The 142,177-nt window shown below is 44.9% G+C and overlaps 5 protein-coding genes and 1 long non-coding RNA gene across 9 annotated transcripts in view; 4 read left to right on the top strand and 2 right to left on the bottom strand.

The window, feature by feature from the left end:
• PSMF1 (proteasome inhibitor subunit 1) overlaps positions 1-4,601 on the top strand; it is a 10,858-nt gene extending 6,257 nt beyond the window's left edge. The window contains exons 6-7 of the mRNA XM_020778517.3: positions 2,371-2,529; positions 4,366-4,601. Of these exons, the coding sequence (XP_020634176.3) occupies positions 2,371-2,529; positions 4,366-4,417 (211 nt within the window). The 3' untranslated portion in view covers positions 4,418-4,601. The remainder of the gene's footprint in view (positions 1-2,370; positions 2,530-4,365) is intronic.
• A 10,837-nt stretch (positions 4,602-15,438) lies between these two features.
• TMEM74B (transmembrane protein 74B) lies at positions 15,439-21,147 on the bottom strand. The gene is made up of 2 exons (XM_020778515.3): positions 21,016-21,147; positions 15,439-17,168 (listed from the first exon to the last, which is right to left on the bottom strand). The coding sequence occupies exon 2, from the start codon at positions 17,126-17,128 to the stop codon at positions 16,430-16,432; it is 699 nt and encodes a 232-aa protein (XP_020634174.3). The 5' UTR covers positions 17,129-17,168; positions 21,016-21,147; the 3' UTR covers positions 15,439-16,429.
• Positions 21,148-28,075: 6,928 nt separating this feature from the next.
• On the top strand, positions 28,076-33,607 carry LOC110070434 (uncharacterized). The gene is made up of 2 exons (XR_002299036.3): positions 28,076-28,633; positions 31,648-33,607. It is a non-coding gene; the product is annotated as an uncharacterized LOC110070434 (long non-coding RNA).
• An 8,112-nt stretch (positions 33,608-41,719) lies between these two features.
• Positions 41,720-70,645, top strand: RAD21L1 (RAD21 cohesin complex component like 1). Of its 2 annotated transcripts, XM_078392274.1 has the most exons (14): positions 41,720-41,808; positions 43,807-43,982; positions 45,694-45,823; positions 46,202-46,301; positions 48,177-48,277; positions 51,160-51,351; positions 53,262-53,360; positions 55,826-55,930; positions 57,080-57,309; positions 60,926-61,013; positions 62,198-62,310; positions 66,590-66,685; positions 68,448-68,525; positions 69,452-70,645. In XM_078392274.1, the coding sequence occupies exons 2-14, from the start codon at positions 43,839-43,841 to the stop codon at positions 69,638-69,640; spliced, it is 1,665 nt and encodes a 554-aa protein (XP_078248400.1). In that variant the 5' UTR covers positions 41,720-41,808; positions 43,807-43,838; the 3' UTR covers positions 69,641-70,645. The 2 variants fall into 2 exon arrangements, with proteins under 2 accessions (XP_078248400.1, XP_072852747.2); XM_072996646.2 differs by lacking the exon at positions 41,720-41,808 and having other exon boundaries at positions 43,195-43,982.
• Positions 70,646-77,397: 6,752 nt separating this feature from the next.
• On the top strand, positions 77,398-118,773 carry SNPH (syntaphilin). Of its 3 annotated transcripts, XM_072996643.2 has the most exons (6): positions 77,398-78,189; positions 78,385-78,510; positions 102,469-102,559; positions 107,234-107,341; positions 114,147-114,296; positions 116,832-118,773. In XM_072996643.2, exons 3-6 carry the CDS (start codon positions 102,516-102,518, stop codon positions 118,108-118,110), a joined length of 1,581 nt encoding a protein of 526 aa, XP_072852744.2. In that variant the 5' UTR covers positions 77,398-78,189; positions 78,385-78,510; positions 102,469-102,515; the 3' UTR covers positions 118,111-118,773. The 3 variants fall into 3 exon arrangements, with proteins under 3 accessions (XP_072852744.2, XP_072852745.2, XP_072852743.2); XM_072996644.2 differs by lacking the exon at positions 107,234-107,341 and having other exon boundaries at positions 78,053-78,189; XM_072996642.2 differs by lacking the exon at positions 77,398-78,189 and having other exon boundaries at positions 107,135-107,341.
• Positions 118,774-126,674: 7,901 nt separating this feature from the next.
• On the bottom strand, positions 126,675-139,395 carry SDCBP2 (syndecan binding protein 2). The gene is made up of 9 exons (XM_072996645.2): positions 139,266-139,395; positions 136,551-136,628; positions 134,257-134,371; positions 131,809-131,918; positions 130,769-130,930; positions 130,282-130,457; positions 129,954-130,125; positions 128,365-128,456; positions 126,675-127,296 (listed from the first exon to the last, which is right to left on the bottom strand). The coding sequence occupies exons 2-9, from the start codon at positions 136,602-136,604 to the stop codon at positions 127,242-127,244; spliced, it is 936 nt and encodes a 311-aa protein (XP_072852746.2). The 5' UTR covers positions 136,605-136,628; positions 139,266-139,395; the 3' UTR covers positions 126,675-127,241.
• Between the last annotated feature and the right edge of the window lie 2,782 nt (positions 139,396-142,177).

Here is a 142,177-nt window from a genome sequence, read left to right as displayed (position 1 = left end):
AAAGGCTTGGTCAGCACCAATCGGGCCTCCCAAGGGGAAGGCATTCCACAGCTGGAATGCTGCAAGATTTCCCGCATGGCCCGTGTGCACTCTGGTCCTGATAGAGCATCATCCGGATGTCTTAAGTGAGCCTGCTCGGCATTCCTGTCTGAACAAGAGCCTAGTCCTCAAGGGGAGGAGACCTCTTTCAGCCTGATGACCAAAGGGAATCTCAACCTAAATCAATATTCAGATTCAGAGCTGTCCCATGCAACATCTCCCTAAAATAAGACCTAAAATAAATGTGTCGTGGTGTAAGACTTGCAGACGTTGTTGTCTGGTTCTCTGGATACGGCAGTTTCTGCTCAGTGTTTGTAGTTCCACTGCAGTGGCCGGAGCAGCTAAGAAAGCCCACGTCTATTTTCAGAACCGTGCAAGAGCCTTTTTCACCAGGTCAGTAGAGAAGGACTCTCCCAAGTCCTTGGTTCCTCTTGGGAAGTAATTTGCCCTTTGTGGGCTTTGCAGACAAACTCTGTCACACTGGCCTTGACTTAGACTGTTGAGACGGGAGCCGTTCAAATTGATGCAACGTTGGCAGCCGCTTGGCCTGTTAGCTGGAATTCTTTTCAGCGTGTGCATCTCAAGGAGGCGGGCAGGGTGCTTGGAATAGCAAGGGCTCCCACGTGCTTTCTCCATTCTGGCCCCTCCAGGCTAATCAAATCTGGCAAGGTGAGGCGGACCCCATGGCTGAGACAAGTGATAAACGCTTCTTTGCTGGGCTGCATTTCAAAAGCAGGTGACCGTGCGTGTCCACTGAATGTGACTGAAGGCAGAGGGGCTATAGCCTTTTATCCCATTTTGATCGCCGTTTCTTTTACAACCCCCACTCTCCTGCAATACTTGGGAATTTCTGTTAACGTGAGAGCCCCCACCCCACCCCTCTCTTTCTCTTAACAAATTGCAGTGTGTTATGTTGAACAGGGACGGGGTGGCGCTGCGGGCTAAACCGCAGAAGCCTCTGTGCTGCAGGGTCAGAAGACCAAGCAGTCGTAAGATCGAATCCACGCGACGGAGTGAGCGCCCGTCGCTTGTCCCAGCTCCCGCCAACCTAGCGGTTCGAAAGCATGCAAATGCAAGTAGATAAATAGGGACCACCTCGGTGGGAAGGTAACAGCGTTCCGTGTCTAAGTCGCACTGGCCATGTGACCACGGAAGATTGTCTTCGGACAAAACGCTGGCTCTATGGCTTGGAAACGGGGATGAGCACCGCCCCCTAGAATCGAACACGACTGGACAAAAAAAATTGTCAAGGGGAACCTTTACCTTTACCTTTATGTTGAACAGGTGATAGAGGCACATGGAGGTGTCTTTCTAAATTAGTCACCTATCAGGAGTAGAGATGGGGGATGTTTGTATACTAATATGAATGTCACAGCACAGATGGCATTAACAAGGGCCGTGGAGCCAAACAGTCCACTCACTGATCCGACACGGACAGCGTGATTCTACCAGTGGCTCCACAGCGCGCGATCCGCTTGCCACTCTTGGCAGGAGGCGGGAGGAAAAGCCTCACTGCAAGGTCGAAGAGTGGCGAGCGGATCGCGCGCTGCAGAGCCATTAGTAGCATTGCGCCATCCGTGTTGGATCGGTGAGTGGACCTTCCGGCCCCATGGGGCTGGACTCTCGTTAATGCCACCTGTGCGTATACGAATACCCCCACCTCTCATCAGGAGCACAGGCGGCTCTTGGCTCAGCGTTGGGAGGAACTGCGCACAGAATCGGAAGCAACACCACCAAGGAACAGATGGGCATCGGGCTTAGCACCAAGAATTCCCACTCAAAGAAGTAGAAAGGAGCACGTGAAACACTGATGCTCAATGCTCACGGGAGTCAGAATCCGGTCAGTGAGTTATGCCAGCATCAATGCAGTGACATCTCTTGCAGGGGCCACCAGTGAACAAGTTGCTGCTCGTATCCCCCGGTCACACACCGGCTGTGTGAACTGGTGCACCACAAAGGATACGATGGTAACTCAGTAGCCGTCCACCAGTGTGGATTTTGCCATGGCCTTTTGGTAGCTCAGCTTCTTTGACTCGGGATTTGTGGTGCATAAATTAGGTACAGTATGTTCTAGTTCGGTGGTTGGCTGGCTGGCTTGCTTGCTTTCCATACCCTCTCTTCCTTTCTTTCGAGGACTGTTGTTAAATGTAGACCACATCGTCTGGAACCCTTTTATGCCGAAATGTGATTTGATTTATTGGTTTGTTTCTTTTGGGGAAATGGCACATTATATTGGGAAGCAGAACGTCTGTAGTCCATTTCACCAGGAGCCACCTGGGAGTTTAACCCTAACCCTGTCCAATATTCATGTTTGTTTGTTTCCTCACCCAGGGGCCGAAGAGGGGGCATGATCCTGGATCCTCTTCGATCAGGTTCTCGGAATCCCTCGATGGATCCCTCGTCGGGCCTTCCCGGTCGGCTTCCTCCAGGAGCTGTTCCTCCTGGGGCACGATTTGATCCTTTTGGACCCCCTCGGGCCAATCGCAGCGGGTGAGTGCTTAAGGACACAGAGTTCGGAAAATCAGAGGGTTTTTTTATTTTGAACCCCTGAGAAGGAAATAAAATTTGGTCATGATTAGAGATTGGCACGAACCGAATGGGAAAGTGAAGAAACCAGCCAACCGGGCTGGTCCGTGGTTTGGTTTGCACAAGCCATTTTGCCAAAGCAAAATTAAGGACTGGGCTTTCCCCCCCCCTCCCCACTCTACGCTTCGTGGTGCTAGGGCAGGATGGATGCCTCCCCCTTTCCTCGGCCCCCTTTGCCCCCCTGCCTCATCCTGCCACCACAAGGGTGAGCAGGCTGCATTCTGGTGGTTTCCGGAGACTGCAGCCCGCGCGCCTAAGAGCATCCTAGGTGTAAAAGGAAAAACGGGGGTCATGATTTGAAGGGACCCATGGGAGCTGCCTTTCCCATGGACCCTTTTGGGGGGGCAGGAGAGGCCACGGTAACATCTCTCTCTGCTGCAACCAGTTTGTGCAATTTGGACGGGGCGAAAATACAGCCGCTGGGTCATCGCTGCTGTGCCCGGCTCCCAATGGGCAGGACCCAAAGGGTCCATCTTCGGCTTGAAGGGCCCAAACCTGCCTCATGTTGAGCTATGGGCCCAGGGCGGATGAATAATGACACAGGGACACCCCTTGGCCTTCCTTTTCCTCCTCCTCCTCCTCCTCCTGCTGCTGCTCTTATGTCCTGTCAAGTCGCCTCTGACTTAGGGGTGACCCTGTGAATGAGCCGCCTCCAGAATGCCCTGTCCTCAGCAGTCCTGCTCAGTTCCTGCAGACTCAAGCCTGTGGCTTCTTTTAGGGAGTCAATCTATCTCCCATCAGGTCTTCCTCTTTCCCACCTTTCCCAGCACAATGGTATTTTCCAGAGAATCCTGCCTTCTCGGGAGGTTTCCCAAAGTAGGAAAGGAGTTTTGTCATTTTTGTAGTAGTTTCCCAAAAGAAGTTTTGTCATTTTTTTGCCTCCAGAGAGTGTTCAGTCTTGATTTGCTCCAGGAACCCACTTGTTTCTCATCGTGGCAGTCCGAAAAGCTCTCCTCCATTGCCACATGCCAAGCAAATCCATTTTTTTCCTTGTTAGCTTTCTTTCCCGTCCAGCTTTCACACCCATACGTGGTGATCAGAAACACAAGAGTGTGGATGATCTTGGTCTCTGGTAACACCCACCTCTTTACACTGTTGGATCTTTTCTAATTCCTTCATTGCCACCCTTCCTTTTCCTGCTACAGCTGCTTAATTCCCCTGGTGCCACCTGGAATAGTCCAGGGAATGTGACTTTTTGTGAGTTTTCTTTCATCGTTAGTTAACGACTCTGGAAGCTGACCCTGTGTGGTGCTTTTACTCCGTGATTCATATACAGTCGTGCCCCACTTTACGATTGTCCCACATTATGACGAAACTGCATTACGACGACGTTTTTGCGATCGCAAAACGATGGTCTGAATAGGCTTTTTTCGCTTTGCAATGATAGGTTCCCTGCTTTGGGAACCGATTCTTCACAAAACGATGATTTTCCTACATCTGACCGGCGGTTTCAAAATGGCTGCCGGGTAAATAAAATGGCTCCCCACTGTTTTCTGGGATGGATTCCTTGCAAGACAGCCACCGAAAATGGCCGCCCTATGGAGGATCTTCACTGGACAGTGAGTTTCCAGCCCATTGGAACTCATTGAAGGGGTTTCAATGCGTTTCAATGGGCTTTTTATTTTCGCATTACAACATTTTTGTTCTACAGCGATTTCGCTGGAATGAATTAATGTCGTAATGCGAGGCACCACTGTATAGGAAAAGGGCACTTTTTATTTTCTCTATTCTCTTTTTCAGACCCGACCCTGACCACCTTCCGCCTCCAAACTACGACGATATGTTTATGTGAGAAGCGCTGGAGTTCTCCCCGGCATCCTTCTTTCCGGAGATCTGCACGTCTCCTCCTTCCCCAGGCATTGGGGGGGGGGGGTTTCCTGGTTTTGGTGGGCTCCTGCCTTCCCGGCAGCAGGTTTTCTATACTGTGGCGCTCCCACCCATCTGTGATTTCTCCGCACCATAAACCTGAAGAGGAAGCCGTGGGCTGATAACGTTTCTATACATTCTCTTTCTCTCCCTTAGCTTGCCCTCCTCTTCCTCAACAGATGGGTAGGCACTTAAAAAAATCCTTGTGCTAAATCAGACATTCAGCGGGATGTGTTTTGAGAGTGTCCGTTCCTTTCAGAGGATGGGACCATGTGAAAAAAAAATCCAAGTTGTTCCTTTCTTTAAGTGGCTGTTTGGAAGAGTGGCTGCAAATGCTGGAGGGCCTTCGGCCGAATCCTGTGCATATGGGGAGGTGACGGGGCAGATCCATCATCAGCCTCTCCACCCGGCAAAAGCTCTCTCCCTCGCCTATTGGCCACCTAAATGCCAAGCCCCCATTAACTCCAAGGGTCCCTCCCTGTGTAGTCTTACCCGCTGCTGGTCTGTCTGCCTGACAGCCTGATACCCACTCCCTGTTTTCTTCTCGCCAAACACTCCGAGCTTGCAAAAGTTACCTTTTTTTTTACTAGAAGATGTACACTGTGGCCTGTGAGATTTCAGGAGGTGGAGTCCAGAAACATCACTTTTCTGAACTCTGTTGAAATGCCAGCCTTGGGAAGAGCGTAGAGCTGGCTCTCGGAAGCCTAGCTCTGAAGGACGGAGGCCAGCTGAGTTAGGAGGAGGAAGGGCCTGTGCTCGGTCAAGCCCCGCTGGTGACCAGTTAGGGACAGCATTTGGCCCAGGAACGCCAGCAGCTCATGAGTACCTGGTCTTGCAACGCAACGTTACCTTTTCTAAAGGGTTGGTGTGCCGTTTTGGCTCGGTAGGACTCAATGAGAAATGACAACGCTCCTGGTGTTCCTGCTTTTCTGAGCATCCTTTTACTAGCCAGAACAGATCCGTTTTAGTTGCCATTGAGGTGGACACCTTCTTTTCTGGGTGCTGCGCCTCCGCCTTTGGAATTGCAGCTTGGCATGCAGAAATCCAGCTGGTGGTGTTTTCTCCTCCCTGTGTGTACTAAATACCTGCAGGGCAGACCTCCACGTGAAAAGATACTGAGGAAGAGAAAAGGCCTGCTGGTCTGTCACCAGGGCGGTGAAATGAAGAGGGTCAGTGTGCCCTCCGTCTGCTCTCCTCTCCTGAAGCTCACTGTCTGTCATTCCCCATCACGGTCCCCTTTCTTTTAATTAAAAAAAAAGACATTTATTTCTCCTTCCTGGCAACCATTTCCACCTCTCCGGGGAAAACTTCAGTCCTGGTTGTTGCTACGCAACCAGAAAAGGGTTGCTAACCGCATCCTGGTTAACCGAAACATTAATTGGCCTCCCGGAGGATGCTTAGTCGGCTCTGAAGGGTTTCATTCTCTGCCAGGTACAGCCGGGGGGGGGGACAGGTGGGCTTGAGCCGGGGGGGGCTCCTTTGGCCCTTAATAGCAGAGACCACAGCACAGGGAGCACGGCTGCTTGCACAGCAGGACTGGGGGGGGGGCAGGAAATGGTCTGGCTAGCCTGGGGTCAGCAAAACAGGGTCCATGTAGCCCCCCCCCCACAACAACAAGGCTACTTCTGTGGCTACCTCCATGATACCTGGTGCCATATTCCAAAATCTGATCCTTCCCGCCCCGGAGACCTGGGCACAGAGGGTTTTTATTTTTTGTTTTGATTCTGGTTGATTTTATTATTATTATTATTACTATTATTATTACTTAAAGTAATCAAGAGAATCCTTATCACTACCACCCCAAAAGTCCCCCCAAATCCAGGGGCATTTTCTGCCCTTCCCAGGCATGGCACAGGCAGGAACGGAGATGGAACCAGTCTCCCAGGCCTCCTGATGTCATCCAGTCTATTCAGCTGGAAAAAGCAGGTTGCTTGAGAGGCAGTTCCCACATTACTTTTTAACACCCTGGTCACATCTGTCTCCCTCTTTCTTTCCTTTCTTTCTTTCTTTCTTTCTTTCTTTCTTTCTTTCTTTCTTTCTTTCTTTCTTTCTTTCTTTCTTCCCTTTCTTTCTTTCTTTCTTTCTTTCTTTCTTTCTTTCTTTCTTCCCTTTCTTTCTTTCCTCTCTCCTTCCTTCCTATCTTTTCCTTCCTTCCTTCCTTGTTTTCTCCCTGTTCTTCCTTCCTTGTTTTCTCCCTGTCCTTCCTTCCTTCCTATATCTTTCCTTCCTTCCTTCCTATCTTTTCTTTCCTCCTTTCCTCCTCTTTCCTCTCCTCTCTCCTTTCTTCCTTTCCTTCCTTCTGTCCTATCTTTTCTTTCTTTCCTCCCTTCCTTTCCTCTCATCTCTCCTTCCTTCCTTCCTATCTTTTCCTTCCTATCTTTTCTTTCCTCCTTTCCTCTCCTCTCCTCTCTCCTTTCATTTCTTCCATCCTGTCTTTTCTTTCCTCCCTTCCTTCTTTCCTCTCCTCTCTCCTTTTTGCCTTCCTTCCTTCCTTTTTCTTTCCTTCCTTCCTATCTTCTTTCTTTCCTCCTTTCCTCCTCTTTCCTCTCTCCTTTCTTTCTTTCCTCCCTTCTTTCCTTCCTCTCTCCTTCCTTCCTTCCTTTCCTTCCTTCCTTCCTTCCTTCCTTCCTTCCTTCCTATCTTTTCTTTCTTCCTTTCCTCCTCTTTCCTCTCCTCTCTCCTTTCTTCCTTTCCTTCCTTCCTTCCTTCCTTCCTATCTTTTCCTTCCTTCCTATCTTTTCCTTCCTTCCTCCATTCCTTCCTAGAGGAGTTGTCTGGGGAGGGGATCCTTGCACTGCCACTCTGGGAAGTTGTGATTTTGGGAGGCCTCTGGCTGCCCCCTACCAGGACCCCTGCATGGCGAGGGTGGGATAAGCAAGGCGGCAGAGTCAGGCGAAGGGCCGGAGGCACCCTTCCTTTGTCCCTGGGAGAGTTTCCCCACCTCCACCAGCCCGACCTGGGATTTCTCCCTCGGGTCCAGTGCAGAGGGAAGGGCAGCCAGGAGACCTGCTAAATGCACTGCAGGCGAGCGAGGCAGAATGGCCGGATGTTCTCTAGACATCGTGTTGATTTCAGTTTTATCTGCAGGTACGCCTGTCGTGTGTGGGTTGGAGAATTGCTTTTATTCATACAAAGGCCGCAGGGCTCTCACGGCCTCCCTCCCTGGGCAACTCTAGAAACGCGTTGGCAGCCAAAGAGGGCGAGAGAGTTTCCCGGAGGGGTCAAAAGATCAGCCTCCGAGGGGTAGCGAAGGAGAGGGTGGCGGGCATCAGGTGTATGGATTTCTTTCCTGCAGCCGATCAACACAAGAGGGGAATTCCTTTGGGATGAGTGAGGTTCATTTCCGCAGCAGATGCTTCACTGACTCTGAGGAACACCTTCCGCCTTGAGGTCCCAGCCCCCCCCCCCCAAGAAGTGGTTGTGTCTGTGTGTGTGTGGAATAAAGAACATTAGCTGTACCAATAGCGGGGGGGGGGGGGGTTCTTTCCATCTCTCCTGTTCTGATCTGATGACCCAAGACTTGTAATAGGGACCTGTTTCGAATTCCTCCCTTCTAGGTAGGAGCTTGGTTTTTTGTAATTAACTGATAAGATTCAAGTGGTGGCTTTTGATTGTTTTCTTGAGTGAACGGGGAAAAGGGGGGAGTTAATTAAAAAATCTTTCTCTGATTCTTCTTGCCTCTTTTTTTTCCCCCTTGAATTTCTTGGCCCTAAAGTTGTTTTCTTAACAATAAAGCCTATTGAAACAAGGTATGATCCGTTAGACAACCTGACCACCGATTTCTGCAAGAGATGGGCAGCCGGCCAAGGGCATCGGGATGCTGCTTGTGCTAGAGGCAAGCTATTTTGTGGGGAGTAAGACATTTGTAATAGGTTTTCTCCGTTTGCTCCCATACCCTGTCCTGCGCAGAATTAAGTAGTTTAGTGAAATTTCTTCACACAGGGATTCTGGGAGTTGAAGTCCAAAACCTCTGGGAGGCCAAAGCCTGCGGTAGCCCATCAGGTGAAGTGAGACAGGGCGATCTGACTCGAAACTTCTCATTCAGTCACAGCTATGATTCTTTAGGATGTTCTCCTGGACAACAGTGGTGTAGTGGAATCACGATTTTGACAGCAGCTGGGAGAGAAATGCATTGCCTGTGGGAGTGGCTTCGTCTTGAATTGGCAATCAAGAGCCATTAGCTGTACAAAAGACCAGGTCCTCATTGGTTTGAGAGCCAGTGACCTACAATTTTGGACTCTTCTTTGGTAAAGAATGGACTCTCACAATGAATATTTGCATTTCCAAATCAACAACAGCATCACTGCTGCGCAAGAGGTGTTTAAATGAGGGGTGTGGGTGCTGCTATCTCCGTTTCAGACTTTGGAACTCCCTCCCACTGGAGGCCACCCTAGCCCCATCTTTGCTCTCCTTCCGCAAGCAGGCCAAGACCTTTTTCTTCAGGCAAGCCTTCCCTCAGTAACCAGCTTACCTGTGTGTGATTTTGAGATGGACTGTTTTCTACACATGGCTGCTTTGACTGTGTATAGTGTTGCATATGCTTAATATGGTGGTCATTTCAGCCTTTTAGGTAATTGTATACTCACTGTTCTTATCTTTAAATACTGTCTTTTAATGATGTAAGCCACCTTAGACCCTTTTTTTAAGGAGAAAGGCGGGGTAAGATATAGTTTTAATAAATTATATACAATTTAAAATGTTGTAAATAAAGTTATTTAAAATAAATAAATATATTTTATTTATTTAAAGTATCTTTTATCTGACCTTTCTCCTTAAAAAGGACCTGCATATGTCTTGTGTGCATGCGTCTCAGGCAGAGCCACTACTCTGAGCAGCAAACAAATCATAATAACAATCCTAATAACACCCACATAATCAGTAAGCGTGAACTATAATAACCAAAAACAAAATAACTAGTAAAATAAAAATATTAAATACAGTAATATTAGGCAGCAAAATCAGGGCAGGCGCATAAACAGAGGGAGCAGGGGAAAGCCCCATCGATCAGCAGGATTAGAAAGAGATCCTAGAACAGATCATAAAAGCGGTCATGCAGTAATAACTAAAAGCCAACATGGATTTCTCAAGAACAAATCCTGCCAAACTAATTTGATTTCATTTTTTGATCAGGTCACCTCCCTGATAGACAGAGGGAACGCGGTAGATGTAGTATATCTTGACTTCAGCAAAGGTTTTTTTGACAAAGTGCCCCATGAGATCCTGATGAGCAAGCTAACGAGGTGTGGACTGGATAGATGAAGTGTCGGGTGGATACACAATTGGCTACAGAATCATACTCAGAGGGTGATGATTAATGGGTGCTTCTCTAACTGGGAGGAGGTAACTAGTGAGGTACCCCAAGTCCTGGGCCCGGTGCTCTTCAATATTTTTAATAATGACTTGGATGAGGGAGTGCAGGGAATGCTTGTCAAATTTGCAGACCTTACAAAATTGGGCGGAATAGATAATACCCTTTAACAGTGGTCCCCAACCTTTTCCAAATTCCGGACTGGTTTGGGGTGTGCTCGTGGGTGTGTGGGCTGGGCATGTGGGGGGGAGTGTGTATGTACGGGGGGGGGGGCTTCAGGAGATCTGTCTCCGCGGCCCGGTTATGCCAAGGCTGTGGGCCGGGGTTTGGGGACCCCCCCCCCAGAAGACAGAAACAAAATTCAAAATGACCTTGATAGGATGGCGCACTGGGCTGAAAGCAACAGAACGAAATTCAACAGGGTTAAGTGTAAAGTATTGCACCTCGGAAAAAGAAACCAATTGCACAGTTACAAGATGGGGGATACCTGGCTCAGCAAAATGACGAGTGAGAAGGATCTTGGAATTGTCGTAGATCACAAGGTGAATATGAGCCAACAGTGTGATGTGGCTACAAAAAAGGCAAGTGCTATTTTAGGCTGCATTAATACATAGAAATATAGTTTCCAAATCCTGCGAGGTGCTAGTCCCCCTCTATACAGCACTGGTTAGGCCTCATTTTGAGTCTTGTGTCCAGTTCTGGACACCACACTTCAAGAAGGATGCTGACAAATGGGAACAAGTTCAGAGGAGAGAGTCAAGGAGGATCAGGGGGCTGGAAACCAAGCCTTAATGAGGAAAGGCTGTACGAATTGGGCATGTTTAGCCTTGAGGAAAAAAGGCTGAGGGGTGATACGATAGCACTTTTCAAAGACTTGCAAGGCTGTCCTACAGAGGAGGGGCAAGATCTTTTCTCGATCATCCCAGAATGCAGGACACGCAACAATGGGCTCAAGTTAAAGGAAGCCAGATTTCGGTTGAATATCAGGAAAAACTTACCAACTGTTAGAGCAGTACGACAGTGGAACCCATGACTTCGGGAGGTTGGTGAGCGCTCCAACGCTGGGGGCCTTCCAGAAAAACTTAGACAACCACCTGGCAGATCTCCTTTGATATGTATTCCTGCCTTGAGCAGGGGGTTGGACTTGATGGCCTTGTAGGCCCCTTCCAACTTCACTTTTCTATGATTCGGTCCATCCATCATCAGCTCCCTCCCTCCCTTCTTCCCTCCCTCCCTCCTTCCCTTTTTTCTTTCTTTTCTCTCTCAACCAGCATTGTTTTGTGAATAGCCCAAGATGACCAATTTCAGGGGCCAATGAAGGAGTCAGGACACACAATTATAGCCCCTGATGGGAGAACTTCCCTGTTGGTGGGTGGGTGGATGGATGGATGATCTGTCTGTCTGTGTTTGTCTATCTGTCAAGAATATTTTTACCCCACCTTTCTCCTTGAAAGGAGCCAAGGTGGCTTGCATCATTAAAATGACAATATTTAAAAGCTAAAAACAATAAGTATACAAGTATTTTTTAAAAAAGAATTAAACAAGCATTATATTAAGAAGGGTCAATGAAATCAATACTCAAAACACATTTAAAACTTGCATTCTGCTCCAAGGTCCATTTAAACGTATCCCTTCATTTGCACTGGAGCGAAATGTGTCTGTGGCAGTCACACTACAGACACTTCACTCCCTGCAGATGCTCGCACGCACACACACATACACACACTCTTGAGTTGGCCAACTTCCTCGAGGGATCCTGATCTAAAGCATCCCCAACTTAATACCAAGCTGATTCCATTAAAATCTCTCCCAGAAAGAGCCTTCACATTATAATACAAAAGCTGAGCCAGGGCTCCCTTGCCAATAAAGGAGGCAGTCTGCAGATCTAATCTCTTTAACAGCTTTCAACTCTTTTTCAAGGACATTTAATCTTCTTGAGAGTGAAAAGCCTTGATGTTCACTCAGCAGATTTGCTTTTTGGCTGGGGACCTGATGGATGGCTACCTGACTCATGCCAAGGGTCATAGAGGGAGGGGAAGGGTTCTGACCTTTCATTTCATTACTAGAGATGGGGACAAAATTCAAAACTGGCAACTTGTTTTGATCTGCTATTCGTCAAGGTTAACGGATCAACGAATACGAATCTACGAATATTCTTCGACAAATCAATCTGTTGATTCATCTGCACTTTAAATGGATATAACACCGGCCCCCAACTACCTAGAGACACCACATTTGCAGGGAAGTTTCCCCAGACGCTTTCCTACAACTCCTGAAGGCTTGATGAACATTGGATCATGGATTCCCAAGTTATATGGTCATAAAGAGGTCCCCCCAAGGAAAGTTCCCCCCAAGTACTTAGAGACTCCAGAATCACAGCAGAGCTTCTTATGTCTTCCCCCAACATGCCTGCCAACTTTGGTGAAGATTGGATATCGGACATCTGAGTTATTCACCCACAAATTGGGTCCCCCCAGGAGAGTTTACCACACGGCACAAAAGTCCATTCTGCCTACCAGCCGCCAATCAGCTGATCAGAAGCCCATAGGCAGCCACACACACATACACACAGCCTACCCCATGCCCCTTTCCCTACCTTAGCCACCACCCCACTCCCAGCAACACCCCCTTACCTTAATAGCTGCTGCCAAAGTCTCCATCAGGCCTTCGTAGCCACAGCATGTAAAAGGAGAGATTGGCTGCCCTTTGCAAAGATGGCGGCCGTGGCTTCATTTAGGGTAGGGAAGCTGCAGGTGCCATCTTTGCAAAGGGCAGCCTGGATTCCCTTAAGGCAGGCTATAGAAGAGAATCATAAGGTAAGTGTGGGAGGGATAGTCCCTCTTGAATTGGCCTTTTCAGTTACACTAGACGCTGTTCCAAGACTCCATTCAGAGCACGTGACCATCGTCTCTCAAGACTGAAGGGTGCCTACTTACTTATAAGATAATTGAGTTGGAAGGGCCCTCTAAGGCCATTGAGTCCAAACCCCAGATCAATGCAGGAATCCAAATCAAAGCAGATCTGACCGAGGGTGGTCTAAATTTCTCTTGAATGTCTCCAGTGTTGGAGCGCTCACCAACCCCCCTTGAGGTCATGAGTTCCATTGTCATACTGCTCTAACGGTTAGGAAGTTTACCTGATATTCAGCCAAAATCTGGCTCCCTTTGACTTGAGCCCATAGGGCTACCTTTCAGGTATTTGAAAAGTACTGTCCTATCTTCCCCCCAGTCTTCTTTTCTCAAGGCTAAACATGCTCGGTTCTTTTACTCTTTCCTCACAGGGTTTGGTTTCCAGCCTCCTGATCATCCTCGTTGCCCTCCTCCAATTTAGTTCCAATTTGTCAGCCTTCTTCTTGAATTGCAGTTTCTGGAACTGGAGTAAGTCATGAACAAGATGCTGGATGCATTCCTTAATATCAAAAAGCAGGCTAGCTTCTCAGTCTTGCAGAACAGCCTCCATTTTGGAACTTTGCCTCAATGTCTGGCCAGGATGAACTTGGGTCTTTTCTGCTTCTTCCTCCATTAAAGTTCAGCCATGCCAACCCGCTGAAGAAGTCCCTACAGGACTTAATACCTAGCCTGTTTTAGAGAGCTTGGTGGGACTACACTGACTTTCCTTTGCACCTACAAGGACCATAAACCAGAGTCAGGAATGGCCTACACGTTCCATAATCCTTTGCCCAATATGGCCACTGGCCATACAGGTTCTGGTCTTCTTGGGGGTCGTCATCCAAAAAGTAATTTTCCTGTGTGTTGCTTTTAAAATCAGAAAGCTGTCTGTACCCTTGTAATGCTGAGCCGGCTAGCTTCCAGCCATCACCATCAGCTGGTAACTAATCCCCACACCTAAAATTCACTTACAACAGGAATCAGAATGATTGTTTCCAGACCGGCCGTTGCATGTTTATCCTGAGGTGCTAAGCCGTATTTAATGGCTTCACTCCTGGGTAAATGGGTTCAGGGCTACAAGGCCATTTGTGCACTAAGAAATACATGCAGGGGGGAATCTGAATCACACATATGGACTTTGTCCATTCATTTCCCACAAATCCCATTTCCAGGAGAGGTGACATACTGGGCCTTAAACCTACAGGAGTTCCCTGCCTTGCAGCCCATACTCCACAGAATGGAAGGATAGAATTGACCGTTTGTTCCCAATGAACAAGTTACAGCATGCCGGGATTTGTTGATCATGACATCCCATTTATTTATTCCAAACTGGGAACAGCAGCTTGGCATTTCCCAGCAAAGACAGGTGAGTTTATTCAATGTGCGGGACCCCAAAGCATTGCACACACTCTGATGTGGGTGTCTTGTGTACCCCTGTCTGTTTATGCCACTGGAGGCGGGTGAAGGCAGCGCCAGCGTGAGTCACAGATCTGAACCAAAGGATTCTCTGTTTCGACCCCTAAGGAAGGCAATGCCCTTCTTTTGCCCTGGGGCTGCCTTCCCACTTCTGAATGAAGAGAACAAGAAAGTGACACGCCGAAATTCTCACATTGGTGAAAATGTTGCTATTTGCTTTTCTGAATCCCTCCAACTCCGCCACTGACGTGAACAATATGAAGCTAAAAGTGGAGCTGAAAGATGATCCAGTTCAACGATCAGGTGGTCTCAATAGGTGTGTGTGTGAGAGAGATTTGCAATGTTCTGTTGAGAACATGCACCTTTCGGTTTCTAGACAAAATGTTTCTAAAGACTTTTAAGCCATGAACCAAGACTGTTGCGAAATAAGCCAGATGACGAGAAGGCTCTCCGGAGCATATCTTGGGAGGACATGAGGAGAGTCAACCAAGAACCGTGTCAGCCCTCGATTCTGGAAGCAGTTCAACCTGGGAGATTTTTCTGGAGATTGGTTTTCTCCCAAAAGACTCCAACCGCACCACCCAGGTGTCTCTAGGGCCCAAGAAAGTGGCCTGTATCACTATAGGCTGCAGGTGAAGGAGCACGCCTTTCGATTATTTATTTATTTATTTATTTATTTTATTTTATTTTATTTGTTTATTTATTTATTAAATTGGGAGCCCTCCTTTCTGCCCCAAAATGGTACCCAAGGTTCACACAGACATATGGCGCTCACAAAAAGAGAGACACGTAAGCAAAATAAATAAGCTAGGCAATCAGATCAGAGGAAGGTACGGAAAGGAGAACGCCGGGCTGGAATCTTGCAAACCTAGGCAAGCGCCCCATCAGTCAGCCTGGGAGGGTACCATCCAGACTCGACCACCTTGTTTTGCAGCAACTGCTGATCTAATCCTGGGATAAATTAACTGTTGATTAAAGGGTCGTTTTTAGCCCCTTCTGCTCTCAACCACCTCCCCTATGATACTCCTTTCTCCCATTCCTAATTAGAAGCAATTTTTAAATTATAGGAATTCCTGGGAAGGGAAAAGGGGGGTAAGACTGAATGGGAAACCGACGTGGCACAAGCGACTCTCCCATGTTCTGAAAGGATATTTTCCCTATAAGATCTTTAACTCCTGGTGGTAGCGAATCTCTAGTATGTGGCTGCACATGTTTATGCATGGCCCACTGCAATGGTTTTAAATGTTTAATGTTCTCCTTTTCTCTCTCTCTCTTTTTTTAACCAGCAGCCATGCCTTTTAGAGGTCACCTTTTGCTCGCCTGCGCCAGAGTGACTTCCATTTTTAAACACCCTGCTGACATGCTTCCCTTTACGCCGGCCACGTGCTGGCCTTCATTAATGATGCATGCTCAGCTTTCGAGATGTCATTTCATCCCGTCGCTGCAGCCAGCCCTTTTCCTCTTCAAAGGCAGGTGATGTGGCAGGTTCATGGACAAGGAAGAGGAAACGGAGTCACGGGGAGGCTCCTGGAAATGGCGGCTGGCCTCTTTCTCCTCTTAATACGTGGGGAAGAGTTTTGAGCACGGCATTCTTTATCTGCGAAGCCAGGGGGAATCTGGTTTGCTGGTGAGGATCACGTGGGAATTCCACCGAGGTTTTGCTTCTACAGAGAAAAAGATTCACCCGTGAGCTGATCTTTTGCTGGGAACCCCAAAGAAGGTTGTGATTTCAGCTCGGTACACCTTCCGGATGGAACTATTGCTAAGACAAGAGGGTGGCCTAGCTCAAACGTACAGACCGTTAACCGCACTTGGTCAGATAGAAAGAAGGTCAAAAAGGACCTCTGATATGTGGCTTTGGCTCAGTTTCATCCATGTAGGCTATTTGGTTGTAGAACAATCAGAAAACTACTGGGAATGGACCGGAGGGGTCGCAACTCTGCACTAAACAAACAGCAGAGAGGCAGGCAGGCCCCCATGTTTTCTGGTCTCTGTGTTTAAGAAAGGAGTTCCCGGCCCCTGTCAAATACAAAGTAATATTTGGTTTCCCTTCATTTCACCCCTGGGGACATACTTTTGTGAGTGTGAGCAATTACAGGCATTGTCTGCATCTGTCTGAGTTTGGATTCAAACACCTTCGCCCAAAGTCTGTCTCTTAGGATATGAAATATCAATAATTGGTTTCCTCCATTTCGATGCACATCGTTGTCCTTAAAATGTGGGTGCTAAACTTTCTTTCCATGCCAGAAAAGAAGCCTTATCTCACTGATCTTTCCAGCAGGAGTCCTTGAACCCTAAGGACTTGACCCGATTCCCCACTTGCATATCAGCAGTCCTGGCTGATGTTTGCCGTTTCTGTCATCGGAACGATTTCATTCTCAACCAAGGTTTGCCCCCCTTCTCCATTCAGCTGCCTCATCCTCAAGTTTATGGATCCGTAAGTCTTCCGGGATGCTCGGGAAGCTAGGAGGTTCCGCCTCCTGTAGTATTCCCCTTGATAGATGGACACCATCAGGAGAATGGAGAGGAGCATGCCCCCGAGCGTCAACAGACCTAAGCCAGCAATGATGCACTTGTCTAGGTGGGACCCCAGGCGGGCATAGTACATCTCCAGTCTTTCCATCTCTCTGGCAGACACGGTGTCCGGATCAACGCGGGCCTCCCGTGGGATGCTGTAAGCCACAATCACCAGCAGAATCCCACTTACCAAGAACACTAACGCCAAAACGAAGACGTTGTCCACAGAGTTCTCACTTCTGCCCAGCAAAGGGATATCCTCTGAACGAGGGGAGAGGTCTCCCCTCGGGGGTACTGTCTGCTCCCTGGAGCTGATTCTTGTGCCCTGGCCAGTCGTCCGGAAGGAAGTTTCGGCCTCTTCCTCTTCCTCCTCCCCCGGGTAAGAGGCATTCTCCAGTCCTGCATGGGGAGCTCTCCATGGTGCTGGAGGTTCCCCCTCAGGGGTTCTGTGGCTGGGCCCTGGGCCATTCCCCAAGACGGTCAGTTCCAAGGGACGTGAGGACGCCATTCAGACACAGTCCACTGGAACATCCCTCTCAGTGCTTCATCTGCTAACACAGAACAACAGAGAGGAACAGAATCAGTGAGAACTGCGCGCGCTCTGGCATCAATCCAACAAACCCCACATCTCCTGAGGCTGCCTAATTTCTGGAGGGCAGGGGGAATAACCCTCGACACGAACCCTATCTATCCTTTAGGATGTTTTTTCTTTGTTGTTTCCCATGTCCATCTTGTAGCACAGTGGCTCCCAACGTTCTTGGACTGCAACTCCCAGAAGCCTTCACCTCACCAGTTGTGTTGGCAAGGGCTTCTGGGAATTCCAGTCCAAGAATATCTGGGGTCCAAGGTCGGGAGCTGCAGTTGGTCCCGATGACAACAAAATGTTGGACTTGATAATCTTTGGGTCTGATCCAACCTAGCATTTCTTCTTATATCCTTCCGCCAAAAGATTGCCCGTTCACCAACTATTCCCATTTGCCTTAAACCTACAGCAGAATGGGGTGACATCTTTTCATTTCCTTCCCCTCCTAAACTCTAAATGGTCTCTTCTAAATTATGCAAAGCATGGAAAAAATTAACATATGGGACTACAGCACTCAGAACTTCCCAGCCAGCATGCATGACTCCTCCCTGGGACAGGGGTGTTTGCTAGGAATTGTAATTTAATGCAAAATATTTTCATCCCTGCTCTTATAAAGTCTGTCTGGTCACCAGAAAACACTATTTCAGTTATTTGCCCATAGAAAGTCTGGGATGGCTCATTGTGCCCATTGGAGCATGCTGATGGCACACAGTTCTCGTGCTGATGGAAGGCCTCCCAGTTGCCCAGCCAAAACCCTTCTTGAACAAGGAAAATCAGTCCTAAAACCTCTGCTGATGACTGTTAAACAATTTGCCCTTTCCTCTGGCCCAGTGGTTCCCAACCGTGGGTGCTCAGATGTTCTTGAACTACGAATCTCACAAATCCTGGCTAGCACAGCTAGTGGTGAAGGCTTCTGGGAGTTTTAGTCCAAGAACATCTGGGTCACCCAAAGCTGGGAACCACAGCTCTAGATTATTTCTATTAAATCTAGACCACCCCTGGGGAATCACACAGAACAAGGTATGTTCTATGTGGCACGTCTACAGGAATTTCCAGGTGGCTCTCATGTCCCACCTCCCTACCCCAAGACTTCTGCTCTTCAATCTAGACATTTCTATGTCTTCCAATGTTCACTGTCTTCTTCATTTTCCATTCTGCAGTGGTATCGTCCTTCTCTGAAAACTCCCCTCCCAACCCACCCCTTCTGTCTCTACATCTTTCTTGAGGCCTGGATCCCCATAACTAGGCACAGAACTCCAGATGGAGTTGAACGAAAGGAGAAGTAAAGAATTAACAAAACAAAACAGTACAATTTGCCACAATTCAGAAAACGGCAGCTGTGTCCATGCAAGCCATAGCCATTCATCCAACTCCACCCAGCTCTACAGAGGACGAGTTCACCTCTTTTGAGAAGCTGGTGACCAGCCCCCTAAGTTCTCCCTCCCTCCAGCAAAGGCAGAGTCTACAGTTCAGTGCAGCTGTCCCAGTTTTTACTGCCTCGTGCTGATTTCTACTCTCTCTTTTCCCTTCCCTCTCCTTAGTGCTGAAATACAGAGTATAACCTCCGTAAGGCCATGATTCTGAGGCTTTCTTTGTCTAATAGTCGGTGGACGGTACTCAATCCACTCCCTCTTTAGTCAGGCCATTGAAGGAACTATCCAAGATGCTGAACCTATTTGGGCAGAAAGGTGTAGCTCCTTGATGATCTCCTGTAAAGGTCTGATAAAACCCAGAGTGGATTTACTGCCTTTGGGACCTTGGAATCATAACTGGCCAAACTGCTTATGTCCCTCTGAAGAGAACCTGCTTCTCATGTGAAAGGTATGGGCTGGTGGGCAGTCAAAACATATCCCCCACCACCACCAACTTCATTGTTGATGAGATAAACAGTGCAGAAGCAGGCAGCACATAATCTAGGATCCACTCTCCACTTCTGACATCATCAGCAGCATCATCATCGTTACCATCTTCTACAACATCCTCTTTCTAAGGAGCTCAGAAACACATCCATGGTCACTAGCTTTGGTAGATTACGCCAAGACAGGTGTGGGAAACTGCTTTCTGCTGAATTCTATTTTGGAGACATGGGTTGGCGAGGGGGGGCATGATTCAATAGAGGGTAGAGCCAGGGTGAAAGGAGGTGGGACCAAAAAGGACCCAGGCTATTTCAGGGTAATGTTCTCACTGCCAGCCACTCAACTTTGCAGACAGCGTTTCAGCCTATTAAATTGGAGTGGGGGCGGGACATGTACAAAATCTTGGGAGTCAGAAAATCACGATGTCATCAGGAAGGAGGTGTGGCCCCAGCGGGAACCCAGGCAGCCAAATTAGAACCTATGGAAGGGCAGATTCAGCACCACAGCTCGAGGGTGCCCACCCTGGTCCAAAAGAACCCAGTTGGCCCAATGCTACCCATGAGCCTCTTGACTCATGGGTCACCAATAAGAGCCCCAAAATCTAATCCCTATGACTTTCCTGTGCTATAAACTGGATTTTAGGGTCATCTCTGCAGTTGTGTGAAGAAAGTGTAAGCTTCCATGGTCCTGGTTGACAAGATCTTGGGTCTTGTTCACATAGATGTTGCTACTGTGCCGTTGCTCAAGTCTGCAGGTGAAAAAAAATATGTGCGCCTGGCACACCACCTTTCTGTAGGAGGGGAGCATAGGAAGAGGTTAAGCAAAAACATCATGAAGAAGGCAGCTGAGTCAACACCTCTTGCCTGTGGAGCTAGAAGAGACAGGTCACCAGAAATGGATGAGCATGGAGGGGTCCTTTTCTGGGCACATAATAAAAATAACCGTCTCTGCAGATCAGTGTGGTTTTTAGTGTACTTCAGCGAGTGTTAGGATGCTGGACTAAGATGTCAGAGGTCTGGGTTCAGATTCCTGCCCCCCCCCACCGCCCCAGCCATGAAACCCCCTGGGTGACCTTGGACCAGCCACATGGTCTCACCCTAATCTACTTCATGGGGATCTTGTGGCATAAAATGGGAAGGAGGAGAACCAGAGATGCTGCCTTGAAGTCCTTAGAGGAAAGCTGGGATATTAATATAACCAGTAACAACAGCAAGAACAACAAAAAATTCTTCCACCTAACCCGCCCCTTTCCTTAAAGGCACCCCCACAGGCACAGGACTGTAGTAGCTGCAGCTCCGCCCGGGATTCGGGCTTGCGAAGGACCCAGGCGTGACACCCCTTCCTCGCTCCGCCTGGCTGCGCATCACCGCAGCCCACGGACCCACGCGAGTGGGAAGGGTCTGCGCGGCGCTCAGCAGAAGGTGTGGCCTCCACAGCACCAGGCTTGTAGGGGGGGGGACACTGAACCTTGCAGAAACTGTGGGCTGTTTGAACCTTCGACTCCCAGGCAGAGGCGTTCAAGGGCTGGAGCCCTCCTCTACAACCCGCCCGCCGGCTTGCCACCTCTCCAGAGCTCCGGGGCTGGGCAGGGTCTTTCCGAGGGATCGGACTCCCATCGGCCCCAACCCCACTGCCGCCGGGGGAGGGGGGAGATGATGGGTTATGTAGTCCGACACCCACCCACCCCCAGGGAGAGAGAGAGGCTGCTCTGCGGCCACCTGTCTCCCACCGGCCGGTCGGTGGAGGGAGCGTGCCTGGCTCGTCCATTCCCGCACGCGTCCTACGTGCCGGGCAGGATTAATCCACCGCTGCTCTCCCTCCCGGCTCCCTCCTCACCCCTCCCGCCCTGCCCCAGGCTTGCTTATCCTTCAGGAATCTTTTCTCTCCCACCCCACCCCAAACCATGGGGGCCCGACGAGGGGGGGATCGCTGTCTTCTCCCTTCCCCCGACCCTACCTCTCCTTGCCCGGCCCGGCTGCTGGGCTACCTCGGGCCGCATGCTGCCTGGCGAGGAGCATCCAGCGGCGGCTCCTCCGAGCTGGGGGGCCTCCTCGCGGCAAGCGACCATGGATGCTGTGGCTGATGCTGATGCTGCTGATGCTTCGCCCGTGGGCTCCTCCTCCTCCCTTCCTCCCTCCCCCCCCCACGATGGACCAGCCTGAAGCTTGGAGAGGGGAGGGAGGAGGGAGGGGCGAGCTGCTTGCTTAATGGGCGATCAGGGACTGCGCGGCCGTCTTGCCGCCGCCGCCGCGCCCCCTGGCGACCGCGCCGGGCATTGCGGCAGCGGCGGGCATCGCAAGGCGCGGTCGCTGTCCGTTCAGCACCCGCGGCCCTCCGCGCCCGCCCCCACTCCACCCCCCCACCCCCTCAAATGCGGGGGCTCCGTCCTTGCAAGGAGCCCGGAGGGAACGGCCTCTTGGTTTTTTTTGGGGGGTGGGGTACACGGAAGGGTCCTGTTACGTTTTCTTGCCCTCCGTCCCCGCAGGACGCACAAAGAGATCGTCCCTGCTGCCCGGCTGGCTCCCTCTTTTGCAAAACAGGCTGCCTTAAAACACACACACACACACAAAGAGGCGTAGCTCCGTGGTTTGGGCAGATCTGGCTGCGGAGCCCGGAGGCTGGGAGTCCGATTCCCAGCCGGGCCCCCTTGAAACACGGGCTGGACCCGATGAGCCCCAGGGTCGCCTCCAGCCTCTGCAGTTCTAAGATGACCGCATCCCTTCCAGGCTCCCGGACCCGCATCCCATAGATTGTGCAAAGAGCCACGTCCCCTCTTCCTAATCCGGCCCCCAGGGCCCACCGGCCGACGGAGGGGGGGACGAGAGGCAGGCAGGGAGGGAGGGAGGGATCGCAGAAAAAAAAATCTCCTGCGGGCTCCCCAGTCTTCAAGGTAAGAAAGAGGCTGGGTAACGCGGCTGCAGAGGGCCAGGAGCGCGGCTCAACTCCGACAGGGCGGTGCCATCCCCCCCCCCCCCGCCCAAAGGCTTCAGGCAAAAAGAGAGAGGCGAGATTGGCTCCACCACAGCGCCCCCCAGCATGGAAGGAAATAAGACTCTGAAGGCGCTCCCCCTCCCTCTTTCTCTCCCTCCGTCCTCTCCCCCACCCCAAACATATTGCCGGAGTTGGTGGCCCCGTGGGACGGGTGGGGGGGGGGGCAGGTGATCGGCCTAACGGGAGGCTTGCCAGCCCGGAGGCACGGAAGACCAAGAAGCCGCTGCCGGGAAACAGAGCATCCGAGGCTAAAGATGAGGGCGGGTGGGGCGGGGGGGGGGAGAGAGCGCAATGGGATAAAGTCTTGGGTCCAGAAGCGGCCCGCGGTCCTGCGGGTGGCCCATCCAGGGCGTTGCTGAGCCCCCCGGAGGGAAAAATGCCTGACTGGCTGGGTGGTGGAGGAGAAGGGGTGGCCTTGCTTGGGGACTGGAATTCGTGATTCAGCCTTTCCAATGAAGACCAAGTCTCCCATTTAGCAGCTGCTACTGGTGTTTGTTTGTTTCCTGATAATAGCATCTATGGCATAGCAATCGAACATTTAGGGGAGGAAAAACAGCATCTCTCGGACGGTAAGGGTGCCCAGTCATAGCTTAGCAATTGAAAGAGAACCCATAACAACTCTAGGATTTTTTAAAAAAAAATTAATTAAATGTTATTTAAATTAAAAAAGAAAAACATATAGAAAATCTACCATTTTACAAAATACTGGCTTATCTCCACTTATCACATGACCCCTTTTCTTCATTCTGTGCAACCCATCCTCCACTTGGGACTAATTCCATGTTCATAAAGAAAAACTTTTTAATGGAAGTCTTCTCCTGACACAGTAAGTCTTCTCCCTCGCCTTGGGTGACTCTGGGACTCCTCAGACAAATATCTTGACCTCTGATCAATTTCATGAGGAAGTTGGGAGGGGGCTCCCTTTGAAGAGAACTGCACATACAAAAAAGGCCAGAGCTGGACAGCAAGGAAATTGGCAGTGACATAGGAAAGGGTCCCAAAACGTTCCCAGAATATCTCAGCTGCCATCGTTTGGAAGAACAACACAAGATTAGAAGGGGAAATGTTAAGCAGTTGCTAGACTAAAAGGCAGTTAAGCAAATGCTTGTAGTGTGAATGCAGAAAATTAATAAGGAGGTCCAGTACAGAATGCAGCCGTATGCTGTAAAATACCTTAAATACCGTAAAGTGTTTCTTGTATAATGTTGTAAACCACCCAGAGAGTGCTCTAACATTATGGAGCAGTAGTTGAAACAACAACAAGAACAATAATATCAGTCCAGATTGTGACGAGCTTTGTCTTTTCTGTTCTCAGTATCAGGAATGTAACATAACTATGCAGAGAAAATAGAGAGACCATGAATGCACTATCTCTATTCATTGGTTTAATACTCAGCATACTAATGCAGTTAAATAAGAAGGGACTCCTCAGTACCTTAGTAAAATCTCCTAAAATCTCATAAGCATGGGCCAGCTTTAGAGTCTTGTAAGACTCTGCTGAACAGTTTTGGAGGAGGTTTCCATGTTAGTAGAAAGCCATAAAGAAGGCTGACCATCGAAGAATTGATGCTTTTGAATTGTGGTGCTGGAGAAGGCTCTTGATAGTCCCCTGGACTGCAAGGAGAACAAATTCCTGATGCCCTCTTCTCTCCCTCTCCTATTGTTTCCTCCCATCTTGTCTAATGTTTCTTCTATGTAAAAATTGTTTTTATGTTTACCTTTTGTGCTATTTTATGCTGCTAGCTGCCTAGAGTAGTCTTAACCGACCAGATAGGCGGGATATAAACAAACAAACAAATAAATAAATAAATACAATAAACCTATCCATTCTGAAGGAAATCAACACTGAGTGCTCACTGGAACCACAGATCCTGAGAGAAGACTCCTTGAAAAAGACCCTAATGCTGGCAAAGTGTGAAGGCAAGAGGAGAAGGGGATGACAGAGGATGAGATGGATGGACAGGGTCATCGAAGCGACCAACATGAATTTGACCCAACTCTGGGAGGCAGTGGAAGACAGGAGGGCCTGGCATGCTCTGGCCCGGACACGACTTAATGACTAAACAACACAAAGACTCTCCATCAGACTGGGCATTACAGAGTGGAGATGGTGGTAGGAGTGCAGAAGCAGTGAAAAAGTCCCCAAAATCTCAGCCAGATGTAGGAGCCGGGCTGTCTTATTTAAAGCCAATTCCCGATGGATTTGGCTTCCTTCCTGGCTTTTACTTCACTAGCTGAAAGTCATCTGGAGTTCGATTCCCCGCTGTGCCTCTTTGACGGGGGCTGGATTCAGTGTTTGCTGGGGTTCCTTCCAGCTCTGCAATTCTAACATTATTAAAGGGAGAAAAAACAATTCCCTTTCTTTTTTTCCTCTCTCTCTCCATCTTGTGCATTTTACAGTCTGTTGTCTCTATCCTTGCTTGCTTTTCCTGAGCTAAAGGGTCCCTGGAGTCGTAACCTTTCCTCATAATGGAAGCACCTTTGCCATTTTTCTTGCCCTCTAAAGTTCTAAACCTTTTTCAGCAGCTGTTGGTATTCGCAAGAAGATTTCTCCTGAAGACCTTCATGTCCAGGTTCAGAAAAAGATGGCTGATCCTTTGAGACAGCCAAAGCCCTAGCTGTTTAAAGTCTGTTTGATTCTACAAATAATTCTCTTATTTGTTCTTTGCCGAGGAAGACTGTGGAGGCGGGGAGGCGGGGATTTCCCCAGGCATAAATAGGCCAATGGCTTTCACACAGTCAAAGGAAAGTGCTAAGCTGGAACCTCTTCTACACACCGTGGGTCACAGAAGAATCAAACACCAAATATTTTAACTTGCTGCTTCCACTTCCTACAAGATGCTCTGGGCATCTTTGGGCAGCTGATGCTTTTGGGGAGGTGAGAAAGTCTTGGAAGCTGAGATCAACCGTTTGTACTCACATACAATACATTCCTATACACACAAATGGATCTGCTTCAAATGTTGCAATGGGTGGCTTTACTCCAAAAGTGCTCCAGTGCACATTTTCACCCAGCCAACCATGCCCTCCTCCACTAGGGAACATTGTTCCTAACTTTTTCCCCTCCTCCCTTTTTCTTCACCTACAGAGATTCAGCATCCCATAAATTGCTCAACCTGTTTGCTCCTCATTGGGCTCAAGCAACAGGAAGCCAGATTTTGACTTAATATCAGGGGGAAAAAACTTCTTAAGTGTTAGAGCAGTACAACAATGGAACCAATGACCTCAGGAGGAGGTGAATGCTCTGACAGTGGAGGCATTTGAGAGAAAATTGGACCCCCCTCTGTCTGATTGGCTTTGATATGGATTCCTGCCTTGAGCAGGGGGTTGGACTGATGGCCTTATAGTCCCCTTCCAACTCTGTGATCCTATGCATTTCTGGGAACCTGCTCCCTTAGTGTTTGGTGGATGGGGCAAGGGGGGGGGAATTAAATGTTTAACTTCATTTCTGTTGGCACTCATCGCCTGAGTTTGCCATTAAAAGGGGGTGATGCCATCCTTCCAAGCATCACTGGAATATGCGGTGGGGATAAGAATCTCAAGAAACGAAGGCCATCCCTTTTGGTACCAAAACAGGACTTATGGTTTTGCAATGTGTGAAGATTTCATAGGGATTTACCCCACCCCCCACCCCCCCAATCTCTCACTCTTCTCTTGAGGACAGTGTCAAAGGTCAGGAGCAGACAGGTGGGAAATATTTGCTTTTTAAGATGTTACTTCTTCACACACCCCCACGGTGACTGTTTGTAGGATTCTGGGAGTTGTAGTTTAAAAACCAAGCACATCTCACGGCTGAAGTCCCACAATGTATCTTGCCAAGGAGCTGTCTTTCTTTCCTCAAATTCTTCCTTCAAAGGCACTCAGTGCTTGCTGCTTCTGGTCAGAAAACCACGGCAGGGATTTTGAAGAGGCAAAGGGAAAGGCCACCAAGTGAAAAGGCAGTGCCTCGTGACAACTGTCATGGGTACGGTTACCTTAGCAACACACCTCCACAGCTTGCAACAGGTCACTCGAGCCAATCAAGGCATAATAGTCAGGATGTTTTCTCCCCAGTGCTGTGATGGCACAGCTACGAAGGACGTTGAGCTGTTTCTCCATCAAGCCCAGCAGTGGGAAAGGACCGTAGGTCACTTACAGGGCATCTCCAGCAGGGAAACACAAGAGATATAAAATCACAACAAGAATAGAGAAAGTGGGAAACTTTTCTCTGTTTCAAAATACCATGACTTAATGGGGTAATCCGGTGAAGCCGAATGATGGGGAAATCAGGTCAGATAAAACAAAGAACTTCTTCATACTGAGCAGCACAGCATTGGTGAAAGATTTCACAAAGGCTGCCAATCTGGAGAGTGTTAGAGAGGAATTAGAGAAACAGGCCCATAATGAGAAGACAAGGTGCACTGGAAAAGACAATAATGCTAGGAAAAGTTGAAGGCAGCAGGAAAGGAGGAGGACCAAATATAAGAAGGAGTGACTTCAACAAGAAAGCCACAGGCTTGAGTTTACAAGAGCTGAGCAGGGCTTTTGAAGACAGGAGATTTTAGAAATCATCATTCATAGGGTTGGAAGTTGGAAGCAACTTGACAGCATATAACAACCACAAGAGACATTCAAGGATCTTAGGGTTCTTAGTGGTTAGAATGCCTGTGATCAGCTCTAGTAGCTTCTGCATACCAGTTGCTGGAGAATAGGGCTACTCCTGGCTTGCTGGCAGGACTCCCTGGGCAGCTCTCCAGCCATTGTCCAAACTGGCCTGGATGGAATGGTGGACAAGAGAAGACTTTTGTCCCTGTGGATTCTCAGGTTATTATCTCCTGTTAAGGACTGAGGAATCGTCTTTTCTAGAGTTATCCAGACAGGAGAGACAAGCCAGCCTTCTCTAGCCTTTTGCTGCCTGGATCTGCTGCACTACAGCTTCCATCACCCTACCTCTGTCCTCAAAGGGTTCCAATTGTGACAGTGAACAGTAAATCAAGGAGGGTAAGTATCTGAACAGCTATCAGTCCTGATAGTTAAACAAAGCCTCCATGTTCAGACACAGTATACCTTTGAATATGAGTTGCTCTAGCAAGGCAACAGTGAGCACTTGTGAACTTCTTGGTGACAAATTCCTAAAGACATGGTACTGGAGTAGAAGGGTTTCTATTGTGAGGGCCCCACATACAAATGCTTTTAACAACCTTTCATGAGCATTACATACACTTCTGTGTTGAGAACATGCTTTGCCAGCTGTTTCCTGCCAGCCAAAGCCAGAGAGAGATGTTGGGGTAGCCCATGATTGAAAGAGGGAATTCCCAGCAGGAGCTTCTCTCACCTCCTGGATTATGCAGATTAGCTTGCTTTTACTGAGAATTGGTCTTCTGGATTTAAGCACAGGATTCCTTTGAAGTCAGTTCATGAACTCAGAAAGAGAGCTTCAAACACTGCTTTGCAAGATTCAAGTGCTTCCAAGTTGAATTTCTCTCTCTCTCTCTCTCTCTCTCTCTCTCTCTCTCTCTTGATGTTCCGTCTCTGGCCAACACACTCTTAAAGGTAGGGCAGCCATCAAGGAAGGAAGGAAGGAAGGAAGGAAGGAAGGAAGGAAGGAGGAAGGAAGGAAGGAAGGAAGGTAGGTAGGTAGGTAGGTAGGTAGGTAGGTAGGTAGGTAGGTAGGTAGGTAGGTAGGTAGGTAGGTAGGTAGGTAGGTAGGTAGGTAGGTAGGTAGGTAGGTAGGCCAAATTAGTTTGAACCCAGCAACCTCTCCTGTCTCCTTAGGTCTCCTAGCTGTTAGTTCAGATCTCTGTCTGGCGGGTGCAATGGTTCTCATAACAGCCAGTGTCATCCAGGGTTTGGAAAAGTGACTTTTTGGGACAACTGCTATCTCTGGCCATGTTGGTTGAAGACTTTGGATGGCTGCAATTTAAGAAAAAGCCACTTCTCGAAGCTGCGGTCTCACCTAGTGCTTTCAGTGTAGTTGAGCTTTATACGGCGTTTCTGCCAAATCCAGTGTGACGATGTTGCTAGCAGGGCCAGCTCTTTTTGGCACGACTTGCTGAGTTTCCCAGGAGAAACGACAAGAACAAGAACAAAAAGAGACTCTTTCTGTTGCTTCTTTGCCTTCTTTTACATCTTGACCATTTCAGCCAAAACATGGCCTCTTTCTCCCCACTCCCCCTTCCTGTGGGTTCCCTGGGTCACGTGTAGCTTGGAAAGGACAAACCCCATAGTCTCTTCTGCCCGGTTAACAGTGTCCTGAAGGCTGGGAGAGAAGAGGGAAGAATGGCCGTTCCTACACAGGCTTTCATGTTCAAAAGCGAGTCACCAGTTGCTTCTGTTCTGCCAGCCGCACAGTGCTACTGCGTGGCAGAGAGACTGCGTAGCTGCCTGATCACGCTTTGAATTACCAGGAGGAGGAGGCAGCAAAGGAGGTAAGCAGTGGTGAGAAAGAGGAGGTGGCCTGTGTCACTCAAAGGCCCATGTTCTCCCTGCTGCTGGCCAACCGGACTGCGTGGTATCGCTAAAGCTCCAAGTTTGCAGCATGCAACTGGAAGGAGAGCAAAGTGTGCATATTGAACAAGCTCTGGAATGGCTAAGGAAAGAGCTGGTAAGTCAAAACTGGGTGGGTTTTTTTGTCTCAGCTTGATAAGAATTTTGCCCGAAATGCACAGTTTCCTTATATTCAGGGTGAAGAAATGTCAAAAAATAGAAAAATGGGGAATGCTCTGTACCCATGACCAGGCTTTTGAGTGTTCAAAAATGGCTTTGGAGTGCTAGGATGTGTTTCTCTCTTTTACTTGAAGGCTTCGCTTTCACGCCTGTATGGCAGGGAGTCTTCTCTCTCTCTCTATGCAGGAAGATCTGTACCTGTTCAATTTGGCAAGTGGAAATGGGGTCAGGGAGGTCACTTCAGTCCATTTGAGAATAACTTATATAAATTCATACTTTGCTTTGTAGTCAGGATGGAAAGAACTTGTGGTTTTTTAAAGAAAACTGGAGTGTGGAAGAAGGAAAACTCACCCATTATCCCATACCTAGCCAAAGTCTGTCTCCCTTTGGGTAGGTCTGACATAAGCAGCTCACAAATCGAGAGGTCTTACTATGTTTTTTCTCCCTTATGTGCCAGAGCTGTTGTGCCAGTTGGGGTTGCACAACAGGCATGCATTCAACAGGTGAAGCTTTCCAATCACTGCTATAATGGACAGTGCATTACATGACAAACTTCCCCCAGTCGCAACCAGTTACAAGTGCAGGAGGAGAAAAAACTGCCATGCATCAGGGTGGCAAGCCTCACAGCCATGTCAATGAACATCTCCAGCTGGCCTACTGGATCTTCTGTCTGTCCAACTTGCATTCCACTCTTCCTGTGAGATCCTTAAAATGACATCATGATCCTGTTTGCTTTGTAGAACAACTGAGGGACTTAAGTTAGACCAAGAGAGGGTCAGTTGCTCAAGGCCTCCCAGTGATCCGAGTGGTGATTTAAATCCCAAGTCTTTCCAATCAAAGGTCAGCAACCTTTGCTACATCACACTGTTGGCCTTGAAACATCCTGGAAAGGGAGACCATGAAAAATATCTCAAGCTATCCCATCTTAACGCTTTATTGAGTAAGAGAAGTCTTCCTACACCATGGTTCGTATCAGAAATATGTCATGGCTTTTAATGACTGGATTCTTTCTTTGATTTCAAAACATTTTGGATCTGGAATAGCTATTCACATCTCTGGGCCACCCCTACATGCATCCTCTGTCATAAGCAGAATTGGGTTTTTTGAGCATGCTTTTCCCCATGGCAACCACATGCTCAATTGTTGCTGAACAATCATGACATCAATCATGTTCACATTCAGTACCTGGTAAAGCCAAAGCCTGCTTTTCTCCTTCTGCTGCTAGGAAGGGATTTAAAGAGCCCTTTTCCATTAATCTTGGCTAAGGAAGAAAGGACTAACATACTTGCAGCCGGGGGCTACAAGTATATCTACATTATCTGCTACAGAGTCCTAATGATGCAGTTTAGGGGACAGCATGCAGTAGGCTGTTCTGACAGAGAAGAGATGACTGAACTACAAATCCCAAGTTCCACAGGACAGGTCCATGACAATGATATGGAACTAGATTGCTATGAACAGATACCCCCAAATCTGGAGGCTAAAGTTGAAGCATGCGATCTCTAGATTTTGTCCCTGGGCTTCCAGCTGACCAACAGTTCAGTTGTCTTCCCCCAGCCGTAAATTTCAACAGAAAAAGTACCTTTAAAACTATCAGGTGTTATGTGGCATACACTGGTGGATATCTTAGTGAGTTGGGTACCAGGCTGCATGGCCAGAGGTTGGGAGTTTGACTACCTACTAGGCCTCTAGGAAGAAGAGCCAGCCTGTACGGTTTTGGGCAAGCTGCACTATTCCAGGGCACACTCTCAGAAGAAGGGAATGGAAAACCATTTCTGAGTATTCATTACCTAGGAAACCCTAGAGAGGGTCACCATAATCAGAAGTGGCTTGATGGCACACTATTATTATTGTTGTTGTTGTTGCTATTGTTACTGTTGTTAGGTTAAGGTTGTTAGGACTGTAACTTCTTCAGATGTGTAGAACGCAACCTGTGTAAACAGACCTTTATAGAGGCTTGCAGCAGCAACAGTAGCCTCTTGGACTTTGTGAAGTGCAGTAGTTAAGAGTGCCAACTTGGAACTTGGTTGATCCAGATTCAAGTCTCCAGCAAGCCATGGGACTCATGTACTGGCCAACATGGGGTGGCTACCTTATTGCACCCTGGCCAGTAAGACAGGTGAGGAGGAGATCCATATATCCCACCTTGAGTTCACTGGAGGAAAAGCAGGATATGAATGAACCTTTTTAAAAAAGGCCTTTTTTTACAAATGCCATTTTCCTTGTTCTGCCAACCCTACTTGCAAATGAAACTGGCAGCCACAAGGAAGAGAAATGGGTGGGAGCTCACTGGCATAGGGCAGCTTGATTCCTGAAATTAGTTGTGCCCGTCTCCAACTGGGCACCACCTTTCTGAAAATGATAAACAGTTGGATAAATAGAGAGTGGTCTTTGTCATGTCATGGCAGTTTTCACCCTTACATTGTGGAGAATGGGTATCTATGCAAAGGTATCTATGCAAAGCTTTACAACAAGCCTATAATGTAGGCCACTGTTACAATCCCCACATTTTAGATGGGGGATGACTATGCCTGAGGATGTGCATCACATTCCATCACATGTTCCCTCTGAAATAAGCCCCCACCATTCACTGGGACTTAAACACACAAAGGATTTTAACTTTCTTACCTTTGGTGAGATTTGAACCCGTGAGGTCCTTTCCTGGTTTACAACTTGCACTCTTCACTAATTCATTCCATCACTCACTGCAATTGTTAGGAGGCAGCAGATCAAGGGACAATACCCCAGTGTTGGAAAGATAACATTTTTGACTATAATTATTACTGGAATTATTGTCCAGAAAAAGTAACTTTGACTACAGTATTTCTAGTTGACCTGGCCCCCTTCAGAATTTCAGTAAGGATGTACATGAAACATTCAATGCAACCACACTGCTTATCTTTAATTACACACAGAGATGTTTCTTCTTTTCTTGTTTGCTTTCTAATCCAGCTGGAAATGCAACTCCAGGACCAGCAGCTACTGGAGAAGCTGTTGCAGCTACACACGGCTCTGCGGGAGCTGAAAGTGGAGAGTGCCGACTGGGAGAGCTCTGATCCCAGCAGAAACGGGTTTGGATCCAGAGCCCGCTCCAGATCAGAAGACATGGGCACCCTCCTTCCTCCAAGGAGATCCCTCAGACTTGAGGCACGCCGGAGAAATTCTCTCCCTTGAACAGAGCCATGGACTCCCTGAGAGAATCATCTACTATTTTAAACACCATGATCCGTTTGCCAGCAAAATCCAAGAGGACTCTGTATTGTTGTGGCCAGCTTAAAAAAAAGAATGAAATTTTGTGACTGGGAAGCAGATCACATTGTGCAAATGCATCATTAGCAGAATAGATGCACACATGCACAGTTTATTCTGCACATGCGATTCAAGTTTTCAACTGTTTGGGACCTCACCTTTTCGCACAAGGGAAGATGGTAGAATTTGGAAGCAGTGGCCATGCAGAGGTATAGTAGTATCATCACCACAGCAAAATCACTAGCCACGAGCTACAGCTTACAACAGTGTTGTCTGAGCCTGAAGAGATGAGAGTGAACATTCAGTTACAGACGGTCATCATTATCTTCTCGTTTAGTTTAGCTAAAAGAGAATTCCAGTGACGGGGGAATCTCACCTTGAACTGATTCATGCCAGCCATTTCTAAGGACTCTAGTGGGCAAAGACCACCATACCATACACTCTGCATCTGTTGAAAGGCTCCAAATCATAACTGATCACATCACACGTTAGGCTTCTCCAAGTCACTGCCCTCCATGTATGCTGGACGGCAAGTCCCACTTTTCCCAGAGATTTTCCTTGGGGGGAGTTTTTACTGGGGAAAAAGTCTAAGTCTGTTTAGACGTGAATGATGCTTTTGGTATGTCAATCGCTTTATTGTAGACTGTGAACTGGAAAGCAGTCCATTTTTTCTCAGAGATGTGTTTTCCAGACATTTATTTTTCAAGCAGCATGTTCAACAGTGAATTCTTAAATGTGTGGCAAAACTGCAAATCTGGAGATGAAGCCCAGTGACCTGGGCTTCTTTAAATGGATAACATCTACAGTACCAGTGTGCGCCCCCCCCCGCCGCCCTTTACATCTCTCTCTGAAGTAAAATATTAAGTGACATATTCTTACTGTCACTATGTACCCCAAAGTGCCAAAAATGCACAAGTGCCGTGGTTTGTTTGGCACCAAAGTCCACTATTATGAAGTACTGTAGTATCATTTTAGTTACCCAGTTACTCGTTGGACTTTGAAAAGGAAAAAATATGCAGTAAATCAACTTTTCCCCTTACCTGCACTCTTGACAGATATAGGACATCAGCCCAGGCACCCTAGTTATATGTAGCCTGACACATCTGCAGGGCACCATGTGGGAAAGGGCTGCCACAGACCTAGGTGTGTTGGCTGAATGTCAAAAAGGTTTCTGCATATCAAAATGGAAACTGAGTGGGCCAAGGTGCCTAGGGAATTATTCTCTAACCTGGTGCCCTTCTGATGTGTTGGACTTCCACTCCCAGATGAAATCTAGCACATGTGGAGGGTGCTAGCTTGGGCAAAATTAGATTAGGATACCCTCCAGATAGGACACCAAATGCAAGTTCCTGCACTTTTTTGTCCTGTTCATAAAATATCTCGGCTTGCTGCCGCAGGCTGCTTCTCATCTATTCTCTGGCTTTCCGTCTGACATGTCACTGTTTTCTAAGACTGTATCACCTCACTTGAGCATCGTGTCTGTTTCTAACATGACTTCAGGGACGCTTCTTAATTAGCTCTTTTCTCTCCTTTCTTACTCTTTTGTGGTGCCCTGCCTCTTCTTGTCTTTGAATGTAGCTGCTATTCATAGTTCTGGGTTCTTTTGTTTCTCCTACTGCTGAAATATTTGTGATTTTAAAAATAATTAAACATTAAAAACTTATCAGGAATTTATTTCCAAATACTTTGAGCTTGCCAGTTCTTCTGGCAATGAGAACATGGTACATTTTTGTGATCCAGTTTATATCAGCCAGTACTCAAGCTCCCCAAGGAATGTCTTTACATTAGCTATTTTCAGGCATTTATAAATTAGCATACTGTCAACATGTATAAAAGGAGTAGGATCAGGACTTACAAGTTCAAAAACATTTGCATATGTGTTGCATTCACGAAGGGATTGTAGGTATTTGGAAGACAGCAAGACAGAAGGCATTTTGAAACTACTTCCAAAGCCATACAGGCTCAGGGTTTCTCAGTCTCTGGTTATCAGATTTGTCATTATCATCTTAGTACTGCAGAGCTGGAAGGGACCCTGTGGATCATCGGTCCAGCTTGTCAAGGAGGCAAAGTGGGGAATCGAACTCCCAACCTCTGGCTCCTCAGCCAGAGATCTAAGCCACTGAGCTATCCCCATTTGGAAGAGTACCTGTCCCATCATTCCTGACCATTGTCTGCGGATGATGGGAGTCACGATTAAACAATACTCAGGCACCCACCACTTGAAACCTCAGCTAAGGTTCTAGTCATAAAAGAAATGTCAGGGGGCAATGGATATGACCCTGGTCTCTACAGCTGTATGCTGGTTGGTGCATGTCTGAAAAGGGTGGTCACGTTTTCAAAAATCTCCACTGAAATACAAACAAAGCAAATACATGCCTGCAAGCATACAATGAAAAGATCTTACCATCCTCAAAGTTTGAACAAATTTCTCTGCATTATTACTGCAATTCTTGCTACCATGTGGAATTTAGAATTTTTCTGACAGCCAACTTTGCTGCTTCTGTATGTTGTGTATTCATTAGGGAACTGAGATTGGCTGGAGATCCGGGCTGAGAATACAGAAAGTGTTTTCAGTATGCAAAAGACACAGTGAATGCTAAATACTTTTACAATCGTTCTAGGGATGGGTGTTTCCCATCCTTTGTGCTTTGCTTCTGCTTCCGGCAGTCTCGAAATAAACCAGGAACAGTTGCTTCCAACTCTCATCTACAGTAACCCGGATTCCAGAGGTCAGTTCTTTTCACACAACCATCCTTTTCTGGAAGAGAAGCAGAAACCTGAAGCTATATATATAGCATACAAGCAAGAGACAGGCATAAAGGGGGGAAGCTTTGCCAAGCAAATGATTGTGGATTTTGGGGCCTGCCAGGAAGACATCAGCTGTGTCTCACTGCCAAGTGGATAAGGGTGGGCCTGACGCACCAGCTGTCAGAGGTGGAGGAAACCACCAACACCTGCCACTGGTTAAGTGGGCTTTGTCTCCAAGGAAATAAAACCCCGTTCCACCTGCCTGCCTCCGTTTCATCTTCTCCAGTGTTGTTCCTTTGAAGCGCTGTCTTTTCAGTGGCATCCGGGCCCTCTGACCTCAATCTTGTCAGCAAACAATCATCCACTTCCGAAATGTGAGTCCCAGCAGGGAGCTATCCATTAGCTGATATGAACACACAACCATAGAAATATTTGGGGCATAGACAAGCTTACCGTTGTTTGACTTCAGATTAACTGCCAAAACTCACACCATGCTGGCTCTTCAGAGTAAATGAATATAGTGCTGGAAACATCAGCGGGAAGAGAGGTTATAAAACACTGAAAAACATGATTCACCAAAGACTGCATAAAGAATACGGGAAGAACCTTCCTGGATCTGACCAGGGATTGGAAGGAAGCAAGGTCTGAGTAGGTGCAGTCATAATGTGTTTTCATGAAAATAAGACAAGGTCTTATATTAATTTTTGCTCCAAAAAGTGCATTAGTACTTATTTTCAGGGGATGTTTTATTTTACAGTCATGTCATTTTCTTCTGGTTGCTGTACAATGGTGATGGGCAGAGTTTCACTTCACTGGGGCTTATTTTGGGAGTAGGGCTTATATTATGAGCATCCTGAAAAAAAATCCTGCTAGGGCTTATTTTCAGGTTAAGTCTTATTTTGGGGAAAACAGGGTAAATCTCATGCCAGAGATACAACAGGCTTGTTTCTGTGTGAGTTTGGTACGGGGGGTGGGGGGTGGCAGAGGAAATTGCATTTTACATGTATTTTCTAGAGCACATTAGCAGTTGTTTCATGTGCTTCCCACAGCTTGGAAACTGTGCTTTTTTGAATTACACCTTCAGGAAGAAGTAACCTGGAAAAATAAAATTTCCAGGCTCTGATGCTGCCGCTCTTCCCTTCCTGACAACACAGCTTGGGAATGACTGAGACAACACACACCCTCCAGTGAAAGGAAGTCTGTTGAGCTAGTTTTCCAACAGCTACACACTGTTGTAGCTGAAAGATGATGCTGTTAAGGTGCTACATTCAATATGCCAGCAAGTTTGGAAAACTCAACAGTGGCCAGAGGATTGGAAAAGATCAGTCTACATCCCAATCCCAAAGAAAGGCAGTGCCAAAGAATGCTCCAACTACCGTACAATTGCACTCATTTCACACGCTAGCAAGGTTATGCTCAAAATCCTACAAGGTAGGCTTCAGCAGTATGTGGACCGAGAACTCCCAGAAGTACAAGCTGGATTCCGAAGAGGCAGAGGAACTCGAGACCAAATTGCTAACTTGCGCTGGATTATGGAGAAAGCCAGAGAGTTCCAGAAAAATATCTACTTCTGCTTCATTGACTATGCGAAAGCCTTTGACTGTGTGGACCACAGCAAACTATGGCAAGTTCTTAAAGAAATGGGAGTGCCTGACCACTTTATCTGTCTCCTGAGAAACCTATATGTGGGACAGGAAGCAACAGTTAGAACTGGTCATGGAACAACTGAGTGGTTCAAAATTGGGAAAGGAGTACGGCAAGGCTGTATATTGTCCCCCAGCTTATTTAACTTATATGCAGAATACATCATGCGGAAGGCTGGACTGGAAGAAACCCAAGCCGGAATTAAGATTGCCGGAAGAAATATCAACAACCTCCGATATGCAGATGACACCACTCTGATGGCAGAAAGTGAGGAGGAATTAAAGAACCTTGTAATGAGAGTGAAAGAGGAGAGTGCAAAAAACGGTCTGAAACTCAATATCAAAAAAACTAAGATCATGGCCACTGGTCCCATCACCTCCTGGGAAATAGAAGGGGAAGATATGGAGGCAGTGTCAAATTTTATCTTCCTGGGCTCCATGATCACTGCAGATGGAGACAGCAGCCCTGAAATTAAAAGGCGCCTTCTTCTTGGGAGGAAAGCGATGACAAATCTTGACAGCATCTTGAAAAGCAGAGACATCACCTTGCCAACAAAAGTCCGAATAGTCAAAGCTATGGTTTTTCCTGTCATGATGTATGGAAGTGAGAGCTGGACCATAAAGAAAGCAGACCGCCGAAGAATTGATGCCTTTGAATTGTGGTGCTGGAGGAGGCTCTTGAGAATCCCCTGGACTGCAAGGAGAACAAACCTATCAGTTCTAAAGGAAATCAACCCTGAATGCTCACTTGAAGGACAGATCCTGAAGCTGAGGCTCCAATACTTTGGCCATCTCATGAGAAGAAAAGAGTCCTTGGAAAAAACCTTGATGTTAGGAAGGTGTGATGGCAAGAGGAGAAGGGGACGACCGAGGATGAGATGGCTGGACAGTGTCTGCGAAGCAACCAACATGAACCTGACACAACTCCGGGAGGCAGTAGAAGACAGGAGGGCCTGGCGTGCTCTGGTCCATGGGGTCACGAAGAGTCGGACACGACTAAACGACTAAACACACACAAACACACACACACTGTTATTTCTCTTCCTGCATCAAGACTGTGCCATCTGCTGCCCAAGATGCAATGAGCTCCTTTTTGCAACCATTTTCATATTTCCACGTCTTCAGGTGTGAAAAAGAGGGGGAAAGTCCACTAAACCTGACACCAAATAAGAAGACTCTAAAGTGCCAGCACACTCTATTGTATTTGCACCAACTCACATACCCCACCTTGGACATTTCCAGAGGAGAAGCACAGAAGCCCCTTTTTTGCAAGCAACACTTAGAGGCAAAGACTAGTATCTTCCTGATAAAATGAAGAATCTTGTGTGACTTTAAAAGCTGCCAAGTTTTACTGGGCATAAACATGCAAAGGCATCTGAAGTGGAGCGCAGCCCCTGAAATCTGGTGTCAAATACAGTAAAATGTGTCAGCTTTGAAGGTGTCCTCAGACTTTTCATTGCTTTTATTGCAACAAATTAACACAGCTTTCACCCACGCTGCTCTCCTGGGAACCCTTAATTACATTTGAGGGATGGCACAAAGGCTTTTGTGGTCCAGGATCTACCTCATTGGACTCCTGATTTCAGGGCATAGGAAGAAAGGTTCTGAGAGAAACAAAATGCAAATAAAATAATTTAAAATGAGATTACTGTAATTTGTTTTTGGCTCTGGTAGGGCAATCAGGACCTCCAAAACAGTAGTACTGTAGCAATTACAGTATTATTAAACTGCATTGATGACATACAGTGTTATGAGGAATATCCTTCCTCACAGAAGGAACGATATATAGGGCTGGCTCCAGATTTAGACATAAAGCAGACCCCTTGACCTCAAATGAACATTATCCTTTTGTTGTTGTTAGGCTAAAGTTTTTGGACTGTAACTCCCAACATCCCCTGTTACTATCTCAGCCAAGGCTGATGGGAGTTGTAATCCAACAACATTGGAACAGCCCGTTTCTGTCACCTCCCTGCAAGCCTTTCTAATGAGTGGGACTCTTAATTCGTTTCAGTTTAAAGTACAGTAATAACTATTGTCCATTAATTATTAGTGATTAAAATGTACTGCAGTTTATTGGAACTAATGAATTAATTACGCCCTCCACCTCACAGCGAGGGCAAATTTGCACGTAACGCCCCACTCTGAGGTAATTTTTTTAAAAAACCTCCTACCCCTCCCACTTGCTTTCTTCGCCCCGCCCCATCCCGTCTCTTTGGCTGAGAAAAGAGGGGGAGGAGCTACGCCGATTGATTGATAGGTGGAGCGCACCTGACGAAGAGCCGCCTCCTCTTGATTGACGGAGGTGAGGAGCGGGGAGGCGAGGATCGAGAAATAGCTCGGGCGCGCGGGAACCTGCGCGCCCGGCTGGAGCCGTATTGCGCATGCGCGGGTAGCGAAGACGCAGTTTCTGCCCGAGCGGGAAGGTGCAGCACTTTTGAGGGCGGGAGAGGATTGCTCATGCGCATCACACAGAAGGCGCTTTAGGGTTTCTCCCTGTCACCAGAAAAAGCGTCTTTTTTTCCCTGCTTTTATGTTCATGTTCGTTGGTTAAGTTACTTTTTCCACAGGGGCCTTGGAGCCCCGAATGAGCCCTTCAGGAGGCTACAGAGACCAAGGGTTTTCCCCTCACGTGCAAGCTGCTTCCCTTTTAGGAACACTTTGCCCCCAAAATTACATTCCCTGAGAGCGCCTCTCTGTGAAAAGCACATTAATCCTTTTTTTTTGAAAAAGGAGGTCCCTGTCCTCTCAGCCTCCCTGCAAACTGCCGCACGCGTTGCATGTGCAAGTCCTAAGATTTCCGCTGGATCAGCCCCTCCATTTTCCTTTATTTTTAACTTCTTTTTTTTAGCCCTGTTCTTTCATAAAATGCTTACTTAGAAAGAACAACAGCAAAAACTGGGGTGAGGACAACTTGAATCCAGAATAATGTTATTGACAGTGTCCCCTAATAATTCCCTCACATCTCCAGGGAAAATCTATTTAGGAACCGTTCTCAGCAGGGATTTTAGAGCAATCAGTCAACAAATACATAATATAGCTTAATTAAGTTGCAGCTCATGCAGTTGGCCAGTCACTACTGCAAAAGAAGCACTTAAGAGCAAAAGCTGTATCAACTGATTGTAAATAAATACAGAAATTTTTTTTGTTTAAGGGAGGGAAAGGTTACCGGTATATCCCTGGAGATGAATCAATCTACTGTATTTCTGGAGAGAAATAGGGCAGTTACAAAACATGAAGTAAAATAAATATGTAAATTAGTCCCGAGGGTGGTTGCAGAACGCAGAGCTGAAAATATATGTCGTGAAATTGTGTTTCTTTTTAATTTCTTTTTTATTATTCTTAATTAATAACACAAACAGACATACAAAACAAACACAAAACACATAATTGGGGAGAATATTTTCCATATATCCATCTAACATACAATACTGACTGCATGTACCATATTCCCCTACTTAACATCTTTAGGCCAAATCCATTTGATATATAATTCTGACTACATAAACCCCAATGATTAACATACATAAATTGTCAATATATAAACTTAAACGTGTATTGATCTTATATTGAAGCCACTCTTAGTTGCATAGACCAACTATAGTTCATGAATTACTTAGTAGTAATTGGTCTAGAGGGGCGGGGTATGTATGTATGTATGTATGTATGTATGTATGTATGTATGTATGTATGTATGTATGTATGTATAAATAAATAAATAAATAAATAAATAAATAAATAAATAAATAAATAAATAAATAAATAAATAAATAGTATCTTCATGTTTCTGGCTTGTCATCAGTACCTTCTAAACAATTGTGATAAGAATATGTGATCTAGTTTAGGCATTACCTGTACTTATCAACTATTTAAGACATTCAGCAAGTATCTTTCCCATTTTTGTTATATTTCTTTGCTCCACGTATGAACCAGGGATATAAAATATAGATTCTTTCATCTGCGTACCCTTCTATCCAATACTTATCATCAACAATTCTAATTTCATCATAAAGTAGCTTAACCACACACACCTCCCCACACAGGAGCTCTAGGCCCGCTTATTACACTTCTTTTTCAGTTAACATGTTAGTGGCATTTTGTTTACATTTTGTAGCTATATTTAAAAATAAAATTTGAAAAAAAGTAAATACAGTATCCTTTATGTTGCAAACCTGCTATGGGCTTTGCCAAGGAGTTCGGTGGGAAATAAAAGAAGAGCCAAAGTAAAACCTAAATGGGGATGGAGGTATCCTGGCCAGAAATGGTTTAAAAAACAGGAGCTGGACATTTCTGCTTTTTCACATTAACCCATATTGGGGATTTTGCTATCTTGGAAATCCTGTCAGGCAAAAAATATTTGTTTGTTTGTTTGTTTGTTTATAGGCGAACCTAGAAAACGAGGGCTGTGACAAGGTGGCCTTAATTTCCTTTCTAGATTATGTGACATCTGCGAACACCCTCATAAAGTGTCATCTGCCATTTGGGACTGAGGGATTGTTTATCTCATCTATTTATCTTCCATTATTTATCTCATTTCTTCATATCCTGCCCTGCAGGTTCCAAATCCTTCCTAGGTCTCTTGTCAGTAACATCAATAATTACGAATGCAGTCAAAAGAATCAGTACAGTACTTTAAAAATACCCCAAATAAACTACAGGACCTAATAGCCCCCCAAAATACTGATGGACTCAATGAGAACTTGGTAAGGCTCCCTTAAATGTAAGTCCCACTCATTCAGAGGGTCTATTCTAGTTTGGGCTAAGGTTTTGATTTTTCGGCAGAAGAGGGTAGATGGTCATTTTGTAGGGGGAATCATCCATCTGATCTGGCTGGAACAGGATTGATATTTCCTTGCTAGGATTCCTTTTTTCTTGGGCAACTTTTCGATGAGATGAATAGTGGTAGATATTTGGAAGAGTGAGACAGTCCAGCACAAGCAGATTTTGAGATGGTGCCTTAGGAGATATCCCAAGGTCAACAACCCAAGCACATCTATCCAGCATTTTCAGCTGACAGAACTTTTTTTTTCAAACACTGGAATGCAAAACAACAATTTCGCCCTTAAGAGTTGGGCTGGAGTTTGGTGATAGATTAGCTGCTTTGCATGTTGAAAACACAAAATTCAGCCTTTCTCAATTCCAGAAGGAGTTGGGAAAAACTCTGTTCTTAGAGCCCGGGAAGAACCATTGCCAGCAATCAGTGCAGACAAAGCTGAACTAGACGAACAATTTGACTGATTTAACATTTGGAGTGCATCAAAAGAGATCAAAAATAAGACAGAGCGTTTTTTCTCCAAAACCATTTTTGTCATTATGTTCTCTTTCATTCTTATTCAGCATGACCTTCTTTCCAAGCCCTTTTAACCTACTCAACCTTTTTTTTCCAGATTTTGACAGACAGAGGAGACCTGTCATAGTGAGACAAACAAAAGTGCTGACATTTCTGTTGCTGGCTGTGACCAACAAAATAAAATAGGTATAAAATATGTTTATTTAGTTTTGCCACTCATTCTAGATGAAATGCTGGCGTGTTTATTATAATTAACATAACCATTTATAATTATATGTAACTGCCTTATATTGAACTGAGTATTGAATACAGACAAAACCACAGAGGATATTGATATTTTATGATATACTGTATTTAGTTTTGGTGGTCTGTATTATCTAACCATACTTTAGTGTAGATTTTATTTACTTAACTGTCTGTTCTAATTGGAAGTAGATCTCTGGAGTCTCCCACAGAAGTCTTTTTTTCCAAACATATTTTTGATTCTTTTAATTGAAAATGTTGTGAATGAGCCAGGAATTCATGCATTTTTCTAGGGAGAGGCTGGACAGAGTAACTGGAATATTAAAAAGTTTTTTCCACATATTAAATGTTTACATTTTGATTTTCAGTGGAATAGCCCACACAAAACAAGAATCACTGAACTGAAAACCTTCTATTTATGTTTCAGTTGGAATTTTGTGTATGGACCACAGAATTTAAGTTCACATCTCTCTGCAGATACAGTATAAACATTATTGCCAATCTGCCTTAACTCTTTTGTCTATTGGGACTTCCTTAATTAGAAAAATACTACCAAGAGAGAACTTGATGGGGGTTTAGAAAAATATGTACACTGTACATAAAATGATTGGGTTTCAGCTTCTCTCTTATTATGTATTTGTTTAAATTACATATATGCCACTTTTTTCTTCAAGAGAATCCAAGACAGTTTAGAAAATTAAACCAAACAATATTTTAAAAATTTGAAAATTGCAATATTAGTATCTAATATATAGTATGACCTAATGAAATTCATTGGCAGAGGATTCAGTAAGGTCAAAATGGAGTATTTATTCACATAGTGACTAGTTAATGTATAGAATTCACTGCACAAGATGGGATGATGGCCACTAACACATATGGCTTTCAAAGGGTATGAGATACCTTCTTGCCAAATGAGTGTATTAGTAGTTTTTGAATGTGGCAACTCTGTAGAAACACTGGATAGCTCAGTGATTTAGGCAGAGATTGGGAGTTCAGTTCTGCACTGGGCCTCCTTGACAAGGGCTGGACTCAATGATCCATAGGCTCTCTTCCAGCTCTGCATCATCATCATCATCATCATCATCATCATCATCATCATCATCATCATCATCATCATCATCATCATTATTATTATCATTATTATCATTATTATCATTATTATCATTATCATTATCATTATTATTATTATCATCATCATCATCATCATCATCATCGTTATTATCATTATTATCATTATTAATTTTATCTTTGTCATCATTCCCTTTGTGAAATTCTGGAATGTATCTGACTAGCAGAATGTTGGACATATGACTTTTTGGCCTAATCCAGCAGCAGGACTGATTTTATTTGGTATCCCACCCACTTTCTTTTATATCTCCCAAAACTTTAGCATTTCCCTCCTTATTTTGGTTCTCTTCCATTTTTATATTAATTTTTCTTTCTGCAGTACCACAGTGAGAGCTCCTAATAAGCTAATATATTTCATAATATGTGGGCATTTTTGCTCTCAGTTTTTTCCCCTATTATGTTTCTTGCTGCTTTTTAAAAATCCTTTTTTTTGTTTGTGTAAAGCAAAGGTACATAATACTAAGTCTAACCATGTTTACTTGTAAGTTGGTCCTAGTAATATTAATGAAACTTATTTCCATGCGAGTATGTTTAGAATTGCAACCTTGGGAAATAGCAGTTTCTTCATTTACATTCTACAGACTAGTGTTTTGATGTTCTTACAAGAGAGGTCTATATAAGTATCATTATTTCAGAGCATTCACTGACTTATTGTGTATTTACAAAAGATGTAATTACAGTATTTTGAATGGGGTAAGACTCCTTTCTTTATTTGTTACAATAAAGGTTGATATTTTTGTTGTTGCTTAATACCTCTTAAAATTATGCAAAAATAACACATTGAACATTTAAAATGTTTTTCCCTTCTAGTTCATCAAATTACAGAATACAGTATTGACAAAATGTTCTACATGCAGCTGCTTATGAATAAGCGTGGGCCTCTGGCCAAGATATGGCTGGCTGCTCACTGGGATAAGAAAGTCACAAAAGCTCATATATTTGAATGCAATTTAGAAACAACGATTGAAAAGATGCTTTCTCCAAAGGTATACCTCTAAATGCTAAAATGTACCAGTATAAATGTATCCAAGGTTTTATCCATGACCATGCAGATGTTGTGACTATCCTTTGTTCCACTGAATTTGGAGTAGCCTTGCAGAAAGAGTAGTACACAAACTATATGTTTCGCATACCACTCTTTAAGAGATGCTGGTTGAATTGTCTTCTTCGAAAATGATGCTTGACACATTCTGAAAGCAGTTACATATAAGTGTTCTTTTGTTTAGTCATTAAGTTGTGTCTGACTCTTTGTGAGCCCATGGCACACCAGGCCCTCCTGTCTTCCACTGCCTCCCGGAGTTTGGTCAAATTCATGTTGGTCGCTCCGATGACACTGTCCATCCATCTCTGTCATCCCCTTCTCCTCTTGCCTTCACAGTTTCCTAACATCAGGGTCTTGTCCAGGGAGTCTTCTCTTCCCATGAGATGACCAAAGTGTTGGAGCCTCAGCTTCAGGATCTGCCCTTCCGGGGAGCACTCAGTGTTGATTTCCTTCAGAATGGATAGGTTTGTTCTCCTTGCAATCCAGGGGACTCTCGAGCCTCACTGATGCCTAGGATGTCAGTGTTTATTCTTGCCATCTCCTGTTTGGCCACATCCTGCTTCCCAAGGTTCATAGATCTTACATTCCAGGTTCCTATGCAGTCTTTTTCTTTGCAGCATCAGACTTTCCTTTCATATATGAGTGTATGTGTTCATTATTCATTTGTTGCATTTATACCCCATCATTCTGCCTATGAAGGCCAACCGGAGGGTTACTGTTATAGGATTTTTGAGGTATGTAAAGTATTGAAGGACTTGTATACCTCTGTTATAACCCAGTGAATGTCCATGGTGGATTTGGGATTTGAATCAATTACATCACATTGGCTGTCTGTAGGAGGGTAGCTCTTTTAAATGTAAAATAATAATATAATCCATTGGAGATGTGCTATTTTGGGGACCTGTTCAGGAATAGGGGGAATTGGTGCAATTTACTGAAGGGGTTTTGAAAGCAGGAAGTCTCCACTGTTCTTTTGCATAAATTGGTCTTTGGAAAAAAATGCCTAATTTTTTAACTCTAGAAATACATTGTGTTATATGATCATATAAGAGCAACAAATGGTGGTAAGTATTTTGTCTGCTCCTCTGGTCATCCCCTGTTCATTCTGAACAGTTATCCCCTGGTCAAATGTTGATCTTGTAAGATGGCATGCAATGGACAACTACAAACTGTGAAAAACACTTCCATGATTGCCCTCGCATATACATTTTTGGTTTTTTTTGTTTGTTTGTTTTTTATTTTTTGCAATATGACATTGGCCCAGTTGTCTAAGAAGAGTTGTAATGTCCTAAAAAAACTCTGTTCCTATATTGCTACATTTGACATTCTGTTTCTCTTTTTAATATTAAAGTGGCATTTTTGCCTTTCTCATGTGTTCAAATGTGCCATTTTGTTGAGGGGTCCTGGTCTCATGGACAGCTTCTATGTATAAAATCCCCATTAATATGTTGCCCCAGGATGGGAAAGGAAGATGTGGAAGGAGCTGTAGCCTTCCTGTAATGTAATATATTGCTAGATTTCTATGAAAAGCTATTTCCAAAGTCTTTGGGTGGATCACTCTTAGTCTGATGGTCAGATTCTTCACAGCTCTTGTGCTTTTATAAATATTTATGTAATAAACACTTTTACTAAACAATTTAATCATTTCTTTCAAGTTTACAATTGCCCTACGAACCTCGGGACATTTGTTGCTCGGAGTGGTGCGAATCTATCACCGAAAAGCCAAGTATCTTTTGGAAGACTGCAATGAAGCTCTGCTTAAAATGCAGACAACTTTTCGTCCAGGTATGCTTGCACCCACTGGGAGGAGGGATTGGGGAAAATAGATTCCCCCTTCCTGTAGTTAGATTGGTTGAGAACATAAGCAAAACCAGAGCTATTTACAATTTGGGATGTGGTGAAGATGTGCCTTATTTTCCAGGCCAGTTATAAATGATTCCAGGAAATTTGTCCATTTTAAATATTAATTTTTGCTGTTATGACATTTGTAGAAGTTATCTGGAATAGCATTAATATCACTTATGACTGTGACACTGCAACATTTTCATTTTTTTATCATGCTTGGTGCCATTACATTGTTGTTACATTTATATCCTAGAGAAGATACAGTATATATTGTTACAGCATGCCACAATTAATCCAATGTTATATATTCTCTTTAAGGTCTTGTTGATCTCCCAAAAGGGAATGCTGAGGCAAATTATGATGCCATCACGTTGCCTGAAGAATTTCATGATTTTGGCACACAACTCCCTGATGTGAAGTAAGAGTGTTTTAGCTTGGCTTTGTTTTTGGAGTTTACTTCAGTAGGTTGCCAAGATATTCAAGATTAGCAGTCTTTCACATGAATCACTGATACTCACATTAGGAGGAGATGAATTCACTGCTGCTGTCCAGGATGTGCGCTTTTGCTTTCTGGGGGCAGGAGTTACACAAAATCGTATATTATTGCATGCAGGTCTTTGTGTGATTCACTTTACAAATTAATTATTTCTTCTTGCTATTTTATTTATTTATTTATTTATTTATTTATTTATTTATTTATTTATTTATTTATTTATTTATTTATTTATTTATTCAATTTATATCCCGCCCATCTGGTCTGGTCGACCACTCTGAGCGGCTTACAACGAGGAGTATACAATAAACCATAAAATTTAACAAGCCAAGTGTGATACATGCAATAATAGAACAAAATCAATGAGAAAAGAAAAGAAAATTATTGACAGGAGGGAAGGCCTGGACGTACAGTTGTCTCTTAAAAGTGCCCAGTGTAAGGGCCGCACGAATCGCCGAAGGAAGGTTATTCCAGAGGCGAGGAGCCACCGCCGAGAAGGCCCGATTTTGTGTCCTTTCCTTCCGGGCCTCCCTCGGCGTTAGGCTCTTCAGCCTCACCTCCTGACTAGACTCTTACAATCCTTCATTTTTTTAAAAAATGGTAAATTTGCACTATTACATTTGCACTCTCCTTGCCAACCAGACCCTCAGCCCTATTTCAGTATCTGCCCAGCTTTTCTGGGCTTCCTTTTGTTAGTCTTCTATGATTCTCTTAGTTCTTCTTGACTGATTCTCCTGCCATAAGGTAAAAGGAGAATGCGCTGATCCTGTATTTTCATGTGTTTTTAGAAGATGGAAAGACCTGGGGTACTGGAATCAGGTTAAAATAGGATTATGAGGGAGCAGGTTGAATCTCAATGAGAATAGCAGTTGTGTAGAGATAGCATGTTCCCTTTTTGAGATCTGTTTACACTGGCAGTGTGCAATTCACATGGTGCTGGAAGTAGCTTAACAGAATTTAAAGGCTCATAGACTCATAAGCAGTTTGTGAGTGAAACAGGGAAGTGCCCCTCCCTACAAATTTTGGGAGAGAGTTCTTCCCTCTCTCCATGTTTAGAAATTTAGGAATTTTTGCTGGAGTTTTTTATTTTATTTGTTTAGAGTCAACATGAATATTGTTGGAGCGATACACTACTAGAGTTCATATTAATTAATTAATTTCTAACATTTTTAAACCACCCTATTAGTGCATAGCACTATTCTGGACAGTGTACATATAAAACAAGGAATACATCAGTCAAATAATATAGAAATATTAAGAAACAAAATATCAGTGTTTTTATGAGGGAGATGATGGCCTATTAAACATAGGGGGAAGACATCAAACATCTGAGGTTTGGAATGAGATCCCCGCGCCGTTCTGACTTCAGGTTGTCTATGGTATTTCATAACTAAAGTGTGTTACAGATACAATCAATGAAGGAAAGTAATAATAACATAGTCCCACATTCCCGAATGCTTCTCCACCTTTCCATATTAATGTCACATTGAGTGTTTTGACAGGAAAACAATATACTGTATATATAATTTGGTAAGAATAATTGCCAAAGGCAAGACTCACTGGAAAAACCAACATTGCTAGGAAAAGTAGGAGGAAATCAGAGAAAAATGGATTCACTTAATGAAGGAAGCCACAACCTTCATTTGTGACCCGAACAGGTTTGTGAATGAGAGGATATCTTGGAAGTCACTAATTCAGAGGGTCACCATAAGTTGGAAGCGATTCAACATTGTATAACTACAACAAAGAAGAACAACATCGATTAACAGAGATTTTCTGACCACCATTTTTTCTCTTCAGTGCCATTGATGTTGCCCAGCATTTTACACTGAACCAGAGTAGAGTCGAGGACATTACACTGATAGAAGAGGATTATAGACTTCTACAAAGTGACAGTTTTGGTGAGGTAACCTTTTTCGTTGTAAATCAAAATATGAATCATTTGTTTGTTCCTAATTTTAAGTTTTGATTTATTTAGCTGACCCTTGCTCAGTATCCCCATAAAAAACAAGCACTTGCTTGGAATTTCTTGGATTTTAACAGTCAAGTTAAGTCTTGCAGATAGCTGTCCAACACAGAAAAGTTCTGATTGAGGATCCAGTTCAAAAACAAATTAGATATTACTTAGAATCTGGTAGCAAGTTGTAACTGGATCTCATGAGTCAACTCCTCCATAAGTTCCATTCATTCAATGGGCCTATTCTAGTTATGACTTACTACTGTATTTCAGCCACTGAATTAGTTGTGCCATCCCTTTAATATAATTTTAAGTTCATGTTTGTAAATCTGTAGCCAAAAGGTTCTCCAGCTTTCCCTAGGGTGCCAAACTGTGTAGGCATTCCGGATTTTTATAGATACTGAGAACCAAACTACAAGCTACTAAGTATACACATATTAGACAAAGCAAAACAAACCAAGACAAAAAAAGAACAAAATATTGTGGAACATTAAATATTATCTGCTATATTTTAATGTGAGCTTTTGTGGATCAAATCCACTTCCTTAGATGACCATATAAAACCAGCTTCTGTTTTATTTCAGAAACAATGGCTCGTAGCAACTGAGAGTGGGGGAAAAAACAAGGTGGAGCAGGCAGAGCTCTTTCCCCTCTTTTATTCCAGAAAGTGTTTCAGATGTGAATCCAAATGGTTTTTCAAGTTGAAAGGGGTAGTCAAATAACAGTTGCACCTGTTTGTTTGTAACATGCAGTGTAGCCCTAATTTTCTCACAGGCCCTTGTCACAGCAGGTGGAAGAATGCTAGTAGACATGGCCATCAGATGAAAACTGGGGATAGATCTGGCTTTTATCCACTAGCCCTGATGTTCTTTTCATTACTATATTTGCTTAGAGATGAGTCAATTGCTTAGTTGTCGCTGCACGCTTGCAAAGCTGTTATGCAAGATTATTTAGTTGAAAGGTAAAATTGCAATCATAAACATGCATTTGAAAGTAAACCCCGCTGAATAAAGTGAGATTTGTTCAAGAATGAACAGGCATAGCTTTTGGGCCATATGTAGTCTGAACTTCCTGAAAGCAGGAGATCATAATTAGTGGGTATTTTCTTGTAAGACAAAAAGTAAATGTCCATACTGTGTGACACAGTCATAAATATTCATAGTTTCAAATTAGCTAAAGGGAATAAAGGAATGTATTCTCAAAGGCTTTCACGGAATAAAGGAAGATGGCCCATCTGGGCTCGGTAGATAATCTTGAGGAGATATGGGATGGCATTTCCTAGACTCCAAAAACTGATGATTTGTTTCTCCAATGGAAATCCCACCACAGCAATAAACAGAATGATAATTGTTGCGTAATTTACAATGTTTAATATCAGATATTTAAAGCATTGTTTAAAATAACAAGCACAATGTGATTAAGTCTTTTTTTAAAAAAAAGAAAATAGTGGGTAGGGAGATTGGGACCCATAGGACATGGCAAAGGGAGTTTAACTTTCAGTGTCTGAAAATTCTTCCCATTTGAAGGCGGCTATTTGCACTGGTAGAATCATGCTCTTATTACTAATGGTAACTTCAACCCAATGGCACAGCTTTTCTGTTGTCTAGTTTGCCATCAGTGTGTTTGGTAAATTGTCATAATTCTGTTCCAACTTTAAGGACTTAATCCAACTGAATCCTACCCAGCAGTTAAGATCTAGCCGGGGGCCCTTTTGAAAGAGCTGTCCCTTAAGGAAGAAAGAGGGACGGCTTGAAGACAAAGGGCCTTTTTGACAGTTGCCCCCAGACTATGGAATGCCCTCCCAACTGAGATTCGTCTGGTGCCGACACTGATGACATTTCGGCGCCAGGTCAAAACCTTCCTATTCCAGAAGGCTTTTAATTGAAATAATATTAGCTGTGGGTCCGATGGCAATTTTCATATATATTTTAATTGTATTTTAATTGTTCTGAATTTTTATTGTATTTTAAATGTTGTAAGCCGCCCAGAGAACTTTGGGTAGTGTGGGTGGCATATCAGTTAAATAAATAATTAAATAAATTGTTAGTTCCTACTAGAACTGGTAAAACAATTGAACTTACCTTAGAGTGCCACTACCCAGAGAGCTGATCTACCAGTGATTCACACAGGTAAAAATTAGGTTTCCTCAGGTGAAATCTCTGTAGCCATCTAGATCTGCAGGAATAAGCAAGGACATAGGCAGAGAGCATGGTTTTCATAAACTGCACCAGAGCACAGAGTGCTACTCCTGTCCTCTGAAGATGCCGGGCACAGAGACTGGTGAAACGTTAGGAAGAACAGCCTTCAGAACATGGCCAAACAGCCCGAAAAATACACAACAACCATTAGATCCCGGCCGTGAAAGCCTTCGCGAATACAACCTCATGAATGCTTCTTTGTTTGAGATCAGGTGATCATACTGGCAGAAAGCGAACAAAAGTGATGTCAAACTTATCACCCCAAATTTAAATCACCCCTGCCAGTGGAACAAAAAAAGATTATTTCTGGCACAAAAAAGATGATTCCTCAACAGGCTTCCCTGCATTCAGCTTTATGTCACATACTCAATGTGGTTTAATTTGAATACATCAATGCCTAGTCTGCTGTAAACTGTGGGGTTAAATGGCCAATATGACTGCCTTAGTTTTCTTGCCTTCCCAAGTTCTATTTATTTCAACAGCTGCGTTGCAGTTAGATGAGTAAGAAAGTATTGTTTAGTTTTAATGCATCTATTTTAAGTGAAATATTCTTTTAAAACTGATCCCAATATTATGCTTAAAAGCCTGAAGAAGAGCTTCAGTAATCAATCATATATTTTTCTCAAAGGTGGAGACATTGAAATGCCAAGGCAAAGCGGCTTCTTCAGTGACAGTTTCTTAGTTACTCCCAGTCCCAGTGATGTTTTGGCTGATCACAGTTCTTTCAGCATCACTGCAGACAAAAATGAATTGGATGAATCTTTATCTATATTAAAGCATGATGGGTTTGGAGATGAAGGCATTGCTGAAGATATGATTGGTATGTAAGAACGTAGTCTAGTAAATACAAGCTAATTAAGAACTTCGTCCTGGACAAGCCACACTGAGATAGATTTGACATACATAAAATCTAATTCTCAAATTCTTCTTTTCAAATTATTTAAGTTCTTAAATTGTTATTCCATTTTATTTTTCTCTTCTGAAATTTCAGAGCAATTAATGTAAAAGAGAGAATCCTCTATTGAAAACAAAATTATAAAACATCTTTAAAAGGTTTGTTCAAAAATATAGCTTAATAATGAATAACACAATCCTAAAACTTCTACATTTCAAAAGCTAAGTGAGAACAGGACTTACTTCCTTCCTTTATAGTTAATAAACATATCAGATAATTTTTGCCCAATAATGGACAACATCAAGGATATTTGAGGCATATACTGTAACATCAAATCTTCCATGGTACATGTTGAGCAGCAGACAGTACATGAAATCACTTGGGTTTTTTTCTGTATTTGCAAAGGACTGTGTTGGTGCAAATCCCTCATTTTCTTAGGTGCACCTGAGGCCTACCAACTCTAGTCTGTAGCCTATTAAGTGACTTCCAAGTAACCCAGTTCTCCATATAAATTAATGGACATGCATCAGCTAGCTTCCCTGAAGAATGTGAATACATTTGGGCATCCCCTGAACAGTGACAGCACTTGTTGGCTGATCCTTCACTCTAGTACATCGAGATAAACTTGTAAAGGCATGACCAAATATGTGATTATTCCCCATTAATCCATGTATCTTGTACTGTATAATCACAAATACAACCAGTTTTATCATCTATACATTTCTGTTTCTTTTAGTCCAGGAAATTCACGCAGTGGCTGATCGTGGCAACATTTCTCCTCCACCCCCACCCTTGTCTAACCTGCTGTTCTCCATGGCCAATATCACCACCTTTTATTCTTTTGAGTGTTCTATGCCATCAAATCAGCAGGAAAATAGAAAGACAAAATACAAGATGGACTCACTCCCTAAAGAAGGCCAGAGGCTTGAGTTTGCAAGAGCTGAGCAGGGCTGTTGAGGACAAGACCTTTTGAAGATCATTCATTCATAGGGTTGTATAAGTCAGAAGTCACTTGATGGCACAGAACATCAACAGTAAGCTTTCATCACAAGGGCAAAAATGTGCAACAACTGAAACAGAAGCTTTAGCCCTTAAGTAGGCTACACATACTTTAAGGTACTATCTTTTGGGAATGTCCTAATCATGCCCCTCTCCAATGATTTAGAGAAATGAAGGATTCAGACCCCTGTTTAACACACTAGTACTTAGCCCTACAGCCATTTGCTTTCTCCATTTTGTACAGAAAGGCAAGACCAATGCTAATGCTGATTATTTCTCCTGACAGGGTCCCTAGGCAGCCAAAGATGAAGAGGCAACAGCCTTCTTGGTGGGTGGGGGGTCATGTGAGGATAGCAGCAGCAGCAGCACAGGGTTGGGAATGCTCAAGAGCGGCTGAGATCCTGTCCCTTTGTTACACAGACAGCATAATTTTAGAGGTGAATTGCTATAATTTGAGAAATCTCTGTAGACCTTGTCTGTTGCATGCCAAGTCTGTGTAGATTTCTTGCGGCAATTCACTTCCAAAAGTTAAAGCCATTTATGTAACTGCACAACAAAATTTCAGCCATCATGGATTTTTAAAAGAAAAGTTGGCAATGCACCAGGTGCACTTATTGAAAGTGAGTGTGGAATCTGAAACCGAAAAAAACAGTGGTCAGGCAAAGAATGGTGTACTCCTTCTCTGCTGCCACTGCTTCATTACTCAACATTACTGTGGCATATTAAAAATGTGATTTTAATATAGATAAAATGCCTGACCAAGTTCTTCTACCAAGCTGTATTGCAAAATTTCCTATGCATGAAATTGTGTATAATATATGATGCATTTTCTTAAGACAATGTGCTTGGAGCTGAGCAGAATAGCCTCATTGCACTCTTTGACACGGAGGGAGAAACTCACCTATCCCCAAACCTGCCAGGAGATGATACCATAGGTGAGTGTATGGCCTATCCTGCACCTTCTGAACTTCTGTAGTCAGATTTTTTTTTCCTTTGGTGGGGCTAATGCTTCCAGAAATTAGTTCAGAAAGGTAACTGTGACTCAGTCAAACCAGATGATACTTTAAAGATGTAACTAATAGCCATGTCTGTAATTACCGTATTTTTCCATGTATAAGATGCCTCCATGTATAAGATGCCCCCCACTTTTGTAACCCAAAATTTCTTTCATTGCAAGAAAGTGGAGGGGGAAGGCAGAGATCAAAGTGCTTTGATTCCTGCTTCCCCTCTCCACTTTTTGCTGCAAAAAGTGTAGGAGGAAAGCAGCTTTTTGCAACAAAAGTGTAGAGGGAAAGCAGGAATCACTTTTCCCCTCCACTTTATTTGCAAAATGTGGAGGGAGAAAGCAGGGACCAAAGCACTTTGATCCCTCCCCCCCTCCTTATTTCTCTATATTAAAGGGGAAATTTTTGTTTTATACAGTGAAAAATACTGTAATATTTTTGGTTCTGCCCAGTGAAGGATAGGATGACATCAGGTGGCCAGGGGTTAAATCCTTTTACACATCTCACCACCAAAGTCCTCAGATTACTCTGGCTGTGAGCCATGTCTTTTTGTTGTTGTTTGGTCCTTAAGTCCTGTCCAACTCTTCGTGACCCCATGGACACGTGACCCCATGCACACCAGGCCCTCCTGTCTTCCACTACCTCCCGGAGTTGGGTCAAAGTCATGTTGGTAGCTTCGGTGACCCTGTCCATCCATCTCGTCCTCTGTCGTTGTCTTCTCCTCTTGCCTTCACACTTTCCCAACATCAGGGTCTTTTCCAAGGAGTCTTCTCTTCTCCTGGGACGGCCAAAGTATTGAAGCCTCAGCTTCAGGATCTGCCCTTCCAGTGAGCACTCAGGGATGATGTCCTTCAGAATGGACAGGTCTTTTAAATATCATCTAATATGGTCCAGGGGGTAGGGGGTGGTGGGAAAGAATGAAGTTTGTTGTGATATCCTGAAAATGAGCAGATTTATTATGGTATTATTAGATTTCTGTCTGCTTTGTCGGGTACATGAAGAGTTACTTTCAATTGACAGACGTAAGTGGGTTTAAATGAGGGGGGATGGGAAAGTGTTGGAAATTAAGTAAAAAAAGGAAACAGAAGAAATGCAGTCTGACAGTTCTGTAAAAGCTTAATGATAAGCAAAGTGATAATTCCCAGCAGTAGTAACTAATAAAACAATTGTTCTAGTATTGCTAAAAAAATTAATTAAAAACAATAATGGAACAGGTCTCCAGGGGTGCTGGAGGAATTTATGCAGAAGTTAAATTGTAACTTGCTAGCAGCACTGTGTTGCAGAGTTTCCAGTGAAATTTTCTTTCTTTTAAAAAAATCCACAATTTTTTAGAGTGTCTGGGCATACTGGAGGCTGCAGGTTGCAGACTCCTGGACTAAAATGATCTGAATGAAGTTTCTTTCCAAAACTGTGTGATTCTGTGAAACCATTGATTTGGTTCTAGCCTCAGTGGATAAAAATTATAGTTTCATCAATTCTTTAGTCATATTTATGGGCTGCTTTTCTATCCCAAAGTTTGAATCAAGATAATGGTTTCCTGTTAATACAGGTAGCTATTAACTTAGCAGGGATAGCATGATAATAATTACTGCTGGTATGACTAGTCGTTTTGCTAATGCCATAAGAAAAAAATGTTAGAAGTACCACAAGCGTCTTTTTCAATAAATTAGGTTCTAGAAATTAAAGGCCAAAAAGTTCCCTGGTTGGTCTTCTACACCCTTTGTGTCAATTGCATGTCATGACAGATAGATGATTAAACTGAATATACATTTTAATAGCCAACTGATAGCCATTTTTCCCCATTCAGAAATAAAAGCTAATGTAAGTTTTACCTTTGCATTATAAATTAAATTAAACATCCACCAAAGTCTGCTTTGTTGTTGGGAATCCCCATCCAGTTTTTTCAAATTGTATTCTGCCATCTTATATTGGAGGAAAATAGACCTCTGAAGAGACATGTGTATTGTATAGAATTACAATACAGTATTGAATTCTGTTTTCTTTAGGCTCTGTTACTTTGTTGCAGAGAGAGAGAAAGCATTACCATTAGAAGGAAAAACAATTCCATTGTGTATGTTTCTTATCCAAAGTATACTTTGAAAGGGCTGTATTATTTCTTTCTTCTTCATCAATTAGATATATCAGAAGTTCAAAATATTAGGTGGGAAGATCTAACTTTCTTCATGTATATGTTCAGTCATTAAGAAATAAATAAATAAAAATTCAATGCCCATTAAGTTTCAGTATGTGCAATAAACCTTACATAGGCTTATTTATATTTGCCTTTCCACTGAGAAATAGCATTCAAAGCCTCAAGTTTCTACTGTTTAGTCTTTTGTTATTTACTACACTGCAGAATACGTTTTCTTATTGCTTTGTGGATTGGTATTTTATAGCTACTCCCAGATTTGAGCAGGAAGCAAGAAGTCATCCAATAAATGAAACCACGTTGTTATCTAATGAAGAAGAAGGTTTTGTGCTTGAACCAATTGAAGTTTCAGGTTATATCTGTCATCATCTAATTATTTTTGCCATCTTGAATTATATTATTACAGTTGTTATTATTTTATTATATTGTTTTTACTTTTATGAATTATTGTTAGCTACCCAGAGTACACTTCGGTCTAGATGAGCGGGGTAGAAATAAATAAATAAATCTCAATTTCTCCCTTGAATAAAAATGTAGTACCTGTCTTACACCATAATATGAAAAGTCCTAAATACTTTCCATCAGAAATTATCTAATTTCTTATGTTTTGTTCCTCCTTGTTCTCAAAGATCTCATGAGTAGAGCTGGGCACGAATCAGAAAAATGGTGATTCTTTTTGATCCATGATTCATCAAGGCTGACAAATCACAAATAACAAATTTATGATTTTTTTCTGCTGAATCAACAAAATGATTTGTCAATTTGTTTTTGCCTTTAAAACCCTATAAAATGCCACCCAAGCTCCTAGATACAAAATCACAGTGTAGCTTCCCTGACTATCCTCTACATGCTCTGCAAGATTGGTGACATTTGAGTTTTGGATGCCCGAGTTATACACCCACAAAGAGGGCCCTCCAGGAAAGTTTCCCCCAGGAACCTAGAGACACCAAAATTGCAAAGACACTTTCCCTGACTCTCCTCTACAATCCCTCCAAATTTGGTGAATATTAGGTTTCAGACATCCAAGTTATATGCCCACAAAATTGGGTCCCCCCAGGGAAGTGCCCTTTAGCAGTTGGCTTAGGGAAGCCCAATCTTCACCAAACTTGGAGGCATTGCAGAGGAGAGTCAGGGGAAGCTTCTCTGTGACTTTGGTGTCTCCAGGTGTCTGTGTGGCAATTTTATAGCCCAACAAATCAAAAATTGCTAAAAAATTCATTGGGGGCATTGATTTGGATGAATGCAAATTGACAAATTAGCAAGTTGTGATTAATTTTGCAATTCATTTTTTAATTTGTGCCCATTTCTATTCATAAGTTTATATCTAACTTAACTACTACAATAGTTTTTTTAAAAAAAGTATTAGTAGTAGCATCTTGTTAGCATTGCAGATATTACAGCCATTGGAAACCAGTCAATTCTTACTGCATGCTTTCTATGGGCCTAGCATTCTTTGGGTTTGATTTGTAACATGTTACTTGTGAATGGCTTTTGTTCCTAGTTCACATAAAGAGGCAAAGAAGTAAAAGGAAAAGAAGATTGCTTGTAGATATCGAGAAAGAGATAAGCAGAAGCGCTATGGAAAATCAGTTTATGGACTACAAGGACACGTTAACTACATTAGATATTGCACCCCCCACAAAAAGGCTAATGATTTTGAAGGAGTTGGGTAGTATGGATAAACTTCTGAGCACACCTACCCAGCCTTTAATTAATGAAGATTTGAAAAAGGTAAGAACCTGGGGTTTTATAGCTCATTTTATTATTCATATTTTGTAGGTTACTTTATTCTTGTTTCATTATACAGTACTGTTTTTGTTGTTGTTTAGTCGTTTAGTCGTGTCCGACTCTTCGTGACCCCATGGACCAGAGCACGCCAGGCCCTCCTGCCCCCATATCTTAGGCATCCTTCAGTCTCAAGAGACTATGGTAATGTGCTCTGTATCGAGGACTAGGAACAGCATCTAGTGTGGCTGAAAAGGCCAATTCGAGAGTGACCATCCCTTCCACACTGAAGACAAATACAACCTGTACCCTGTCCCGCTCTCTGATTTTGCTGCTTCTGGGACTGCCTCTTTGCCTCGGCTTGCTGGACAAGGGTCTCTTCAAAATGGGAGAGGTCATGATGCACCACCTGCCTCCAGGCTGAATGCTCAGACGTCAAGGTTTCCCATCTGTTGAGGTCTATTCCTAAGGCCTTCAGATCCCGCTTGCAGATATCCTTGTATCACAGCGGTGGTCTCCCTCTGGGATGATTTCCCTGCACTCATTCTCGATAAAGGAGATCTTTTGGAATCCAACCATCAGCCATTCTCATGACTTGCCCAAGCCAACGTAGATGTTGCTGTTTCAGTAATGTATACATGTTGAAAATTCCAGCTCGATCTAGGACTACTCTATTTAGAACTTTGTCCTGCCCCCATATTCTGTGGGGATTGGTTCCAATTCCCCCATGGATGCTGAAAACCACAGATAATAGCGAACCCTATACATAGCAGAGTAAAAGAAAAAATCCAGAAAAAAATTATTTTCATGTGCACTGGATACACTGCAAAGACCATAGAACAAGTGTGAAGAGAATTATCCGATTATTTTGCAGTTTCAAGGCTCCTTTAACAAGTCATATGCTTCTTTTCTTATCAAATTGGCCTTATTGAAATGCAGAGCTACTAGTTCTACCGCTATATCCCATCTTAGGCATTTCAGGTCAGAGACAACATATTAGTTGCTGAAGAACAGCAGTGGTAATGAGGGTTCGTTAGATCACAATTTGGAACCTGGTTTGCTCTGTTTGTTGGCAGACAGACAATGTACAGCAGGTAGCGAAATAGCCCAGCCCTGCTCCGTGCCCTGACTAGACTTTTTTGGTGCAGTGGCCAGGTCGCTCTTTTTTCTGGAGTGAGCAGGAAAGATTGGGACCAGATCGTATTTGGACAGAAAGGTCCCTTTAAAGTATCTCTTTAAAAGTTGCACCCTCCAAGTGACCCTTTCTGTCATGATCTTTATGTCGTTGTCTGATTGCACCCTGAGTTGTTGCCCACTCCTTCTGGGCTCCCCTGAAGTACTGAGGACTTTTCCCTTGGTCACATGCTTAATCACGCTCACTACAGGATGCTAAACTAAGCAAGCTTTTGGTGTGACCTTAAAGGAGCAGATTTCTTCTGTATTGGACCTAAAGCCTGCTTCATACCGTTATACATTCCCTTGATGTTACCTGTATCCACTGCTATCTGTATCTGAGAGCAGAGCTAAAGCCAATAATCATTAGAACACCTCCTGGCAGCCTGTTGGGCTTGGCTACAAGCAGCTCAAAGAGCCTGCAAATTGTACTCACTAGGACAGGCTTTGTATGCTGCTAGAGCTCTCCTCTTTTCCTCAATGGCTGACATCAACTCCTCTGAATGGGCTTCAAACCAGTCTGCCGTCTTTTTGGTCTTCTCGCCAAAAGTGGACAAGGTGGTGTTATAAACAGCATTCTTGAAATGTTCCCATCGTTCAGGTGCATTTGCATCAGCCAGGCCTGGAAGGGTTTCTTCAAGTGCTTGGGCAAATTACTCCACTTTTCTTTGATCGCAAGTCTTGCTGATGTCAATAAGTGGTCTTCCTTCCCTTTTCATGTGATACAATCTCTTTGTTCACACTTTTACTCTACTACACACCAGGGAGTGATCAGTATCGCAGTCAGCACCCTGATAACTGCATGTGATTGTAATACTAGGAAGGCTACAGTGTTTAGTGAGGATCAAAGCAAGCAGATGCCAATGCTTTGATCTTGGATGTCTCCAGGAAACTCTGTGTTGAAGCTTCATATTAAAGAACGTGTTGCTGACACAAAGTCCATAATAACAGCAAAACTCCAGCAAGCGTTGGCCATTTTCGTTCATCTTCCCAATGCCAAAACACCCTAGACAAGTGGGCCAAGAACTATGATCAGCACCAACTCTAGCATTAAAGTCTCTGAGAATAAACAGCAGCTCTCTCTCTGGAGATTTTTTTATAGCAGCTGCCAGATCATAATAGAATTCGTCTTTGACTTCTGTTGTGGACGACAGTGTTGGTCCATATGCACTAATGAGGGTGACTGGTCCTGCTGATGAGTGGAGCTGCAGAGACAGGATTCTTTCACTCCCCTCAGTCGGTGGAACAGTGGATCTCAGTAGAGTATTTCTAACCGCAAAGCCAACACCATATTCCCTGGTCTCATTCAATGGTTTTCCCTTCCAGAAGAAGGAGATTTTTTTTCTTTGACAGATCCCCGAGTCTGGCAATCGCGTCTCTTGCGGGACAACAATGTCCATCTGCAGCCTATTCAGTTCCATGTCGATGACAACTGTCTTGTGTGTGTCGTCTATTTGCTATTTGAATTGAAACAAAATGGGGGGTGGAATTAATTGAAGCTCTTGAGCACAGCTTCTATTGTTTTAGCACTCTAAATACTGTATTACCCCTGTCTTCAACCTGAGATTTTTATTTATTTTATTTATTCTATTTTATTTATCCTCTATCACAAGAGGCTCCATCTTTTAAATCCCAGTGGCCTGTCTTATTCAACAGAGTCCACTAAACCTAGCAACATGTTTCAAGAACTTAAGGCAGATATATTTTAAAGCTCTCCTTACTACAGTAGATTGAAAAATCTAAGGCTTGAAAGAAGGACCTTATGAATATAAACCATATGTTCTACAATCATACTTTGCACCTTTGGTTCCCAGAAGCCCTACTCAGCGTGACAGTGGTCATGGAATCCGAGCATTAATGACAGATTTGTTGAGTTGGGACCACAAAGGCCATCACATAGCAGCAGTGAGAGATCTAAGGCTAGGAGCTGCTGCTCTATATCACCAAACTATGCCTTTTTCTTCAGTGATTTCAGGTTCAAATGTTTCATGACAGTCTTGGCACTTATTATTTTCTCAGTATTGTAATTGCTTATGGTGTAGTTTTACATATGGAGCATTCATGAACATGTGGTTTCTCTGTTGACAAATTTCTGAAAGAAGAGTTTACCTTAATAATATGGCTTGGTTCAGTCACCTGGAACAAAGAGTGTCTTGTGGCATACTTGCCACATGGATTACAGTTCATTAAACTAGCAAAAAGAAAAAGAATCACTTGAGGCTTTGGTGTGAAATTGTCTAAAAACTATGTATCAAGACTGCATGTCAAATTATAAATTAGACATTTCTCAATATCTGCAAAAAATTGTGATGGTGGCAGAGAAGGCTAGGCAATATAACTATTATATTAGCTGTACTATACCCTTTCTTCTATGGATTTTTTTCTTGATAATATGAAAATCATATTCTAGAATGTCATAAAAAACCTCATGAAATCTGTGTTCTGTCAGCTGTTTGTTAGAAGTCTCAAGAATGGAAGAAAAACACTTCAGCAGGAGGCAGAAGTAGAAGAAAGAAGCAAGGAACAAGCTGCTAAAAGTAGGATTTTAGTATTTTACCTCTAAAATTGTTATAGTTCTTTTATTTGCAGCTCTTTCTTCCCTAGAGCGGTATTGCGTTTTCTTCGTAATTCTGATGGAGAACATTCAGCAACAGAGAGATAGAGTAAAGGTAGTACAACTGCTATAGTGAAGAAACAGGTTTGGGACAGAGAGTAAAATCTGGATTCTTAGAGAACTTGCTTATGCACTTTAGAAGCCTTAGTAGCCAGATGGATGGTATAGAAGTTAAATACCCTGTTTCCCTCAAAATAAGCCCAAACTGAAAATAAGCCCTAGTATGATTTTTTAGGATACTCGTAATATAAGCCCTACCCCAAAAATAAGCCCCAGTTAAGTGAAACCCCGCCCTCCACCCTTGTGCAGCCACCAGAAGAAGATGACATGACTGCATTTGAATAAATGTAGTTTGCTGTACATGAAAAAAATAAAACATCCCTTGAAAATAAGCCCTAATGTGTTTTTGGAGCAAAAATTAATATTTATTTATTTATTTATTTATTAAATTTATACCCCGCCCCTCTAGACCATATCTACTCTAGACCCTGTCTTATTTTCTGGGGAAACACGGTAGGTACATACATACATACATACATACATACATACATACATACATACATACATACATACATACATACATACATACATACATACATACATACATACATACATACATACATACATATACAGAAATCAATTGCTATTTTTATCTTGCTTGCCATCTTGCCCATTTACTCCTTTTACAGCCTTTCCTTACAGCAAAACAGCAATCCCAGAGTAGTGAGTTTGCCTATATTTTATCAGTGTTACTGAAAACAGCAATTAATAAAAATTATTTCCCTCCAGAATTTACAAGAATCACAAAGAGTTGCTGTGGTTTTTGCCTCACTCTAAAATGAATATGCATTTAAAATACAAAATACGTTTGATCAGGCTGGGATGCACCATAACATGGGCACATATTGGAACAGTCTGAAGTTTTATTTACTATATCAAACCTACTAGATTTCTTTTCCACCTTTTCTCAAGGCTGCTGACCCATGTCAGTTATGTAAAATCTGTGCAAGGGGACTCTGTCTCTCATTACCAGAGCAGTTGATTGATTGGCACAGTGGACAAGAGACCAGTAGTAATTTTCTTTTCTAACTTTTATTGTCAATACAGAGCCAAGAGAAGAAGGTCCAAATAACCTACAGGACTCGTTTTCTCTAGAAGCTCGGTCTTTGTTGCAAAATGACAGAAATGAAGAAAATAGTAATGTAACTTTTGAAGTAACAGTAAGTATTCTCAGTGCAAATTAGTATTGCTGTGCATAGACAAATGATATAATTGTGAGGGTTTGCCTCACAATTATAATAGAATATCAGATCCCTCCTATATTTAATTCAGCTTCGACATAAAAGAAAAAACTTTTCTGACACTTTGATAGTTTTTTAACCAATAAGAAGGCCAAGGAAATGGCAAATGTTTGAAATCTGACATTACAAAGCACTGCAAGTGGCAGTGTAAGCGTAGTGGCTAGAGAGTGGCTCTCAGACTTGGGAGATGTCAGTTCAAATACCTGCTCAGCCATGGAAACTCACTGGGAGTAGTAAGACAACTCCCTATATACCTCACATGTATGGGAACTGTGCTGGGAATGCCATAAGTCAGAACTGGCTTGAGGACAGATAGTATATACACACATACTGTATATGTGGCAAGACTACAGATTGCAAGAAATACCACTTTGTGTTTCTTTCTCCCATTTTCTTTTTAAATTCAACAGTAACAGAATCTGTGGCACAAATGCTGAAATTGTGTTGCACATCTACTTGTGCAGTGAGGATGATTTCATAATCAGTGGTAAATTGCCACTGAATCAATGCGATTTCAGAGCACATGTGACTCATACACAAGGTGGCAATATTTTTCTTTCTTTTTCCAGCATCCAAGGGGTTGCATTGGGGATGAATGAATATAGCTGGGGGGGGGGGAGGATACCACATAACACTTTACTCACCACTGCAGATAGGAGAGCTTGGGCTACATGGCTACTAGCCTTTAGCTCATGGCTACTGAGGAGAATCAGCAGAGGATATGCCATCGCTGTGGTTGCCTCCTGTAAATTTGGCATGTGTTGGATTCCCATCCCTTATGCATTAAAATTATAAATTAAGCCTCTGCTGCTTAATACAGTATATTAAAACATTTCCCCACCCTTCTTTTGCAAAGCTGTGGGTAGTTTTCTTTCTTTCTTGTATCATGATTGTATGTAGGTATCAAAACTTTTGCCAGCTGTATTTTGGTGAGTTCTTTCTTCTTTATTCATATCAGAGCATTGCACAATTTAAAATTATGCACACATATGAAATATAGGTAAAATTAAAAACAAATGAAAATGTTAAGATAGTTAGACTTGTAGATGACTATCTGCTTAATTCTATAAGAGAAAAGGCTCAAAACTCTTAGGTTTGCACCAGGGATTTCTTAAACTACAATACTCATTCCACGAAGTGAAAAACAATTTGACAGGCCAGGGACCTGGGAGTTATCACAAGACCGGACTGAAAAAGGAAATGACAGAATACCTATTGGGACTGCTCAGGTGTATTTTCAGTTAGTTATAGTCTAAACATAACTTGGATATATAATTTCCCTCTCCCAGGCTCTGGGTAGCAGGATTCTACGCACCTGGAGACTCCCAGTCTTAAACAATGACTGACATACAGCCTAGGTACAGAGACAGGAACAAGACCTTGCCACAAACCTAGATGCCCGCTGTGTGCCAACACATCTACTGTTGTTTGCCCTAACAATATTGCTCACAATATCTGGGGCTTGTTTACTTGTTCATCCGTCCATGTGATTTATGCCTCCCTTTGCCAGCAGTACGACTCTGCTTTCTAGATAGGACAGTTGGGACAGCCTCAGTGCAGAAGAACATATAGACACAAATCTGACATCAGAAATGTCAACACACAGAAGCCAGTTTCAAAACACTTCAGTCTCCCAGGATACTCTGTTACTGACCTGAAAGTAACTCTAGCAGGGGAAAAAAAAAGAAATTACAAAAGGAATCTTCAGAGGGAAAGAGGGTTCATACACAGATCCCAGAGCCTGTTCCTTGTTCTTTCTAGATTCCAGAGTGTGCCAGAAGGAAAAGATCTAGGATTCTTGTCGCTGCTGTTGTTACACACTCTCAAGTCACATCTCACTTATGGCAATCCCAACATGGTTTGCCAGGTATAGAAAATGTCCAAGGACTATTTAACCATTTATCACCTTCTAGTGAATTTCCACGGCCAAGCAAAGCATCAAACCCAAAAAACTGAGTCTCATTCTGACACTCCATCCATTGCATCACCTCTTTGCTTACTATGCATGTTAAGGAAAAGCTTTATTTACTGTCTTGTGTTTAGACAAAGCTGTTGTTTTTGGCCATAGAATTAGAAGTTGGTTCAGAAAAATATAACCTACTTACTAGCTCAGTATGTTGGAACGTTAAAGACAACCTATACAGTTACTTATTCTGTCTGTGCTAGGAGGGTTTTGTAGTTTACACTCTCAAAGCCCATTACTGGTATTAATAATACTATTGCCACTCTATACTTCTATTTTATGTGCCTGTATCCACCTTCAATGAGTTTATACCTCTACAATCTATACTTTCATATGAATTTGTGGCTAAATATTCCACTCCAAGAATCTGGGAACAAAATCTAACACTGAAATAAATCCGTCTTTAAGATGCCACAGTGGTTGTTTTTGTTTATGTTATATATGCCCTTTTATAGTGTACAGACTAATTTCAGAGGCAGCACCATTAGCAAAGCAACTTGGTCACATCAAAGTCAAATTTATGTGCTTGTTTTGTATGTGAAAAAAAATTAACATAACACTAAACACTGCAGGGCAGATAAGTTACTGCATGTCATGCCAAAGGAAAGCAATTTAGATCTTGAAGGAAAAGGCCATCTGATTCCTTTTGCCCCCCCCAGGCCAGTCCCTCCTTCTCTTGAGTCTGCAAATTATACCATCAACCCTGCCTTATAGAGGAAAGTGGATTATGTTATTCCCTATAACTAGACAGTGTAGTGCACATGAGTTGTGCAGAATGTGCCATCTCTACGTATGCAGGAAGTTTTCATTTTTGATGCCTGTATTTCTCTAATATGAAACAAAGAGAACTCATTCATAAATAAAGGAGGGAAGGAGAAGATCAGGAAATACACACTAAAAAAACCCAAATAAACACCCATGAATTGGATGGAGAATTTTTTTCATTTGGTACATCCTTTGCTATGGGGGTAATAATTTTGTGTAGCCTACCTAGCTCCCCAGCAATTCTTACTTGACAAAGTTTAACAATAATAATAAAAAATATGTCATACAGGAATATGTTTATACAGTTCAAATATATAATATCATTTGAGACTAAGCTATGGATGTGTACACAATTGTTTTTATTACCAAAGAAATTTTCCATTTCCCTCCCTGGGCTCTCTTGGGCTCCTCCAGATGGGACATTTGTACCCCCTTGTTTTGTATACTTGACCTGAGATTTATACAGATTTACCAGGATTCATGGCCAAATCAGATTCTGAAGCGCTCCCAAAGTGCTTTAGTACAGTTCCCTCGTTTCTCTTCTTGTGTATTGCTGTATAACCTCTACAAACAGAGTTGTAGCTGTAAGTCCTGCAAAGTCTTCATAGGCAGCCAGGATTTGGGCTGTGAGTTCCTTGCCAGCTGCTACTAATGTGCCACCTCTTTTTTTTATCATGTGGCCCCTTAGCTCCCATGTTCTGTCTTTATTTAAAAAAAAAAAAAGTAAACGACCTCAGTTCTAAACTGACACCCTTGGATACAGGAACTATGGCCCTACAGCATTTACAAGTTTTTTAAATAGTTTGAAAAGTTTTTTTCTTCAGGGAAGAAGTGACCCAAGGCTGCGCAAAATAAGCCATGACATTTGGCAGGGACAAAAAGGTGCAGAAACCCAGGGGAAACAAACTGTTTATACCTGCATAAAAGAGAAGGGGATACAGGTGCACTCTCTTGCTCTCTATCCATTTGTGTCCACATTCTTCTGCTTTTTTTTTTGTTTTGTTTTTCTTTCCTCTGGTGCTTTTCCCTTCCCTTCTTTAACAGTGGTGGCTGGAAAGGCTGAACTCCTATGTGCACTTTGGTGGGAGTGAATCTCAGTGAAGTCAGAGGAACATACTTCTAAACAGCTATTCATAGCATGGCATTCTAGAAGTAATTCTTGAAGAAGAGGCAAAAGCTAAATGCAAATTTTATTTTTAAAATATTTTTATTGAAACTATTTACCAAGTTACATTCCCGTTCTTACAGGAAAATCTAATAGATCCTGCTATTGGTTGGGCATCTGCCACTTTAGCAACAAATTGGCCCAAAGAGCACTTGAACCACAACACTGAACATAACAGCACTGTCTACCTTTAATTATACATCTGCTGCTGAGTGATGAACATGTGGGGGAAAAGAACATAGCACCAAATTAAATTTTGTTTACTGAGACGCTGATTCTTTTCTCTTCCCTACTTCTGATATTAGGAAGCTGCCAACATTCTGTCCACTTTGTCTGACGGTGCTTCGCTAGACGTCTCTATAAGACAAGAATCTGAGAATGAGCAAGCTGCAAAAGAAAATGTGTGTCTGATAACTTCTGTAAACTTGTGAAAAACTAATTAGTTCATAGATTTCAACAGCTCAATGTCTATCCCTAAAAATAATAGATGAGATGACAAACATTTGTGTCAGATCTTCTGCTTCTTAAAATTCTGGCAAAATGCAGCTGTGGCAGGTGGGGAAGGATTTATTGGAGAATTTTACTTGTTCCTTTTAGTTTGCAGAGTATAAGGTAGAAAAACAAAAACAGCTGAGTCTCAACAACCCCCTCCCTCCTTGGTTTCTTTCGCATACAAACTAGCACTTTGTATGATAAAATTCCTCTAGAAGCATTTAAAGTAGAAAAAGGTATCTTTACTTACAGTTAACCATTTGCAGGTACAGTCAGAAGAATAAAAGGGGTGGGGGATGGAGTCTGCAGCATGTAGAGAGATCCTCCATGCTTCTTCCTTGGTTGGAGGTCAGATAGAAGAAGAAAGCTATCAACAAAACAATGGAAGCAAGCAAACAAAACAGGAAAAGGGGATAGGGGATTGCCTCAAATGTCAGAGGTGGGAAAAGAACTCTATCAATCAAGTTAGTGCCTGGAATTTGCGGGGTGGTGGTGAAGGTAATCTCTTGCAACAAAAACAACAAAGAATCATTTTGGACAATAGCCCAGTTCATCAGCCATATGAACTGGCACCAGCTGCAATTGCCAAAACTTTATGCCAACAAATTCTATTTTGTATTTATTTACTTTATTTCTATTTCATCTTTCTCCCAGAAAGGGACCTAAATTGGCTAGGGCTAAATGTATTAGTTTATACAGTGCTATAAGGCCCTTGGCTGCTTTTCACAGAAAAGATCAGTGTTAAGGAAAAAAATTAATGGAAACAAGGGGATGGTCATACAGAGATGTTCTGGGAAGCAGTCCTAGGCATTAGGGGAGGCAGCAAAGGAAGGGGACAGTTGGAAGAGGGGCTTGATGGAGCACGAGATGCTTGCACATCTGAAATCAGTACAGCTGGGCAAACACAAATGTGGGAGGGGTCTTTCAGATATAATATGTGCTCCGCTGTCTTCACATCCTTTTTGGTGACGAGATATCACAGAGCTGGACTGGAGGTCCACTCTAACTAGAAACTGTCACGTAAAGATGCTTCAGGGCTTGTTGATACATCATCCCATCCTCTCTGCTGAAAATTACAGTGTCCCAAAACTTGTCATGTAGTTACACCTGTGGAAGGTAAATGATGTAACTCAACAGTGCTTTAAAGAAATCCCCACTTGGATTTTTGGACACTCACTAACTCATCAGACCGGCGTGTGCCCGAAAATCCAAGTGGGAATGTTAGATGCCAATGAAAAGCCACTGTGAGTTATGCCAACTGCCTTCTGCAGGCAGAAGTACGCAGCAGAATCTTGGTCAATAAATAGCATTTTCCTTTGCTCCTCACCCACTGTTTGTTTGTTTGTTTGTTTGTTTGTTTGTTTGTTTGTTTGTTTGTTTGTTTGTTTGTTTGTTTGTTTAGCAAGCATATTGCATCATTACCACAGGAGTTGCTTTTAATTCAATTTTGACTCATACTTCTTGACAAGAGCTTATTTGTGAAAAAACAAATTGTCATAAAGTGGTATATAATAATGTGAGTTGTAGCTAGTGGTGAAATTTTGCTCAGAGCACAGTGAAGAGACAAATGATCAACAGCTTTCTTCAGTGCTTTTAGAGAGTACCTTTCTTGATCTAGATTTTGCTTGGGTGGCTGTTTTAAATAATCAGCTGTGTTAATCTACAATATAGGAATTTCAAGGGAGTGATCTAGAGAATGAAGAAAAAAGGAGATGTAAGAGAACTCTAGAGTTGTTACATATTTTCCAGGTAAGATATACGAAATGCCAAATGGTTAAAAAGAACATGTATTATATTTATATAATTACTGGGTCTTGATTGTGATAAAGCAGTTATACATAAAATAAGCAATTGAAATCAAGGTAAATAAACATTTTATTCTAATGATCAATTTTTAGAAATGTCCTAAACTTAAATCCAATGGTTAGTCCCATCCTGGGCAGTCCCAATGAATCAACAGAATCTTGTTAAGTCTACATGTACCTCTATGTCATTGACTCATTTACTATGTTTATGACTCTATAAGTGTCATATAATTATATGTATATATGTATATATGTGTGTGTGTATAAGTATATATATGTAAATGATGACTATAGAGAAGAAAGGGGAGTAGAGGCGTAGACCATAGGACCCACTTATAGAGGCATAGAGTTGGAAGAGACCACTGAGGCCATTCAGTCCAACCCCCCACCATGCAGGAACATCCATCAAAATACTCCCAATAGATGGCCATCCAGCCTCTGCTTTAAAATCCCCAAAGAAGGAGACTCCACCACCCTTCGAGGCAGCCTATTCCACTGCCGGACAGCTCTGACCATCAGGAAGTTCTTCCTAATGTTCAGATGGAATCTCTTTTCCTGTAGCTTGAAACCATTGCTCCATGTCCTAGTCTCTGGAGTTCCTGGGTACAACCACAGAAAAGAACTCATGTGTTATTTGTGGGCTTGCCAGAGGCATCAGATTGGCCATTCTGTCTAGCTGGCTCACTCATCTAACCTAGCAGATCTTTTCTTGTGGTCTTAAGATCCTTTTTACCCTGTCCTCATTCCTCCTAGCAAGAATTTCACCAACTGTAATGCTAAGCTATCCAGCCTGTGTTATCTAACTGCTTACTGTCATCACACAAACATCTAACTTCATGTTTTTTCTTCCCTTATTGTTTCCATGTGCAGCGCATGGACCAGACAGGTGCAAAGTCTTTCAGTTTTCTGGCTCTTTGTAGGAACAACAAGAAAAAACAAGTTGCCAGCAAGTTCCATAGCTTGCTTGTTCTGAAGAAACAACAAGCTGTCAAATTGGCTCAGCCTGCTCCCTATGCAGACATTCTAGTGACAGTGGGTCCAAAATTCTATGTTCTCTGAAGGCTGGAATGAAACCATCCTTTTAACCGTCAGCTGCTCTGACTGAAAAATGTTGCCGTTTCAAAAGTTCTAGAGGCAACTTCATCTCTCCTCTGAAACACGTGACAAAGAGATCTGCGGGTGGTATACCTGAAGAATAAGAATAAGCAGGGCAGAAATATTTTATTATGGTTTTTTAAAAGAGGAACTGTTTAACATGCCTTTCTAGAAGTAGAGTTGCAAACTAGAAGAAATGCTGTTTTAAAAAATTTTTAAGTGCTCAGCCATAATATTTTGCCTTTGTTCTATGTTTTATTCCTCTTTTCATTGGGAACAGAAACAGATTTAACTGTTTCCTTTTCATACGTTATTCACATTGGTTAACACAGATGTGAAAAAGCAAATGGCACCACCCACTCATGATGCTCATCTCTGATAAAAATGGAAATGGAAATCTTTGACACTTATATTCTTCTGAGGGTGTGTGTGTTAACACATACACACACACACACCTTCATGTTGGTTCCTTGCTTGCACAATCACAGGAAGGTCCCAGAAAAAGTGTTATCTGCACCCTTACCCCACCCCAGGTCATGTGCCACATAACTTCAAACATATGCTGCCATGCAGGGGCCACCTAAGGAATGATAGTTTATATTTTTAAGCAAATTAGATGTTTTTCCATAGAGCCCTTCTTAATTATGATGTTCACGCCCATTTTGTGTGTCTCCTGTCTACAGTCTTTGTATATTTTTGAATTTTTTTGTAATTCTTTTCTGATCAGAAGTGCTAATGGGATATGCAAAAAGCAGTATAAAAGCAATGGTGAGTCTATAATTTCCATTTTCAGGGTGGAAGGGGGAATTTTGTCTCTAGGCTAAAATCCTTAGAAAATAGTTTAATGACTTGTTTAAACTTTATATTTTTCTGTTTAAAATACATAGTTAAATATTTAATGTGTTCTTTTCCCTGTTTTTAAGATATTCTGACATATTTATTCTATTAAATGAATGCATATTTCCCCCCCCCCCCGAGGTGTCTTTAATATTGTGAGAATGAATATAATACCTTCTGGAGTGGAATGCAGTCAGCATAATAGCAAAAATGTTCTAAATAATATTAAAATGTCAAGGTTCAAAGTAGATAGACATCATGGTTGAACACTATTTATTTAAATTTGAGTTTTTCTAAGTGGACACAGCAGGGAATGAGGGACCTGGGGTTTAAAGTGAAAGAAGCAGGCAGATATGAATGCTAACTCTTACCCGCAGTCCAGTTTATAGTTTATATTTTAATAATCTTCCACCCAATTTTCTCCTGACTGAGGTTCCAAAACCTGAAGTGAGCTTGTGTAACACTTTTAAGTTCTGTGGAGCTATTTGTTTACTATTGATGAAATCTGAAAATGCAGTTTCACTGAATGAGTCTCTTCTTACTCAGTTCTATAAACAACAGCATTAGCAATTCTAACAACAAAATGCTACAATTTGTGCACCAAAGACTTTGGAAACAGCACCAATACAGGAGATGTGTGTAGAGTTTTAAAAGTTCAAGTGTCCCTTTGATTTCAAAATCAGACGAAAATCCAAGATCTTTTCCTCAACTGGGTTGGGTATCTGTAACACAGGAGAATCTTTCAAAACCGTAGAATATAATGGCAATATAATTGTATGCAATTCATGAATTCACTATGTAGATTCATCCCTCCAACACAAACATATAGGAATTATACCTAAACCAAGTTGGCAAGGTCTTCAGTAGTCCAAGAGGCAACAGCAGCTCCAACCTTTTCAAGTCTTCCGCTCTTTCTGATTCAGATCTCTTACTCACAGCCCTTCTTTTTCTTAACCCCAGACTTTAGGTTGAACCAGTATTTCATAGGGGTTACACATGGTTTGGAATAAAACATGCAGAGCAGGATCTTTATTTATGTGGAAAATAAACTCTGTACATGAAATTTAACACCACCAGAGGACTATAGAGCTTTATATTACCTTGAAAATCATCTCCTACTTTCAGCTTGCTGCATGGCCTATAACACAAAGTGCAACCCCATTACTGTATTTCCTCAAGATCAGTTGCCTAGCATCCGTTTAAATATCTTGATATTCAAGTAATTCCCCATCCGTATAGCACAGTGGTTCTCCTCTGAGGCAAGCCTCATTCCAATTTACAGTCCATGCGCCCATTCTGCAGACTGTACTGCAAAGGTGAAATTGTCTGGTTTGCTGCTTTAGTTTGAAAATGTAACAACAGTCTGCAGTCTCTCTTCTCAGGTATGTTCAGCTGGAGCATCTTGGAGAAAATGTCTGAGAGCTGAAGTAGGTAAAACATAGATGGAGAACTACAGGTATGGCGGGGGAGGCGATACTCCTGCCCTGATACTGATTTAAGGTAAAAGTAACATGACACTGAATCAGTCTTTGCCTGAGTTTTTCTTCTTTCTTTCCTCTTTTTTTTTCTCTTAAGAAGGGGAATCCCAAATGTGGATTTAAAATGTCCATTTACTGTTTATTTTATTTTATTTTATTTTATTTTATTTATATCCCGCCTATCTAGTCACGATGGACTACTCTAGGCGGCCACGATGGACTACTCTGTTACATTTAATCTTAAAAGGCACAAGATATTTGTCTGAGCAGAGGCAATTGGTGACAGTTTTGTGCACAGTAGAAGTCCTCTCTCCATTCCATCCATTGTAATTTTGCTAAAATGCAACTCAGTTATTTTTTGTGTTTCAATCGGTTAAGTTTCCTTTTAAAGTAGAATACTGAGATAAAGTATTGATCCAAGAACCAATATGATAAAGCAATCAAAAGTATCCTTTTAACTGGAAGTAAAGAGAACAGAAATTGGATTATAGCATATATTTCCTTAAAAACTAGGATTCAAAATGTGTGATTCTCATGCTTGGTAGAATATCAGTAACTGTACTATTTTTAACTATAGACCCTTTCAAGTTCTTTAAAAAGGCTAGCACTCCTCTCTTCTTCTGCATCACACACCCATATAATTTATACATCTGGCAGTCAAAAGCTGACTTCTTACCTCCCTCGATTGTCATTTTATTCTGGAAGCAAGAGACATCTTATATATTAATAGGCTTTTTAAAATCTTGTATTCATTTCAGGTGTCTTCATGAAATTTTGGGTAAGTTGGATTGGCCTCCAATTTTACAACAGTGTAAGGAATAATATTCGTTGCATTGACAGTGAATGTGGCTGGATTTACATGAGTAATTAACACAGAGAGATTTTAAAAAACACTTTATTGTGCTTTGCCATTCTTTCCCTGCTAACTGGAGAATGGTGATGTTTACATGAGTGATTGGTTAGGATCTGGGTTTTTTTTAAAATTTAAATTATTTTTAACTTTTATTTTATTTTATTTTTATTTTTATTTTTTTGGAGTTTGTGCTATGGAGATGTGTGGCTGTTTGTGGGAAATGAATGCACCTAGTGGAGAAGAGAGGCGTGGGTGCATGGGTCGGTAGCATAAACAGAATGAAATGTTGAATGAAATATCAGAAATATAATATGTAATAGTTAGCCTTTAAAGTGCCACATGTTTTTATTTTGTTTTGTTTCTTTGGATTAGGAATTTTAACCGACCATTCTTTACTGCTCCACCTATTGCCTTCTGTAATTACATTTCTCCAATTTTTAAATCTCCTGCCTCCCAGCTATGATAATGGTGTTGAAAAACTACTCAAGGAGATCAGAGAAATGAACGAGAAGGCCGCACAGTGTGAGATTCAAACCAAGAAATATTACTCTGTGACATACCATGTTTCTCTGAAAATAAGACAGGGTCTTCTATTAATTTTTGCTCCAAAAATGCGTTAGGGCTTATTTTCAGGAGATGTTTTATTTTATTTTCATGTACAACCATCTAGATATATTCAAATACAGTTATGTCATCTTCTTCTGGTTGATGCACCAGGGTAGAGGGTGGGGTTTCACTTCATAGGGCTTATTTTTTTGGTAGGGCTTATATTACGATCATCCTAAAAAAATCATACTAGGGCTTATTTTCAGGGAAACAGGATATGGGGGGGAGCAGCCACGCTAAGAGATAAGAACCGGCAGGAAATCAGCAGTGATGAAACTACGTCCTTGAACTTAGCAATAACTGAGAAATAGGGACAACAGGAATGAAATACTGGACCAGTGGAAGCTACAGAAAATAAATTGTACAAGCTGGCTTGTTCACATAACACCATTCTACTTATTTCTTCACTGCAGATTCTTCTGAGTTCTCAGAATGTGACAGTAGCTGCTGGTAGATGTATGAAGTGACCATTTTCTAGATGCAGGGGGCATGAACTATCACAAAGATACCTTTGTTGCCTTAAAAGTAGGAGGCACAAACCTGAAAATGAGGATTGACATGTTTTAAAGGAAGGCACTGAATGAGATCCAGTTTGGAGTAGAGAGGTGGCAGGTAGGGGGGGAAAGATGCTCTGCTCTCAATTACTTTCCATTTTCCACAAACCTATCCAAATCCATGCAGTTAGATGCAGTTTGACTTATCAGATGGCATCTTTCAGATATTGTTATGGTGAAATTGGAGAGAAAGGGTGAAAGAAATGTGATATCTTTCCTTCTCTTTCACATTTTTAGATGCATGTTCAGTGTCCACTAAGCCTTTTTTGTTTTGTTTCTTTGGATTTTGCCCGATATTCTTTTTTGTTTGTTTCTCTCACTTCTTAATAATAATTTTTAAACTTCTGCGAACCCTGCAGTCCCCCAGATATGCTGATATCACTCTTTTGTGCTTGAAGGATGGTTTTCATGAGCTCACCGTTACTGGGTAGGATAGATGTTACTGTCTACACAACAGCTGGTGCCTTCTGAGATTGACACTTATAATTTAATAAACCTTGCCTTAGAATCATATTTAAAAGAGATCTCAATGGTCATCTAATGTTGTTGCAAGGAAGCCATTGGCACAGCACCTACAAAAAGTCACCATGCCACCTTTACTTAGAAGTTTCTGAAGGAGAGGGCATCTCTTTAAAGGCAGACCCTGTCCCACTATCAAAAGCAAGCACTCTGACAAAGTTCTTCATAACTGTTATTTTAGGGTTAATGCATGACACTTTATAGGCCGTAAGCATACTACAGAAATAATTATTTTAAATTATATCCTCCCTTTCATTAGGGGTCTAAGGTGACTTAGCAAATCAGAATCATAAGAATAACATAATACTAGAAAATAAAACCAGACGGTTTCACGAAGAGTCGGACACGACTGAACGACGGCGACAACCAGAAAATAAAACAGCACATTACCTTGGGGGGGGGGGGTTTACACTTGAATACATGAAATAGCATAGGATACAACAAAATTTGCCGGCAAGATTTCCATAAGTTGCATTAATATTATTATTATGTCCCATCAACAGAAACCCAACCCTTCTCCCTTTCCTAGGGAGAAAATGCTCAGAAGAGGTCTTCCTTTCTTCTTCTAGGGTTGCCCTGGGACTGTGCAGCTTGCCCAAGGCCACACAAGCTGGCTCTTCTCCCGGGAGGCACAGTGGGGGAAATCAAGCTCCCAATCCAGATATTCCAACCACAAGCATAAATTTCCAAGAGGATTCTAGATGCTATGAGCCAAATAAGAAACAACAAACATTAAGGAGGCAGATGTCAGTCCAAAACTCTTCCTAAAAACAAAACCCTGATCTTCTGGAGGACAATGTGTTATGGATTTGCCCATCAGATGTTTCCCTTTCTGCCATCGCTTGGTTTCCCCACCCCAAACTGTTTTGTTTATGTGTTCGTTTGCAATCAGCTATTTTTGGTTGTATTATTTTATTTTTACTTTATTTTGGATGTAAAAACCACCCAGAATAGTGCCCAACATTTATATAAGTTTATGAAATAAATAAATAGAGAGGAAGCAAATGTGATCCACTCCTGGACAGATGTTCCAGAGCCCAAAAGCCACTGCAGAGACCAAGAGCTCTAATAAGACTGCTCAAAGTAGGATTTGGAAGCAATGGACCCTCCCATGTACCTGGAACATCCCTTTGGATCAGAAAAATACCATCTGTGATGGAAATAATCAGTTTAATTTGTATATCAAGGGAAACCTTTACCTTTATCAAGCAGCCTATAACGAATGCCACAAAATGCACATATCTACCCAAGCCAAATTTTCTAATTTCTTGGCTCAGAAATTTGCAAATTTCAACATTCTCTCAACTGTTTTGTTGTTGTTGTTGCTTATAAATCATGAATTATATGGAGGTCAGGAACTTTATTTGAAAAATGTATAAGACTTCTGAGCAAGGAAAAGTGTCTAGCTGTCCATTAAAATTAAAAATGGTATATTTAGACTGTGATCCTATATGTATTCAGCTGAGAATGAGGCCCACTGAATATAATGAGGTTTCTGAATCATACAGAATTGCAGGCTCATATTCTACCATACTTTACACAGGTACAAATAGCATAAGGATAAATTTCTGCCTCATCTCAGAAGACCTATGAAGCAGTTATAGTTCTATAAGCTATAACTGACTGGGTTATTTTTTTTTTCTGCAGTATTGTGTCCATGCTTAATGGAATTTTGCATCTTTCCTTTCCTTTCCTTTCCTGGGGCAGCAGTTTCATGCTTCAAAGTTTCTTGTTATTCTGCTATCAACTAGATTAAAAATTGCATGATGGGGTGGGGGAAGGGAGTTAGGATGAAAATGCAGTGGAGAAACTCCAACAGGGCTGACAGCTGCCTACTTCATCTTTTTTGATGCTGTCTTCGGTTTAAAAAATAAAAAATGAGGTGTAAGCCACCTTCCGCCCATTGCATCATGCATTGCCATCAGTTTTTATTTATGTACATAGCATGATCATGGTCTTGCATAAAAATATAAAATTTAGTATATTAAAGCAATTCAATATGGAAGATGAAAAGAGGTGGGGAAAATACCGTCCGGGGTACAGATAATGACTCCTTTGAAAGAGAATAAGAGAAAGTTAATTAGCTAATGCATTATTAAAATGAATTATGCATGTGGTGTTGTCATGTGCAAAGCACTAGTGAATCCAGAGTTTTATTTACTTTGTTGCAGCTGTTGTTGTTGCCAAACACCTACCGTGTTTCCCCGAAAATAAGACGGTCTTATATTATTTTTTTGCTCCAAAGAATGCATTAGGGCTTATTTTCAGGGGATTTGTTTTTTCATGTACACCTACATTTATTCAAATGCAGTCATGTCACCTTCTCATTGCTGCACAAGAGTGGAGGGCAGGGTTTCACTGAACTTATTTTTTGGGGGGGTAGGGTTTATATTACGAGCATCCTGAAAAATCCTACTAGGACTTATTTTCAGGTTAGGTCTTATTTTCGGGGAAACAGGGTAGCACATTGTGAGGTTTTTACCTAAAGAGCAGCATTAAGGGCATGGTCTAATGTCAGGTATGCCTGCAAGAGAGAAGGGGCCAGTTTGAGAAAATGAAAAGAAGGTAATCAGACATTGAAAGAAGGCAACCAGACAATGGACAGGCAACCTCTTGGCCTCCCGTTCCTGACCAGGGCTCCCCCTATATTCAGACAGTTGCAAAAGAAAACGAGGGCCAATTTATGTATGTGCAAATAAATCACGCCCTTCAGCTCCCCGAGAGCAAAGGGTTTTAGTATGCACTTAGGTGGTGGCGGTGAATGAATGATGAGCGACTGAACCCAACTGTAGATGCTTGTCAAGCCTGCCTCTGGAGAGCCGGCTTCACTCGGTGGCCGCGCATCCTGCCTCGGTCGTGTGCAGACTGGGCAGAAGAGACACGGGAGAGGATGGAGCCCGGGCCTGCCCTTCATCATCCCCTCCGTGGCATCATTAAAACGACGAGCCGCTTTCTGCCCAAGCCTCAAACTTGGGCTGCCACCCATCCCTGGCACGGTTCGGGAAGAAGGAGGGAAGCGCCGCGGAGCTCCGCAGACCTTTCCTTGGGAGTAAAAGGGGGCGCGGGGGTCCTTTTTTAGGACTCCACCTCCCGGAATCCCTGGCTGGGGGATTCTGGGTGTTGTAGTCCCGGAACGTATGGTCTCCCTCTGAGCTTCTCTTGAGGGAGGGGGTCCCTCCGGAAAGCCAGAACAGGGCGGTCAAGGTGCGGCCGGTCCGGCTGCTCTCGAGCCGTTCGGACGTGCGTTGCTCCTTTTTGGCCTCGAGACGCCGCGCCTGGCCGCCGGTCCTTCCTTTTCTCGAGTGACGATGCCGAGCGCCGCCTGCGGATGATGGGGGGGGGGGGAGGCAGCGATCCCTCCCCGCCGGCCGGCTGCCTCTTCCGCCGGCTTTTCCCCGCGCGCTGTCTCTTTAAGAAGGTTGCGCCGAGGGAGCCTGCAAAGTACGCAGCTGCTGCTGCTGCCGGGGGTGCCTGGGCAGAGTCAGCCTTCCTCCCCCTCCCTCTCCTCCTCCTCCTCCTCCTCCTCCTCCTCCTCCTCCCCCCTTAGTCGGCACCAGCCAGAGAAGAGCGGAGCGCCCCGCCGCCTCGGCTGCTGCAAAAGCCCCGGAGGCTGCAAGGGGGGAGAGAGCATCCCGCCGAGCAGCATGGAAGAAGACCCCGGCGCAGGTGAGGCGGCAGAGAGGGAGGGGGGCAGATCCTTTGAGGGTAGCCGGGAAGGACGTCAGTGCCTCGCACCCGGGAGCATCATCCGGCTGCAGCTCTCCTGCTAGCAGGGATGTCTGGCTCTTAACTGCTCCTCCTTTTTTATCTTTTCTTTCCCCCCCCCCACCCTTCTCTTCTGTTTTCCTTGCCTGGTGGCAGGTCGCTGATCCAGCCCCGTCGCTGCCAGCCTCCTTCCTGGACTGCAGTGGAGGCTGCGCCTTCATCATCATCATCCTCCTTAAGAACTCACGGAGAGGGGGTCCGGCTTCCACCCATCCGTCTGAGGTGAGTACCACCAAGAGCAAAAGCCTTCCCCCCCCCCGGAGGTGTGGGGCAGGGCCGTGTGGGGCAGCCGAGGGGCAAGGGACGGGCAGCGACAGGGGTGGGTTTCGGGCCCTCGTTTGCCACCTCTAGGCACAGGGAAGGGTTAAGCATGACTCATAGGGCTTCTGCCCACCCCGCCCACCTTTATGCCAACCTCCCCCCCCCCAAGACTTAAAGGTGAACCTTGGAAGGCACACAGTCTAAAAAAAGGTAGCAAGGAGGTGCCTCGCAAGCAGAAGGTAGATTCTTGGGCGCATCCTTGGGTCCCTCCCTCCATTCGAGGCCTGTTTCGATTATGAGACACACCCCGGGGCCAAAGGCACACATACAGATTTTCGGCCACCACCACCCCCACCCCCCGCCACACATGGTTAAATCCTTTCTGTTTCTTACCTGCTGGTCATCCCTGCCATGTTTGGGTGGAAAGGGTGGAAGGCAGGAACGAGGCAGGCCATGCAAGGGGGGGGGCTGGACCATAGGTAGGATTTCTGTTCCCTTGTCCCTTTCTGTTTCAAGGTCATTAGGCGCATCCCTCCATCCTGAAATCGTCCTGTTTCTTTTTTCTATCAAAATGCATGGTGTTGTGTTTTTTGTTTTTTGTTTGTCATGCTCAGATAACAACTATTATAAGACAGACTTAAGCTGTTTCCTCTTTACTCAAGAAAAGACTTGCAATTTCAGCCTGGGCCTCAGCGGAAGCAGTCGATTTCCACGGCCGGCATCCCATTCTGCTCCCCAATTGTTTCTTTGTGCCAGCATGGATATGACTGTTACATACCTTTGATTGTCATGGTTTCATGCTTTTCTTTTCCTTTTTTTCCTGCTTGGAAATTTAATTTCTTCCACCCGGATCCTAGCTATACACAGCCAAATTGTGTTGTCTGTTATCTCTGAGCCGACAGCTCAGCCCGGACTTCTTTGGAAAGGCTAGATCACATAAAACAGCCCATCATTAGCCTTTCGGGCACAATATGGGATTCCCTTCCCCTATTCCTGCCAAAGAATACCTCGTGAATCAGATTGGTGTTTTATGATTGCAGTTGCATGTCTTTTCTTGCAGTTGCAATCATAAACATGAGAGAACGGGTAAAATGTAGAACACGTGGGCGCGCATAACATGCGCCCATCAGATCTAGATGCAACTCTCGTGGCCACTTATGCCCAGCCGGCAGCGGCCCAGGGTGTCTCCTGTGTTTTGGCTTGCAAAGACACCCAGCAGGCTACAATATATACAGTGGACCCTCTACTTATGGAATTAATCCGTAATGGAACAGTGGCTGCAGGTCGAAAAGTCTGTAGGTCGAGTCTCCATTGACCTACAATGAATTGAAAACCAATTAATCCCGTAATCGGCCATTTTTGTTCCATTTTTGTTCCATTTTGGTTTTTTTCTGGTCTGTAGGTCGATTCTCAGGCTGCAAGTCGAACCTAAATTTTGCAGCCAGAGAAGTCTGTAATTCGAAAAGTCTCTAAGTTGAGCCGTCTGGAAGTTGAGGGTCCACTGTAGCTACGAGCTACAATATATAGCTCGTAGCAGATGGCACTTTGCTTGGTGGGGTTCGATTGATCCTACCTCAACAACTGAGATTTTCTTTCATTCACCTAGTAAAAGGGTGCAGGCCCTGTTGAAAACTTGGCCCAGGATGGATCTCCATGAGCTTTCTGTTAGCTTCTGCAATGTTGGCTTCGGCAAGCAATTTCCTGCCTTCAGACAGTCCCGGGAGCTGCTGTTTTGCTGACATCTGTAAATAAGTCTGGTGCACAACCGCCAAGGAAGAAAACTGGGCAGAGTGATATTGTGCTGTCACTGAAATGAGCCAGCAGAGCTAACCATTTAGGCTTGGAATCAAAGAGTGGTATTATATCTTGTATTTATGTGAATGTAGTAAAATGAAGGCAGGGTGAATTGGTGCCTGCATTTTCCCAAAATGGTAAAGTTGGATTTTTTTCAGAAACACAGCTTCTCACCTGTGAGCAGCGAGTATGGTGGTGCAGACTGCTCAAGTCCTCCCGTTGGGTTCTTTTCGGCAAATAGGAACAGAGAAAACTGAGGAGGAACTTACTAAGACTGAAAAAGTTTATTGCTGCATATTAACTAGGACTCCTCTTAACAAACCAGAGTTCACAGTGGGCTTCCAGATTCAGGCTTCTTTGTGAGAAAGAAGATTTCATTTAGACTTTAGGAAGAAATTCTTGATAGTCGGAGCTGTTGGTTCATTCTAGGTTTTCAGACAGAGGTTAGAGGGCCACGTGTCAGGAAAGCTTTCGCTGTGGGTTGGAATGGATGGCCTTTGGGGGTCCCTTTCAGCTCTATGATTCTTAGTGGAATGGCAATCCAGGTAAAGAGGAGATTTCTGCATTTGCTTGGATATTTGAATGATTAATTGTTTGGAGGTGGTGACCAGAAATGAACGGCTAAAGGTCTGGATCGGGAAAGTATCGTGTGTGGAAAACATGGAATGGTTAAAATTAGAAAATTTGGTGAGAATTAGAAATAGTAGGCTATAACTGTTTTTGAAACTGGTTGACCCCACTGTTCTTTTTAAAAACCAGACACACAGGAAAAGTGGGAGGCAGCAGGAAAGGAGAAAGACCCAATAGAAGATGGACTGACTCCCTAAAGGAAACCACAAGCTTGGGTCTCCAAGATCTGAGCAGGGCTGTAGAGGAGAGGAGAGATTTCAGAGATTCCTCATTCATAAGGTCGCTGTAAGTTGGAGGTGACTTGACAGTATTTAACTACAACAGATATATGGATTATTAAGAAAGATCTTGACATCTTTGTACTCAAGCAACCATTGCTGAACTAGAGAATAGTGCTTATATCTGTTGAAAATAAATGTAAAACATGAAATATAAAGTATATGATAAACATTCATCTTGTTTTGTTTTATGCTGGCTATGGATATGTTATTTGAAATATTAAAATCATACAGCTATCTTATACAGGGGTTGCTCCATCATGCCCTGTGTTAAGATTCAGTATCTTCTACTTTCTATGGCTAAATATCTTTTTTTTCCTTCAAACTAAAATTTCTTTAGCTTCTGAAGAAATCTCATTCAGTTTAGAGTGGATTGGACACTTTGACTGAGCCGCTTGTTCGGTCACAGGCCTCCCTGAATAATTAGCAAGTTTTTCTTAATCCAAAATCTTGCTCTTTCACCACTAACCGTCACGGTTCAACAGCCGTTAGTGGGCCTTAAAAGTTTCAGTTTTCTGAATGCGACAGCTGCCTTCAGATTATCATCCTCTGATGTATGGCAGCAGATTAGCATCCTTAAATTCAGAATCTCAGCCGTTTCATCCTCTCCCACTCCCAAACGTTATTTGAACTATATTGACAATATGCATGCTTGCATGACATAGGAAGGCGGTTTTAAAAAAGTTCTTTCCACCTTTCATAATATCGCCCCCGAGATCCAAGACAGAAGACCCAAAATAGATAAAAAGAAATATTTCTTTACCCTGGACATAGTGAAATTGGCATTTGCTGATTCAAGGTATATTGATGGCTACCAAGTTGATCAGCTTCAAATGGAGAATAAGCAAACAGATGGAGGTTAATTATTAATAATAATGATTACTGGTGGCTGCTGTAGCTCAGTGGTTTTGTTGTTTGGCTCTGGAGCCAAAGGTTGGGAGTTCATGCGTCAGAAGAGCCAGCCTGGGTAGCCTTGGGCAAGCTGCACAGTCCCAGGGTGGCCCCAGACGAAGGGAATAGTCAACCACGTCTTGAGTGCCTGCTATCTGGGAAACCCTGGGGAGGATTGACGTAGGTTGGAATCAACTTGATGGCATGTAGTATTGTTATTAATCACCAGCTGCTTGGGAGGATGTGCAGGAGACCCCTCAAGTCCTGCTTGGGGATTCCCAGACACATCGAGTTGACCATTGTGGTAATCTGAATGTTGGCCAGGAAAGGGCTTTGGTCTAATGTGGTCTAGATGAGATCTTCCTATGTTCTTAAGTTCTCATCTTTTCTTGCTCTAATCTCTCCCCCACTCTTTGTTCCTTAAATTTTCATTTAAAGTTTCTTGGGATAGCGATCAATGTCTGTTCTCTACAGCACTGATCATGCGGTTGGTTGTACATGATTTATAATTTGTGAAATATTAGTTTATCTGATGTGACCCAAATATTGCTGAAAGAGTTGATGGGAAAGAACTTTAAAATTTACTGCAGTCAGAAGTCTTGTCTGCCAGGTCCAGCATTGCCCTGTGTATCATCCTCTGTTGAGCGCATTGTCGCCATGTAGAAGATCTGCTCAGCTTATATATTGGTGTAAATTTTTTTCCTGGTTCTTTGAGAAGTGTCTTTCCTTAAATAACTCTCTTGCAAAAGGCTGCATGAAACCATTTCTTCTCTTTGAGACCCTTTGTGCACAGCAGGAGAGGAAGCTCAACATGTTCCGTATGTTTTGCCTCTGAAACATCTTTGGTATCACCTGGCAGGAGAAAGTTCCAAATAGAGTAGTCCTAGAATGAGCTGGAATTCTTAGCATGTATACACTACTGAAACAGTGACGTCTACGTTGGCTTGGGCATGTCGTGAGAATGGCTGATGGTCGGATTCCAAAAGATCTCCTGTATGGAGAATTAGTGCATGGAAATCACCCCAGAGGGAGACCCCAGCTGCAATACAAGGATATCTGCAAGCGGGATCTGAAGGCCTTAGGAATGGACCTCAACAGAGGGAAAACCTTGACATCTGAGCATTCAGCCTGGAGGCAGGCAGTGCATCACAACCTCTTCCAATTTGCAGAGGCCCTTGTCCAGCAGGCCAAGGCAAAGAGGCCGTCCTGAAAGCAGCAAAACCAGGGAGCTGGACTGGGGACAGATTGTATTTGTCTTCAGTGTGGAAGAGATGGTCCCTCTCGAATTGGCCTTCTCATCCACACTAGACGCTGTTCCAAGACCTCTATTCAGAGCACGTGACCATCATCTCTCAAGACTGAAGGATGGCTGCACGTATCCCCTCCCTCCTCTCTGTTGCTCTGGCTTGGCTATGAAAAGGACTGTAGAAAAGCTTTGCTTGCTTTTTCAGCTAGTGAAAGATGAACATTGTGTATAGATCCTGAACATGATTATTGACACATGGTTAATTTTAAGAACAATTTGTTGAATCAATACAGTTTCCTAAACTATGGCTAAAGTTGACTCATTTCAGCTAACTAGTTTAAGCCGTTTACAGTTTGCTTGGATTTGGAAATAATGCTTAACGGCAGTCAGTGTGTCGTGGGAGGGGAGAGAAATGGTCTGAATTATTCCATCTGGCCATTCAAAGGGGGAAGAGAGATGGAGAGGGTGATGTTGAGCCTCACTGTAGTTACATTCCCATAACAATCCTACATTGAGAGGGGAAAGTATCTACCTCAACCCTTTCCTTGTTGCAGGAAATCAGGAGCTAAAGCATCCCTAAGGTTTGATGGGTACACTCACAACTTCCTTAAAAAATGGGTTCTGTTGTCAAACTCCTGTGAAACAGTTCACCCAAAATCTGCTTCCCTATACCTCTAGTCCATGAGATGTCTTTCAGCTCTCCGGGGTAAGAGCAAACTTAGCACATTTTTGTGACCTGGTAAAAGAGATCACAAGGTGAAATGTTTTATGATGCAATATCCGTCTCATAAAAAGATACAGATTTTACCTTTCCAGGGGATCAGCTTCATCCTGCTTCTACAGTTACAAAGGCCTCACCCTGGAAATGCTCTCTGGGCATTTTATGATTTCATTATGCAGGCTACCCATGGCTTCCCCCCCCCCACCTCCAGCAATACTGAATACTCAGTTTACTAACCTCAGAAGGATGGAAGGCTGAGTGAACCTCAAGCCTGCTAGCTAGGATTGAACCCGGGTGGTGAGCAGAGTTTTGACTGCAGTTCAACCACCGCACCGTGAGGCTCATATAGTTAGCAGAGTCTTTCAGATTTCATCCTTGTAAAGTAATAGAAGCACTGTTGCCTGTGTTGTAGTCCAAGAATCTCTCTCTCTCTCTTTTTGCAAAAATTAAGGGTTCCTAATCCATATCATGGGAACATCTGATTCCTTTTTTTCCAGCCCTTCCCTCATCTGCATCAAAAGCATCCTTGAGACATGGCTGTCTCCACTCACTACTTCGCTTAGACATGGGTTCCATGCTCAAGCTCCTTACAGTTCACAGAATTAAAAAAGATGAAAGGAAAAGGGATATCTATACAGAATGTTTCATCAGCAAAATAAAACTTCATTTAAACCTTGGCCTTTTCCCCTTCATGAGTCGCTGTAGATAACATTTCTTAATCCTTTTGCATATTTATTATTGTTTAGTCGTTAAGTCGTGTCTGACTCTTCGTGACCCCATGGACCAGAGCACGCCAGGCCCTCCTGTCTTCTGCTGCCTCCCAGAGGCAAATTCATGCTGGTTGCTTTGATGACACTGCCCATCCATCTTGTCCCCTGTCGTCCCCTTCTCCTCTTGTCTTCACACTTTCCCAACATGAGGGTCTTTTCCAGGGAGCTTCTCTTCTCATGAGATGGCCAAAGGATTGGAGCCTCAGCTTCAGGATCTGTCCTTCCAGTGAGCACTCAGAGTTGATTTCCTTCAGAATGGACAGGTTTGTTCTCCTTGCATTCCAGGGGACTCTCAAGAGTCTCCTCCAGCACCACAATTCACCCTTTTGCATCTAGATGTGTGTAAAGATAGTTTGAGTGCAGAGAGGTAAAGTAAAGAAGATGATATCAAAGGAAGGATGGTTGGATCAACTTACCCTGAAGCCATGGAGAGCACGAACCAGGATTATTGAACTGAGAGGAGCCTAGCACACTGGTTCTTAACCTTGGGTTACTCAGGAGTTTTGGACTGCAACTCCCAGAAGCCTTCACCACCAGCTGTGCTGACTGGGGTTTCTGGGAGTTGCAGTTCAAAAACATCTGAGTAACAAAGGTTAAGAACCACTGGCCTAGCAGATGCCTCTGTGATCACATAGATCCAGGGGACCTCCCTTTCTTTGTTAATTTAGGAGTAGATGTTTCTGTGGCAGGCCTGCCCACCTGTATGACAGGTGAGCCATGAAGCAACAAAACTCTGCTTGGCAGACAGAACCTGCAGCCGGAGCGAAGCAGGGACGAGCCGTTTGCGGCTTCCAAACCTGGGGGTGGTGAATGTATTGAAGCAGAGTTTGTTCCTGATCAGAAAGAGGATGACCTTTCCAAAGACAGAGAGGCCGCCTTGGTGCAGATGCAGAGTTTCTGCTTGTCAAGATGGGGAGGCAACAGAGGAAGAGGGACAGATTGATGGTCCCCAGTTCAGTCCTTAAGACTGTAGACTGATTTCACCATTTTTACCAGTGAAAGTGGAAGAACAGAGTACCAGCGAAACTTTTTAATCTGCACTGATCATATCACTGTTAAAGTGCCAGAATTGTTTTTAATTTTATTTTATTTGCAGGCTGCCTTTCTCCCAATGCAGGGATCCGTATGAGGCAAGATCCAGGAAGCAAATAGTAGCAGATAGATTATATGCAGATCAAAATTCGCTAGTTTCATTTCTTATAACGAGGACCTTCCACTTTGAGAAATGGATTTGTCCTAGGATCACTTCTTTTAAAAGATATTCTGTATTAAAAAAAGAGAGAGAAGAAACTTAAGCTCTAATTATTCTGATTTAAATTTGTGGAGCCTTTACTTTGGCCTCGTTTGAATACAGGAAGAAACCTTATGTTCAGTTCAGAGTGCCAAACTTCAACCAGGGTTTGGACAAAATGCTTGCTGAAGCCAATGAAGTGAGGCAGAGATGTGGGGGCAGAGACAGGAATAACTTTATGTTGAATTCACGAACTTTGCATGATATGAGAAACCCTGTAATGGTCAGAGTCCTGAGATGAAATGGAAGAGGAAGGTTTTAAGGCATTAGCAGTCAGCTATACCAGGCAAAGTGGTGTTTTTCAAGTTCCCTCTGAAACAGCCAATGCAATGTCTGGGAAGGAGAAAGAAGATAACAATGACAGATCCCTGTTTTAAAATATATACATATATAATCCAACTGTTTCTCAGAACTGTCTCTACAGTTGGGTGCAAAATACATTCATGCAAAAAACAAGTAGAGGGAAATGAGTCTGTTTTTAAGTAGTAACCAAGTTGGAGATAATTCCAGACGCTGTATTAGTTGTTGGTGTTGTTTAAAACTGGTTAGAACTTTATTTGGTAGCCAGGTCTATGACTCCTCAGAGGATAAAATCCCCACTGAATTTAATTGGTATAAAATCCTCTTGTTTCATCATGGGCTCTTGCTGCTTGATGGGCTGAATCATAATTTTAGATGAGTCATCATGATTTTGCTAATGTCAAGGTCACCAAAAATGGCTGAGTTCTGGAGATCTCCAGATCTTTTCATTGCACAAGAAATTTTAAAAATCAGGAATTCGTAAGCTCCCACGAGGGCAAATCTCACAGCATCTCTAGTCCATTCGGTCCTGCACAGAAGGGAGAGAGTTCTGCCAGGTGTTGGCTTCAGACTGGGGCCTGCTGGGGCACTTCAGCTCTGCGGTCTATCATCATCTCTCGCTGCAGGGGAGCCTTCGGTAGATGTCCTTTGGTCAGGACATCCATAATGTGCTGCCTTTCAAATGCATGCCATCTCCTGAGAATGAAGGACCAGCTGTTTAATTTCCCCACAGTCCTCCAGGATCTGTGTCTGATCTGCCTCCTGTCACATGGCACAGACTGATGCTTAATTCTGAAACACACACACACACACACACACAAAATCATGATGATTCTTTATATCCTGTTATTAGTTAGTTCTTGTAAATCTCGACAACTTTGTGACTCACCAGCCCACCAGAAAAGGTTTAATAATAATCTCATGGGTAATATCTTATGTCTGCTAGGTGTCTGCATTTGCAGTTCATTGAATGGATCACGTAGATTCCTAATACAATTGGCACATATTAGAGGATTCAGGATGTTTCCATTACATTGCCCCTATTATTTATTTATTTAAAGTATTTTTACCCCACCTTTCTCCTTAAAAGGACCCAAGGCGGCTTATAGCATTTAAAAAGACAATATTTAAAAGCAGGTCATAAAAATTTCTGGCTGCTCCATCCTAAGCAGCCCCTTCCCCTCAGGGATCTTGGGTCCAGGGTCGAGATCCAAACCTCTCCTGCTTTCTTGGAAACCCCCTTTTCTTCCTTGGCGTCCCAGACGCTTGCAGTGCCTCCTCTACACAACGGTGTGAGGCCACATCTCTTAGCCCCTTCGCCTCCTTTTCAAACTCATCTTTTCTGCGCACTCTCAAAAGTGTACAGTACGGTTAACACATCATTAGACCCAGGAATTCCTTAAATGCCAGAATCAAATGATTGTCACGGTGCAGGATTTTTTTCCACCTCCCTTAGCTTACAAATTAACTTTTGCGTGAGACCTCCGGATTATCAACAGAATTTTTTTGCATGTATTTGTATACAGTGTTTGCTTGTTTTTCGGTCATCACAAAATAGAGGTGTGATCAAATCTGATGTTGCTGCAGAACTAATTATGAACACTTCATGATTTCCTGCCGTTTTTAGCTCTCTCTGCCCTAGAGACAGTTGGTCTCCTTTTGAAGTTTGAACATCAGCCCCTTTTATATAAAATGCAATAAACTTAAATAAAAGCCAGGCATATGCACACCCTAGTGATAGCAGGTCTTTTCATGTTGCGGTGATGGGGCTACAAATTAAAATATCATCTTTTCTAGAGAAGATCGGATTAGACTGGAGCATGGACGTGATTAATGAAAAGATCAGGTTTCTGTTGCATCGGTAGTTGAATTCAGCTTCTTTAGTCCATTATATAATTTGATTAGGAAACCGTGTCCTGCCTGGTGTCCCTTTTGCTTGTGAATCTGACCACTGCAGGAACCATTTAGCACAGTGAAAGGGGTCCTGGAGGTGGCCAGGAGACCGGCTGAAGCAGAGGCAGCTGGAAGGAAGGGAGAACAAAGGGGTGAAAGGTTAACCCCCCCCCCATTCGTAGACCACACAAAAAATAGGCACCCCCATAATTGTACTTGGTAGTGTATAATTTTGGCTTTATGTGTGCACTGAGCAAGATTCATTTCCTTGGTATAAAAAGATGTGACGTGGAGCCTTAATAGGTTGGTCCTGCTCCAATGTCACCTGACTTGAATTGCCCGTTTTCAAATTAAATATATGCCATTTACATCTGCCTTTCTTCCTCTGTCCTCACCTAAATATAGATAAGAATGTCATTCGTTTGAAGCTGTTTTCCAACAATCAGACGACTTGACCATGCATTTTACAGCAGTATTCTGCACAAGGGCTTGAAAAATGCCCGTCTTGGCATGTGATTTCCACCCCCTTTGTATCTTGTAGTTAGTGTGCTTTGTTTTGTGATTGGTCATCACCAAAAGATAAATTGTCATACTTCACAAGTTTGTTGGGTGAGACACAGATCTTGTTGTGGGAGGGGGGGGGAACATAATGGTTAATTACAGGAATATGCATTCCCCTTTATACATCTACCATAAGTATATTAAGTACAGTAGGACCATAGTCTCGGGGGGTGTGGTGTGGGGGATGGCTCCCAAGTACCTTCCAGCTCAAAATCATGGATGTACAGTAGGGCCCCTGTATCCACAGGACCCGTATCCACATTTTCACTTATCCACAGTCAGAAGATAATAAAAATATCAAAAGAAAAAGATCCAAAAACCTCTGTTTTCACATTTATTACCAGAACTGGCCAACAGATGGCGCTAATAAGTGTTCTTCACTAATAAATATTCATAGCATGGTATTTGGCCCCATCTGGTGGCCTCTTATGATAATACATGTGAAAATAAGGGGTTTGGGGATCTTTTTGAGATACTGTATACATATATATCTCACAGGGTCTTACTGTATTGAACACCATATATTGCATGGTCCCTGGCTCCCTCTAGTGGCCAGTTCTGGTAAATACACCCCAGAAATACATCTAAATAGGTTTTTCTGGAGGGCGGGTTATGTAGTATTTTCAGGCAGCAGATAAGTGAATCAGTGGATACTGATCCCACAGATGGGGGGGTGCCCTACTGAATTTCTTATAGGTTACAGATTTTGGGGCATGCTTTCTGTTGACTCAGTGGCCCAGCTAGTGCTGTCTGTGGCAAATCATTATTTATTATGCAACCCAAACCTCTTGTCTGTTGGGGGTGCATGGAGATCAGAGTTCATGTCAGTTTTCATCCTGCTGTCCACAGCGGCCATCGTGCAGTTTCTCATATTTCCTGTGAGAACTCTTTGCTTAGGTCCCGGCGACCAGCCTTGCCACAGTTTTCCAGAATGGGAAGCACTATGAAGGAGAAGAAGGTTGAACATGTGATTATGGACGGAATTGGCACTCTGGACGGTGACACTGAGCATATGGCTTGTTCTTCGTTTCTTTTATTTGGTCGCCGGCCTTGCTCCAGGAGCCTTCCCATATGTGGGAAATGTTTTGTCTGAACTAGTTCAGGGACATGAGCAGAGCATCATGTCTATAGCTTTCGGGTGTGGATAAAAATAAACCCAAGCTTATTTTCCTTTCTGGCATATACTGGGGCCCTTAAAGTAGGAAGAGAGGCTTGGGAAAGGGTTACGCTGTTTCAGAAGGCGTGGAGGTGCTCCAGGAGAGCAAGGAAGGAGCAATGGTGCAAAGCAAGTAAATATGTGCTGATTTGCGTTGTTAAATGTAGGTTACCGAACTTAGCTGTGTGCGCAGCAGAACAGCTGATGATATTTTTGCCTCTGATGGTGTGGGCTGCAGTCTGCGAAAGCTTATTATGTCAAATAAAGCATGCTCCTTTTGGAAATGCCATAAGCCTCTTTGTTGGTTTTGATACAGTATATATTGGAAGGGGTTTTTTTTTAAATATAGATTTAGGGTTGTGGCTGTAAATAATAATCAGCCAACCTACTGTCACCTTGCATGGTTTGGATCCTGCAAATGCACCCTAAAATTACTTTTCCCCCCCTTTCATTCTTTGCAGCTGCAGCTGTGATAGCTTTGCAGTGCTGAGTCATAGTTCTGCAAGAGGTTGCTTCCAATTTTTCCTCCATGCGCCAGCAATACCCTTGTTTGTCCATTTGGATTATTATTATTTTTGAAACAGCCCCAGTGGAAGAGTCATAGTTATTATTGGGGACATAGCAGAGGGGTGACCTCCGTGTTTCAGCGATCACCCAAAGGCCGGGAGCCCAGAAGCAGGTTTCCTCGTGGGCAAATGCATAACTGTGTCCTAGGTCACTGCTCGCTTAATCTTCTTCCATAGCACTTGATGGGAGCCACTGAGAACCCAATCCAATCTGCAGAGCTTTCCCTGAGCAAAACTCAGGAATAGCGTGTGTGGCATCAAGAATGGGCGCTCTCGGCTTTCATTCCCAGTTAACTAGAAGGGATTTGAACTCGATGTTGAAACCGGGGCAGGTGGGTTTGTTATCACCCATAGCCATCTACCAAACAATGCGATCCCCACTACAAGAATGCCAACATTCCTGCCTGGCAGGGCACATGCATGAAAACCAGAAGCTGTATGGGTGGGATAATTCCTCGTTTACTGCCTTTTTCAGCTTATGGAGACATGTTGCTGAGGATGCAGCTATATAGTGGGGAGAAACACAGTTTGTTCCACTGGACATTGTCAATTTTTCGAATTGGGTATCCCCAGATAAATCGCCGTGCCTGTCCAAGTGACAGTTTGCAGGAGTAAGCTGGGCAGAGAGCTTTTGTTTGCACAGAAATCGAGCAGCAGACGTCGGCTTGAGGTGCTAATGAAGCGCTAATGGGCAATTTCCACCTCACTGTCTTTTTTTAATTAAATTCTCCCAAGTTGGTTAGTGATAATGCGTCATAGCATTGGATTGAAACCTTCCCCTCACTCCAGGGATATGAAAACGAGGGATGGGACCGACTGAGGGGAGTCTCCCTTACATGGGATCTGGTGATCTTTCTGGGCAGAAGTGGGCAGAAACAACGTCAAACCAGTCCGAAGATATTTAAGCCACCCCTGCTGGCTGAAACAAGTTCCCGGCTCAAAAACGTAATTCCACAGCAAACTTCCCAACGTTGAGCTTTACATCGTGTCATCACTGGGTTTTAATTTGAATTCATCTGTGCCCAACCCAACATAAATTGAAGGGTAAATAGCCAGTAGAGTCATCCCTCGAGATATTTTTACTGGAAGCAGAGGCTGTAGTCCCAAAATGGAGAATATGTAGCCCTCCAGTGTTGTTCCACTACAATTTCCATGTGTCTTATCCAACGTGGTTAATGGTGCAGAATGATGGAAACTGTAATCCGGCCTTGGTGGAGTCCATTACACTCACTCTGATGGTTAGCGACTCTGTATCATTTTAGAGAGGGATTTAATCTGCCACTGTCATGCTGTCTGTGATCTGTTGCATTAGAAGCTGATGATAAGCATTGACTGGACCTGGAGATTTCTGGAAGCAGGATGGTTATATGGTCTGCTATTCAGTTGTGGCAGCTTCATAAATATAGAAAAAGAGGTTGTCTCTTAGAACCTCCAACAAGTGGTTCTTTACACATATAGTTTTTGGAAGCAATAAATAATCTTGAAGGAGCCCTCACAGGCTGACACATTTATTATAACATAAGCTCTCATCCCCCTCATCAGATGCTACATTGGCAAAAGAGGTAGCTTGTGTTAATTCACTTTCTGCAGTTTGTTTCTCGGTGACGTCACTACGAGTGAGTGTGTCTACGTAGCGCTATGCCGCTTAAAATTGCACTGGCATCTGGAAACGTAGATTGGGGTCGGTAAAAACCTATGCTGGAATGAAGAAGTGCATCTTTAAGGTACTCTAAAACTCTTGGTATTTCTGCTGCAACAGCCTAAGGATTAAATCCAGGTGGAGCCTTCGTTGATGGTTGATAACATTTGGTACTGAATCAGGGCGGATCGTACCGTGATTTCTCTATGCTCTTATTGCAAAAAATTACACTTCTCTTTAGAACATCAGCATCATTTTAAAGAAGTACAGTGGTGCCTCGCATAACGAGCGCACCGTTTAACGACGAATTCGCATAGTGATCCATTTTTTGGGATTGCTAATGCGATCGTATACCGATGGTTCCAATGGGCAAAAATCACTTTGCGACGATCGGTAAGCATTTCGCTTACCGATCTTCGCATTGCGATGTCGGGGGAACAGCTGATCGGCGGTTCCAAAATGGCTGCCGGAAGACCCAAAATGGCTGCGAGCAGTGTTTTCGCACCCTGCCCTCGCTTACCGAGGGCGCGAAAATGCTGCGCTATGGAGGAACATCGCTGAACGGTGAGTTTGGGGCCCATTGGAACGCATTAAACAAAGTTTAATGCATTCCAATGGGTTTTTCTATTCCGTTTAGCGATGTTTCCGAATAGCAATGGTTAATCTGGAACAGATTAACCTCGCTATGCATGGCACCACTGTAGTTCAAAAATTTGAAGAAATGCTTCAGAAAGGATCGTAGAATCATGGAGTTGGAAAGGGGCCTACAAGGCCGTCGAGTCCAACCCCCTACTCAACGCAGAAACACAAATCAAAGGAGATCTGCCAGGGGATCATCTACGTTTTTTTGGGATGCCTGCAGTGTTGGAGAACTCACCACCTCCCAAGGTCATTGGTTCCCTTGTCATACCACTCTAATAGTTAAGAAGTTTTTTTCCTGATATTCAGCCTAAATCTGGCTTCCTGTAATTTGAGCCCATTAGTACTGTGTTTCCCCGAAAATAAGACAGGGTCTTATATTAATTTTTGCTCCAAAATGCATTAGGGCTTATTTTCAGGAGATTTTTTATTTTTTCCATGTACAGTACAACCATCTACATTGATTCAAATACGGTCATGCTATCTTCTTCTGGTTGCTGCACAAGGGTGGAGGGCGGGGTTTCACTGAACTGGGGCATATTTTTGGGGTAGGGCTTATATGACAAGCATCCTGAAAAATCCTACTAGGGTTTATTTTAAGGTTAGGTCTTATTTTCAGGGAAATAATGTATGTGTCCTACATTTTGGGACGATGGAGAACAGATTCTGCCCCTCCTCTGTAGGACAGCCTTTCAAATGACAGTTTTCTCAAGGCTAAACATGCCCAGTTCTTTCAATCTTCCTTCATATTCTGAGATAAGTTCCTTTCCTTCCTTCCTTCCTTCCTTCCTTCCTTCCTTCCTTCCTTCCTTCCTTCCTTCCTTCCTTCCTTCCTTCCTTCCTTCCTTCCTTCCTTCCTTCTTACCTACCTGCCTACCTACCTACCTACCTACGTACGTACCTACCTACCTACCTACCTACCTACCTACCTACCTACCTACCTACCTACCTACCTACCTACCTACCTACCTACCTACCTACCTACCTACCTACCTACCTACCTACCTACCTAGCTGCAACTACATGGCCAAATGCTGCACACAATTAGCTGTGAATGTACAACAGATGAATTATCTCTCTCCGTTTTTGACTGATCATACGACACAAAAGCAAATTCCAATCGTTCTGGCCCTTTTTTTGCTTCCAACATGGAGGGCTTTTTTCCCCCTGCTTCAACTTTTTCAAAGCTGGAACAATTTGAACAGACTTTTCCCCATGTGATCAAGTTGTTTCATTCTCCACAAGGACTGAGTGTGTGTGAGTTACCATGGGTGAAATTCTGGTGACGTAGTGAGCTGGGCGTGAGCCTTATGGACAGTGGGAACACCCACCTCTTAACCTTTCTTTCTAGTTGCTTCAAAGTTTTTTTTTAAACACTGACTTTAGCTACAGATCACCTTATCACTACATTTATATAGGAGTTTCGCAGACAAAAAGAAGATGATAAAAATCAATGTGAAATAGAAAGAATTCCAGTGAGCTGCAACAGACTACTGTGTTTTCCTGGTGTGCGTTTGTGTGTGTGTGTGTTTGTACGTTATTTGTACAGTACACTGAAACACAAAAATCCGCTGTCTCTGTGCGATCGTCTACTCTGAATAGAAGCATAAAGCAGGCTGCGAATCAAGCCGCAGCAAAGCCAGATTGCTCCAATTTGGCTTGCCAGTGAAGTTGCAGTAGATTGGCTCTAACATTCGATGTTTCTGATCCAGGCCTTTGCAGTAGAGATTCACGGCTGGTCCAGCCTTTTTTTCAAGTCGAATAAAATAAAAGACGTTTTTAAATTGTTCAGGGACCCTTTCAAAAATGGCCTTCTGTGCCAGTGTGAGTTTTTCCTTGCTTGTTTGGTTTCCGTAGAGTAGCCGTTTACCGCAAAGGCTCACTCCACGGCTAAGCCATTCAGAAATCGATGGTCTTTCAAAACAATGGTTTCATCAATATCAAGGAAAAATGATCCTCCGTGCCGAGTCTTTGTGAGGGAATGTCATTTGTCTGTCAGTGGATCAGCACTCACCTGAGAATCTCTTACCATCTGAACTCCACCCCAAATACAAAACTGCTCGCCTGCCCCCCCCCAAAAAAAACCTACGAGTGTTTTGCTAAATGATTGGTACTCATTTAAGCCTTGTATAATGTCGATGGTGGCAAACATGCTCATATCAGCACACAGTCAGATACTTATAAATGCCATGGGGCAGAGCAACTGTCCCCCAGCACCACCCTCTGGACACGGTCAGCCAGGAAGGAGCGGAACCACCGTAAAACAGTGCCCCCAACTCCCAACCCAGCCAGCCTATCCAGAAGGACACCATGGTCGATGGTGTCGAAAGCTGCTGAGAGGTCCAGGAGTATCAACAGGGTCACACTCCCCCTGTCTCTCTCGGCAAATGTCATCGTACAGGGCGACCAAGGCAGTCTCCATACCAAAACCCGGCCTGAAACCTGACTGAAATGGATCCAGAAAATCCGTTTCATCCAGCAGCGCCGGGAGTTGCCCGGCCACAACCCACTCTAACACTTTGCCCAAATAAGGGAGGTTTGCCACTGGTCGGTAGTTAACCACCAGCCTTGGGTCCAGGTTAGGCTTTTTAAGGAGTGGTCGAATTACCACCTCTTTCAAGGTGGTAGTGACCACTCCCTCTCTCAAAGAGGCATTCACGGCCTCCTGGACGCAGGTGCGAACCCCCCTGGCTGATCTTCTAATTAGCCAGGATGGGCAAGGGTCGAGCAGCGTGGTGGTAGAACGGACAGATCCAAGCACCCTGTCCACATCCTCAGGTCTCAACAATTGAAACTCATCCATTAAAGTTTGACCTAAGCACGGCACACTGGTTTATAAGAAGTTGTTGTTTTTCCTTGCATACCATCTCATAGTTTTCCCTTGAATACCATCCCATGGGCAGTTGCAACATACTTACGCAAGGAGCACTTTGTCGTTGCCACCCACCCACCCACTCTGCCCCAAGTGAGCTGGGCATTCATTTTACCAGCCTCGGAAGAATGGAGCGCAGAGTCCACCGTGAGCCGGAGACCTAGATCCATTGGGATTGAATTCTGGCCTTGAGCAGAGAGTTGACTGCAGTACTTGGCAGTTGAACCACTGCGCCGCAAGGCTCTGTGTTTGTAAGACATGGAATCGATCCCAGATCTGTTTGAGAGGAGGCAGAAGGGAATTCAGCATTTATGGAAAAGAATGGGAGCCGCTTTCTATCTGAGCTAACCGGCACCTCTGCTTCATCATGAATCCTTCGTCAATCATCTGTGGCTCTAACGCTGGTTTGGCAATTTTGTTGTTTCTAGTTTCTGCTGCTTTTTTTCCAGTCCTCCCACATTGTCCATCACCATGGAGAATCATTCTCTTCCCAGACGTCTTACAGATCACTATTTGTTTTTTGTTTTTTTCAAATGCTGGTCAATAGATTGGAAAGGTTTTTTTAATCTCGTTCTTGTTTTTACTGTCGTAATGGTTAGCCTAGAACCCAGCTATGTATGATGGTTGTGTCTTAGAGAAGTAGTCTGTGGACAAGGGTTGTGTGAACTCTCTCTCTGGACTAGTATAGCGTCAGAATTGATCTGGATCAGACCCAGAGTTGGTGCTGGTTAAAACCCACTGAGAGCTGGACCATAAAGAAGGCCAACCGCCGAAAAATTGATACTTTTGAATTGCGGTGCTGGAGGAGACTCTTGAGAGGCCCCTGGACTGCAAGTAGAACAAACCTATCCATTTTGAAGGAAATCAACCCTGAGTGCTCCCTGGAAGGACAGATCCTGAAGTTGAGGCTCCAATCCTTTGGCCGTCTCACGAGAAGAGAAGACTCCCTGGAAAATTCCCTGATGTTGGGAAAGTGTGAGGATAGGAGGTGAAGGGGACGATAGAGGAAGAGGTGGTCAGACAGGGTCATCAAAGCTACCAAGATGAATTTGGTACTAAACTCCGGGAGGCAGTGGAAGACAGGGGGGCCTGGCGTGCTCTGGTCCATGGGGTCACAAAGAGTCGGACACGACCTAACGACTAAACAACAACAACAACACCCTTTAGGGCAGTTTAAGGTGCAGTGTTTCATTCCTGCTTGTTAGCTTCCTGTTCAGAATCCTGGCTCAGTCATTTAAGCCCAGGTTCCCTCTCTCTGATGCTCTCTAGATTTACAATTCCCTTCAGTCCCATCCATCCTGGAGCTCACCAGGCCACCTCAAATGGTATGGATCCAGAACACTTGCAGAGGTATCTCTCTGAGATGCAAGAGATGTATCTTGCTTACATGGCTCCCATTATGAGAACTACAGTACTTGGGGAAGGAAAACTAGCCCACGGTAAGTCCATGCAACTTTCTTTGGTTGGTGAATTACCCTGAACTATGGCGTACATGAAAAGAATATGCTTTGAACTGTGAAGACTTTAAAACAAATCATACATTTGTTGTGAACTCACTGTATTACTGTAATGCACGTCTCCCTTGAATTGCATGGGGCTGAACTGCATGGTTTTGGTTATACATGGACTTTTTCCCAATAAATAAATAAATATTCCAATAAATAATTCCTCAATAAATGCAGTATCCCTGGCCTCCTAGAACTCCATGAGATCAATGCTGAAAGCGTCAAAGTGTTCTCCTTGCCCCCAAACACAACATCTCTAACTCTGCCTCTAGGCCAGGGGTTCTCCAACTGGGGGTCTCCAGATGTTCTTGGACTGCAGCTACCAGAACATCTGGGAGCTGCAGAGGTTCTGCGCTGGCCAGGATTTCTGGGAGTTGCAGCCCAAGAACATCTGGAGACCCCCAGTTGGAGAACCACTGCTCTAGATCAAGGGGCCATAAGGTCCTTTAAAGCTCATCATTACACATGGAAATGCTATGGAAGAGACCCCCGAGAAAACTGATCACTCTCTCTCTCTCTCTCTTGTTCGTTCGTTCGCTTGCTCTGTGTGTGTATGGATCAACTGTTTATGCTTCGTAGTTACATTTTGGGGGGACCTAAGAGTTATACACAGATTTTTAATTACACGGGTGCCCAACGTCCCGAACTTCATTGTTGTTGAAGGGAGAAGTGTACTCTGAAACACTCTGCAAAGGCTAACTTTTCAAGATTTGCAAAGCAGCGGCCTCTCCACTAGGGAACTCTTCCCTTTTTCTTTTCCTTTTTTAAAATGAGACATTTGTGTGTCCGCATAGGGCTTGACCACGGTGCTCAATATCGCTACACTGAGTTTAGGGTAGGGGGGTTATTAAAGCTGTCTTCTTCGGGTATTTTCAGTTGTAAACCAGTGTCTCCTCCGTGTGTCACATCTGTCACTCACAAGGGCTCCTGCAGATTTTTAAAAACAATTATTGGGAATTAATTTGATCCTTCCTTATTGGAAAGCAAGTCCCACTGGGTTCAGTGGGGCTTGCTTTGGAGTGACCGCACCAAACGTGGCAGTCCTGGAGTTTATTGGTGGACAGACACGGAGGGATGGCTTTTCGTGCCTGTCCTTTATCTCTGCTTTTTTGTGAAGCTGAAAGACTCCTCCACTCTAGCCTTCCTTTGTTTGTGGCTTTGCGGTGCTATCACAGTAGGGCTGCCTAGCTCCGTGCTGCAGTCGGCCGCGCCGGTTTTCCTTGGACTGTGTCTCTCTCTCTCTCTTCTCTTGCAGCGTGCAAGCCACACGCCGGGGGATGACTAATCTTGGCGCATTAGCAAAACTCCCGCAGTTTTGCATCTCAGGGAAACAGGCTCCATTGATCCGGTAGCTCTTATCCAGAGAGGCGTCCAGCTTCTCAGGCAGCCGGAGAGACCCCTGACCCCTTCCAAGGGAGTGAAGGGGTCGGGTGCCCCGGAGCCTCCCACTTTAGGAGAGCCAGGCCATGTTCCTCCCCACTTTGCCTGTGTACTGTGAAGCGCAAGGCAGTCTCCTCTGGTGGAAAATGCACTGAAGATTTACAACAGCCTCTCTGCATAATTTCTTTTTTTTAAGGAGTTTTTCACAGGTTGGGGATGCAGCAAGACATCAGTGTGGTCTGCAAGTCCTAAGGTAGGATTGGTGTGACATTTCCCCACAAGGGATGGGCCATTTGTGTCTACAAGAAAGATCCAGAACACAAAAAGGAACTCTTTCCGTGTAATTCGTGTCCTTTCAGGGATTTCCGAAAGACCACCTCTAAATAGGAATGACTTTGCGTTCACGAAAGAGCAGTATGCAAAGGTTTTGTGTTTCTTTCGTGCTCCCTCTTTCGTATCACCTTTTGTTACCGCCGCCCTTTGTCTGTCAAATCGCCTAAGAAATTTTTCATCCAGTCCCATTGTAGGGGCTTTCAGAAGCCAGTCAGAATGTCCAGGAAGGGGAGGATGGGAATTTTGAATCTGTAAAAGGAACTCAGTAATACAGGCTCTTTGCCACAATTATTCTTTGTAGGATTACTGTATGCTCTGCTTCTAGAACCGTCCATCTTTGTTCCTTTCCTTTTTTGACTTTTCTCTTTCCCCCCCCCCCCAATGTTGAGGAGGTTTTCCTCCAAATTTCTTTGGGTTATTTTTGCTGCTGTCAATATAGTCTGCCTGGATTTCCCCTCCTGCTTGATTTCTTGGAGATTGTTTCCTCCATTGTTGTTATTTTTCTTGTTGTTACTGGTCCTTTACTTTTTGGGTTATCTTTACTGCTGCCTGGCCTGCCGTCTGATGTCTGCTAGACTCAAAGAACAGAAAAAGAAGACCTCAAGTGGCGGGATGAGAGAAATATCTCTGTATTCTAATAGTTTGGTTGCAGGAGCTTTGACTGACTCTTGTTTGCCTTTATTTGCTTGCTTGCTTTTTATTGATTTGGGGGAGGAGAGGTGTCTGTCTATTTTTTTAAAAAAATATTTTGCTATTTGTCCAGTGTTTTGCTTTGTTTTTTGGCTAATTTACATATTCTGTTAATATGGGTGTATATTTTGTTGGTTGGGGCTTGACTGATGTGTTTGTTACTGCAGGAGGTGGACTTTTACTGTGTCAGTGGACTGTGGGGGTCTGGTGGTGTTTGGTTAGGAATGAACAACTTGAGACATTTCTCTATCATCCTTGTTGTGTTGTTGTTGGTCACTTTGGTGAGTGGGAGTCTCTGTGTGCCAGGCCAGTGCCAGCCTGTCTGATTTCTTCCTTGCTTTTTTACTGTTGTGCTGGCCAGTCCTTGAGGGTCTATTGTGCTGGGTGGGGGGCACTGAACATAGACTGTTGTTTTGAATATGATAATATAAACTTATGCAAGCATACGTCTGATTATTATTTTTCCCCCTGTGTACTCTTGCCTGCATTTGGAGTAGATTGATTCTCTGTTGTCTTGCCTCTGCTTTTTTTGAGAAACTTTCAATGGTTCTTTAGGGCTTTTCAGGTGGTAGAATACACAGATAGGGAAGCACAAATGGGAAATGCAAAAAAGACTTTCTGTTTCATGTAAAACAAAAAGAACCGTAGCTGAGAAATAGAAAAACAAAAGAGGCACACAGACACACACAGAGAAACACACACAAACCTGAAAAAAAAAAAGAAATAGAAGACTTTTCACTGTGCTCATCTCTATTTCCTATCCAAAACCTATAGACTCAGAGCACAGTAACCTGTTTATGCTCAGTCTCTCTGTGTCATTATAGTTGAGAAGCAATAGAACGACCATTGGAGCTAAACTGAAACCTGCCCCTAAAATTCAGAGGCAGCCAGTAACACTTCTCTGATAACCCAATTCTGTTTGGTGTGGTTCTTTCTGCTGTCCTGCGTGCTTGTTCATCCTCATCTCTAGGAACACAATTTAAAGTTATCCAATTATCCATTGTGATAGATGGACAGTGTCATCGAAGTGACCAACATGAATTTGACCCAACTCTGGGAGGCAGTGGAAGATAGGAGGGCCTGGCGTGCTCTCTGGTCCATGGGGTCAGGAAGAGTCGGACTTGACTTAACGATTAAACAACAACAACAAAATTATCCATTGATTATTTAGTGGCTGTGCCCATTGCCTCTAGTCCCTTTCTCCTCAACTGATCTGCCAGTCCCGGCAATAGCTCAGGCTTCTCTGCCTCTCGGCTGATCTACCCCTCAGACCAAAAGGCAGGGCAGAGAAGTCCAGGCTCTTGCTCCTAACTGGGAGATTAGCACAGGAAGTGAGAAAACAAACCAGCTGGGCCTGGGGAGGGGCTGAATCCGCTGATAAGGTATGGGAGGGGAGGAGCAGCACCTGTGAATTCATGAATTGGGAGGAACTGGGAGGAACCGGTTTGTGCCCACCTTTAAAGACTACCTTTGCTTTTGTTCTTTACATTCCCAGTGCCATAAAGTATAGTCAGATTCACTGAGGGAGAACCAACATAGGTTGTTAACAGGCTGCTTCATGCCATAGGCTGGTTTCTTTCTCTAGGGTTCTGGTGGTCACTTGGGCATCCCTTTTCCACATGCATGTCTTACACTCCCCCTACCACCCAGGTCTTCCCACTTGCCACTCTCCTACGGGTGTGGTTAGCGGGCCCAGCAAACAGAGCGATGCTCATGACCGCCAGGGTCCCCCTTGTCTGTTATGTGCCCTATGAAACTCTCACTTCCTTTAGGGTGGCACTGGCTGAAGAGGAGGCGGTGGGGTTCGTGGCCATTCATCATAATAAATACCATTCTTGCTTTTCCTCTTGTTATCATGAAAGGTGCAGAGTGCGCCAAACATTTCAAGAATCTGCCACCAAGCTGTGCTCAGAATCGGTTCTACTTTTCACACTGTTTACTGACACACTGTCATGATGGCAAAGGGGCTTAATAAAAAAAAGAGAGAGAGAGACTAAGAATACACTTGTACTTGAAATGTACTTGGGTTCCACTTAGAACAGGACGGTTTAATTGCAATGTGATAGAGGTAAGGTTTCAGCAGTGGAGTGTGGGAAACCGACAGGCAAGACTAGAAGAAGTACAGGTAAGGACCTGGCCGGGAAGAAAGTCACACAGTACCCTCACACAGATGACAATACACAGATGTGAGGATAAGTTGAAACAACTACAGTGGTGCCTCGCATAACGAGTGCCTCGTATAGCGACGAATCCGCATAGCGATCCCTTTTCCGGGATCGCTAATGCGGAGGCATCGCGTCAGCCCCAATGGGCGAAACTCACATAGCGAAGATCGGTAAGCGTTTCGCCTACCGATCTTCGCTTTGCGACGCCGCGGATCAGCTGTTCGGCGGTTCCCAAATGGCTGCCGGACGCCTGAAATGGCTGTGCGCAGCGTTTTTGCGCCCTCCCCTCGCTTACCGAGGGCGCGAAAATGGCTGCTGGACCCAGGAAACTTCGCTAAACGGTGAGTTTTCAGCTGATTTGGAACGCATTAAACATTGTTTAATGCGTTCCAAATTGGCTGAAAACTCACCGTTTAGCGTTCCAATGGCTTTTTACTTTCCGTTTAACGAAGTTTTCACATAGTGAAGGTTAATCCGGAACGGATTAACCTCGCTATGTGAGGCACCACTGTACGTGTATGCTGGTTTTCCTCCCTACGGACCCTCTCTTTCACTTTATGTCTCATTTTTACTCTCCATGTTTCTCTTCCCCCCCCAAGCTGGAGTCACAGCTGGCGCCACCCTCCCGACCGGCCGTTTCATTGCTATGTCCCTGCCAGGGAGCAGACGACCCTCCACGGGATCCCGAAGGTAAGTATTCTTTCCCTCTGTTTTTCTGATGGGGTTTCCTTGCAGCCTTTTGTCCACTTCGTGCCAAAGGCTTTTTCTCACCTGCGGCTTGGCGCACACTGCATTCTGCCATGCCTTGCCCATGATGTGTTCCCTAAAAACAGCGAGGAGGTGGTCCAAAAGTAGGGGAAAAAAGCGACCCTCTTGTTCCATGGGTTTTCCAATTATGTGCTGCATCAGTGCCCCCCAGTGCCTTATGGGGGGGGAACCACAGATGCCGGGGAAAGGGTGCTTTCTGCTGGCTGCTGCAAATCGGACGTTGCATGTCTGTTGCTCACACTTCAACACCGCGTTTGCACGCACCTCCCTCTTATGCATGTGCAAATTCCTCACACCATTCCTCCATTGCAGTAACTGAAGCTGGAATGCACACTTTGTTTCCACCTATTCAAAGGCAGGAATCAGAAGGTTTGATTCCCCAGGGTTGGAAGGAGGTTGCTCTTTTTTTTAGCTACTCTCCCTAGGCTTAGTATGTTTGGGTGCATCGCAGCCTCCTGCCACTCATCTGTGGTCTGAGCGCAGCCTGTTCGGAGGGCTTGGCACCCGCCGTTCGGAGGCTGTATGGCTGTTTCTTAAATCCAAGCTTCCCATTTCTGAGCGGAGCTTAGAAGAATTACATGCTGGAGTACAACTCCCAAAATCCCAGAATTAGAACCCAGGGTGGCTGACACAGTCTGGGGTGTAATAGTCCAAAACAGGTACTTTTCCAAGCTCTGCCTGTCACCTCCAGAGACAAACACAAGTCTACCAGACACACACGGCAGAACATGCAGGGCACAGATTGAGTGTTGGTAAGAAAAAAATGGCCAGGCTTACTAGAGAGAGCCACAAGTTCACTGCCATCCTCAGAGCCTGATTTGGTTGAATGTGTCTCCTTTATCAAAACATAGAAGGTCACCATTTTCGCTGCCTGTATAGCAAGGAATCCATCCCTAAACACAGCGGGGAGCCATTTTAATTACCCGGCGGCCATTTTGAAACCGCCAATCAGCTGTTAGAAAAACGTCGTTTTGCAAAGAATCAGTTCCTGAAGCAGGGAACTGATCATCACAAAGCGAAATTCCCCCATTTAGACCATCATTTTGCGATCCCAATTGCGATCGCAAAAAGATCATCGTTAAGTGGATTCGTCGTAATGCGGGGCAATCGTAAAGCAAGGCATCACTTTATGCTTCTTCGTGGCCTCTGTGAACACACACCCGGGGTCTATTCTGTGCATGTGCTGAACTTCTCCGAACTTTCTAGAACTGAGCTGGGGCATTCTGGAAGAGGCTCCAGCCCCTCCTTGGAGTGCAGTCCAGGCTCTCTGTCCCGTTGAGCACAGTGTCTTTTTGTCCACCATTTGCTGCAGGTGTCTTGGGACATCTCTACTCTTTATCTACATTCTTGCAAAGGTCAATGTCGGTTCTAATGACAATATTTGGAATTACGTATCCCTTTTTGCTCTTAAGAAGAAGAAGAACCCCAAACAAAACAGAACTTAGCATTGACTCTTTGCCCTCCCTTCTACTGGCATCTGCCTTGCAGCTGGTGCTGGTGTTCCCTTAATGAGGCATGGCTTCCCAATCCTTTAAGAAGCATATCTCCTGCTCTGCTAAAGCTCCTCTCTCCAACAGCCCCTCTGTGTGCCTGCTTTGTTTAGGAAAGACATGCAATGCTCAGGCTTAAAAGCACTGCAGGGCCTTTCATGTGCAGGGGAGAAAAGATGAAGATGCCAGACTTCACAGAAGCCCGTGGAATAAGACGGTTCTCACCATGGATCCCTTCCTCAGGCATCCACTCCGGTCCATACCGAGCACCAGTTCTGGCCTCCATTTTGACATCTGTCTTGACTCCTCCAGCTTAGGTCACTTCGATACTGATGCTCACCACACCATCTCTTATCCTGCCACCGAAATGGAAAACATCTACTTCTGACTCAAGATAAAGAGCGTCAGAAGAAAAAGAGAATGTTAAAGATTTACCGCCGCTACCCAGCAGGGTCTCTGACGGGCCTGTTACCTCCGAGATAGAGACCACCTCTCTCTACGGAGCTGATGATCAATCCCTTCTCCATCTCCATCGGCAATACCGGTCCCAGAGTTAATTCTTGACCCATCTCTTGATGCTAACAACAACACAAACCACTGTATTCTCGAAGGCTTTCACGGCCGGGATCTGATGATTGTTGTGGGTTTTTCGGGCTCTTTGGCCACATTCTGAAGGTTGTGCTTCCTGATGTTTCACCAATCTCTGTGGCCGGCATCTTCAGAGGACTGGAGTAGGAAGTAGGACTGGACATCCAACAAACAGCAACAGAGCATGGACAGACTACTCCAGTCCTCTGAAGAGGCCAGCCACAGGGACTGGCAAAACATCAGGAAGAACAAACTTCGGAACATGGCCAAAGAGCCCGAAAAACCCACAACAACCAACACAAACCACAATTGGTTACTGACTATCTCTGCCTCCCATACAGAGGATGAGATATTGGAATTCACACCACCGGCTCAACTGACTGCCTCTCTTGCATGGTTAACCTTCCAGATTGCTCTCTCCCCCCCCCCCCCCGACTATTTGGAAGTCCCTTAATAGGCTTCAAAGTGAAGTAGGACGATGAAAGAATAATCCAAGTCAAGTGGGGCTCGTACTTGGATACAGGATACACGCATTTTCTCTGACTGTGGAGAAATTCAATCAGTGCATGGAATTTATGCCCCGTCAGGTGTACCAAAGAAGATCTAGCAAATGGCCAAGGTAACATCTATGGAAGTAGCCCACGTCTCATTTAAAAAAAATAGTCTAGTTATCTTAACATTTTAATTTGTTTCTAATTTTACCTATATGTCCTATATGTACATAATTTTAAGTTATGCAGCACTCTGATATAAATAAAGAAGGAGCTCACCCTTTCAGCTGGCAACGGTTTTGATCGCTGCATGTCAACCTCATCAGTCCGACCCCACAATACCGAACGCAATACGGGTCTCCCTGCCGAAGCCGCAGAACCTTAGACCAGGATTCCTCTGACTCCAGTTCCCTCATCAGGATCAGACCTTACTGTCTCAAACTATTCCTGAAGCACAGGTAGGGGATGCCCATTCCTCCTCACCTACAGAGGATGTTCACAGAGACCATGAAAAAGAAAGACAGTTTGCTTACCTGCAACTGTGTTTCTTCAAGTGGTCGTTTGTGAATCACCCAACCTTCTTAGCTGTCCCCATCTTCTGGCAAGCCAAAACCGACCTCGATGAGGCAAGAGAGGGTGGACCACACACTTGAACAAATGGGCGAAGGTCCCACCAAAATACCCCAACTCGGCTCTAGAAAGTCTGGAAGCGTTCTGCGCATGCGCAGACTAGCCCATGGGTGTGAGCTCACAGATGACCACTAACAGAGAAACATAGTTAGAGATCAGCCACCTATTTCTTTCTCTGCCACTTGATTCCAAGCCACGTTCACTATCTTAAAATAAGACCCTAGAACAAAGATAAAACCACAGTGGATGACCGTGCAACAGCGCTCACTACAATAGGGGCAATTTAGAAAACCCAAGACAATTCCTCATTTAATGCTTCAGCAAATAACACCCTTTAACCTGGCATTTAAAACAAAATAGCATAAAATCAAGGTTAGCATCTTGAGAGAAGGCATTTGATCATCACGAGTGTCACTCCAGAGAAGTCCCTTTTCTCAGCTTCTACCCAACTAATCTCTGAAAGCAAGATGCCGCCCAGAGAAGGGTCTGTACTGGTGATCCCAACCGATCGGCAGGTTTCTATGGAAGCAGATGATCCTTCTAGGGGACTGGCCTTCTAAGTGCTGGGCGAATGTCTCGGTTGACCACTCGGTTGTGTCCTCTCTGGTCTAATGACCAGTTTTGTATTGTCTTCTTACCGTTTGCTGGCACGAGGTCTGTGAGTGAAGCCCTTTGAGCATTCGAGTGGCCCTGATCATGTTTTCATGAGTAGACATGGTCTAGAGGGGCGGGGTATAAATTTAATAAATAAATAAATAAATTCATGCCCAAATCAACCTGGGATTGAGGGGATTCACTGCAACGTTTCCCTTCCGGTGGTTTATTATTGCATGCTTTTTTTTTTTTTTTTTTTTTTTTTTTTTTTTTTTTTGCTTTGGGTTTCGTACGGGTCCAAAGTCGTAATGGGGGTTTTCTTCTCCGACCTGTTCTTCTCTAGCTGGGCTTCAGCTCCCAGAACTGATTGGGGGGGGGGCTTCTCAGAACGGGAACTCAGCACACGGGAGCTCAGGGAGAGGGGAAGGGGGGGTTCAGGGGGGAGATCCTGCTTGGGGCGTAACTAGAAGGGCGCGGGGGGGATGTCTCGCAGTGCCCTTCCCAGGCCTGCCTTTGCTGTGGCTTCACTAACCTGTCTGCAGATAACCGCTTTTGCTGTGTTCCATTTTGAACCCTGCTTGTCTGTTCTTGTTCTTTTTATTTTCCTTTCTGTTTTTCCCTTCCTGTCTTGTGTATCTGTGTGTCTGTGTGTTTGGTGGTTTCTTTCTCTCTTTTTTTTTTCTCTTCCTCCCCCCTCCGAAAAGTCGTGAGTTTCCTGCAAGGAGTGGCTTTGCCGCGTTCTTTAAGTCTGCCACCGCCCCGGCCACTCCGACTGAGAAACAGCCTCTTCTTCCTGCCTCCAGGCGTCCCTCCCCACCCGTGAGCATGCGGGACACCTACGGCGCCTCCTCGCTCAGCAGCAGCAGCAACTCCGGCTCCTGTAAGGGCAGCGATAGCAGCCCCACCCCAAGGTAACCCTTGACTCCTGCCACAGCAAGATGCACTATCCCACCCACCCCAGGACAAGCCTCAAACTTCCAACCTGAGCCATCCTCGAATGACCCCCTGCTCTGTCCGACCACCTGGCCGCTTTTCTGTTTCTGACCTGTGTCTAGGCCAGTGACGGCGAACCTATGGCACGCGTGCCACAGCTGGCACACAGAGCCCTCTCTGTGGGCACATGAGCTATAAGTCACCATCAAGAAATACTTACCCATCTTCCGATCCCGGATTTCGGCGGCACTCCCCTCTGCTGGTGCAGTGGTCCAGTGGAGGGGGTGGCATGGCAACCATAACCGGTCTAGCCCAATGGGGGATTGGAGGACCGGTAAGTATTTCTTTGTTAATACCTCCCATGGGGGAGGGGGGGGAGACACAAGCATTTAACCCTTGCAGTGCAGGAGCAGTTGGTTTCCCCCCCCTCCCTAAACTAAAACCTCAGTTTTCAGGTTTTAATTGCAGAGTTGGCACTTTGAAATAAATAACTTGATTTTGAGTTGCGGTTTGGGCACTCAGGCTCAAAAAGATTCACCATCAGTGGTCTAGGCGGTTGTTGCCCAGTCTCCAGGGCCCAGCTGAAATCTCAAGGAGTTGCTCTGCTGCCCTGGGTCTCTTGCTAGGGAGAGGGAAATCTTGGGGCCAGCAGTGCAGGAGGAAAAAAAGGTTGGATTCTTTTGTACGACTAAGCAGCGCAGGAATTGGGAAAACACATGTCACACACACAGTTTATGTAGCATAACATGGGGGTATGAGTTCTGTGGGCACATTGGCACCAGCTGCAGCTCCTGGGCACATTTTGCCACCCGCCTTGTCAGGTCAGGGAGTCTGAAGGCTGAGCATCTCTCCAAGAGCCTGTGCACAACTTTATGGACCTCAAGATAAAAATCAGAAGCCTGTGCTTATCACAGCTGATGTTCATACCAGGAAAGGGTTAATTCCAGAATTGAACCAGACAATCGTTTTCAGTCACATTGTAATTCATCTGAGTATCAAAGTGTAAGGCTTTTCGTTGTTGTGGTAATTCGAACTACATCGGCTTGTCTGATTCTACAAACTTTATTTATCTACCTTGCTTCTATGTCCCATAACCACAAAATATTTCAAAAGTGTTGCAAAACAGCAGTGTCTTACAAATGGTAGGCAGAGGTGTTTTAAAAATACATGAAAACTAAACTTAAGTTGCAAGCAAATACTTAAGGCAGAATTCAATCCAAAATACAGGAGCATAAGAAAATACAATAAAATTTTTTAATAAATAAAAAATTTATTAAATAAATAATTTATTTATTTATTTATTTATTTATTTATTTATTTATTTATTTATTTATTTATTTATTTATTTATTTAATATCCCGCCTATCTAGCCACTTAAGGCCATTCTAGGCGGCTTACAACAAGGATAATACAATATAATTAAAACAATTTTAAGTAAGGGGAGAAACTTAGAAAAAGTGAAACTTATTTATTACTTATTTATTTATATCTCTAATCTGGCTGAAGGCCATTCTGGGTGGTTTACAACATATAAAACCACATGACTAAATTATGATCAACAGAATAAAGAATAAAAATAACAAAATGTGAATAAACATGCATCAATGCATAAAAATACATTAAGATAAAACATTCAGAGTATTAAAAACCTTATGATGGCAGGCATGGATCAAGTAGGGTAGCTAAGCTCAGTTGAGTTTGAGGGTATAACATTTTCAAATGCCCGCCTAATTAACCACGTTTTTAATCATTTTTTAAAAATCACCCATGAAGAGGCCAAATGAATTGCACAGGGGAGGGGGGAGAGAGTTTCATTCTGTAGCTGAGGAGCAACCTCAGAGAAGGCCCGGTTTCTTGTCTTTTTCTTCCGGGCCTCTCTCGAGGTTAGCATCCTCAGCCAATCTGCTTGAGATGTTCTAGTTAAAAGAATGTTTTAGTTATATTCTAAAGATGCAGGAGCTTATAGCCTAAAAAGTCATATTGAAAAAGCAGAGAATATATCTCTGAAACATGTAATTTAAAAGTAAAAAGCCTTATAACTTTAAGTAATCTTTAGCCTTTAAGTATATTAAAAATACACATAGAGAACAGTTGTAAATGTTCACCCAGCCAAGCCATTTGAATCTATGGTGGGAAATCCATGATAATTGCTGTTGGTATCCACTGTGTGTGACGTAGCATGTTGATGAGTTGAATTCCTGTATGTACGTTTCTTATCTCCCAATATTTATAGTTCTTTCAGTTGTTTACCTTTCCCTTCAAACTGTAAATCATCTCTTTCCCAGTGGCTTGGAAAGCCAGGGGCCTGGAGTACCAAGAACAAAATTTTAAATACAAATCACGCTTCTTGTTGCCCTTTCTGTAACTCCAAGGGCCTGTAACTCAGAATCTGGCAAGCTGCCACAATTATGATAACATTGTGGTTTTGACCAAAATTTTGCAAAGCCTGGAGGAATGAAGGCTTGTAACATAAAGCATTTTCCTACAATGACGTCTTGGAAGACCAGAGTCCTGGAAAACCAGAATGTATTGTAATTACAGAGAGTGTAAGCTCTTGGACCTGCCATCACCACTTCCATATTTACACATTGCAACATTAAAAAGTTCAGCTGTCAAGAATGTTATGGAACAGTGGCCTTGCTTCACTGAGGAGCTGGCTGTTTGTTTTGCAATAACTTGAGTGAACTGTTGTTCAAGTTTCAATTTTGAAAGCACTTTCATTTTGAGGGGTATTTTTTTCCACCACCACCCCTTAATTATTTCAACATTCACACAACATTTCATATCTTGACAGCCGGCTGCTATATTACCTGGTTCATTTGTTACCCGGATTCCGGGTACATTTACTGGATCACTGGAAGTTGAGTCATGGCAACTGGACTTCTTCCTTATTACCGTATTTTTCCGTGTATAAGATACCCCCATGTATAGGACGCCCCCCTTTTCTAATCCCAAAGTAAGAAATCTAAGTGGGGTTTAGCAAGTGTAGGGGGAAAGGGATCAAAGCGCTGCAGGATCACTTTGAGCCCTGCTTTCCCCTCCACTTGTTTTTGTTCTCTCCTCAGCTTACTTCCGTGTATAAGACGACCCTCAATTTTTAGTCTAAAGATTTTAGACAAAAGTATAGTCTTATACACGGAAAAATACAGTAAGTTGAAGAAGTCCAGTGGCTATGACTCAGCTTCCAGATAACCTCTCCTGGATGACTGAGAATCTTCGCAGATCTGCTGGATCTGTTGGTTTCAACAGTCAGCTGGCCCAGAAATGGGTCTGTCCCTCCTCTGTGACATCATGAAGGCCCTCCCATCTTAGGTTTGGGCCCTGCAAATGGGCTTCTGCTGACGTGGCCATCCTACTGTGGGACGCGCATGCACAGAACAGTCCAGAAGCTCCTCTCCAGTCTCTCGTTTGTCTCCACCCTCTGATGATCCATAGCAAGGCGGATGATTTTTCCACCCCCGAGTCCCTTTGAGGGTCTCATTGACCCTTAAAAGGAGGAAAAATACAAAAAATTAAAAAGCGAGTGTTGCTAAAAATCCATTTCCCATTTCCTTTCTGTAGTTTTAAATTTTGAGAGCCGGTTCTTCATAGTTTATATATCTAAGGGCCCTCCAAGGACTGCATAAACTGTATGGATGACCACGTGCGGTTCCCTGGCTGTATTTTCCCCACCCTGGTCTAGAATGATGCTGGTTCTGGACCTAGAATTTTTGTGCAGCTGTTCAGGCTAGAAAGCTCTTGCTAGAGAAACTTCCATTGGCTTATAGCTCCAGCAACTGTAAAAAATGGATATTTGTGAACATTTGTGCATCCAGCATGAGCGACGGTGTTGGAAGAGAGACTGCTAAGCACAAAGGATTCCAGGATTTGACCACCCACAGAAAATGTGATTTCAAAGGAGCTGCATAGCTGAACAGAGAGCCGTTTCGCATGCAATGATTCCTTTCCATGTTGAAACCCCCCCCCCCTTAGAAGATTATGCACACCTTCAGGCATGAAAACTGGTGCTGTCTGTACATCGAAAAAGATGTACCTGCTCGTCCCGTTTTTGTGCCAGCCGTGTGCATATGTGTTTCAGCTGCCTATGAGCAGGTACTTGGGGGGGGGGGGTGTCTGAGAGTTTTTGGCTGGGGAACACTGGACCCAAACCTCTGTTCCTCCATAAAGCTCCCTGGGTGACTGGACCCATGGATTCCTCTCAGCCTCATTTACCTTCAAGAAATTCTTTTTTTAAAAAAAAAATCGGATTACCTAAGCCAAAAACTAATAATAATACTGTACATTATTCTTTGTTTTCTATTATCAAGAATCATGTAAATGCATCTGCAGTATTTCACATCATAGTTTTCAGTCTTCTGAAAATTGCATACCCATGATTAAGTAGCAGAATGGTGTCCTTGTTATGCATTTTAGTATCTACTGCTTAGGAGGACAAAAGGATAACTGCTCTCTTTCCCACCCTCCAGCCCCTCACTCCACGTTTATGAGCTGCATATCTTTCATAACCCATATTAACAGTGTCTGACTAAGGGAATCAGCTGGTGAAAGAAGGGGTAGCCTCCCTCCACGGATGCAGAGGCTACCAGGGTATGTTTGTGTGAACTCGAAATAAAGTCAAATAAACCCAGATTTTCCCCCTAAGGTAAGAGCATCAAGGTATCACACACTGTCATGGAATCATAATTAGTTTCAGTTGGCAGCTGAATGGAGCGTCTTTCTTTGCAATGTGTGGTTCCACTGAAAGCTCCAGACAACACCATCATCATCCCTGTATTTTTTTTAAAAAAAAAACTAAACCCAGTTTTGCTTCCATCACAAAACAAGTTTCAAAATGCTAAAGTGTCCTTCTGCCTAAGAGCCATCAGCTGATAAAGGAAGATGGTCCTTTTGCTCTTTCTGGAGAGATGCAGGATCAGGAACCATACAGACGTTTTGATATTCAGAGGTTTGGTGTAAATCCAAGCTCTGCTCCAAAGCCCATCATTTGTTTCTTCCTATCTCTCTCTCTCACACACAGGCGTGCATGAACTGAGCTGTGAGAAGCTTATGGGCTTGTTTTCTGGGGTTTTTTTTCTAATAGGTCAAAGGGCACTTGAGATAGGTGGTGTCTTTCTCTTACCTGTGTTTGCTAAAACATGCAACTTGAGCTAATAGAAAGCAAGCAGACACAGAGGCAATGCAAATCTTGTGAGGATAATAGTCCTGCACACCAGTGTTCTTGCAAGCCATGGGTCCACCAGAAAACTCCCAACAGCTATCCTTTTCCCCCCAAAATAAGACAGGGTCTTATATTAATTTTTGCACCAAAAATGCATTAGGGCTTATTTTCAGGGGATGTTTTATTGTTTTCATGTACAACCATCTACATTTATTAAAATGCAGTCATGTCATCTTCTGGTTGCTGCACAAGTGTGGAAGGCAGGGTTTCACTTAACTGGGGCTTATTTTTGGGGTAGGGCTTATATGACGAGCATCCCTAAAAATCCTACTTGGGCTTATTTTCAGGTTAGGTCTTATTTTCAGGAAAACAGTATCTTTTTCAACCATCCCTGAAACGTCAGCTTTTCCTTTTTGTGGTCCCATTCAAGATGGCCAAACTGAATTCCCGTCTCAGAGTGGCTGTGGCAGGCGCGTGTGCGAGCCACCTTCCACACTCTCAGTGGGCCCTGATTTCTATTAAATGGTGTGCACATTAAGTTCCCCGTTAAGCTGTACAAAAAAACTTGCTTGTTGGTTTGCTTGTTGTTGTTTTTTAATTATTTTAGGCCTTTCTGTCCTGGCCTTCAAAGAAAAAATGTTTGGTGGCTCACCATAAACCATCGCCTCAGAATCAAGACCTATTATAGAACCACCACAGATGTTTAAAAACCCAACTAGGGAGAAATGACAGTCAGCGGATGCTTTAAAATGCCTGGGAAATTAAACTATCTCGACCTGGCTCCAAAAGCCCATAACCTCTGCTTTAGGAAAGCATTTTATAACCAGTCCCCACCGCCGAGGTTCCTTTCCTCGGTTTGCCCTCCGTGAATCTGTGACGGCCGAGTTAGGACTTTCGAGGGAGAGGTGAGGAAGTAGCTGCCCCGCTCGTATGGGCTGGAGTCCTGTTTTGCAAAATTAGAGTAACTAGTCTCTAGCTGCAAATGCGTACAGGGAAGCTGCTATGAAGTCTGGAGTTCAGCTTGCACCTCACAAGGGTAAAGAAGTGTCTTTGTCTTCCATGTCTGTCTTAACTCCCACGCCAGTCACTCCTTGCTCTTCCACTGTGTTCTGCTTTGTTTCTCTGCTATACACCACCCCTGACTTCTTCACCCCCAGGACAAAAGGAATCGCCGCAGCATCAAATGGATGGAGTGGCTTTTCTGTTCTTGCCGGGTTGCAGAATGGAAACCTAGGGCCCGTTGGCAGAGGGTTTGACCTCAATGTCCCCGTGCCGTTGACACAGCAGCATGGGTGCGCATCGCTTTGTTTCTGATGGGAAACAAGCAGGTCCCTGCCCCAAGGAGCTTGCAGTATGATTTTTCAGCAGCAGAACGGGAAAGGGCTCAGAGGAGCACAAAACCAACCAGTGAGAAATGTGAATCAATTCCATGTATTTTTAAGTTTCCACAGAACCCGACGCCAAGCCTGCCCTTTGGGCCGCTGACCTTTCCGGAGCCAGCCTCACTGTTGAGTTCTCCTTGATGGCACTTGTACCGTGGCTCAGATTTTTACCATCTGGCGGCGTCGGGGTGGGTGAGGAGAGGCTTGGGACTGCCCGGGTTGAGGATTTTGCTCTTCTTCCAGACGCCCGGTCAAGTACCTGCTGTGCAGTGATAACCATGGGATCAAGCCCCCGACTCCCGAGCAATACTTGACTCCTCTTCAGCAGAAAGAGGTTTGCATTCGGCACCTGAGGGCCAGGCTGAAGGACACGCATGAGCGACTACAGGACAGGTCTGTTTGGGGCTGCCTTATAAAAGGGGGGAAGGAGGGCATTGGGGCTGAGTCTCCACTGGACAAAAGGATCCCTTCTGTATTCACAGAAGATGAGTTCCAAGCCTCCCCCAGATTCTGATTACAGCAAACTCTATTTTAATGGTGAATGCTATGCATACAATGTTTTCTGGCTCCCTCCAGTGGCCAGTTCTGGTCACTTCCTCTTGAGAAATATAGTATTTCTAGGATTTTTCTTTTAATATTTTCAGGCAGTGGGCGAGTGAATCATCAGATACAGATCCCACGGATAAGGGGGTCCTCCTGTGTTTCTCTCTCTCTCCCTTTATTTTTATTTATTTAAAAGTATTTTTATCCTGCCTTTCTCCTTAAAAAGTACCCATGGTGGCGTACGTCTGAAAAGGGGAATATTTAAAAGTATAGAAATATTAGAAAGAATCAAACAAAATCAAAACCTACATTCAAAGCAACAGGCAAAATAATCCATTTTAAAAACTATTGTGTCTGTCAGTCACGAGTGGCTTCAGTTGCAGTTTGTGGAGTATTTCCTAGGTCATCCGATACTCAGAGCTATCATTCCCATCTTTTGGAGGTGTTTTGGGACTGTGCAGCTTTTCCCAAGGCTCCACAAGCTGACTTTTCCCCCCAGGAGGCCCCAGTTGGGAATTTGAACTTCTCAAGTGCTCCGAGTCACTGAGCTACCCAGCCAGTAAGTTATCTTCATGTAGATTTCTTTTAAAAGAAGACAAACCAAGAGCCGTTGTTTCTTAAAACATCCCCTAAAGAAGCCGTTATTTCAGACATTCCTAATCCAAGAAGCCAGGGGTCCTGCATCAAGCAGGGGGGTTAGACTGGATGGCCTTATAGGCCCTTTCCAACTTCACCATTCTAGGATCCCCTAATACAGACCTGGCCAAAGTGTGGCCCGAGGGCCACATACGGCCCGCGAGCTGCTCCTGTCCGGCCCGCCGGTCATCGCTCCAGTCTGGTCTTCAAGCACTTGCTGAAGCCCAAGACAGACTGGATGTCTCTCACTGAACAAGTTGAACATCAAAACCATTTATAGCTTTTTGTCTAAAGTTGATCTATTGCTTATCTTTTATTTTTAAGTAAAGTTAGTTTAGCCCCCGAACACAGTTCAGATTTTTCATGTGGCCACCTTATACAGTGGTGCCTCGCTTAGCGATGTTAATCCGTGCAGCAAAAATCACTGCTAAGCGATTTCATCGCTAAGCGATATTAAAAAGCCCATAGAAACGCATTAAAACGCCATTAATGCGTTTCTATGGGCTTAAAAACTAACCTTAAGCAAAATTCCTCTGTAGGGGTGGCCATTTTCTGTGCATCTAAAGCGAGGCAACACAGCGGGTGGCCATTTTGTTTACCCGGTGGCCATTTTGGAACTGCCGATCAGCTGGCCAAAAATGGGGGCTTTGTGATGATCGCTTCCCTGCAATCATCGCAAAGCAAATTTTCTCCATAGGGAACATCGCAAAGCGATCGCTTTTGCGATCGCAAAAACATCATCACAAAGCGATTTCTTCGTTAAACGGAGCGATCGCTATGCGAGGCACCACTGTATAAATTAATTGCCCACCCCTGCCCTAATAGAACGTCAGGTTTCCAGGAAGGATATGGGAATCCGCTCCACTCTGGAGAACAGGGTGGCCCTCCTTGGAAAGAGGGGTTTTGTGCATTTTTTGAATGCTGTTTTTGTAGCAGTGCACTTCTGGGCGGGAGGGAAGGGAAGTTACAACTAAGATGATAAAACCAAGCAATACCAAAGAGGGAAGAATGGCCTGCCAGCATAACGAGATGCATTGGAAAAGGATGTGCCATCCGACTCATCTAGTTCCGAAGTCCTGGTGAAATAAAAATGTCTTCCAAAAGCATGGTGGACAAATGTGAAAGGAATCTTGGTCCTCCCAAAGAAAAGGAACAAGCCTGTAGCCTGAACTCGAAAAGCAATTCTGATACATGAACCTTTCTGTGCACACAGGGCTGTTGTTCACGCCCAACACTGTTCGTTTTAGTTCTTCCACTGAAGAAGTAAAACGTGCTAGAACTTTTGTGATGCTTCATCACAAAAACTAGAGCCACAGAGGTATTGAACCTCCATCCTTTGGCCACAGAAGCTTTAATCGTTCTCTGTAGGCCTTGCTTATAGGATTACAGCATAGAAGCCAAATTTAAGTTTTGCATAAATTTGCAATAGGCTCTTGGCACAACCTAGTTTCCTTTCATTCAGTGAAGGACATAAGCACAAAGGAGGGTGAAACAATTATAAATGCACCATATTAACATGGTTTGGGAAAGAAAGAAAGAAAGAAAGAAAGAAAGAAAGAAAGAAAGAAAGAAAGAATGAATGAATGAAAGAACTAGGTACCGCTGAGAGCCACCTCATAAAATTTAACCAGGTGGTGCCAAAGGTTGGGGACGGAAGCAGTTCTAGAGTAGGTACAGCATCGCTTCTGTTGGTTCTAGAGCGACCCGGAGCCATGACCAAGGTTTTGCTTATCTGTATGTCTGATGCAGAGATGCGGAGATTGAAGACCTGAAAGCCCAGCTCTCCAGAATGCAGGAAGATTGGATCGAAGAAGAGTGCCACCGTGTGGAGGCCCAGCTGGCCCTCAAGGAAGCCCGGAAGGAGATCAAGCAGCTGAAGCAGGTCATCGATACCGTCAAGAACAACCTGATAGAGAAAGACAAAGGGCTCCAGAAGTATTTTGTGGACATCAACATCCAGAACAAGAAGCTGGAGACCTTGCTCCACAGCATGGAGGTGGCCCAGAACGGGACAGTTAAAGAGGAGGGGGCCACCGAATCGGCAGGAGGCTCCCCGGCTCGTTCGCTCACCCGCAGCTCCACCTACACCAAGCTGAGTGACCAAGGGGCCAACGAGAAGAACATGGGGGGCTCCCAGACCATCTCGGTGGACGAGGGGGCAGACAGCGGCTTCGCGGCGGCAGAGGACTCCTTGAGCCGGACAGACCTGTTGGATCAGAGTAGCCTCCTCTCCTCAGGAGTAGAGTGCGGCACTGACGAAGTCTCCCTGCAGACCAACTTCACCCTGGGCTCCCGGGTCCCGACCAGCTCCACGTACGAGAAACTGATGGGGTCTCAGCAGAGCGTGGAAGCCGCGGTGCAAGCCAGCTGCATGCAGGAACAAGCCATACAGACAGACTTTGTGCAGTACCAGCCGGATCTCGACACCATCTTGGAGAAGGTGATGAAGTCCCAAGCCTGCAGTCTGGCCAGCCCCACATCGGTGTGGGTCTCTGAAATGGAGGACGGGGTTGAGACCAATAACTCAGAGACTCGCGCCCTAGATGTAACCGAGCCCATGGACTTGGTGGCTGCTAACCCCAACTCCGCAGTGGCGATCCTGGCTGGAGGGGTCGTTGAGGATCCTGATGGGCCGCCAGCGTCCCCGACGGAGCCCAGAGCCGCCCCGACTCCAACCGTGCATCAGCCTTCTAGCGCAAGCGAATCCGTGAGCATCGTCTGCGCCCCCGAGGAAGACGTTGCCGAGTCCAGCCAAGACCTGGTGGCAGCCACGGCCTCGGCAGGAGCAGCGGTGGAGCCCAAAACGTACTGGAGCCGCCACTTCATTGTGGATCTTTTGGCCGTCGTGGTTCCCGCAGTGCCTACCGTCGCCTGGCTGTGCCGCTCGCAGAGAAGGCAGGACCAGCCCATCTACAACATCAGCTCCCTCCTGCGGGGCTGCTGCACGGTGGCTTTGCACTCCATCCGCCGGATCAGCTGTCGCTCGGTGGCCAGCCCCGGCGGCGCCGGCGCCTGCCCTCAGCCGTAACCGCCTCGCTTGCCCCCGCCTGCGGCACCATCGCGCACACATGCTTTGCCGAGAGAACGAGCCGGTGGAAACGACCCAGATTGAGCTGACCACTGATTGTAAATGCCATCCACGCATTTGAAACTTTGGCTTTTATTTTTATTTATTTATTTATTTATTTTGGGGGGGGGGTATCATTTCTTTTTTGGAATGTGTGGACCCTTGAGAAGGGTTCTTACCTGCTGCTCATTTTGATTTATGCAAATGACTTGGGAGGCGACGTTTGCTGCCTTTTCTAATGCCCTGGAAGCATTGAAAACGGAAAAACACCTTCCCTCTTAGCGGAGTCCAATTTCCCTCTAGTGCTGAAAGGCTTGTTGTCCACCAGCTGATGCAACGTCTGACTGCTGTTGTGCCCCTTTGATTTTACAAAAGTTACAGGAATTTTTCTTTTCTCTGAATTGCTGGTTGAGCCAATCCTTCTCCCCTTTTCCTCACAGGGGCATTCTGGACATGTTGAAGTTACACTGGAGAGGTCTCCTCCCACTATCTTAGCTCATGCCTATTTCTTCAGCCTCCTTCTCATAGCTAGTCCCCAACACTACCTCATTCTCACTAAAACACTGCCCCCATCCACTTTTCCACCCATTATCTGGGTGCCCAGAGTTGAAATCCTGTCATTCCACTCCCTGGAAAAGACCCTGATGTTGGGAAAGGGTGGAGGCAAGAGGAGAAGGGGACGACAGAGGACGAAAGGGTTGGACAGGGTCATCAAAGCGACCAATATGACTTTGACCCAACTCCGGGAGGCAGTGGAAGACAGGAGGGCCTGGCGGGCTCTGGTCCATGGGGTCACAAGGAGTCAGACACGACTTAACGACTAAACAACCACAACAGTACCCAGAGAGCCTCCTGGGGTCCCTCCTCCTTGGCCTGCCAAGGTTAATCCAGTTGAGTAGCTTCAGCGCTCAGCTACCCAGTTTGCTGATCCTGGAGGGGAGAGACATCTCATTTGGGCTGCCTAGAAATGGCAGAATCTATTCTCAGTCACTGTCCAGTTTATGATCTATCTATTATGATCTCTCTATTGGGAAAGGAACTCTTAAAACCAATTAGTTGTAGTTTCTAAACCCCAAAAGTAGAGTTAGGTTCTAGCACCATAACTCTTTTTTATAAACTGGAACTTTTCACTTTCGCATAGGTCATAAGTAACTGGGGGGAAAAGAGAATACTGCAAGAGTCTGCCTGGGGTGCAAAACACAGGCTCCTTCCATCCACCTCAACATCCAGAACAAAGCACGAGGCATGGCACCAACCGGCCCTTGAGCTGTGCAATGTTCCTCTGCCATTTAGCAATTCCACACCCCTCTAACTAGAAAACTCACTAAAAGGTCAAGTCATATAGCAAAAAGGAGTGATATCACACACACCCCATTAAATGGCCATCGTAGTGTAAGGTAGTTATGCCATGACAAGTAACTAGTGAACCAAATCCTGCTTTCTAAGTCGGAGACTCTGGGAACAGTCGTTGGTCCGTTTCAAGAATGCCAAAGTAGCGGTCTCTGTGATTTGGAGATTTCAGACATTTCTCCCTGAATCCAACTGGCAGTTTTGAAACGGCATAGAGGGCAGGTAGCCGCCTCGAGCTTCTTAGACCACGTGAGCTGCCGTCCCTCTTGCGCCTACCTTCATTCCCAGGAGTCTCTTATGCCAGGATCATACTCGGCATATCCTTTTTCCTCGCTCATTTTCTCCCTATACTTTTGCTTTCTCTGGGATTTGTGCCTAAGAGCTGCCCTAAAACAAGAGGAAGACGCTCTGGATGCCTCTTATCCGTTACAAAGCTGTCCCTGGCACCCTCGTTCTCACAAGTGGGCAACGGGCTTAGTGCACCCGGCCTCTTGTCAGCAGGGCAAGTTGCCCTCTTTTTTTAACCACCATAAAGGAGCAATTCCTAACATGCACGAGTGCACACGCATGCATATGCCCCATTTGATGCTCTTCTGCCCAACTTAATACCCCTGTGCATCTCCTCATTGGTGCGCAGCAGCTACCAAAAGGAAGGGAGCTAGTATGGGAAAACACGAGGACCAGATAAACCCAACATTAATCCTAAGTAAAGCAAACCATCGGAATCGATGGAAGGAACACTACCTGTGACCAAGTCCTATTCATTTCAGTGCCCCTCCTCTAGCTGGGACTTCTGTTGGGTTCAGTCGATTTTAATGGACATTTCATTTTAATTTCCATTCGCCCCCCCCCATCCTAAAGTCAGGGTCTCTGTTGCAGAGGTCATGTATCCCAACCAGCAGAACTGCTTGGGGCACTCTGCACTGGGTCAGAAACCCTTGCTCCTTTATTTTAACCCTCCCAGAGCTCAATTTTGGGCAGCCTTGCTTCAGATTACACTGACTTTTCATCTCCTACAGCCCCAAGGGGTAATGTACCATTTTCAAAATGCGGATCTTGATTGCAGAAGGGGAAACTGAGGCAGGGCAGGGACCTATGTGTCCTCTTCCAGATAGGGTTGTGTTTTTCTAAGCAGGGAGGACACTTCTGCTTAATCCCTCACCACACACACACACACACACACACACAAAAGAAACACTCACACCTCACCCCAAAACCAAGATGCAGAAATCAGAGACCCTTCATCAGCTTGGCCTGCCTCCCCGCCGAAGAGTGTTGTGGAATGTAGTAGATTGTGAATGTTGTGTGCAAAAAAAAAAAAAAAACCTACACTTTTGATGACCGTAGAAATGTCACCACCGTCACCCCCTCACACTTATGAGACTTTACGAACTCGCAGCTCTGGCTTTGGAAGAGCTACTTTCCTCTTTTCCACAACTCAAAGGAAGCCTGGCCGAAACGGAGTGAAGCCGGATGTTATATAGATATACCTCGTTGTTGAGCGACCTGCCGCCCTCTCTCCTCGGGGCAGCAGCGAAGAAGTCCTTGGGCTTGTTTTTGTCTTGCACTATTGTTCACTTTGGGCAGACTTGAACCCTGCAGGGGAGAAAGGGGGTTGGCTGGAGACCCCCGGGCAGTTGCCTGGCCCAGTGACCGGCGCCTTTCAGGGCTTGGCCGACGATTCCCTTTTTGGAACTGAAGAGACAAAATAACAAGGGAAACCTGGGGGCCGCCCCCTTCTTTTCCCCTTCGGGTGTCTTCGTCCATCCACTCATCTATCTTCTATGCTTTGGAGAAAGAATACGAAGCCAGAGAGACACTGCCTACCGTTCTCCCACACAAAGGATGCTTCCCTTTGTATCCCTGAAAATGCCGGCTTGCTACACTCTGGAAGGCTTTCAGCTCTCACTGAATCTGGCCCAGCCAAGACCCCTTTCACCGTAATAAACTGTGGGGGTGAGGATTAAAGATTGTAAACGGTGCCGGGCAATGGAAATGGGTGCAGGACTCGTCTGTGGAGGGCCGGGTCGCTTGCAGTCAAGGAGAAGCAAGCAGGTGGCCTTTTGCTGTCTTGCAAAATGGTTTTCTCCCATGGCAGCGCATGGAGGTGGTTTGTTGAGATGGGAAGTTGTGAGCGACAGGTGGACGCCTTCGGGATAAGGGCTGCGCCTACGCCTGGAGGCGCTCGGGGGAGGCTGCTCAGAGGTGCCTGGGGCACGTGTCGGATTCTGGTTTGGGGTTTTGTGTCTCGAGAGCTACTTTGTCTGTCGCGCACCCTGTACAGCTGTGGGCAACCTCAGCAGGTCTGAGACTGTATTTTTTTTTTAAAGCAAAGCAAAACTCCCTGGGAACTTTGTGGGAAAACCTATGAACTGCCAGAAAAGAAAAAGAGTGGACTATTTGGAATAATGGATCTATGGCACATTAGATGCTTCAGGGAGGCTCTGTGGTCTATTTCACGGACGAATCGTTGTTGCTGGTGGGGGGGAGGCCTAACGGGAGCTGAAAACCACCTTTTGGGGCTGCACTTTGTCCACACCTGCATGAAGGAAAAGTTAAAACCTGGCAACATTTTCTCCAAATATTCCTCCTCTACTTCGTTGGATGTAACTGCCATTTCCACCCTTGGGTACCGCCAGGCTGGCAGGTGGGGAATGCTGCGGAGCAGGACCGGGCTGTGGCTTGGCCGCCCCCCCCAGAAGCGCTTGCCCTCTCGAATCGCCACAGGAGCACCCATCCCAAACCAGAATCCCTTTAGAAACAGGAGTGGAATCGGTGCTCACGCCGATTCTCACGGCCACCTCCATGCTCAAGAATCTGTTGGGAAATCTGTATTTCTTGCAGGGGAAATTTTGTGAAATGTTTCCCCCCCCCCCCGTTTCTCTGCCCAAAAGTAGGCGAGAGGGAGCTTACCCTTTGTCCTGGTAGTGACAGCGTTTTGGGAATTCGCTTGGGGAAGAGAGAGTCTGTAAGATTCGACACTATTTCTTAGAGGCTTAGCTGGCCTTGGAACTGACCCCACAGAGCCCACCAGACGGAGTCTACGAAGTAGTGAAGTATATGTTGTAGTTCTACGAATTAGGGAGAGGAGAGGCCATCGCCCAAGGAAGAAAAAGTCGCAGTGATTTTATCGTCCTGCTTGCCTTTCATGTGACTTGCAGTTCCTTTCAGGGGCACGAGGCATTTAGAAGTTGTCACAACGCTCCCTGCACCTCCCAGGAGTGCTAGACTTTCTGTGGCCACACTATGTTCGTAGTTCAGTAAGCGGCTGGACCTTTGGGGCAATTTCTCTCACCATTGCCTCTGGTGGCGCAGCAGTAAATTTAGATGGTCCGGCATTCCTGGCAACGGCCACCACTCTGGAAGGCTGAAACAAGTGGTCAACAGCAACAAAAGAGGAGCCATTTTTAATTGTAAAATTCCTGGCTTTGATTCACCCATCCAGCAGAAACTGAATGCTTTGCATTACAAAGGGAGTATACAGTTCCTACAGCTAAGCTCAGAGGGGAAAATGGGAGCTGGGTGGGGGTGGAGGATAGCATCCTCCCTGCTGTTTCAAAACTCACTGGGCTTTGACCCTGGAAGCCCCAGTTCCACTACACCACGGCTTGCCACCAAACCACACACCTTCACCTTCCAACTTAGATTGTTTGCTGAAATCACCCACAGTGGCTGTTTGATTGTTGTATTCCAGAGACAGGTATGGGGTGGGTGGGTGGGTGGGGTTTGGGATCTGTGCCTGCCTTTCCCAGCAGAGCCTCCACTTCCCTGTCTTTGGTCTTCTGGGAGACAGAGCTGTGTCAGTGCCCTGTCTACTTGGCCTCAAGCCAGCCGTTGGGTCATCCGTCTGCCCAATCCCAACGATTCATCTCCCAGATCCCTCCAGGGTGCCGTTGGGTGCTAAACATGACCTTAGCAACATGTCTTGTTTCTGGAGGCCTTTCATCATCTGTACTCAATCATCCCTGAGTGCAGGACATGTAATAATGGGCTCAAGTGACAGGAAGTCAGATTTTGGTTGAGAATCAAGAAAAACTTCCTGTTAGAGCAGTCCTACAACAGAACCCATGACTTCGGGAGGTGGCGAGTGCTCCAACGCTGAAGAGATTTTCAAGAGAAAGCTAGACGACCCTCTGTCAGATCTACTTTGACTTGGATTCCTGCCTTGAGTTGGACTTGATGGCCTTCTACGGTCCTCTTCCAACTCCATGATTCATTTAAAGAGAGTGTGTGTGTAAAACATCACTTTTTCAACGCCCATCCGTTTTTTTTAAAAAAAGTTCTTTTTTCTCTGATGTGCCTGTATCCTGCCCTTCCTGCAGTGAGCTAATGGTACATGACTCTCCTCCTCCAATTTATCTCGCAACCGTGCTCTGAGCGTTGGTCAGGTCTTTCGCTGCTCTGGAAGGATTTAAACCCCAACCCCCCAATGAAACACCAAGCCCAGCCCTTCAACAGCTCTGCCCCGCTGGCTTAACGATTATTAGCGGAATCACATTTAGCTGGGAAGGAGACATGTTAATGGGAACCTTTTTTCCCCCGGGATAATAGTGGTGATGGTGGAACGGTTCAGTTGGAACCACAAAGGTCTCCCCCTGCATTGCTGACAGAAATCCAACACCCCTCCATCTGAGCTAAAATGGAGGAAGAAAGGAACGAACAAACATGGATGTTAATGATGTGTTTAGCTTCGCTTCTGGTTTGTGTCTGAAGGAGTTTCCAGACGGTTGCAGGAAACACTGCAGTTCCTCCGTGAGAAACCAAATCTTGTCTGGCAGAGTTTCGCCCTTCGAGGCAGCTTGCTCTCCATTGTCCACCCTGGAGTGAGGGGAAAAGTGGAGTGTGATCCCAACCACAGACTCCCTTCCCTGGGCCTAGACTGGAGGCAGAGCAGGGGGGTGGTTTTATTTTTCCTCGTGGCCTCCATCAGCTGTCTGCATCCTGATTTTCTCTGGCTGCATCCGAATACAACTCCCATCATCTCCAGCCAACACTGTCATTAAGAGCGGTGAGAGTTGTAGTCAAAACACAGCTGAGACGTGCTAGCTAGGGGAAGGTGGGCTCAAAGAGGTCAGGACTCTATGCCCTATCGTGAAAAAAAAAAACCACCACTGAAGTGACAACATTCTAGAAACTTCAAGGAAGGAAGAGGGGAAGGAGAAAAATCAATTTGTTGTCAGGAGGTCAGTACAAGCTACGTTCAGGGCTTATAAGGCGGTCGATGGATAAGAGTGCAGGACATGCAACCATGGGCTCAAGAGACACGAAGCCAAGTTTCAGCTGAATATCAGGGAAAACTTCCTGTTAGAGCAGTACGACGATAGAATCCGTGACCTCAGGAGGTAACGAGTGCTCCAACACTGACGGCATTCAAGAGGGAATTGAACAGCCCTCTGTCCGATCTGCTTGGGTTTGGATTTGACGTCCTGATCGGCGCCTTCCAACGTCATTCCACGATTCTATGAAATGCCATGTCTCTTCCAGACCTGAAAGAGATGTCCTCCTCAGTAGGACTCATTGCGGCTCATGCACGGGCTCCCTGGGCCCAATCCACTCCACCAGCCACCTTGAGAATTTAAGATAAAACAGGCAGCTGCTTTAACCCTCGTCTTGTATGTGAGACGCCAGGCGAGCAGCTCCGAAGAGCCTGAAGGAGGCTTCCAGAGCCGGGCTTGAGAAGCATCTCGGGGAGATGGCCGTTCTGCGAGCATCGTTGCCTTAACGGAGAGGCGGCTGCATGCGGGGTGGGCACCCCTGGCCTTTCACGGGGTTTTGTGCTGGTTTCACAAGGCGTCCACTCCTGTTCTTAGGACGGTACGGCTGCTTGTGTGCTCGAGATAAGTTTTGCCCACACCCTAGTGGCAGGTGACACAGCTGTCACAGACAGGTGTTCTGAGCAGTCGCCGACCCTTGTGGAGCGAGGCAGCCCGTGATGCCAAAACCTGTGTATGCTATTGAGGCAAAGAGTGCACCTGACTGGGTCACCTGGAGATGACATGGCCAATTGCGCCCTATAGACTCCAAAACCCACTTAGGTGACCAAGCTTGCGAGGGTCTTATTTGGTGTGGGACGGGGGGGGGGGGAGGAAGGATGGCCACTTTCAGAGATGAGGGAACCGGCTGAGGGAGGAGGGTGACGGTGCCTCTGTCTTACCTGTAAAGTATTTGGGTCGTGAGAGAAAGAGTGGGGACTCCATTTCAGTGGGGAAAATAAGGAAACGAGGTGGGTACTCTTAAGAAACAAGCCTCGCGTGCAACGTATTTGTGGGTATGTGTACACGTCTGTTGAACTATCCAAAGCTGCCGAAAAATAAATGTATCACTATATTTGAAAGAGAAAGGTCTATATAATATATATTTTTAAAAAGACAGAACTTAGAAGCCGTATCCTCTCGAGTTTCGATTTCCACTGTCCTGTAACCTTTGTCTGTTCGGTGGCTAGAATAAAATGTTGTTTGGGTCTCTGCCGGTCTCTCTTTCCCCCCTGCCCCTGATGTCTTCGCCGGGTGCCACCGGGTGGGAGTGCCCCTTCCCTTATGCCAGAAGGCGTCTGTCATCCTCCTTCCATCAGGGATGGTGGCAATGCCCGAGGCAGGGCTGGATTCCACCTTGAGCTGCTAGTGCCTCTATGGAAACAGCAGAGCGCTTTGAAAGGGTGGCCAATGTATAATTTTGGGTCAGGTTTGATGAGATGAGCTATGCCATCTGCACCCACAGACTGCATAGCTCCCTTCATCAGGCATGACTTGAAATTGCAGGTTTCTAGACATGGGTTGGGTCCGAACGGTAACACAGCAGCCGGAATCCTAATGAAGTTTGCATAAGATTAGCCTAACTCACTGCCGGCCTTTTGTCAAGTACGCAACCAAGCCATGTCCCAGCATCTTGTCCATTAGCCATCATTCACCACAGTAGGTCATGCAAACAGGATGTGAACACCAAGCATCTCAGGGCCCATGAGATGCGAGGGAAATCTAGATGCATGAAATACTGCCAAGGAAGTGAGCCGCCCACCATTCTAAATCACGAACTTTTCCTGTCCTTTATTGTCGCTTCCACTCCCCCCAGTGAGTTTTCATGGCTGAGCAGGGATTCGAACCCTGTTCTCCAGAATCCTAGTCTGTTGCTCTATCCACTACACCACACAGGGAATCCCACAGGTTGACTTATCTCCAATTAATTCGGGAGAATATTATTTCTTAGATTTACAAAGCTTCTGTCCTCCAGGGACCCCAAGGCTCTCCCCGACCCCCTGTACTTTATCCTGACAACAACCCTGTGAGGTCAGCCAGGCTGAGAGAGAGTGACCAAACCACAGTCACCCAGAGTGTTTCATGGGGCTCTTGAACCTGTATCTCCCAAGGAGAGCCTAACATTTTACCCACAACACATCACATTCTACAGACTAGAAAATGGCCTGTCTCCAGCTCCCTCCTGCAGGAGATGTTAGCACACTGGTAAAATTAATTTGCCTCCCATCCCCCAAAGCTGAAATATATGTAGCAGCTGCACAGATGTCCACCTTATCTGCCTCACCAAGTCTCTGGAAACCCCACAGTCCGAAAGAAATTTAGAAAAGCTGCACCGAATGGATTCCCCTTGCTTTTGTTTGGCAGTAGTCCTGGGGGGGGCGAGGTGCAGGAAAGCAAAGTGCTGCCCCCCACGTGCTTCTGGTGGAGCCCAGGGTGGATTTCGTTCCAGGAGAGAGAGGACATGGAAGGAGGCAAAGTCTTCGAGCAAGTTTAGACATCAGGGACGGAATGATCCATGGATGATTTCACGAGCCCACTTGATAGCCTTAGGAGACGAGAGAAAGAGAGACTGGAGTCAGCCTTAATCCAAGGAAACGGGTCAAAATAGTCCTCCAGAATCAGCTTTGCAACAAAGACCCACCCACCCCAGGCAGGGGTCTTCTTCCCCTCCAGCGGTGGCCCTGGAAACCAACGTTCGAGACCCCCGGCTGCAGAGCTGTGAAAGGAGCCTCGGAGGGCCTCCTGATATCCACGCCTGACCTAAAGGGGAGCCTCGCGGTGCAGTGGTTAAACTGCAGTCCTGCAGTCCAAGGCTCCATTCACAAGACCCGGGTTTGATCGCGATGGGTGCTTTCAGTGCTATAGGGTGGTATATAAGCAGCACACTTTTTATGTAACAAACCACAGCAGGATGATCATGCAAACATCACTTCACAGATGAGCTGATCAACCAGGACACCGAGATAAAAACTGGTGGTTCCTGTTCAAGCCACGGGGGACAGAACTGAACCCTTTGAGAAAATCTGGACTCTCTTGGCACAGCAGCTGAGGGCTTGTCATAGGCAAGTACCCTCTCTTCTAATCCAGTGGGCCTTCCGCGTTCAGCAACAGGGTGCCACTAAAAACATGATCCTAAAGCAAATAAAAAAACTAAAAAAGCAAGGTCTGCTGTTTATATACTTCCTCATGGCACTTCAAGCACTCTCTGGGTGGTTTACAAGTTAATTATGCAGGCTATGCATTTCCCTCGACCAGCAAGCTGGGTCCTCATTTTACCGACCTCAGAAGGATGGAAGGCTGAGTGAACCTTGAGCCGGCTACCTGGGATTTGAACCCCGGGTCATGGGCACAGTTTTGGCTGCAGGACAGCAGCTTTAACCACTGCGCCACGAGGCTCAGTAAAGCAACAGGCAACCAGATTGTCTACCCTAACTCTTTCCTTATGGGCTCTGCAGAACACTGGCTTCTGTTAGAAAACAGAAGCCACTTGGTGTAACCAAGAGGGGGCCCTTCCTGTGTGGTGATCATCATGATCTTTCTCCCGAGAGCCAGTGGTTTTCCTAGCAGAAAATAAGACATAAACGGGGGGCTTCCTCCATTTACTCATACTTACTTTTTGATCATGTGCTCGTAGATCACCGTGGGGATGATTGTGAGAGTGATGACGTTGCCTGCATTCACCAGGATTTCTGTGATCTCCTTATCCTTGGGAAGAGAGAGATTCATGCATGGGTCACCCACAGCACCGTGAGAGGAGATTGCCCTGCTGAGATTTCTTACAATATTAACTGCACCAGGGAAATCCCAACCCGCCCCCAAAAGCCGTTTTCTTGAGAGCTTAACCCTGGGGCATTACATGGCCTTTACTCCTGACTCCACTGCTTAGAGCAAGGAAAGATGAGGGGCGTCAAAAATTCTTCCAAAGTGGATGTTCCAAAAGGCAGATGCGACTCTGCAGCACAACGAGGGGTTCTGGAAGTTACAGGGATCAATGCATGTAAAAAAGGAATCTGGACCAGTGTGGGAAAGGAGAGCCGATGACAGATAGATAAGCAGATGGGCTTGGGCACCGAATCTCCTCTTTTCTCTCCTGAGGGATGCATATGCCTTGCTTAAGGTTCCTCTTCCTCCCTGGAAGCCAGTTTAGTCATTGCTTCCTTTTCTCAGAGGGGCTGGCTATGCACGGGAGTTCCTCCAGGATGTCTACTAGCAATTAGAGGAGACAGGTTTCTGGTGCTGGCCCTGAGATGCAGGGTTTTTTTGGAGTGGGCGGGTTATTCTCTAGATCTCAAGCTTCAGCCCTAGAATCTCGGGACCAGAACGCTGCAGAAGGCAGCCCTAACCAGCCTATTGGTGCCCATGAAAGCTGGGTCTAACGGCTTCTGTTCCAAACTCTGAGTTTCTTCCTCCTGCACTCCTACACTCAAATCCTACTTCTAGCCCCACTCCACCCCCTCAAAATTATCAGTCCCAGTTAAGTGAAGTCCAGGATTTATTTCCTCACACCCACAAGCTGGCTCTCTCTCTCTCCTGCTGTCTGCCTGTCACATCATACCACTTTCCAAATTTGGGTGATTATTTATTTATTTATTTACAATATTTTTTAGCCGCACCATTGCCAGAGTGATGACCAGAGTGTTACTGCACACAAAAGACTACTTAATGACACCCATCAATTACAGTGACAGACCATATCCCCCCTCCTTATCACAATAATACACCCATAACAAAAAAAAACACGGATCACCATAATCACCCAATCTCCTGAAAAGGACAAAAAGCTGATCCCACAGCTACAAATCCCACACACTATGCCAGAGCACAGACAGAGTTCTAACTCCTGTCCTCTGAAGATGCCGGCACAGAGACTGGCAAAACATTAGGAAGAGCAACCTTCAGAACACAACCAAACAACCTGGAAAACCCACAACACCATTTAGGATGTTCTTGTAGTTCTTCAAATAATAAAAAATCCAGTTCGTTCCATTCCAGCCACCTCTCCCTACTGCTTCGCCCACATAGTCTCCCCAACGGGGCCTTTCCTGCTGTTTGGGACTCCAGCTTCCATCAGCCCCAGGGACGACTGGCAACAGTAAAAAAAGGCTAGGAACTGTCATCCAAAACTCCTAGCGGGCCTCTGGAGTTTGAAAGGGAGAGAGCCGCTTGTCCCGCATTGCCCTCCATCCTGCCCCGGATCCTTACCTTCAGGCCAATGACGTTTTGCCCGTTCACCTCACAGATATAGTGGTTGATGAGCAACCCATTTCGAGCGGCAGAGCTGCCCTTGACGAGTGAGTGGATCTGCCCCTTCTTGATGACAAAACCAACGTGGCCGGTGCTGTCTTTATGCATGGTCACCGTGCGCTGGAAAGGCCTACCCGGAGAAGGAGGCAGGGACAGAAGAAGGGACCGCAGGGAGAAAAAAAATCTGGCTTAACCGTGAGCTACAGGACAGTCGAGAAGCTGCAGGGACCCGGGGTATCAATGCGTCTCATCCTGACCGCTACTCTCTCCCCTTTCGACCCCTCACCTGCCTCGAATCACCATGATGATCTTTTCCGGGGAGGCCTTTTTCAGCGCGCGCTTGGCTTTGTCCGTGTTCCACCCAGTGCAGTCCTTCCCGTCAATCTGCAAGATCTGGTCCCCAAAACGGAGTCCCACCAGAGAGGCTGGAGAGTTGGCCTTGACCAGCTGAACAAAGAGCCCCTGGAGGAGGAGGAAGAGGAGGAGGAGGAGGAGGAGGAGGAGAAGCAGCCGGACTGTGAAAACCCATATGCTTGATTTCAAGAATTAGGCCAGTTGCAGCAGAGGGAACAGAACCGCTTCTATTATCCTCGTCCCGTGGATCAGAAACATGGACAACTTGCAGAGCCCATGGGTAGAGTGCAACTAGGTGGCTACCAGCACCCCCTTGCCAGCACCATGCATAACCAAGGGGGCTGGCTGGTGGCACAGGAGGGCACCCAAGAAGCAGAGGTTGCCTTACTTCAAAAGATGGCCAACTTCAAAAGACTCACCTTATCAATGTTGCGCAACTTCAGACCCGTCTTCCCGCGCTCATCCTTGCACAGATGGACTTCCCGCAGGCCCGGCTTGATCTCCGCCCGACGCATCCCAAGGTTATTTCCTGTGACCGGAGCAACCATTGTGCCTTGCGCAGAAGGAGTTGGGACCACATCCTGCCAAAGAGTCCGGTTGCAACAAGAGAACAAGCCCAGTTAATTCCTTCCTCAAGAGCAATCTCTCTCTCTCTCTCTCCCTCTCCAGCCTTTTTCGTGACCTTATTTACCCCCCAGCGTTGGATGAGAAGGAATTCCGGACCAGCCTGTTTTGCAGGAGGCATCATGGGACATTTATTTTGGCTTTTGTAACAAACCACTCAATTACAAATATGTTGGCTGGCCTACTAGGGAGCAATCCAGCAGTTGAGAAGACCGGTCCCATAACGACTGCCTTGCAACATCCTTGATGTTGCTTTTCCCTGCCAAAAAAAATTCTATTGAGCAGCCCGTTCCAGAAAGCACAAAACTTGGGTTTCATTTACACCCAAATGTCACACTGGATTTTTTTTTCCTTCCAGATCCCAGCTATTTACAGTAGGAGAGGGGCACACGCTCCACAGTAAAAGGCTATCTAATACCATTCATCAGCATCCTACAGTCCAGCACTAGGTTTTAAAAAGAGGGGTTACCAACAAGGTTTCCATCTACAGGAGGAGGAAAGCAAACTTCATGACACAGCATCGAGTCCCTTAATGGGCTGAGCTAGTTGCGGTTGTCTTCTGCATCAGAAACAGGGAAAAGCCTCACTTGAAGGACCAACGGGTTTTATTAGGCATCTGGCTGGGGAGACAGAGGTTGGGAGTTCGTTTCCACCCTGTGCATCCCATAAGAACCAGCCTGTGTGGCCTTCAGCGAGATGTGAAGTCCCAGAGCAGCCCCAGAAGAAATGAAAGTTGATTTCCTGGTGGCACTTCCCTGTAGATTGCGTAACGCTGCAAACATACTCTGTGAATCTACGGAAAGTAGGAGCAAAGGCCACCCTCGGAAACACTTACCTGGCTACCCGCTGGGACAAGTCCCAGATTCTTCTGGACCTCCTCGCTGGAAAGAGAGAGGCCCATGTAATCATTGAGGTCACTGAGATTTGGGTACAAAACGGGTGGGTCTGAAAAACACACAAGGAAGAGGGAAGAGTTAAACACGGAAAATAGGCTGAAGAATGTGTCCTGGGACCTCCGATTTGGGAGGAAGGAAAGCTCTAGGCCTCCAGTCTTCCTCACAAGGGGTGTGCGCTTTGGTTTTCTGGACGGCAAGTCTCCGAATTTTCCAGCAATTCCTCAGGCAGGAATTTTGGGAGTTCCAGCCCACGGACAGACACCGACGTTTCACTCGCCTGGACTGAGACTGATCTCCATTCCAAAAAAAGGAAACACCCCAGTGCTTCCTGGGAAGTCTAGGTCTTTGTGGGAAGTGTAGCCCCACTGCCTTCCCGAAGAACTCCCACAAAGACCCAGGCCTCCAATGAGGTCGTTTCTTTTTTGAAGGAGGAAACAAGGTTTGAGCTAGGCCTCAGTCCAGGCGAGTGAAATCCAAGTGTTTGTAGGTATCTTTCTGTAGGCTGGAACTCCAGGAATTCTGCTTCAAGAATGGCAAATTCTGGAAGGAAGGAAGGAAGGAAGGAAGGAAGGAAGGAAGGAAGGAAGGAAGGAAGGAAGGAAGGAAGGAAGGAAGGAAGGAAGGAAGGAAGGAAGGAGAGGGAAGGAAGGAAAGACAGGGAGCAAGGAAAGAAGGAGCTAATGATGAATAGAAGGGAGGGAGGGAAGGAAGGAAGGAAGGAAAGACAGGGAGCAAGGAAGGAAGGAGCTAATGATGAATAGGAGGGAGGGAGGGAAGGAAGGAAGGAAGGAAAGACAGGGAGCAAGGAAGGAAGGAGCTAATGATGAATAGGAGGGAGGGAGGGAAGGAAAGACAGGAAGGAAGGACAGGGAGGGAGCAAGGAAGGAAGGAAGGAAGGAACATACCCCATTTCTCACCACTCATTGACTAGCATCTATGGGTGAATGAACCATCTCACATCATCGCCACATCAACCAACGTCAGCTTAAGTGACAACGTCTCCATGGAGATGGTACACTGGCCTAGCTGAAACTTCCAGAGGTTCTGTGCAGGGCCAAATTGGAAAGTGATGCTTTGAAGACAGAAGCAGCAGACATTCCTCCCTCCCCCCCCCCCGTAGGCCCTTCCTGGCTATGGCGTAAGCACAGGTGATCTGACCAAGATTTGGGCCCCAGCATGGTGGGCTTTCCCTCTTCACCCGGACCCTCTCTGTTCTCCAACCTGATTCCGAAAGCTGCCACTCAGACCATCAGGGAGGGACCTATTTGGGAAAAAAATTGTCACAGGAGGGGGCCTGTAATTCCCAAGCGTCTGCGCTGGGATCATGGCAGATGCTTTTAATCGCCCTCCTGCGGCATGCTAGAAACCCCATCTGGATCCGGTTTCTTGCACTTGTTTGGGAAAGGAAGGAATGCAAAACAGCTTTCCTAGTCACACTTTTGACTCATCGTCTCCTTTGACCCATGGAGTCATCAAGAGCTGAGCAATGCAGTAATGAACACCCTGGAGTAGCTTTTTTAAAAAAATCACCGCCTGAGGTTTCTCAGCAGATGATTGCTCATCAAAGAACAAGGAACGTATTCCACTGCAAAGCATTGTGTCTTGGGAGAATCATCCAATTTGTGTATCGGTGACTGCCATGCCTTGTTCACTGCAGCAAGTAACCCACAGCAGCCACTCCAGGGATGAACCATCCCATAGTCGTCTGAAGGCAAGCGAGATTGTTTTTGGTTTTGACGAGTACAAAAGCAGAAACACCCAACATAAGCCAAGAGTCATTGAAATGGTGGCTAGGAGCCCCTATACACACCCCCTTGGAGCATTTTTTTTCAGCCCCCAACAGCCCTGGAGATTCATAGCCCATGCATACCACACCCAAAATTTAAACAAGTCGTGAGATATTCCCTTTGTATGCCTAACGGGAAGTAATTTTTCCCATGTTTTGTGAGGCCCCAGCACTTTTGAGGGGTCCCCTGTGAGCCTTAAATTTCTTTTTAAAAAACTAACCACCAGAGGGTGCAAAGGCACTTCTTTAGCTTAAAAAAACGTTCTAAAATTGACACCTTTTTTTTTTCAGGTGAGCAAAATCTCCGTTGCATCAGCCTTCACCAAAAATAATTCCCCCCCCCCCAAATAAATGCAAAACTAGACCAATTACGCCGTTCTCCCTTGACAGTCCAGCTGCTGAGAGATCCAAAATCTAGACTTGGTTGTCCAATTCTCCCTGAAATCACAGGGCATCTGGGGAAGCCTAAGAGGCTTCTCTGAACTACATCTTCCACCTAAAAGTAACTCCTGAAAGCTCCAGAAGAGTCAAAACCATAGAAAATGTTGCAGCTTGCAAGCTGGGCTCAGGTCTCTGGCCTTTGCTCGTCGTAACCCCTTACCAGCTGCTTTGGGGGCATCTGTCGTCTCTTTGCCAGCAGTGGATGAAAGGGTGGCTGGGGCTGGAGTAGGGATTGGGGCCAAGGCTGGTTTCCCAGGGCCTGCATTACCCTGCACCTGCAAGGACAGAAAGAGGCAGATATTAGGGACAGATCTCCTTGATTTGGGGGGATTGCCCTGGTTGAGGAAACACCAGTTCCCATTTCCAAGTCTTCCTTAGATCCAAGACTTAGCCCGAGTGCAAAATTGTGAAGCACCTCCATCCATGTGCAGAGTGTCTTTTGCTACAATTGGTGCCTCTCCCCCACCCCCGGGCGATGGAACGGTGATGGAACCCCTTGCCTTCTACACAGGTTGGGGAGCCCCAAGATCTCCCATTTCCAGACTTCAGGTGGGTGAACTGCTCTTTGAGGACAGGTGGGGGGAGCAAAGCAGCATCTGCTCATCTCTGGGCATAACATACAACATTCAAGGAAGGAAGGAAGGAAGGAAGGAAGGAAGCTTAGATCTTCTATGACAGTGATTCTTAACCTTGGTTACCCAGGTGTTTTTGGACTGCAACTCCCAGAAGCCTTCACGACCAGGTGTGCTGGCTGGGGTTTTTGGGAGTTGCAGTTCAAAAAGACCTGAGTAACCCAAGGTTAAGAACCAGTGTTCTAGGACAGTGGTTTCTCATCTTGGGTAAACCCAGGTGTTCTTGGACTACTGGGAGTTGCAGACCAAGAACACCTGGGTGACCCTCCCACAACCCCAATGTTTTCTCAGTCTTGCCCTGAGAAAAGAAGACTATGGGGAGATAGGAGAACACTTTCCAAATACTGTACTCAAAAGGTCGTCCTACAGAGGAGGGGCAGGACCCGTTCTTGACCATCCCAGAGTGCAGGAAGGGCAAGAAAAAGTTAGACCAACACCTGGCAGATCTGCTTTGATTTGTGTTCCTGCACCGAGCAGGGGGTTGGATGCGATGACCTTAGAGGACTCTCCCAACTTCATGGTTCTGTGATTGTCTGATTCTATGAAGAGTTAAAGGAAGGGTGTGCTTTTCGCCTGCCGTCTTAATACCTCCGTTTCCACCTGCCTCTTTCCACTGTATTTCCGGCTAGCATCTCCTCCTCTTTCTAAGCTGTTTGAGTTTTATCATTGGAATGCCACGGGGAATTTATCGGTCCAGCTCAACTGGGAACTGCCCTTCATTCCAGGTGCCGTTCACTGACCCTGGGACCTCGTGTGGCTTCTTCATCGGACACCTGGCCAGCAGAGGCCCAGTTCACAAGCTCTCATCGTATTGTACGACCTGTCATTCCACTCCTTCCCGCTGGCCATGATCTCTTTGCAGGTAAGGGCTTGCCAGGTTGCCATCACCTCAGTCCCAGAGATTTCAGGACCAAACCTGAGCCCAGGGGGCCGATCCTTACAAAGTCACAGAGAAAGGGCAGGCAGTGTTTCAAATGGAAGCAATGTACATCCAGAGCTTGGAAATAATGCTTCTCCATACAAAGGGTATGTGGTCACTGTTTGGACCAGCAATAACATGTGGCCAAGATCTACACTCTTGTAAATTCATCCAGTCCGTTGCACTGAGGTTGATGTATTCAGTCAGTCTCCCTCCCCCTCTCTGACTTTACCAGGTTTTGCAAAATGGTTAACTGAGCAACTACTGATGAAATATTGGCAGAGACTGATATTTGAAATGTGGGAGGGAATCCTGTTTCATCTCCTTTTCCTCTTAATGGCTCAAAGGCTGCAACTGAGCTTAGATCTTCTAGGACAGTGGTTCCTCATCTTGGGTAAACCCAGGTGTTCTTGGACTGCAACTCCCAGAAACCCCAGCCAGCACACCTGGTGGTGAAGGCTTCTGGGAATTGCAGTCCAAGAACAGCTAAGTGACCCAAGATTGGGAACCACTGTTCTGGGGTGAATAGAGGGCTGACCCAACCTATGTTGCTGCCTGAGGCTAAAAACAGGGTGGAACCCCTCCTCCTCCCATTCCACGTACAGAAGCAAATTGGAACCAGTTCTTCAATTTTATCTCAACACTGGTGAACTAGGGCTGACCTCCAGCGAAGAAAGGGGGCTAAGAAGGACAAGTCAGAAGGGATGAGAGGGCAGAAGAAATGACCCGACAAGTTGCTGCTTCTGGGGAGTCCTTTCTGAGATGTTTTTTTTAGCAATGTCTAATGGCAGGGCCGGGCAGTATCCCTCTTCCTCCTCCATCTCTTCATGGGGCCTTCCTGGAGGCTTCTGAATAACCCGGCCTCTTCTAGGACAAGAGGGTGCACAAACAGGAGACGCTCACCTTCAGGACCTGGTCCACCTTCATGTCCTCAAGCGACGGGTACAACGCCGACATGGTGCCTGCTTCTGCAAAAGCTGCCTGCAGGAATCAAGAGGAGACAACGTCAAGTTGGGGGGGGGGCTACAGAAGGAGACCTCCAGGCCATTGACTCCCCTAGGAATTCACAGGCTCTCTGCAGGATTTTGCAAATAAACTCATCCGTTCGGTCTTGGGCTCCAGTTGGTCCGTAGCCATTCCAAGGCACACCAGGAATAATAGTCCTTTCATGGAAGAGGTCCTGAAGGTGCCAGTAGAACTTTTGGGAGAGAAGTGCCACCACCTGCTTGAGGGCATGACCCTTGTCCACCTTGACCGATGAAATCCATTTGGCCCAGCTTGGATGTTTCTGTCCGAGATGCGCACCTAGGCCAGGGAAGCTGAAAGAGCGGGCAGTCCTGCTGGTATGGGTGGCCTACGATTCTGGCATTCCAGACGACTGCCAAGATCTCCTGGAGGGAGCCCGTGCAGATGGTGGGATGAGATGGCATGCCATCCGAGTCGCTGTGGCAAGCGGAACAGTAGCCCCAGAGAGCCACCAGGAGGAGGGGAGGACTGGCAAACCACTTTTGGGGACTTTTGTGCCTAAAACCCCCAGGAGAGACTATCAGAAGTTGGAACTGACTCAACAGCACATTGTTGTTGATGATGATGATGAAAACAACAACAACATCAATAAATATTCCTCAGCTCCTTGCTCTGTAGTGTTTTAGACCACTGAGTCTCACTCTTTGGTGGATTGCTCACCAAACTGGTCCTTCTCGAAGTACAGTATGTTGTCCACAACTGGACACAGTACTCTAGGTGGGGTCCGACCAGTGCCAAATAGAAAGGAACCAGCATTTTATGGAATTGGGAGACTATACTTTGGTTAGTGCAGCCTAAAATAGCATTTGCCTTTTTCGAAGTCACATCACACTGTTGGCTCATATAGCTTGTGATCTGCAATAAATCCTTCGTGCTTGTTGTGTTACTGAGCCAAGTATCCCCCATCTTGTAAATGTGCGTTTAGTTTCCCCCCCCCAGTGTAGAACTGTGCACTTCTCCGTGTTAAACTTAATTCTGTTGTTTTCAGCCCAGTGTTCCAGCTTTTTGAATTTCATTTCTATTTTCCAGAATATTGGCTATTCCACAAAGTTTTGTGCCATCCATAAATATGACAAGCATTTCCTGTACTCCTCCCCAATCCAAATCATAAATAAGAAAATTTGAAGAACATCAGGCCCAGGATTGAGTCTTGAGGTACCCCACTTGTTACCTCCTCCTAGTTTGAGAAGGAATCCACTAATATCTAAGTGTGATAAGACAAATGGATTGGGTGTTATTCTAATATGGATAATTTTAACTATTTCCCATTCTGAGTTTCCTCTCTAGGAAACTATATGGATAACAGGCTGGAATCCTGTTCTGTTTTTATGCCAGCGTAAACGCCATCACTGTAAATCTCAGCAGGGAATTACTACCAGTTCAGAAGATGGCCCTGGAGCAGACAATGTCTCCACTAACATCTTAAACCGTGAAAATTCCTTGTTGAGATTTCCACCAATTGAATCCTACCAGCAGGTATAACTAATAGGAGTCTGGCCATAAGCTTCAAAGTACATTTTAAATCCATTCATTCAGAGTTTGTGAAAATAAATAAGAAAATGCATACTTTGGATTAGCAGTTTCATTGGAAAGTTTAATCTAACAGATTGATTGCTCAAATGTGACTGCCTTTTAAAACTTGGGGAAAAGCATGATGCCATGGTTTCCGAAGCACTTAGAAAAGGTTTATTCCATGTTGTCATAGGAAGGAGTTGCGTTCCTGAGCTAATTAAGGCCTCGGGATGCATGATCACAGGTTATTATCATCATCCTCATACAATCGATACCAGCTATTGCTCAACATAAAGTACTAGTCATAAATAATAAAAAAATTAGCAGGGCAGGAAAGTTGTACTGACCACCTTTCCACACGGCTCACGGATGAAGGAAGCAGAATAAAAAAAAAACCCTTGATTTTAAAACTAGCTCTTGGAAGAAGAGGATTTTCAGCCTGGCAGTTCTAAAGTGTTTTGTATCCTACTGGGCTTTCTGTGTCTCTCTGAGCAAAATATAGACAGTTTTTTTTAATATGGAAGAACAAAGTCCCTGGTGTGAGTTAAACCCAGTGCCCTCAAATTGCATTTTAAAAACAAGGAACAAACTCCTATTAGTTAATCAGTAACTGAGTTAACGAGTTAGCACCCAGGTACCCCTGAGATTCCCAGAGGAAAGGTGGGGACCCCCTTCCAGCTCCACATCTGGCTTTTCCCATGGAAGAGAAGGCTCAGGGGGGAGAGAAACCCCGCTTGCTCAGCCTCTCCTCCTCTCCTAGCAAAACCAAAAACGCTACTCAAGCCCTAACAAGGCTTCTTCAGAGGGAATCCGATGGAGGTGGGAAGCAGGCGCTAGAAGCAAACTTCGCGAATACATTAAACTTTCAAACTGTTTTCCAAGAGCGCCGAGATTTCACAAGACAAGACTGCGGGGGGACGGGCAGGCTCTCTGGTGGGACCCTCTGGATCCTGGAAGCCCGATGGGGGGATTCGAACTCCCGACCTGACAGACCGAGACACACACCAGCGGGCTCCCCCCGCAGAGACTCTGCTGGCAGCTGCGCCTGCTCACCTGCGAGGAGGAAAGCAAACCCCTTACCTGTCCGAGGCACCTGGAGGCTCCTACCTTCTCGGGCTCCTCGCCCTTTCTCCTTGCGACCGCAGCTGAAGGAGGAAGCGCCGCTGGGGAAAGCACCAGGTAAGAGGGGGAGAGAGAGAGAGAGAACACACACCTGGATGACGTCAGGGGAGGGGGCGGGGCAGGGAGGGAGGCACCTGCGACGGCAGGTGCAGCAGAGGGCGCGAGCTGGGAAGGCTGCCAGCCAGCAACGCTTGGCAAAGTTGCTTTTTGGGACTACAACGCCCAGAATCCCCCAGGCAGGCAGTGGCGCTAGGGGATGTTGGGAGGGGGAGTCAGAAGGCGTGCACGGGCTGGGCTGCCCATCATGACAGCCGCTCTCGGGCCCCCCCCCAAAAAAAAGTCCGTTTCGTATCTTCACACTCTTCCCTTTTAGCATCCTTTTTGCCATCCTTTCCTCATCCTTTCTACCCTCTCGATAGGCCACCTGTTTTAATTTATGCCGCTAGTTGTTGTATCTGTTGAAATGTTTGTCTTATTTCGCTCATATTGTCTTTTAATATTGTGTCATTTGTCTTCTTGTTGTTGATGTTGTTGTTTGCAGCCTGAGGTGGCCGGGCTGCCGGATGGTGCAGGGTACAAATCTAATAAATATATAAATTCCCTCTTTATTGTTTATTTCAGTTGATTATTTTTTTAAAAAAAATCGACCACCCAGTGGTGTTCCTGAGGATTGTGTGCTATGGTGAAAGCTGACAATAAATAAATAAATTAAATAAATAAATAAAATACATACATACATACATACATACATACATACATACATACATACATACATACATACATACAAACAAACAAACAAACAAACAAACAAACAAACAAACAAACAAATAAAATATGGTGTTGGAGGAGAACTTCACAGAAAATTAGATCCTGTCTATGCTGGGCATAGAGTTACGGCATATGGTTCCCTGATAGCACACAGTTTGGCACAGGGGAAAAAAATATTGCCTGCTTGTGTTTCTACTTAGAATAATCCTTCCTTCCCCAATTAAGAGCTGGCCCGCCTCTTTCTGGCTCAGGGCTACAGCATGCCATCCTTTGGGGGACAATTCACTGAGATGCAAAATAGCTCTTTATTCTGCCTTTTCCAAGGGATACCAAGAATGAAAATATATTGCACTGAAGAAAAGCGCTTTTGAAGTGCTGCTGGCAGTTGCCACACTAAATGTCACCGTGTGGACAAGCCCTTGCGTAAAAGAAAAAAAGGCAACGCTTAATGCTGGGAGGTTTTCCAGGGGCATCTCCTTCCAGAGGTGAGCAGCGTTCCGTCACTTCCCTGTGCATCACCAGACATATGATTAGTTTGGAAAGATGTAGTTAGATGATTAATCTGTGATGAGATCATTAAGAGGATGGCCGGGTTGCCGAGGGATGTGGGAGGAGGGAGAGACTGGCTTTTCAACGGAGCACAGAGATGCTTTGCAAACTCTGTATGGAAAAATTACGGACCCCTCCCCCCCAAATTTGCCACCAGGAGGTTCTCCTGCACTGGATGTTCCTGCAGCCTATTCTTGAACCTCACTGGCAGGTATTAGGGGAGAAAACACACTCAATTAAAAAGTTTTCTTAATCTCTCATTCGTTAGGCAGTGAAGTGTTCATTCAGGGTTTGGGTGGTGTTACTTTTTAACACACTTTCTTCCTGTTAACTGCCAGATTCTTTTTTTTATAGCCAGGAGGGTGAGACCAGGGTGCAATACATGACTTATCGGGGGACTTTCTCATCTGTAATTTGTTTGGCCACCAAGGGCCTTCTTAAGCTCCACAGTCTGTGTCCGTTTCTCATGTTCCATTCCTCCAGCTGTCCTTGTTCTGTACTATCAGATTAATTTTGCTATGAATTAGTGATCCCCCCCTCCAAAAAAAGAGCAGCCAATGTCTCCCAAATTCAAGGCTGTGGCTTCGTTGGTGGAGTCGATCTCTCTCACTCTTGGGCTTCCTCTTGTCTTCCTGCCTTACACCCTTCCTAACATGACTATCTTTTCATGAGAGTCTTGCGTTCTCATGACATGCCCCACATCCCCATCGTAGTTTTACACGCTCAAAAAAAATTTTTTGAAGAGTGTTTATCAAAGAATGAACACAAACTTGCAGTGACTCTGGGGGGGGGAGGAGAAATGCTTACAAAAGGCTCCAAGGGACAAACAGCTGACGCAGCCTTTTATTATGTTCTCCCCTCCTTGCTGGTACGAAGCCAAGAGAAAGGTCAGCTTGCTCGGGGTCAAAACCAGACACAGGGATAAAATTCCACTCCCACATGGGCCTGTCTCCTCAAACTGAATGCTGTCGGAACAGCCCGTAGCTAAATCTGTCACGTCATTGCTGCCCAAGCTTAGAAATGTCCTTTGTGGACTACGACACCCAGAATCCTCAGCCGGCATGGCCATAGATTCTGGGACTCATTGCCCAAATACATTAAGTTTCCAAGATCTGCTTGCTATTTTCAGAGATCAAAGACACTCGACAAATCAAGTCTAGACATGATTTAAAAGCTTCGGTTTTGTTTTGCGAAAATATTCGGGAGACCCATGGTGTGGTTGCTTAAAACACAGATGAAACACAAAGATGGAACGTCCACCCCTAACAGCCATCAGCTTTCGTCTCCGCTTCGCTCATGCTGAAGTTCGTTCCTTTCCCCTTATTTCAGTGTCCTTGTGGCGCGGAGGTCAGCCTGAAACCATCAACTCACCCCCATCGGTGGGAGCGCCTGGTCTGGGCAGAAAGTGTAGAACCTGCCAGAGAGCAGGGATCCGATGGCTGCAAAGCACCTCCTGTGATGTTATACAGACTGACTGCAAACATTGCCCAGTGGGAGGCCCTAAAATGGAGGACGCCGATGCATTTTCTAACAGAATGTCCTCTCTGTTTAGA

Source organism: Pogona vitticeps, chromosome 4, assembly GCF_051106095.1.
Source record: "Pogona vitticeps strain Pit_001003342236 chromosome 4, PviZW2.1, whole genome shotgun sequence".
In the NCBI taxonomy this organism is placed as follows: domain Eukaryota; kingdom Metazoa; phylum Chordata; class Lepidosauria; order Squamata; family Agamidae; genus Pogona; species Pogona vitticeps.
The sequence above is the reverse complement of the archived record's forward strand: the minus strand, read 5'-3'. Positions and strand labels throughout refer to the sequence as shown.

What these genes read in the sequence shown, in the direction of transcription:
- RAD21L1 (XM_078392274.1), top strand. Translation starts at nt 43,839, where the DNA reads ATGTTCTACATGCAGCTGCTTATGAATAAGCGTGGGCCTCTGGCCAAG. An exon ending in CATTGCTGAAGATATGATTG is followed by an intron (nt 51,352 to 53,261) that starts GTATGTAAGAAC and finishes CATTTTCTTAAG; the next exon opens with ACAATGTGCTTGGAGCTGAG. An exon ending in TGAACCAATTGAAGTTTCAG is followed by an intron (nt 55,931 to 57,079) that starts GTTATATCTGTC and finishes TTTTGTTCCTAG; the next exon opens with TTCACATAAAGAGGCAAAGA.
- SDCBP2 (XM_072996645.2), bottom strand. Translation starts at nt 136,604, where the DNA reads ATGTCGGCGTTGTACCCGTCGCTTGAGGACATGAAGGTGGACCAGGTC. An exon ending in AGTTGCGCAACATTGATAAG is followed by an intron (nt 130,458 to 130,768) that starts GTGAGTCTTTTG and finishes CTCCTCCTCCAG; the next exon opens with GGGCTCTTTGTTCAGCTGGT. An exon ending in AAAACGTCATTGGCCTGAAG is followed by an intron (nt 128,457 to 129,953) that starts GTAAGGATCCGG and finishes TCTCTTCCCAAG; the next exon opens with GATAAGGAGATCACAGAAAT.
- SNPH (XM_072996642.2), top strand. Translation starts at nt 102,516, where the DNA reads ATGTCCCTGCCAGGGAGCAGACGACCCTCCACGGGATCCCGAAG. An exon ending in GATAGCAGCCCCACCCCAAG is followed by an intron (nt 107,342 to 114,146) that starts GTAACCCTTGAC and finishes CTCTTCTTCCAG; the next exon opens with ACGCCCGGTCAAGTACCTGC. An exon ending in CATGAGCGACTACAGGACAG is followed by an intron (nt 114,297 to 116,831) that starts GTCTGTTTGGGG and finishes TGTCTGATGCAG; the next exon opens with AGATGCGGAGATTGAAGACC.
- TMEM74B (XM_020778515.3), bottom strand. Translation starts at nt 17,128, where the DNA reads ATGGCGTCCTCACGTCCCTTGGAACTGACCGTCTTGGGGAATGGCCCA.